We start from the raw sequence: 118,188 nt of genomic DNA on the forward strand, positions 1-118,188 counted from the left end.
TATTAATAATATAATACTATTAATTATTAAAAAAAATGTGGGCCTTTAAAGTAAGTCATAGCCGAATAAAAAATTCTTAAAATAACCATGATGAAACAAGAGGGTCTTACTAAATATCCGATCGAATAGGGGTATTCAATACTTGGTCTGAACCAAATATCCGACCGAATTCGAATTCACCGAATTCGAATAAATCGAATTCTAATTATATTTTTGGTTTTGGAATCAAATTTTAAACCGATTCGAATTCAAATACGATTTTCGGTTTGGTTTTCGAGTTTAGGTTTCAACTCGAAAACCAAACCGAAAACCGAATTCCTTTTTATTATTTATTTTTATTACATATTATATAACTTATTACATATTATATAATAAATTATCGTGGACCTCCTACTAAATCCCTACATTAAATTCATAATCCCTCGTTCATTTTCCATTTTCTCTAACTGTTCACACCTCTCAACCGCCATATATTGTCGTCGTCGACACTATTTTACTTTTGTCGTTCAATTTGTCGAATATATATTGGTGTTAATCACCTAGCTAAGTTTGCGTGATTTTTTTTTTTTATATATAATTTAAGTGTATAAGATATCTTTAACAACTTATTTATTTTGTTAACTCTTTTAAAAAAAATTATCTTATGGGTAGGTGATGTATATTTGGTCTAAACCGAATATCCGACCGAATTGAACCGAATTCAAATAAACCGAATTCGAATTTACTCAAATCGGTTCGGTTTTCGAATTTGCTTAAAAAAAATAAAAATTCGAAGTACTCGAACCGAAAATTCGAATAACCCGAAAACCGATGAACGCCCAAGGTGTTAGTGAATACCTATTTCGGTAAATCAAAGGAGGTGATAGGAATAATGTGGATGCTTTTACCATTTCTTTAACGAAGTCGATATGAATGAATAGGTTTGATAGTATTCAACTTATACTTTATATCTAGAATTTCCGTTTAAACTCGTAAAAAGTAATTATAATTTATTGGTTAGCTTATTTCGCTGGTTACAATCAAACGCGGTGTTTTGTTTAAATTTGATGCCGACGGGACATGAGGAAGTTGAAGACCCGTGGAAGAAGAAACCTTAAAAGCCAGAATAGAAATTATATATATTATTTATTTATTTTGGTCAGAAGAAGAAGTCTCTGTAAAATGAAGAACAATAATAAGTACTCTTCTTCTTCTTCTTCGTATGAAGAGAAGGAAGAAGATGATGAGACCGACAAGCGTGGGGTTGTGTTGTCATGTCAATTGTTGTTTGTATATATATATATATATATATGATAAAATTACTACTGGGTCGTCGAGAGAAGTTTTTAATTATTTTGTCTGTTCCTCTCCTTTAATTTATTATGCCCAACTTCTTCCTCTTCCTGCAAATAGTGCCGCCCTGACTTCGAATAACCTGTCTCTCTCGATAACACAAAAATCAGAGAATGATTTTGTTTGTTCATCAAGTATTATTCATTTATTGATCAAATTACTCCAATTTGGATTGTTTTTATCATATAATTTTTGAGCTTTTAATTGTGTTTTATGAGCTTTAAATATCAAATTTTAGTAAAAAAAAAGTTCTTTCATCTTATTTTAATGTTTTACTAATTATTTTGTTACGTTTTTATGTGAAAGGATATTTAAACACATTTTGACCTATTGTTATTAAAATTCAGTATTGTTTTAGATCTACGCATTTTAATTTCTCAAACTTAGTTAAGTTTTAATTTGTAATCTTTTATTAAATTGAGATAGATTTGTATTAACTTTTTTAAAAATCATAAAAACATAATTTTGTGTTCAGTCTATGAATTTGAACGTATTTATATTTTAAATTTAGTATTTTTTAGATATACATATTTTAATAGTTTAAAGAAGGTGTAATTTGTAATAGTAATTTAAAAAATAAGAAAATGATAATATTATGTTAAAATAAGAAGACAATTTCATTCGTTTGTTAAGTGACTCAATTATTGTGACTGTTGAAACTTCATATGTCACCGTTCTAAATTGTAAAATGAATCAAATTCAAACCCCAAGCCTATTATTATTATTAGGAAGCTGACTCATATTGGAAAATGAATTTTTATTTTTATTTTTGAATTTTGTGATTTTTTTATTTTATTTTATATCATGTTTTTGTGGTTATTCTTGAATAACTCATATTATTTTAAAATAATTAAAAAGTTATTAAGCATATCAAAACAAAGATGCAATAGAATTTACACTAATAACTTAGTAAAAGAATCAATATAAATTGTTTTTTTCAACTTAAAATATAAATTATTTTTAATTATTTTTCTACTATATTATTCTTTAAATAATTAGTTTGTCTATTTTTCTAAATGTCCATAAATATTAAAATAAATAAATAAAATATTTTTTTTCTCTATATCGTTAGTTTTACTTAAATATTGTTTAATCTCTAATCATTGATTGTAATTCATTAAAAATGAATGAAAACAAAAACAAAATAATGAACACAACAAAAGAAGGTGGAAATCATGGGCCTGATATTATGTATGGGCCTAAATCAACAATTAGACTGTTACAAATTCTCTGATTATTTTTGTTATTTAATATTTAAATGTTATATATATATATATATATATATATATATATATATATATATATATATATATATATATTTTAAATAAGGACAACAAGTAAAATATAATATGAAAGTGAAAGGAATGAAAAACTTATAAAGCATCATACTCTTGAATGAAAATAAACAGAAATAAAATGAAAAGAAAGTCTCCACTTAAGAAATACAGAAAAAAATAAATCAACTAAAATTATTAAGCCACTGGATTCAAATGTGGATAATGATTATTGTCAATACCATTCACAATATAAAACCACTTTTGAGCTGAAGCGGTGAAGCGGAGTAATGATGGTAAAATGTTACGCTAATTCTCTCTTTAATCACAAAAAAAATAAAATAGAAAATAATTAATTTCAATAAGACTCAAAAATATAAAACCACTTTATTATTATTATTCATAATTATTAATATTATATTATCATATTCTTATGATCACATTTTATGCATTTATATAAAATAGTGATTCATGTTTACATCTAATTAATAGTTTTAAAAGTATGATATTGACAATTTCACTTAGATTAATAATAATCACGTTCTCTCAATATATGTTATCTAAATTAGATAACTTCTAATATAAATAAATAGCGGTTATGCATTATAATTATCAAGAAACTCCTAAAAAATAAAAAATACCAATATTTCTTTGATGATTACATAATAAATAGAGAAAATAAATAAATTACAATTCCCCATCTAATTTCTTAATTATATTCAATAGCTAATCGATATAATTTGCGACGGTTGAACTATCCCGTCTATTACACCAACAGAAAAACGTCGCTATTTCAAATTATTGCAGTTAAAAATGTCAATAGCGCGACTATAATTGGATCTTGTCACTAAGCTTTATTGTTCTTCACTATTATGCCAACAATATGATAAATATTTATTTAATTTTTGATGAATAAAAAAGGAAAAGAATAACTATATATATCTATTTCTCTTTAACAGTTGTAAGAATCAACCCCACAAATATTTTTCCAAAAAATAAAAAGAAGTCAACTTTCATTATTTGTGTATTGTGTTCAACCACATACCATAGTCTAAACAGTTTTATTGCTTATATTTTGTGGTGGGGACAATTAATATTGGTGGAAATATATATAGCAAATTATTCATTACACCAACTCATAATAGATTTATGGAGAAATATTTTGTGACTTCATTTGGATGTTAATATAATTATATATGAATTAAGTTATATTTTCAAATGTATATCTCATTATTTGTTTTATTTTATATTAATAAAAGATAAATACAATTGTAATTAAATACATATTAACAAAGAGTAATTTAATGCTATTAACAAGCACAAGGGTATATATATTGATCACAAAAATCTTGTTAAAGATTTAGGAGACACTTAAATCCTTACTACAATCTACTCATGTAAAGATAATTTGATTTTCAACTTAAGTTGAGCTATCATCCCAAATGTTCAAATGTATAATATGATTATAGTAATAGAATTCATTTTCTTTTTTGAAAAAGTAAAACCGTTTTTTAATAATTCCCGAATTCATGAAAATCACATAGATCGGGCTAAACATATACCGATATCAATTAAGTTGTGACATAATTTATCACAAGTAATTTTGTAAGGATGTGATTTATTTATTTTATGTAAAAGACTAGTATAATATTGTAGAGTGATGTTATTTTATCTTTAATCAAACTTATTAGGATAAAAGTAATTAACAGAAGTCTTATTTAAGATATTAAAATTCTATTGTTAATTTTTATTAGAACCGTCTAAATAAATATTTCTTTGTCACTTCTATAGAATCATTATCTTATGTTTTGAAGATTCCAAATTTGACTCATGGATGAAAATATCAAATGATAAAAAAAGGTCCACAAAGGACTCAATAATGCCTATGATGGATTGACCACCAGTAAACCATTATTATTACATAGGCCCGTAGTAACCACTACCCCATACAAGTCCAAGAAGCACAATCTAAATTTTCAAAACAATATTATATATATTAAATATTATATTTTTGATGACATTTTCTATAGAAATTAATGATACTTAATTATTATTATAGCACACAATTACTAAAAACAGAAATTAATAATTCAAATTATAGGTTCTTATAATAATCTATATATAATGCTTAATTTTCAAAGTGTCCGGATTGCCGAGTTAAGAGTTGTGGTTAATTTAAATATATATGTGAGAGTAAATGAATATTTGAGTCGAATTCTGGATTGACTCGTTCATAAACTTAAAATGGTTAAAAATAAAATAAAAAATGTTATATATATGTTTCGAACTTGCACCATAACAAAATAAAAATTAATGATACTTAATTATTATTATGATAATTCAAATCATAGGTTCTTATAATAATAAATGTAATAATATAAAGATATCTCAAGTTTAATTCTTAAAAACACAGTTAATTGAAGAGAAACAATGGAATATTGTATTAACCAATTGAATGCAGTGGAAGTTTTACTTAGTTCAATCACTCTCATGCCAAATAATTTTGAATAAATAAAAATAACGTTTAATTTTTATTTATTTATTTATTCATACGTGATAAAAATAATTATAATTATAAGTATAATAATATTAAAAAATAGATTAGTTATTCTATCAGGAATGATCCCAATTACGGATCCCTCTTTTCCGTAAAGAGGCAAACGGTTAATTATTATTATGATATTTTAAAATATGATCGTTTTGCTTTTTCTTACATGAAATTCTGTAATAAAATCATATTTAATGTTTTTCATATTTAATAATAAAATATATTAAATTATAATATTATCAATATTTAGAAATATTTCAAACCAAATTTTAATTATAAGGGTAGCTAAATATGAAAATCAACAGCGTTCAAATATTAAATGAATAGAAGAACAAGCGCCACTATAAAAAAAAAAAAGTTAGTTTCAAACATGTTTTGCGGCGTTTTAGGAGTCCACATATAGAACCCCATTACCGACGTTAGATTACGCATCACTAACATTTGGAATATAAAACTTTTGTTATTAAATTTCTTAAAAAAAGGTTAATTTCAAAAAATATTTCAACTGCAAATAGAGACAACAACTATGCATTGTTAATCAGAAAGACATGTAATTTCTTGATTTTTTACAAATAACTGGTGTAAATATCATACTAGAGTGAATAGATAAGGTGGGAGGATTATGGGAGTATACTATCGGAGTATAACACGAGAACTAAATAAGAAAATAGATTAGACTATATTATTTAAATCCTTTGTGTTATCAGCGAAATGTTCAATAAGAATTTCAATAGCTTCAAAAGACTCAATCTTTTTTGCTTTAAAATTTGAGATATAAAAATACAGAATATAATTTATAGAAGAAAACAAGCCAACTAAGAAAATGTAAAAGAAGAATAAACAAACAAAAACTAAAAACACTAAGAAAAAAATTATAAATAATTAAATATTTTATGTAACATGATTTATAAATTTCACACACACACACAAAAAAAAAAAAAAAAAAATCATTTCTCATCCACTTTATCATTTAAAAAAATCAACTATTTCAATAGTGTATTTCATACTAAATGTAAATTGTTTCACTTATAAAAAGATATTGTGATTTCTAATTAAAAATTACACATATTAAAAGGTATCAAAAGATATAAAAAATCCATTTATTTAAATCTAATTATAATTTACTCCCACTTATTAAAAGAGATTGGGACCATAATTATAAATTTCACTTATAAAATATTTTCTCTATTTTATATTTAGATTGAGTTATTAAAAATAGCGTATAAATAGTTTGAGTTAGGACTGAACTTAACCGATATAAAAAAAAATTATGAATAAAATAAGTAAATAAATATAATTTTTTTTAATATTTTAATAATCAGATAAAACAATCGTTAATTTTGCGTGAGCTAAATGACCAGTATAGATCAGTCAATACTTATCAAAAACATATAAAAAGTTACATTTATTTGAATAGTATATTTCATTATTTGTTTCAAAATATCTATTTATAAAAATAAAATCACTTCCCTGTTTCACATGTAAAAATATTAAATATTAAATAATCACTAGTAACACCTTAACTTTATCCATCATAATTTTCATCAAGTAATTGCTTCATCTCATTTGTAAACACTCTTAAAAAACCTATTATTATTTGAAAATTAATGTAATTATATATATATATATATTTATAAAATTGGTAATTATTATTATTTTATTGGTTAAACTCAGATAACAGTGATTATTTCAATATAATTTTTTTTTGATTTAAAAATTGTAAATGTTAAATGATATATAATTTATTTAAAATTATAATTGTAAATTGCCGTTTTCAATTTGCTAAAAGCAATCATAATTACAAACCTTAACCCCCTTTGTGTTTGGGCTAAAGATTTATGTAATAATCATTACTCGATTAACAAACAATTCATTTCTGCTGTTGCATCATACGAGCGAAGTCCTCGAAGCAGACAAATCCATCTCCATTGGCGTCCACTCCGCTTATCATACGCACGCATTCCTCCGGCGTACAACTGTCTCCGACAGCCGCGAGCCCGGCGTAGAGATCCTCCGCCGTGATCCGTCCGTCACGATCGGCATCGAAGAACTCGAAAGCGTATAAGAGTTCTGATTGACAAGCAGGGCGTTCAAAAGCAGAGCCAAGAAGTTTTAATTCATCTAAACTAATGCAGCCATCACCGTCTAGATCTACATCGCAAAGCATAGCAGTTATTTCGATTTCGCTCAGAGGTTCCGGTACTAGCCGGCTAAAAACCACCTCTAATTCGTCTCTCGTGATCTTTCCGTTACCGTCTCTGTCCATCTTGTTGAAGACATGGATTAGATCGGACGATTGCAGCACGCTTTTCGGTGTCGTGTTTCCTCCGGCGACGGAGGCATCGGACGAGGAGGTTGCCGAGAGCGACGGCGATCGGGAAATGGATCGGGAACGAAAGAGACGGGTAGGGCTGAGCTTCTTCAGGAGTTTCATAATGGAAACTAGAGAGGGGAAGCAGCAGCGAGCACTTGGAAAGGAGGAGGAAGCTGCAAACTTGTTAAAATGGTGGAGTCTGGAAATTGCCAGGAAATGCCTAAGTAACTTCCACGAACCTTCTCTTTTTCTTTTTTTTTACCTAATTATCAAAATCTGTTTTTTTTATTACTTTCCAATATAAAAACAGATTTTATTTTATTCTATTCATAAAGAGATTTACTACTATTCAAAGCTTTAATAAAAAAAATCATAAATGTCTTAGTCCTTCATTTTATATAAAAATATCAATTACAAAAAGAGATAAAATTATAAAATTCCTTTCAGAATTAATTTATTGTCAAGAACACATAATTGTGATGCAAATACCTTTTCTAGTTTTAGAGGTGTTTGGTCACTTTTATATGTGAGTTTTTTTTTGCGGTATTTTATTATTTTATTTAATCATATCTATTTTGTCATATCGAATCCGAATAATAATCTTAATTTTTTATAAGTCGTCTGCGGCACATACCTCTAATCGTGTTGTCACCATTTCTCGAACCTGTGTTCATCTCTCTTATAAAGAGACTATGCTCTCAAATATTAAGTTTTTTTTTTCTTATAGGGATTTTTTTAAAATTTTCTTTAATCCACTTTTACATATATCTTCTAATTATTTTTCTGAAACCCGAAATCCAGATTGAGATTTTTTCCAATTTGAAGTTACCCAAAAAAAAAGAATTTTAATCTTGTATCATTTGATTTTTTAAATGGTATTTTCTGTTATTTAGAAATTAATGTATTACATTTAGTTCCTTATAAAAATAATAACACAGTGATTTTGGTAATTGAAACTGTTATTGAGTGATTGTATAATTATTTATCATGTCCCAGAAACATACAAAAGGGAGTATATAATAGTAATATACACACTTGCCTTGCTCTCATTTACATTCATTGATGCATGCATTGAACCAATTTTACAAAAGTTTATTTCTTTGCACAAAACACTCAAGTTTCGTCTGCATCGACTTCAGAGTCGGAGGAGGTTTCGTCGGCTTGTTTCTCAAGGCTGTCCAATTGCATGCATTCCGCAGTTGAAGCATGAGAGGGGCTGCCAGTTTCCGATTCTAAAGCTCTGTCTCTCGGTGTTAAATCTCCCCTCTTCACCACATTGAACACAATACCATTGTCTCTTCTCTCAGGCTGCAAAAGGTCCCCTTCCGAAACCATAATGCTCGAATTACACAGCAGCACCCGGTTGCTGAACTCCCTCTGGTTCGAATCTATGTCCGAAGTTCGAGAAGGCGATGTGCCATCCGAGCCATCTTGATGATGGGTAGTCGATGTATGATCACCCGCCACCTGGACAGTCAAATTGCTTTGTAGAACTCCTTGGGTTAAATTTAGTCTTCCTTCCATATCCAGATTATGCATATAGTCTACGAAGGTATCGGCAGAAGTGGTCCTCATCAAAGGACCCCCTGACCTCGTCCAAGGAATGTGGTCCCCGCTGTCCGGTTCAGTATCACTTCCATCCGCAGCCTTCCTAGGAGGTCGAGGATTACGACCGTGATTAAAATCGGAAAGGTGCTCTTCCTCCAAGGATCCTGCTGAATTCTCGCGAGCCAAGCAATTCCACGACGGAATTCTTCTAGAAGCGTTGAACATAACCGAGGTTTTAGTTCCTAACCCGTGAGATGAAGCTGCTGCTCTCTCCGCGCTCTTCTTCAGTCTTCGCATGTGGTTCAGAATGGCCACACAATCGTCAAATGCCAACTCAATCCCACAATTGGCTTTTATTGTAGACAGCTTCTCCCATGTACATCTCCTCCCTTGGTTGGCTGCCTTCTGTAGCTCCGAATGAGATGGGTTCTGTATGAGTTTCGAGTACTGAAAATTCAAAGCAAACCATAGAAGAATCAGTCAATTTATTTACTTTGAATGAATAAAATTGCACAAAAGATTCATGCAAACCGTGCGAACCTGGGCTAAGGTGGCGGGCATTACGACGGTTACATCCCCTTCCCAGTCTTGGGCAAAAAGCTTGGCGAGTCCGCCTAAAGGAAAACCGAGTTCTAGTACTTGATTACATCTATGTTTCACCTCCATCTCAATTATATGAGCAAGCTGCACACAACAACAGCAAATCTATCAAATATGTTTCCACTAAAATTACCCAAGTAAAAAGTATCGAAGAAAAGAACAAACCTTCGCAGCAAAGCTGCCTCCGTAAGCCCTGACTAAAGACTTCATGCGAAGCAAAGGCGCAATGTGGGGATTGGCTTGACTAACGATAAAGTGATTAACATTAAACAACTCCTTCAACTGCATCATGGGCAAATCGATCTCCAAACTACCATCCCTCCATCTCCTCGCAGATGTGCCTGCCTCCGGGCCCAAGCGAAAAGGCGGATGATAAGGAACAATCTCTCCGCTTCTATCTTTCGCCATCAATTCCTGAGCTTCGAAAAGCCCAGGAAAGGCACAGGAAGCTGTGACAGCGCTCCATATAACCACATGAGGCGAGGTCAAATAATTCAGACATCTAGGAGGCTCGTGCTTCCTCGGCGAGCAAACCGTGATTCCTAGAATCCGACCCGTCAAGTCGTACGCCTCTTGGAATGTCAAGTTGTTTGTCAGATGTCTCAACAACGTTTGTAATTGTCTGATCTCATGGACAGCACCTCTGGTCATTACCCGTTTGAAAATGGTGAAAATCCCACCCATCTGATCAAAAAACTTGAGCGAGTGCCAAGAATCTTCGAAAAAGCTCTGCAGCTCAGGCCACGACCTAGTGGCCACCACCGAGCATATGATAGATCCCACGCTTGATCCGGCTATAACCCTAGGCAGAAGTTTGTGCTCTACTAGTGTCTTAACCACACCGATATGGTAAGCTCCTAAGGAAGCTCCTCCGCTAAGAAGCAAAGCGGTTCGACCGAAAGCATGACGAGTTTCGTGCATAAACGCGAGCTTCTCCTCCAACAGGAGCTCCTCAGAGTCAGAGTCACAAACCATTCGCAATTGAGTCGAGACCTCGATGATATAATCCTTGATTAGTCTAGGCACTTGAAGCCTGTCTTTGTGCAGCTCAGGATTGCACATATTACCAAGATTTCTAACAAGATCTGCTCGCATATAGAACATAATATCGCGAATAGAACCCTCTTGCCGCCTTTGACGAAGCTCCTCAAGCTTATTTCGTACCAATTCTTCATCGTAAAGCTGTGCCTCATTCATCTTAGGGTTTTCTTTATCAAGCATCCTAGCAGCATGAGCCCACTCCTCATATGTGAATGCGGTTCTCATCAAATTCTTCCAAAATTTCTTCCTGTAAACCGTCTCAGCCTTGGATTTTATGTTTGTGTATCGTCTCAACAGGAAAGTTATAACCGTCATCATCACTAGAATCCCCTGAGGGTTTCGAGGATGAAGCCATGACAGCAATGGTCTAACATTTCTATGCAGAAGGTTATTCCCTTTATAAAGGTAATACATTAACAAATACAAAAGCCTGTGTCGCATATGAGCAAATGACCTGAAGAACAATATCCTGAAGGCGATTGTTCGACCTAGAACGGTTGATGGTCCGATTAAGAACGGATAAACCGCCGCCTCGCTACTAATATCCATATCTCAATCCAACAAAAGGGTAGAATGCAAGGAGAAAGATGGAAAATGGGCAAATAGGGGTTTCGCCTCTATAAACCTCGAAGATAGATTTCAATCTGTGATCAATCGTTCAGCTTAATAACAGAGAAATCAAAGGAACAGAGGAATACAATAAGATAGAATCATCAATGTTCATGAAAGCATACCTCGAATTTATGATATTGATTGAGTTGAAGAATCGTTCGATGCAAATAGAAAAAAGAGAGAACCCAGAAGAGAAAAGGCGAGAATTTGACCGGAAAATAGCTGCGCGGTGGCGGTGAAGAATTAAGAGAAACCCAGATTCCGTATAGAAGGGAAATACGCCGGAATAAATAAAAGGGGGATTGAGATTTCAGGATAGGAAAATGGAGAAGATGACGCGTATATGACTCGATAATTTTGCCAACTTTCAAATTTTTTTTTTTTAAATAAAAAGCACATGACTATTTTAAATTAATAATATAACATTAAACCCATCATCGAGATTTGTTATATTATTATTTAGGGAAAACATTGATCTAAAATGATAGGGTCATATTCAAATTGTTGACTAAATTACAAGGATATAGCTATGTTGAACGGTCCAATTTTTTAAAAAAAAATATTGATATTTTTATTTTAAAAAAAATTAAAATTATTATTATAATGATGTTTTTGTATTTATTTTATTTTATTTAATTGATTATTTTAAATCATGTTTAATATGAATTATGTATTGAAATTTATCCAATAAAAATAGGGTTTAAGATATTTTTATTAGTTAAGCTAGACTAATAGGTTATAAGTTATATATTAATATTTTTAAATTATTTTATTTTATAAAAAAAAAACCTTTTTTTTATTATTATTTGAAAACTTTTAAATTGGAAGAAGGATAAGGATAGAAGTGCAATACAATACGTAAGAGAGGATAAGAAAATAGAAAATGATAAAAAGGTTGACAGCTTGTAACACTTATTTGGCTTCATATATCCTTTATTCACAATCATCCACGATCAGTTTTTCTCTTTATCTGAAAATAAAAAAATAAAAAAATAAAAAAAAAGTCCAGTCGGTTGGCTAATTATCCGCTTCAAATGACAAGTGTGTTTGTATGACTCATTTAAACATTATAAGATTCATCAGTCTTCATAACTTATTCAAATTCTATAAATTTGATATATTAATTAATTAAGAACTGTCTCCATCCACCAAACCATTGATGAGTCATGTATAGTCCCGTTCGAGGTAATTTGGAGTTGGAACATATCAATTTTGGGTAACTAAAAATGAACCGAACCGATACACGATTTGTTTTTATTCTTTTTAGTTTTAATCTATCGTTTAGTTACATGTTAGAATATAAGTGTAAGTCTTAAGATAAATTTATGAATAGTCGTTTGACCATAACAAAAAAATGAAATTGTGAAGAATATTACACAAATAATACAAAACTAATATGTACGGAGATCTTTCAAAATACAATGAACTTTTCGACTGAATCGGCTTCACACATCGAACCTTATATAATGTTAGGATGATATTAATGTGAAAGATCCGCAACAGTTGTTTGAGATTGTTGAAGATTCTACGATTTTTCTTCAACCAAATTATCCGCTAGAAAATAATGGGGATATAACCCTATTGTTTCAAGCAGTGGCGGACCCAGAAATATTTTCTCGGGGGGCCAAATACCTAATAACGTAGCATTTTTGGCTATCAAATAAATGCATTTTTTAATTAAAATTTTACTCGATAATTACATAAAAATACTAATAAGCACAATTACTAAATTATTCTTGTCCATGAGTCGGTATAAAAGAAGACAAATATCTTCATTACGTTGACTATATCAATCAATCAATTCAAGAAAATTTCCTTTATTTGATGAACTACTTGACTCATCATGTCCTCGAAAAGGTAATCATTGCCTCAATAGAAAGCGTGTTACATCAAATATTGTCGTTAAACATGTGTGATAATTTATTTCTATATCACGACCATGTGTACGTAAAACGTTTCTCACGTTATGTCTTTGATCTTAAAATGATTCAAATTGAATTCTAACTTCATTATGACAACTATTTGAAGTTCTCATATGACGATTGAATCTTTCTAATGCTCTTTTCCAATTTTTGTACTCATCTCCTATAAATGTATCATCTACGTTTTCTCTATTTAAATGTTTGAAAAGATAACACCAAAAACAAAATGATGCATCTTTTGATATGCTATATTCTAACCATGTATATTTGATCAGTAACATTAGACTCATTAGTAGGCTCATTAATTGATTGAGAAGACTCATGCTAGTCATGTGATGTAGAAGTACAAATTCGTTTATAGAACATCTTCATTATTCTATATCCTACATAAAATAAATGATTAAAAATAAATATGTGTCACAACCCCTAAATAAAATCTAACAAATACATTTATTTGTTGAAATAATTTAAAATTAATTTAAAATAATATTTTACCCTTATATTTATATAAATTGTTATTTTACCCTTATATTTATAAGTAATTTGTATTATTAATTATATTAAAATTAATAAAATATATATATATAAATAAATTATAATATAAATGTAGTTTTAAAATAAATAATAATATCATATGATTTTCATTATTTTATATATAATTCTTTATATTTTAACTTATATAAATAAATGTTATTTATATACAAAAAAATAAAATATTAATAATAATTATTTTAATAAAATTATATTTAAAATTAGAATACTATAATTATGAATTAATTTTTATAAAAGGAAGGGTTAGTTTATTATAAATATTAGAAAATAGTGTTTTGTATAAAATAAAGTTATAATTAAATAAATGTTAGAGGTAGGATTTGATCACTCTGACCTCTACTATACATTTCAGCTCCAAAACCACTCAGGCAAAGCCTTATTTGATAAACATATATATATAATATCTTTAAAGTTTTACCCTGGTTGGGGGAGGCCCGAGCCCCCCAAGGCCCCCCTTGTAGGTCCGCCACTGGACTTTCAAGCCCGCAAATCTAGCTACCTCAATCCACGAATCCCAACACGCACCAATGGTTCTCGACATAACCTAATGAATACTAGTAACACTCTAAAAAGACTTCAAATACCAACGACAAATTACAATATAAAAGGAGATGAGGTACCGTCTCCACCTCCTTAAGACACAGACTATATCGACTAACTAAGATAAGACCCTTGCACATACATATTCTATCATCAGGTAAAATATCACTGGGGATTGCACTCCACCAAAAAAAAAGAAATATTAATGGGAATCCTAAATTCCATAATTTTTCTCCGCACAACTGAGATGGAATAATAATAACAATGTCCTATATGAAACTTATAGAAACTTTAATTAGCAATATTACCAACATCTGTTTTGACATTTGACAGAGCCAGTGATGTGAGGAATCCATCCATATTGTAGAAAACCTTATTTTGAAACACATTAATAGTAGATAGCACAAATAGGAAGAATGAACACTATTTGATTCGACTTATTAATTTACACCAACATATTAATTAATTATAAGAGTACTAGACTAAGAACAACAATATAAGTAAGAATTTCAATGTCTCCAATTAAGTTGCAGAATATATAATATATATTGAACATGCATATTGATTAAAAATGGTGGATATAAAAAATAGTTATATATATCTTAATTAGCTAGCTAGCTAGCTACTTGGGATACTTGATGAGCATGTGATCTGCTTCACATCCCAAGTAATGCAATGGGAGCCTAGTCGATGAGGATCCCATAATTCCCACCATCTGATTATTATTATTATTATTATTATTAAGAGCTAAATGAGGCGAGGGCTTGTGATGATTGTTTGCTAGAAGCTTCTCCAAGAAACACCAATCACCGCCGCCGCCGCTTGAACCACCTACTACAGCAGCCGTTGATGATGATGATGTTAGCCTTACTGCGGTTTGATCAGACCCGTCCACATCCAATGAGCTATTATTGTTCATCATAAAGTTTAACGATGATGGCCCGCCTCCGTCGTTAATGATCGTATTGGGGCTTAGCAGTTGATGAGGATGTAATAGGTTACTATATGATATTGATCCGACATAACATGATCCTGAGTTCATTGGAAAGTTGACCTTATCTACACAGCTTCTATTATTATTATTATAACGATCATCATCATCATTATCTTCCTGGAGATTATTATTAATATTGAAACCATCTTCTTCTGCTGCTGCTGTTGGATCCATTATTAATGAAACATCATCTTGTTGGAAATCTCGATAATGGCTTTTCTTCTTGAACACCCTACACACAACCCATCCATTTTCCTGTCTCCATAACAAAAATGTTAAGTTTTCCTATAATTAACGAATTTGATATATAAAATTAATTGTATAACCTGCATGTCATGAATAGAGGTGTGATCATCTAGACGATATTCATGCATGATCCATTCGGTTTTGTGACCATGAGGGGCACGGCCTGTGTAGAACACGAGAGTTTTCCTCATGCCAATTCTCCTAGAGTTTGTAGTAAGATGAATGGCTTTATCTCGTCCAGTTGCTTTCCAGAATCCAACTGTGGTCGCACGATTTGTTCGAGTTCCAGTCGGGTATTTCTTATCCTTATGACTAAAGAAATAGAAATCGCTCTGTGGACATGTACCAATTCTACATTTATCTGCATATATATATGTATTATTAGTTCAGTACTCACAATTGATGATGATCAAAATGAATGAACATATATTGTACCTTTGAGGTCCCAAGGCTCGATCTTGTTGAGATCGACTTCTCTAATGACTTGAAGATCAATGGCTTCATAAGACACTTTCTTCCTCAGATAATAATACAAAAGTTCCTCTTCTGTTGGATGAAACCGAAACCCTGGAGGAACAGAAAGCAGCTGTCCATTTCTTGTTGCCATCCCTGCCTGGACTTCAGGCGCCTTAACTGCTAGTTATCGAACTAACTCAGTTCTACATGCATCACCTAGTTAATTATATATGATGGAATTGGAGGAGAAGTAATAATTAATATATACAAGAGAACAACAACGTTAAACATACGCCTTGTCAAGAATTCAGACCCATTAACTATGAAAACTGATATAAGTACGATCCCATCATATATAGATTTCAGTGTGCACTTTGCATTAAATAATTTTCTTGTCACATATATAATTACTGATAAAATAATAGCAATCTACCATGAAAATAATAATAATGATACCTCAACAATGGCAAAGAAAGGAAGCGAATAGATAGAGATGATGAAGCTGGAGAAAGAGAGTAAAAATAGAGAAAGACCAGTCAAGGAGCTAGCTAGCTGGAGAAGACAAGAGTGTGAGGAGTTGGTTATATATGTTTGTGTCTCATTCGAAGATACATGAAATTTTGTCCGTTGAATGCCCGACTCAATCCTTAACTTCTCCTTATTTGCATGAACCAAACCCTATTTTTCAACGACTCTAAAAATACATATATAATAACAATAAAAGCTTTCAATAATTTTCGTTTTAGTTTACTATTGTTATAAGTTTAGTACTATTAGAACCATCATCTAAGATAAAAACATTTGACAAAATGTTAAAATGGAGAAAAATATATATATATATATATATATATTAATAATGTACAAAGTGGTGTTAGGTGAGATCCATAATTTGATGTTAATTAGGCTATAGATAAATTAATAATAAATAGTAACAGTTGTAAGACATATAAGTGACGGTGGCTGGTCAAACACGGACTGGTCACCTATATTAAAATGATAAATAAAAAAAATTGAGTTTTTAATTTAGAATATTTTTTTAAATGATTTTAGATAAAACTTAGTCTACAAATATAATGTTGCACGTACATTCACATTCTATTACTACTGCCTGCTCCAGGGTCCAGGCTGTTACGTTGTTGTGGTACTGCCGTTACCTTCACGATTACTCTATCTCTGTTTTTATTAGATTTATTTTATCTGAATAAGTTGATTTAAGCCAAACCGTTTATCGATTATCCATCTATACAAATAAAAATCAGTGTCAAAATGAAATTGAAAAGAAAAGCATGTTGAAATTATTTCCAATATTTGGGTACATATATAATTTAATAATTGTATATTAGTTGTTATCATAATAAAGATTAAAGCCCAAATAAAGTGATCTATTAAAGTATAAAGGTTATGGGCTTATTTGGACATCTATAATAAATATGGGGACATATTTGTGTAGAAGCAGAAATACCATTCATTATTTCGTTGATGGGCCGAATAATAAATGAGTATATTAGGGCGTCGTTGATGGACCGAATAATAAATGAGTATATTAGGCTAGGTCCCCAACCCATATAAATAACCAGCCTATTTGTTTCTCTCATCGAACAATAAGGATTGAGTTCATCTCTCAAGAACTCTCAAGAAGGCTATCGATATAGGGTTGGAAGACTTAAACCCCACCCACATCAAACATTCCGATCCAGGTCCAGATCCAGAACGAGAAGATCCACATTTAGATTTAGGTCCAGATCCAAGAACAAGAAGAAGAGAATAACGAAGAACGGCTTAATGAACCGTTCTTCATTAAAGATCCAGGTACGTTTCCGCAATTACAGTTTATCTTGATTTATTGACATAGAGAATTAAGAATATAGATTTAAGGATTATAGATCTAGACTATAGATTCTAACAAAGCAACCAACAAGTTAGGTAAACCCAAAAGTTATAATGTGAAGACAATAAGATGAAACAACAAAATAACCAAATAGAAATGCCGAACTTGAAAAAGTCCTCGAGGAGTTAGGTGATAGCTTAAATGATGTCTAGGAACCATTTGTTGAATCTAAAAACATTTAAATCAGTCAAGATAAAAGAAATTTCTATAAAATACCATATCTCATTGTTAAAATAATATATTAGAATGACGTCTTCAACAATTTCATTAGCATTTTACAACACTTACAAATAAAGAATCAATAATTCTACACAATTTTTCAGTTATAGCATTAGCATTTTCAAACAACATTTCAAAATAAAATTATTAACTTTAGAGACGACATTGAGTCTCGAGATTAACTTTCAGAGCCTAGGATTAATATGTGTTGATAAGGAGGGAAGATTAACATTGTTCTTAAGAGTTGATTAATTTATATTAGCATAACTAGAATTCACAAAATAAAACATTACTAGTACCATTCCAAACTAATTAGACTCCTTCACAAAATTGACTAACAAGATTTTAATTACTTTATTATTAAATAATTAAGTGACCAAGAATATGATTACGTTTAAAGAGATTCCACTTACCATCAATGTTGATTACTTCACTAATCTTGATGTTGGAGGGTCTAATGAAGGGATTACACATTTTGATTCCATAAAAGATAAAGAATTACCCTTTTTAATTGGAAGCCACTTTATACTCCAAAAATTAGTAGTTTTGAACATCATATCACAAATCATTTGGGTTATTAAAAAGAAACCTGTTTGAAAAATGAGTTCCCAGATATTGAGGTCACATAAACCCAAACCCCTATGATTTTCTTAATGTCAAATTATCCTATTTGACACAATGAATACATTTAGAATTCACATTTGATTTCTACAAGAATTTGGATATCAATGTATGGATTTTTGTATGCAATAAATTAGTAAGGTTAAAACTAACATATAGAAAGCCATAATACTTTGCACAGCTAATTTGATAAAACTTTTTTTTATATTGATCCAAAATAATTTGTTTCCGACCAGTCAATTTGGATTTTATTATGTCAAATAATAATTTTAAAATATCATTTTTCGATGAGCTCTAGTGAATAGAAAGACCGATATACTTACCTTTAATGTCGGAATACTCAATGTTAAATCTTAATTTGCCAATCAATTGATTGATTGAGAGTATTGCTGGAATATTGGAATATTGCAGATTTTTTCAATTTGACAATTTGACATGAAACCATAGAGTAACGATGGAGTAAATAAGATATAGTGTTACTGTTACCCATCAAAACTGTAATATGTCAACAAACATCAACGAACGAAGTTAGAGCAAGTTCTTAAAAACTTAATTCCCTTAGGGAGATTGTTAGTTCATGCATTTTCAATAAAGTAACTCAAACAGTTAGACATAATATCGAATAAATACGAAGAAAGTGAGTCGCCTTGTCTAAGTTCTCAATGAAGACAAACTTTTGAAATTGGTCTTCCGTTTATAAATGACAAAAGATATACCGGTCATAATAAGTTGAATGAATTGTTCAATCAAATCCCATTTACTTAAAGGCCATTTCACTCTATATTGTAGCTTTTGAACATATGAATTTTAATTACACATTCAAATATCTATTGTGTGGACTTTTCACAAAAATTATTTGTTCTTCACAAACTAATTGACCTTTCTTATCTAGTTAGATTGGCTTAAATTGACTCACTTCTTCACGATCCATTTTAGGAATTATAACTAGGTATGTTTCGAGACATGTTACAAATTTAAAAAAGTTGTTAAAAAGATTAATTTTCAGTTTTTATTATAAGTAAATTCGGAGAAGGAACTGAAAAAACAATATAGTGATCAAATTTTGTTCTATAGATAATCTTAATTTTATCAAACTTAAAACAAGGTTAAAATAATTCTCACTAAAAGCATGAGAAACTGTAATTGTAGAGTTGTGACATCCTAGAATAAAATCAATTATTGAATATGATTTTGTTGATAGTTTATACTTTATATATAGTTTTAATTTCATTTTTATTTAAAAATTAACACTAAATCACATGAGTTTTCCATCACTTTAACTAAAAAAACCTCCTTTGAAAATAAAAATAGAAAGAGGCTTTAGAAATGATAAATTTCAGAACAATTAATTAGACTGTTCTTATTGGCAATCCCATCCCAGCAGATATTCTGAAAGCGAATTCATCATCGACTTTTCCTTCTTCTCCAAATCGAGAAAGTACGCAGCCGCCCGGTCAGGGAAGGGGGAGATACCATGCCGGTTCGCAAGAGAGCCATCTCTGACGCTACTACAGCGACGAAGTCTTCGCCTGCACAAGATCAGAATCGAACTTCCGAAACCACGGCGATCTCTTCCGATCCTCCAATTGCGCCAACCAAAGCTGTCAAAATCTTAACCTTCTCTCTCATCTTCTTCGTTCCTTACTTCTTCTTGATTTTCTATCATTACAATATCGATCACGACCTCAAGCGATCTATTCTCATCAATGCAATCCTCAGCTCTGGCGGATTCGTTTTAACCTTGCTTATGATTCCCGTCGCATCTCGTTACGTCTTGAGACGGAATCTGTTTGGTTTTGATATCAACAAAAAAGGAACGCCCCAAGGCTCAATTAAAGTGTGAGTGAGTTCATCTTCTAATGTTCTTTACAAGTTTCATCAGCTGATCTCTTCTACTTTCGTTTGTTGCAGGCCTGAATCCTTAGGCATTGTCGTTGGAATTGTTTTCTTAGTCGTCACTATCATTTTTCAGTATTTCAATTTAACTGCTGACTCAATTGTAAGTCTAATTCGATCTCATATTGCACCTGAAATATGCAACATTTTTAGTATGGCTTCATGCGATTTGATACCTAATCTTCAATTCTTATGCTACTAGTTGCTGTTCTTCCATAATAATCTGCATATTGTTACATATTCAGTCTAGTTCTGAGATTGAATTGACTCAGCTATTCTATTATCTTATACATTGAAGAGTATTGTGTTTGTTGTTAATGAAAGATCTTTAGTTGATTTTTAAGCTGTAAGTTATGTAATCATGCAGTGGCTTGTTGAGTACAATGCAGCTCTGGCATCCATCTGCTTCATGACATTGCTTGGATTTGTAGATGATGTTCTAGATATTCCTTGGAGAGTGTGAGTATATTTTAATTTACGAAAAATAAATCCGGATTGTTGAAGAAACAAGTCCTAACTCCGTGCTTGATTGCTGTGGACAGGAAACTCTTGTTGCCATCAATAGCTGCTCTTCCTCTTTTAATGGCTTATGCTGGACATACAACTATTCTTATACCCAAGCCCATTGTTCCCTACGTTGGACATGAGATTCTGGATCTAGGTTTGGTCATTTTTCTCCTTTTCTAATTCTAATTTCATGTCATACAGTGCTTGTTCGTCTGATTGTAAAGCTTAATCTGTTGTATTGGAACTGATATTTGTGTTTAGATAGTCAAAATGTTCAATGGCTTATGTGCAGGGTGTATATACAAGTTATATATGTGGCTGTTGGCAATATTTTGCACCAACTCTATCAATATCCATGCTGGCATAAATGGCCTTGAAGTTGGGCAAACGGTTGTTATTGCATCTGCTATATTGATACACAATGTTATGCAAATTGGATTCTCTTCTGATTCTGAGTACAAACAAGCACATCTGTTTTCTATCTACCTTGTTCAGCCATTACTAGCAACTTCCTTGGCTTTACTTTCTTTCAACTGGTATTGATCTTTCTTTTTTCTGTAAAGATGAGCCTTTTTTTTTTTTGTAAAATGTAGTTTTATTTGAAAATGGTTTACTTGTTTTATTAGGTATCCTTCGTCAGTTTTTGTGGGTGACACTTATACATACTTTGCTGGAATGACAATGGCTGTAGCTGGGATTCTCGGTCACTTTAGGCAAGACTCAGTTCTGCATTTTCAAATTTTGGTCATTCTGCATATTGTTGCTTATGGATTGAGTATTTTGATGTTTGTGTAGTGAAACTCTTTTGATATTCTTCGCACCACAAGTTCTGAACTTTCTATTATCAGTTCCTCAGGTTTGTGTAATAATAAACCTCTGTCTATCTCCTCCCTCTCAATTTATCAGATTATACCACATGTTTCTGAAACCAACCTTGTTTTTTAATTTATGGTAGCTGTCGGGTTATATTCCTTGTCCACGTCATCGACTACCTAAGTAAGTTTTATCCTTTTATTCTTAGAGCTGGCATTTTCTGTTGATGCATTTGATGGACAAACTTTTATACGTTTTCAGGTTCGATCCTCAGACAGGGCTGTTGACTGGGACAAAAGATGGGACAGTTGTTAACGTCTCCTTGAGAGTTCTTGGCCGAAAATCAGAGCAGTCACTTTGTGTTGTTTTACTAGCTTTTCAGGTACCCACCCAGACACATTTGAAATATTTATATTGGTTTTAAATTTGACATGTTAATTAGCTCGGTTTATGAATGTTTCAACTGCTGCCCACAGGCTATCTGCTGCTGCTTATGTTTTATACTGAGGTGGTTTATCACTGGATGGTACAAGTAAGTTATAAGTAAGGCTATGGTTATGGTTCGGATAGATAAAAACATAGAATCGATACAATGTTTTGTGGAGGGAGATAATGTTAGTTTAAGTGATGAATTTCTTTAAGCCTTCTTTCCCATGGAGTACCAGATTTGTAAATTACTATTTTGACATTATATATATATTTTATCATACTACTTTTGCTTTTCTAACATCTCATATATATGGATTTGAAATCAGCAAAAATAAGGAAAAAAGAAAAAGGTTAAGCTCTAGAATCATATCACACAAAGTAAATCGTATTACTCATACTAACATCACACATTCTAAACAATAATGAAAATCTTAACTGGAACTCTAACCACTAATGAGTTTTCACGAATTCACGACATTAAGGGAGACGAATGAGCTCAAAATTCTTATTCTTCATGTTTCTGCCACTCCAATTCCGGTTGCATCTCGAGTCCCTGTTGTTGTTGTTGTGTGGAACATAATATTTTTGGAATACATTAGGAAAACCTTTGTTATTTTTGGATACATAACTACTGTCATTGTTCCACGATGTAGTTATGTGTTTGTAAGAACCGTTGTCTCCAGTAGTTACATAATTATTATCGTCTCCCCACCCAGTTGGGACAATGTGTTTGTACGACTCGCCCCATCCAGTCACGGCTATAGGTTCGTTCGAACCGTCGTCCCACCCAGTCGCGGGTACGAGATCGTTTAAACCCTCTCCCCACCCAGTCGCATGTATGGGCTCGACAAAGTCGTTGTTTTCTGCGTTTGGAATGTCATCCAAATCACCCCAGCCAATGGAGTAACCGGCATAAGGATCAGGTAGACCAATGATTACTCCACCTTCAACATCTGGTGCCACAAACTCACGGTCCAAATCCAAGATGATTTCGCGATCAACATCATCGTTATTCCAGTCGATTACATCATTGTGGATGTCAGGATCGGGCAGTGGTATATCGCAAGGCAATCCATTGATATCGGCCGAAAAGCGTTTCTTGGCATTGTTGAATGTTTCTTCGACTGCAGAATCATTCCAATTCATGACGTTTGGGTATATATGAATATACCTTTTGGCTTCTAAAAATTCTGACCATGATATATTACCGATTTCTTTGCAGAACCTCTTCTCCCACGATAGATTAGCGGTATATTTATTATTACCTGAAACAAATTAACAATTGTTCAATACCTATATGGAATCGTCTCTTTCAAATATAAAAAACAAGAAATAAACAACAAACCAAGCGTTGGCTTTTTAGACGATCTCATGGATACAATTCCTTTCAGAAAATCTTGCAAGTGGGAGGGAGAATAAGAAAAACAAGAACCAGATAGTTAGATTGTGATTTCTGAAGTTATGATATGATACAAGGGTTTAACAAAGAAAAGAAAGAATATATATAGTTTTAAATTTCAAATTTAATATTTTAAACATTTTAAGTATATATATTAAAATTATTAATTATATATATATAAAAATAAAATAAAATAATTATTTCAAAATATTTTATTCTTAATTAAAACGCGTATTTATTTAAGAAATATTTTAGAAGTTATTCTAAATAAAATATATTATATGAGATAAATATTCCAAAGTTTTATTAATTTTAACAATTATCAATATATATATATATATATATATTAAAAATATTTATTTAATCAATTATTCATTAGTTTTTCTAAATAAAATAGAATTATATATAAATTAGAATTTTTAATTTTATTAAAAAAAATTATTTAAAGATATGTTATTCAAAATTGTTATTGATTTTAATAATTATAAATTGATTATATATATATATATAAATTAAAATTATTAATCTCATAAAAGAATTCAAAATAAAATTATAATTTCAAAATATTTTATTATTAAAAAACAAAATTTATAAAATATAAAATATATATATATTATAAAATAAATATTATAATATATATTACAGTTTATTGGTTTGTATAGTAATATTTATATTGTTTTATAATATATATATATATATATATATTTTAATTAAAAGTGATTGTACAGTTTAAAAAAATAAAAGTGTTTTAATGATTTCATTTTCATTTCAAAATATTTTAATAATAAAATCTATTTTAAAAAGAATATAAACATAACATGAGAAAGAAATTATATAATTTTCAAAATAAATTTGTAAGGATTTCTCTTTTATGTTTAATTTATAATTAGCCAATCAACTTAGTTTTAACTAATGATAATGTTAAATAGATGTTAATTACCGGACAACCTAAATATCTAAATCTCTATTTAGTAAATCATTCCCGCAATCCAGCAAGCTAGCCTCGGTTTAAAGGCTTCTCGATTACTTAATATATATATTTAAATAAAATTTAATGTTTATTTAATCATAAAATATTATAATATAATGATTCAAGATACAATTTTTTAATTTTTTTTTTGTTAAGATTTCAAATCTATAAAAAAAATCAAAAAAAATCTTGGAACCAATCCCTAGTTGTTAACATCTTTTTGTAAGAATTCTTGCAAAAACCGTAATAGTCCCTTTGTGTTGAAAAATTTATATAAGTTTAAAATATTACATTTTAAAAACTTGAATTTTGAATAGTTCAAAAGTAATATGTGATTTTCAATAGATATAACTAGTTGAATGTATATTAAAATTGATAGAATTGAGAAGAAGTGATATTATTCTTTCATTAAAATATTTTTTTTTTTAGAATTTCTATAATAAAATATCAAATTTAATTTTAGAATTATAATATAAAAAAAATAATATTATTGAACTAATATTATTGATAGAATGTTTTATACTTGTAATTTTTTTTATGCTATCTTAGGTAAGATAATTATTTGGTTTAATTAAATAATTTTATTTAGTATGAGATTATAAAAAGTTGAATTAATAGTAAAGAGATTTAAAATTTATTAATATTTATTTTAAAAAATAAATAGAGATATTTTAATATTTTTATTAATAAATTATTTAATTTAATTAATATATAATTAAATATTATAAATTATTTAATTAACACAAATAAATCAAATGAGTTATTAAATTTATTAAATAACCCTCCTTAATAGGTGTGATAGTGGGAGAGAATTTGGGAGAGAGAATGAGAATGAGATAGTTGAAAAATGGTTAAATTCTAAGAGAAAAGAGAGATAAAATTTGTTAATTTTTTAATTGTGCCATATCATTCCCTTTAAAATTTCATCTCTCAATTATTTCTCTAATATTAATATGACATAATTTGATTTTAGAATTGATAATATAAATAATACCTATTTGATTAAAAAATATTGAATTAATATTAATTCATTAATGTTTTATATTTACAATAATTTATTTATTTTTAAGTTTTGTTTTAATTATTTTTTAAATATTTTATTTATGTAAGAAAATTAATATTATTATATTTATTTTATTATCATTATTTAATAATCTTAATTATTGAAATTTAAATAAACATTTATATATATATATATATATTCTATAAAATTATTTTTGGAACTTTCACGACCACTAATCCAAATAGTAAAGACAAGAATGGATGATTTTAAATTAATTATCTTTTCTTGAATGGCATTAATTGAGAATGTTTTACTTGTGTTATTAGGAATCCTTAGTATTTTTGTGGGCGACACTTATAATACATACTTTGCTGTAGTGACCATGGCTGTAACTGGGATTCTCGGCCACTTTAGTCGAGATTACTCATTTATGCATTTTTCAAATTTTGGTCATTCTGCATATATATTGTTTCTTATGGATTGAGTATTTTGATGTTTGTCTAGTTTTGATATTCTTGGCACCACAAGTTCTGAAACTTTCTATTATCAGTTCCTCGTGTATGTGTTTTATTCTTTGAGTTTGGCATTTGACAGAATCAATTGAGAGACTCAACTTGGTGTGTACTTAATTTATTTAGTTTTATAATTTTAAAGTTTTATGAGTTTTGAAAACAACATGAGAAAGAACACATAAACATATTTAGGGACTTGACGTAACATTTTAAATATTTTAGATATTAGATTTTTCCTTTACTAACATTTAAAATATCTCATTTGAATTTGAAATTGAAATCAGTAAATAAGAAGAAAAAAAAGAAGTAAGTTGATGCTTTAAAATCACATGATCACACATCCTAATTAAACAAACTACCAAAATAAAAACAATGAAAATCATAACTAGAACTCCAACTACTAATCCGTTTTCACGAATTCACGGCATTACATTTATCCGAGTAAGGGCTACCATTGAACCCATAATTCTTATTCTTCCCGTTTCTACCGCTCCAACTCCGGTTGTTACCATTAAACCTCGAGGTTTTGTATTTTGAGTGCCTATTGTTGTTCGGAAGACAATATTTTTGGAATTCATAGTTATTATCGTCGCCCCACCCAGTTGGGACTATATGTTTGTACGAATCACCCCACCCAACTGCGGGTAATGGCTCGTTAAAACCGTCGCTCCACCCAGTTGCAGGTACGGGCTCGTTGAAACCGTCGCCACACCCAGTCACGGGTACATGATCGTTGAAACCCTCTCCCCACCCAGTCGCATGTATGGGCTCGTTCGAACACTGGCCCCATCCAGTTGGAGGTAAGGGCTCAACAACATCATTTTCTGCGTCTGGAATGTGGTCGTCCAAATCACCCCAGCCAATGGAGTAACCAACATAAAGATCAGGTAGACCAATAATTACACCACCTTCTTGATCATCTGGCACCACAAATTCACGGTCTAAATCCAAAATGAGTTCGGGATCAACATCATCGTTGTTGTTCCAGTCGATTACATCATTATACATGTCCGGATCAGGAAGTGATATTTTTTCGCAAGGCAATCCATTTGTGCTTGTCCAAAATCGTTTCTTGGCATTGTGGAATGATTCTTCGACTGCAGAATCTCTCCAATTAATCACGTTTGGGAAGATATGAATATACCTTTCGGCTTCTAAGAACCTTCGCCACGACATATTACCAATTTCCTTGCAGAACTTCTTCTCCCACGACGGAATAGTTGGCTTCCAAACATATTTATTATTATTATTACCTGCAACAAATTAAATAAAAAAATATACAATATCAAATCCCATGGATTCATCTCATTTTTGTTTACAAATTATATTAAAGAAAATCAAGGGTTTAACTAACCGGTGTGAGGCTTTCTATAATGGGATGATCCAATTCTTGAAAATTTGTAAGTATTTCTGCCCCTATTCCAATTATTCATCGTATAAATTTTGAAAAACTCAAAATTTAAACCCGTCGAACAAACAATGATAAAAGAAGTTAGATTATTATTGAAGAAGAGAAGAAGATTAAATGGAGAAATTTTAGTTTGAAACGAGAGAGAAAGGAGGATTAGAAATTACTTTGAATTATTTTAAAATATGAGAATTTATATATTATTTATAATACAAGCTGAAATTGGATTAAGGCGTTTCTTTTTCCTATTAGAAATAAATTTCTCTCCCTTTGACCTTCTTAATTGTGTTTTTAATTTATTCAAACAGATCCTATATATTTACAAGATTGTTTTCTATAAATTAGATAATATAACATATTTGATTACTATTATTTAGACACAAAATTAATAGTTTTTTTCTTTTTTAATCCTCATTACCTTTTTTCTAATTTGACAATAAATATTAATTACTTTGATTTGATATTTATGAAGATGATATTTTAATTTTTTTTAAATCAACTATTGATTTTATGTGAATAAATTGGAACAAAAAAATAGCGTTTTAATTAATTTATTATATTCTCAAAATATTTTAAGAATGAAATCTATTTTTTACAAAATAAAAAAAAATACCATGAGAAGAAATTAAATTATATATATTTTTCTAAGATTCAAAATAAACTAACTGGTAATAGATATCAAATAATAATTTTTATTATTTTTTTTTAGAGAATAGTGTATGTGAATTTTGATATAGTCTACTCAAAATAATAAATATGTTGTCAAAAAAATAAATAATTAAAATTATAAACTATAAAAGTATATAACTAGAATTATTCATAGTAAGTGATGGTGTGGTGTGGTGTGTTGAATATTGTTTTTTATACAGTCTTGAAGAGGTGAAATACAATTTGTATGTTTGTTTTGTGTCTCAAGATATCACTTTTAGGAGCTTTAAATATAAATAGAGCAAAATTTTTTAACCCACTAAGAATTTTGAAACAAAAATCTATTTTTTAAATTTGTTTAAGCTTCAAAACATTTGGATTAGTTGTAACTATTAATTTTGGTTATTAATAGTTTAAAATCCAAAATTCTTATTATTAGTTGGGTCTTCATCTTGGGAAATTTGATGGAATAACCCTCATAAGAGGGTTATTTCCACTTTTAACATGTGATTAATAAATTTATCATTTTTGAAGGCAAAAGGTCAGTTTTACCCTTTATTAAAAAAAAAAAATAAAAAAAATAAATTCAGTAAGTGAGTGCGCATTTCAGTTACTGAAATGTCACTTTCTTCTCCATTTCCCTCCTCTCCACCAACCGTCCTTTCCCCGTCCTTCCTTCATCATCATCAACGCTTCCTTCATCAAGGTTCTTCATCATCAAGCTTCCTTCATCATCAAGCTTCCTTCATCATCAACGGTTCCTTCCTTCATCATCAACAAAACTGGAACGTCTTCAACATTCAGGTTAGACGTTCGTCGATTTAGGGTTTTGTCGTTTAGAGTCTAGGATGTAGGTTAGGTCATGGAATAATGGTTTTAGAGCTTGGCTGATATGTTTTACAGTGAAATATACATCCGACGAAGGTGACGAAGGCGACAGTGCATCTGTCGCAGACGACAGTGCATCTGTCGCAAACGACAGTGCATCTGTTGCAGGCGGGAAATGCATCTGTCGCAGGCGACAGTCATCTGTCGCATGCGACAGATGCATTTCCCGCCTGCGACAGATGCACTGTCGTCTGCGACAGATGCATTTCCCGCCTGCGACAGATGCACTGTCGCCTGCGACAGATGCATTTTCCTCCTTGCATTTTCCTCCTTGCATTTTCCTCCTTGCAATTAACACTGACTGGTCACTGTCACTGACTTCTTTGAATTTTTTTCAATTGCAGATCACATGAATGTTGGTGTTTTTCTACTCTTTGATGGAGACTGGAAAACTGATGATTGTGGGGTTAGTTCTTTTGTCTCAAGTTCGTGTCGTGGTGTGAATGTACCCCGAAATGCTACATATGAAGAGTTAGCTTCAATTGTCTATAATTCTATTGGTGTGGACAAACTAAGATATGACTTAGTGTTCAAGGTAAAGTATAATATGCTAATGATCAATTCTCCTCCTGCAACAATCATTGGAATGTGGCGTTCTATTTACAAGAACTCCCGTCTTCACTGCCCAATCATCGCGCCCCGCTATGTGTCTCCTTAGTAGAGAAGTCAATACCTTCAACTCAACAAAGTGAAAGACCAGAAAATGACATATTTGAGCAGCAAGATATCTTACCAAGGCATCGAGATGTGTTTGAGCAGCAAGATGTATTCCCAAGTCAACAAGATGTATTCCCAAGACAACAAGATGTATCTGAGCAGCAGGATGTGTTTGAGCAGCAAGATGTATTACCAAGTCAACAAGATGTATTCCTAAGGCAACAAGATGTATCTGAGCATGTGTTTGAGCAGCAGGATGTGTTTGAGCAGCGAGATATATTTGAGCAGCAAGATGTTTTTGAGCAGAGAGATGTATGTGAGGAGCAAAATGTTTTTGAGCCGGAAAATGTCTTCCCAAGTCAACCAAGCACTTCCCATGTTAGGAATACATTCAGCCATACTGAGGGAACCAAGCACTACTTCTCATATGAACCACTCGAGATCGAAACTCCTGCTCCATTAATTGAAAATTCATTGGAAGTGGGTACGTTCTTTGATAACAAAAAAGAAATACAATTGAGGTTGCATAGACATGCGATGTCTAATCACTTTGTCCTTAAAGTGGTGAAGTCAACAAAAAATCTTTGGTTTGTAAAATGCATGGCTGAGAACTGCAAGTGGAAATTGCGTGCTATGAAAGGAAAATTCTCGGAGATGTTTGAGATCAGAAAATTTGTAAAAGAACACACATGCTCAATTTTGACGAGACAAGACAATGTGAGGCAAGCACCATCATGGGTAATTGCGGAGTGTATCAAACGTAAATACATGGACCATCACCATGACCACATGCCTAAAAAAATAATGGAAGACATGCATACAAGTTATGGGTTAACTTTGACATATAATAAGGCTTGGAGGTCAAGGGAAAAGGCCTTAATGGCGGTGCGAGGAACTGTGGAGGATTCCTATGGTGAATTGCCATCCTACCTGTTCATGTTACAGAAGAAGAACCCAGGTACCATAACTGACATCCAGACGGATGAGGAAGGACACTTCAGGTATATGTTCATGTCTTTAGGGGTTTCAATTAGGGGTTTCATAGGATGTTGTCGTCCTGTATTGTGCATCGATGCCAGCTTCCTTAAGCATAAAGTTGGAGGTCAACTACTGGTTGCGATAGCATTGGATGCGAACGAGCAACTATATCTCATTGCTTTTGGTGTCGTTGATTCAGAGAATAATAACTCTTGGACATATTTCATGCAACAACTAAGGTTGGCAATTGGATCAGTCCCGGATCTCGTCTTCATATCCGATAGACACCCAAGTATTGCCAACGCCTTGTCCGCGGTTTTTCCAGAAGCACATCACGGGGCATGCACATACCACATCAAAATGAATATAATGGCCAAATTTAAAACTGATAACTGTCATGTTGAGTTTGATTTGGCTTCTCGTGCATACACCGAGACCACGTTTCAGAAGCATTTTGACAAGATCAGAACTAAAGACCCTAGGATTGCTCAATATTTGGAACAAATTGGAGTGGAGAGATGGAGTCGTGCTTTTTTCCCCGGTTCGCGATACAATCAAATGACAAGTAATTACGCTGAGAGTTTTAATAGTCAGTGCAGAGAAGCTAGGAAATATCCCATAACAACATTAGCTGACTATTTAAGATTCACAATACAAGATTGGTTTTATCATAGAAGAGAAAAATCATCCAACCACAACGAACATTTATCTCCATATTATGAAAAGTTATTACGTGAGGAAGGTGAAAATGCTAGATTCTACAGTGTTTATCCACTTAATCGATTTCAGTTCCATGTGCATGACGGTGAATTTGATTTTCAAGTTGACTTCAAGGGTCGAATATGTACTTGTAGGGTATTTGATGTATCCGGTCTTCCTTGTACGCATGCCCTAGCTGCTGCCCGTTTCCGGAAATCGGTTCCATATGAGTTGTGCGCAAGGTTAGAGAATTTTTGTTCCATAAGTTATGTTCAATTTATGTTGTGTTGAATATATGTTATGTTGAATTTATGTTATCACTGTATAATTTTGCAGGTTTTACTCAACTGAATCGTGGTGCATGGTTTATGCGGAGACATGTTATCTAGTTTTTCAACATAATGAAGCTTGGGACATTCCCGAACATATCAAGAAACGAGTCTGCCTAAAACCCCCCGTGAAGATTAAGAAAGGACGACCAACAACAAAACGTAGATCATCACAAGGTGAGGTTCGTAAAGAACGGAGACGGTGCGGCTCATGTGGCGGTCTAGGTCATAACAGAGCAACATGCTCAGCAGTGATGCCTGCACCATCTACTGCAAGACCTTCACAATCAAGTGCCCAATCTACACAACCTTCACAATCAAGTGCCCAATCTTTGGCATGAAACTGTTTTAGGGTTTTGATCAAACCGTTTTTGTATGTACATAAAACTGTTTTAGGGTTTTGATCAAACTGTTTTTGGGGTAGGGTTTTGATCATCTGTTTTTGGGGTAGGGTTTTGATCATCTGTTTTTGGGGTAGGGTGTTGATCAAACTGTTTTTTGGGTAGGGTTTTGATCATCTTCATATTTCATCTGTTTAAGTGTTGTCATCTGTTGTGTTGTCAAAGAGAAATAGCAGGATTGATTTCAGGAATGCAGGAATGCATCTGTCGCAGGACAAATAGAAGTAGCAGGGATGCATTTATCGCATGCGACGGTGCATCTGTCGCAGGCGGGAAATGCATCTGGTGCATGCGCCAGATGCATTTCCCGCCTGCGACAGATGCACCGTCGCCTGCGACAGATGCACCGTCGCATGCGACAAATGCATTTCATTTATGTTTTGTGCTTAATTATATATATATATATATACTATATTATATTTGAATTCAAAATAGCAAACTACATTACAATCAAAAATAAATACATAAGGTTTACATTCAAAAATAAATACATAAGGTTTACATTCAAGTCAGAATAATTAAACTTGACTCTTCATAGCCCTTTCCATAAGACCAAAGTGATTAAACTTGTCCTTGGTCTTTAACAAGCAGGTGCAAGTAGATTTCCATGAAACACGTCCAGGAAAGTTCTCAATTACAGTTTTGTTTTTGCATTTGGTTGGTGCCATCTGCAAAAAATCAATAAGTCAAAATAATGAAAGTAAATACCACTAATTTAAAGGAAATATGACATTTTTCGCAGACGACAGTGCATCTGTCGCAGACGACAGTGCATCTGTCGCAGACGACAGATGCATCTGTCGTCTGCGGCCGATGCACTGTCGTCTGCGACAGATGCACTGTCGCCTGCGAAAATGCATCGTCGCCATCGACAATAAACCCAAAACCCTGCAACAGCCTTCGACAGAAGCATTTTAAACCAAAAACTAAACCTAAACAATAAACCTAAACAATAAACACTACCTAAACCTAAACACATACCTAAACCTAAACAATACCCTAAACCATTCCTCCATTATAGCATGCATGGATATAAAACGGAGAACTAGGATAGAAACGGGGAAGATAAACTCACATTCGACGTATTTGAGTTGAGATTCTCGTCGGGGGCTCTTGTTTGTCGTCGGAGCTCGTCGGGGTTCGAGGGAGGGTTCGAGGGAGAGGACGTCGTCGAAGTTGGAAACGAGAGAGAGGGAGTGAAAGGAGAACTGGGAAAGGAAGACGGGGGAGTGAAAGGAGAACTGGGTTCGAGGGAAAGGAAGACGGGGGAGAATGAAAATCAATTTTTTTTTTTTTTTTTTAGTAAAGGGTAAAACTGACCTTTTGCCTTGACAAAAGGTCAAAAATGAAAAACTTATTAATCACCTGTTAAAAGTGGAAATTCCCCTCTTATGAGGGTTATTCCATCAAATTTCCCCTTGATCTTTTGGCTCAACTAAATATGAGGCCAACCGGTACAATACAAAAAAAAAAATATACTGCACTAAATAATTCTGTTAAAAAAATAACTTAGTTAAAAATACTTGGTCAAAAAAAATCAAATACTATAAATTTATTTCCGTTAAAATGCAATTATTTAACGCACTAGATCATTTTTGGACTATTTATTTGGGGTATATATAAGGATTATTCAAAAATTGAATCAATTTAATTATAACTCAAAATATATTAACAAGAAATTGATGTGATATATCAGTTTAATTTTTATAAAAAAAAATTAATAAAAAATCGTTTGATTGTTATTATATTAATTATTTTGAAATTACTTAAAATTATTTTGAATATATCAGGTCTTATATCTAAATAATTATTAAATTGACCAAATATTTAATACTTATATATGTTCTTGAATTTATATTTAATACAACTGAATTTAAATTTATTATAAAAATAAAATTAGTTAGATTGTGATTTCTGAAGATACGATATGTTACAAGGGTTTAACAAAGAAAGAATATATATATATAGTTTTAAATTTCAAATTTAATATTTTAAACATTTTAATTTTTTAATAATAACAAAAATTAATTAACATATAATTTTATTTACAATAATTATTAAAATATTTTTTAACTAATAATTTATTGTATATTTATATTAAAATTATTAATTATATATTTAGAAAAATAATAAAAATAGTTATTTCAAAATATTTTATTCTTAATTAAACCGCGTATTTATTTAAGAAATATTTTAGAAGTTATTCTAAATAAAATATATTATATGAAATATATATTACAGAGTTTCATTAATTTTAACAATTATCCATATATATATATATATATATATATATTTATTTATTTAATCAATTATTTATTAGTTTTTCTAAATAAAATATATTATAAATAGAATTATATATAAATTAGAATTTTTAATTTTATTAAAAAAATTATTTAAAGATAAGTTATTCAAAATTATTATTGATTTTAATAATTATAAATTGATTATATATATATATATATATATATATTTATAAATTAAAATTATTAATCTCATAAAAAAATTCAAAATAAAATTATAATTTCAAATTATTTTATTATTATAATTTTTTTTTTATAAAATATTAAACCGCGTATTTATTTAAGAAATACTTTAGAAGTTATTCTAAATAAAATATATTATATGAAATATATATTACAGAGTTTCATTAATTTTAACAATTATCCATATATATATATATATATATATATATATATATATTAAAAATATTTATTTAATCAATTATTTATTAGTTTTTCTAAATAAAATATATTATAAATAGAATTATATATAAATTAGAATTTTTAATTTTATTAAAAAAATTATTTAAAGATAAGTTATTCAAAATTATTATTGATTTTAATAATTATAAATTGATTATATATATATATATATATATATATATTTATAAATTAAAATTATTAATCTCATAAAAAAATTCAAAATAAAATTATAATTTCAAATTATTTTATTATTATAATTTTTTTTTTATAAAATATCATATATATATATATATATTATAAAAAAATTATTATAATATATATTTCAGTTTATATTGTGGTTTGTATAGTAATATTTATATTGTTTTATAATATTTTTTTAAATTAAAAAGTGATTGTGCAATTTAAAACAATAAAAGTCTTTTAATGATTTCATTTTCATTTCAAAATATTTTAATAATAAAATCTATTTTAAAAAGAATATAAAAACATGATACGAGAAAGAAATTATATAATTTTCAAAATAAATTTGTAAGGATTTTCTCTTTTCTGTTTAATTTATAAATCTACACTTAGTTTTAACTAATGATAATGTTAACTAGATGTTAATTACCTGACAACCTATATTAATGGAGCCGTAATCCAGCAAGCCTCGGTTTAAGGCAGCTCAATTACTTTATATTTATATATATATATATATATATATATATATATATATATATATATATATATATATAATTGAGTGTTTATTTAATCATAAAATATTGTAATATAATGATTCAAGAAAAAAAAATTGAGATTTTTTTTGTTTGTTCAGAATTCAAATTTATATATAAAAAAAAATCATTCTTGGAACCAAACCCTAGTTGTTAACGTCTCTTGAGAATTCTTGCCGACAACCAGAATAGTCCCTTTGGGTTGAAACATCTATATAAGTTTTAAGTATCACATTTTAAAAACTTGGATTTTGAATTGTTGAACTCGTATAGAATATAGAATATTACTTTTACATACATTGGATGGTAAACTATGGATAAATAGGCATAGAACAATCAATTTTTTGTCATGAAAAAATGTCAATTGGATAAAAATATTAAATTTATTTATGTTATAGTGGACTTCTATTTATATATATAAACTTAATCAAATATATATCAAATTTATTCATTTAAGAAAAAAAAGAACTAAATAAATTACTAAATTAAAATATATCATTTCCATAATAATAATAAAAAGTTAGACTTAGTTTATGATATTAATTATTAAAAATAGAACGCTCTAATTTCACATTTTATTCACTTTGGTAAAACAACTTATCTACTAACATATCTCATCACATATTTTTTCTGAATGAATCTATCATCTCGTGACCTTACACTTTAACTTTGATCAATCAAATATTTGATTCATATTTTTTTAACCATTTTCAATTGATATTGGTCTATTATCCCTCGGTAAACCACATCTCAATCACACACTTGGTTAAATGTTGTACTTGTTTTGTTAGGTTGTAAGTTCAAAACATACATATAGAATTTTTAATTTTATTTTTGACCGTTTTAAGTTTATGGGCGGGTCTACCCACAATCTAACCCAAGTATCTATTTACACCGGATTATTATCCCTCGGCAAACCACATCACAATCACACTTGATTAAAGATTGTACTTGTTTTGTTAGGTTGCAAGTTCGAAACATTCATATAACATTTTTAATTTTATTTTTAACCGTTTTAAGTTTATGGGCGGGTGAACCCACAATCCGACTCAAATATTCATTTACTCTCACATATATATCCAAATTAACTACAGCTCTCGACCCGACAATCCGGACACTTTAAAAATTAAGCATCATTATATATATAGATTAGTTAGTTAAAAAGTTGAACTTATATTGTTAAAATGTCTCACGTTAATTTAATTTGGTGTTGAATATTAAATATAAAATGTTATTAACTTAGTTGGTTAATGGTTTCTACTTGTTTTGTTAGGTTGCAAATTCAAAACATACTTTTATAACATTTTTAATTTTATTTTTAACCGTTTTAAGTTTATGGGCAGGTCAATCCACAATCCGACTCAAATATCCATTTACTCTCACATATATATCCAAATTTATCACAACTCTCGACCCAACAATCCAGACACTTTTTAAAAATTAAGCATCATTATATATATATATATATATATATATATATATATATATTAATTAGTTAAAAAATTGAACTTATATGGTTAAAATGTCCCGTATTCATCTAATTTTGTGTTGAATTTAAAATATAAAGTGTTATTAGCCTAATTGGTTAAACGGTTTTACTTGTTTTTGTTATGTTACAAGTTTGAAACATGCATAGTATTTTTAATTTTATTTTTAACCGTTTTAAATTTATGGGCGGGTCAACCCACAATCCGACCCAAATATCCATTTACTCTCACATATATATCTAAATTAACCACAACTCTCGACCCAACAATCCAGACACTTTAAAAATTAAGCATAATTATATATATAGATTAAAAAGTTGAACTTATATTATTAAAATGTTCCATGCACGTTCATCTAATTTTGTGTTGAATTTAAAATATAAAGTTTTATTAGTCTATTTAGTTAAAGAGTTAACTTGTTTTTGTTAGGTTGCAAGTTCGAAATATAACATTTTTAATTTTATTTTAACCGTTTTAAAATTGTGACAGATCAACCCAAAATACGATCCAAATATACATTTACTCTCATATATATATCCAAATTAACCACAACTCTCAACCAGACAATCCATACACTTTAAAAATTAATCAACATTATCTATTTTCAAAGAATATTATTCCAAATTACAAGTTCAAAATTTCAAATATATATATATATATATATTTATATTTTTAATATAATATTTTTAAATATTTTGATTTTTTTAATAAAAATAAAAAATAAAAAATTTAATTAACATATATAATTTTATTTGCAATAATTATTAAATAAATATTTTGAGATTATAATTTATTTTTAAAAATAAACAATTTAATTTATATATAATATTTTTTATAATACATTATATATATAATTTTAGTTTAATAAAAAAAAATATTACAAATAACAATGTATTATACATAGTTATATATAAATTAAAATCATTAATTTTAGTTAAAAATTTAAAATAAAATAGTTATTTCAAAATATTTAATCTTAATTAAAACACATTTATTTAAGAAATATTTTAAAACTTATTCTAAATAAATTGTATTATATATATATATATATATATATATATATATATATATTAGAATTTTTTATTTTATTTAAAATTTCAAAATTAAATTAATATTTAAAAATATTTATTCTAAATTATCTTTAATTTTAACTATTATTAATAAATTATATTTATTTATTTATTTAATAAATTATTTATTATTATTTTTTTAAATAAATATATTATAAATAAAATTATATAAAATTAAAATTATAATTAAAATTTAAAATAATAGTATATTAATGTAAAACAAAATTGTTAATACAATTTTTTTTTGAATAAAAGAGATAATGACACCTACACCACCGTGAATTTGTTTAAACTCAAAACGCTTCAATCTACTTTGAGTCTTTAATATTTTTAGTATACTCAAAGTTGTTAAAATATTAAATATATATTATAAAAAAAATTATTAAAATATATATTTTAATTTATATTTGATTTATATATTATTTTTAAATCAAATATAAAAGATATTATATAGGATTGTTTTCTTATTCCTAATCCTAATAAAACTATTAAAAGATAATATATATAGGATTATATATATATATATATACATACGAATTTAACGCCTATATATTTTTAAATAAAAAAATTATTCGATTAAATATATTTTTAAAAATAATAAATTTAATTTATATATAATATTTTTTATAATACATTATTAAAATATATAATTTTATTTTGATAAAAAAATATTGGAAATAACATTGTATTATAAATAGTTATATATAAATTAAAATTATTAATTTATTTAAAAATTCAAAATAAAATAGTTATTTCAAAATATTTAATCTTAATTAAAACACGTATTTATTTATGAAATATTTTAATATATATATATATATATATATATATATATATATATATATTTTAATATATATATATATATATATTGGAATTTTTTATTTTATTATAAATTTCAAAATAAAATTACTGTTTAAAAATATTTATTCTAAATTATCTTTAATTTTAACTATTATAAATAGATTATATATATATATATATATATTTTTTAGCTTTATTTATTTAATAAATTTTTAGTATTTTTTTCTAAATAAATATATTGTAAATAGAATTATATAAAAAATTTAAATAAAATTAGAATTTCAAAATATTGTATTATTATAAAACAAAATTGTTAAAATATTAAATGTATATATATAAAAAAAATTAGTATAATATATATTTCAGTTTATATTTGATTTGTATAGTAACATGTATATTTTTTTAATATATTTTTAAATTAAGAAGTGATTGTACAGTTTTAAAAAATAATAGTGTTTTAATGATTTTATATTCATTTAAAATATTATAATAATTAAAACTATTTTTAAATGAATAAAAAAATAATATATGAAAGAAATTAGATAATTTTCAAAATACATTTTAAGCATTTTCTCCTATATTAATATGACATGTGTCGAAATGACAATAATTGATATATAAATATATAAATATTTATTTAGTAAATTATTTAAAATAAATATATTATTTTTAACTATTTTAAGTTTTTATGTATCCATCGATAATTAGATTCAAATATCAATTAATTTCACGTATAATTCTCAACACAACAATACATACGCATAATTAGTAAATACTAAGAAAAAGAAGTAAGTTGATGCTTTAAAATCATATAATCACACATCCTAATTAAACAAACTATCAAAATAAAAGTAAAATAAAAACAATGAAAATCATAACTAGAACTCCAACTACTAATCTGTTTTCACGAATTCACGGCATTACATTTATCCAGGGCGACGATTGAACCCGAAAATCTTATTCTTCCCGTTTCTACCACTCCAACTCCGGTTGTTACCATTAAACCTCGAGGTTGTATTTTGAGTGCCTATTGTTGTTCGGAACACAATATTTTTTCAATTCATAGTTATTATCGTCGCCCCACCCAGTTGGGACTATGTGTTTGTACGAATCGCCCCACCCAACTGCGGGTAAGGGCTCGTTAAAACCGTCGCTCCACCCAGTTGCAGGTACGGGCACGTTGAAATCGTCGCCCCACCCAGTCACGGTCACGGGATCGTCGAAACCCTCGCCCCACCCAGTCGCGTGTATGGGCTCGTTCGAACACTGGCCCCATCCGGTTGGAGGTAAGGGCTCAACAACGTCAATTTCTGCGTCTGGAATGTCGTCGTCCAAATCACCCCAACCAATGGAGTAACCAGCATAAAGATCATGTAGACCAATAATTACACCACCTTCTTGATCATCTGGCACCACAAATTCACGGTCTAAATCCAAAATGAGTTCGGGATCAACATCATCGTTGTTGTTCCAGTCGATTACATCATTATACATGTCCGGATCAGGAAGTGATATTATTTCGCAAGGCAACCCATTTGTGTTTGTCCAAAAGCGTTTCTTGGCATTGTGGAATGATTCTTCGACTGCAGAATCTCTCCAATTAATCACGTTTGGGAAGATATGAATATACCTTTCGGCTTCTAAGAACCTTCGCCACGACATATTACCAATTTCCTTGCAGAACTTCTTCTCCCACGACGGAATAGTTGGCTTCCAAACATATTTATTATTATTATTATTATTACCTGAAACAAATAAAAAATATATACAATATCAAATCCCATGGACTCATCTCATTTTTTTTTACAACTTATATTAAAGAAAATCAAAAGTTTAACTAACCGGTGTGAGGCTTTCTGTAATGGGATGATCCAATTCTTGGAATTTTGTAAGTATTTCTGCCCCTAGTCCAATTATTCATAGTATAAATTTTGAAAAACTCAAAATTTAAACCCGCGAACAAACAATGATCGATAAAAAGAAGTTAGATTATTATTGATGAAGAGAAGAATAAATAAATGGAGAAATTTTAGTTTGAAATGAGAGAGAAAGAGAATTAGAGAAAGGAGGATTAGTTACTTTGAATTAGTTTAAAATGTGATAATTTATTATTTATAATACGAGCCGATCAAATTGGATTAAGGCGTTTCTTTTTCCTATTAGAAATATATTTCTCTACTTTGACCTTCTTAATTGTTTTATTTATTTATTCAAATAGATTCTATATATTTACAAGATTGTTTTCTATAAATTAGATAATATAACATATTTTATTACTATTATTTAGACACAAAATTAATAGTATTTCTTTTTTAATCTTCATTAACTTTTTTCTAATTTAACAATAACCTTTTTTCTAATTTTATTACTTTATGAAGATGACATTTTAACCTTTTTTAAAAATCAACTATTGATTTTATGTGAATAAATTGGAACAAAAAATAGTGTTTTAATTAATTTATTATAATCTCAAAATATTTTAAGAATGAAATCTATTTTTTTTACAAAATAAAAATATACCATGAGAAGAAATTTATATATATATATTTAAGACTAAAAAAAACTAACTGGAAATAGATATCAAATAAGAAATTAATATTTTTTTTTAGAGAAGTACGTGAATTGTGATATAGTCTACATAAAATAATAAATATGTTGTCAAAAAAATAAATATATGTATTTTAAAATTATTTTAAAATGTGAGAATTTATTATTTATAATATAGCTGAAATTGGATTAAGGCGTTTCTTTTTCCTAATAGAAATAAATTTCTCTCTCTTTGACCTTTTTAATTGTTTTTTAATTTATATATTTACAAGAGTGCTATCTATAATCTAGATAATATAACATTTTTTATTACTATTATTTAGACACAAAATTAATAGTTTTTTATTTTTTAATCTTCATTACCTTTTTTTTCTAATTTAACAATAAATATTGTTCTCTTAAATATTAATAACTTTGATTTGAAATTTACGAAGATGATATTTTAATTATTTGTTTTTAAATCAACTATTGATTTTATGTGAATAAATTGGAACAAAAAAATAATGTTTTAATTAATTTAATATAATCTCAAAATATTGTAAGAATGAAATCTACTTTTTACAAAATAAAAATATACCCTGAGAAGAAATTTATATATATTTTTCTAAGACTCAAAATAAATTAACTGGAAATAGATATCAAATAATAAATAATTTTTTTTAGAGGATAGTGTTTGTGAATTGTGATATAGTCTACTTAAAATAATAAATATGTTGTCACAAAAATAAATAATAAAAATTATAAACTATTAAAGTATATAACTAGAAATATTCAAGTACAGTGTTGTTGAAAAATCATGTTGAATATTGTTTTTTATACCGTCTTGAACAGTTATGTGGCGGCAAAAACCTCTAATGAGAAGAAGAGGTGAAATAAAATATGTATGTTTGTTTTGTGTCTCAAGATATATCTTTTAGGAATTTTAAATATAAATGGAGCAAAATCATTTAATTGAGACATATTAAAATTTTGAAGGTATATAGGTTAATAAATCAATTTTTTTTTTTTTTTTTAAATTTGTTTAAACTTTACAACATTTGGATTAGTTGTAACTATTAATTTTGGTTATTAATAGTTTAAAATCCAAAATTCTTATTATTAATAGGTCTTTGATCTTTGGGCTCAACTAAATATGAGGTAAGTCCAATTGGTACAATGCTCAAAAAATTACTGCACTAAATAACTCGGTTAAAAAATTAACTTACTTAAAAGTACTTAGTTAAAAAAAATCAAATATTATAAATTTATTTTAGTTAAAATGCATTAATTTAACGCACTAAATAAAAATGATTAGTTGGCTATAATTTTTTTTATATAAAAACAATTTATTTGAGGGTATATATAAGGATTATTCAAAAATTGAATCAATATTTGATTATAACTCAAAATATATTAAGTAATATTATATTAACAAGAAATTGATGTGATATATCAGTTTAATTTTTATAAAAAAAGATTAATAAAAAATCGTTTGATTGTTATTATATTAGTATTTTTTATTTAATTAGTTATTTTGAAATTAATTAAAATTATTTTGAATATGTAAGGTCTTATATCTAAATAATTATTAAATTGACCAAATATTTAATACATTATATCTGTTCTTGAATTAATATTTAATATAACTGAATTTAAATTTATTATAAGAATAAAATTAGGAGTTGACGTCTCCTTGTCAAAACAAATGAAGAATTATCTGATTTACGAAATCCACTTGAATTTAGGGTTAAATAAGGTTAATAATTTATATAATCCAAGTTTTCTTCTTTTTATCTATTTTAATTAAATAACCAAACAAGTCGAATTGATTTAACTTTTTGGTAGACTAATTTATAAATTTTAAATTTAGTTTATTTTAAAAAAAACATACTTGTTAAATTAATTTATAATTACTACATTAGGCTTAGAAAACTAACAGTGTAATATTACATTAATATAATATAAATATTAATATAATTTATAATAATATTATGTTCATATTATATATGTATTAATAAAATTTCTTAATTATTTTATTATTATGTATATCCTATACATAATAACTAAATATTAGAATTGATTATATAGCTGAATATACGGCACAATATAGAATTTTAATAGGGTATATGATTATGGAACGGGAACATATATAGATATTTATTTATTTTTTAATTTAATTAAAATATTTATTTTCTAATTTATCAGTCCAATTGTAGAAAAAACTTAAAATTCCCGGTTTACAATTATTAAATACTTGAAGGAATAATGAGACCAAATAAAAAAAAATATATATCTAATTTTATTATGACTCCATTAATTTACAAATAAAAATAATAATTTATACATATTAAGGGGGAGAAAACTTATTAGCTTGGGACATGTACTAGTTAAATTAGATAAAATAATTAAAATTGGTATAACTAGTTCAACCCAAATGTTAGTTGGTCTTGACAAAATAGTTCTAAGAGAACAAAAATCACGTGTTAAATTTTCAATTAGAAGTCTTATAGGAAGATGAAAATCATAATTATAAGTTAATCTAGATTCATATTCTAAAACCTAAATCCCAGCAAGCACGATTAATAGAGTATGAAGATTCAAGGTTAGGCAATAATGAAGAAATCATTGGATCATTAGCTAGAGTTTTGTTGACTAGTAATTTTCTAGCCTTCTTATATATATGATGTTTGATCAATTGAACCCAACTAAACATTGGCTATCTATCATATTTCAGTATTAATTCAATTTAACTGCAGACTCAATTGTAAGTCTAATTCGATCTCATGTCATGTGTCCTTTCCTCATTGCACCTGAAATATGCAACATTTCTTAGTATGGCTTCATGAGATTTGATACCTAATTAATCTTCAATTCTTATGCTACTAGTTTCTGTGAGATAAACATAGAATCGATACAATGTTTTGTGGAGGGAGATAATGTTAGTTTAAGTGATGAATTTCTTTTTTAAGCCTTCTTTCCCATGGAGAACCAGATTTGTAAATTACTATTTTCACATTATATATATATATATATTTTATCATACTACTTTTGCTTTTCTAACATCTCATATATATGGATTTGAAATCAGCAAAAATAAGGAAAAAAGAATAAGGTTATAAGCTCTAGAATCATATCACACAAAGTAAATCGTATTACTCATACTAACATCACACATTCTAAACAATGAAAATCTTAACTGAAACTCTAACCACTAATGAGTTTTCACAAATTCACGACATTAAGGGAGACGAATGAGCTCAAAATTCTTATTCTTCATGTTTCTGCCACTCCAATTCCGGTGGTTACCATTAAACCTTGAGGTTTTGCATCTCGAGTCCCTGTTGTTGTTGTTGTTGTTGTGTGGAACATAATATTTTTGGAATACATTAGGAAAACCTTTGTTATTTTTGGATACATAACTACTGTCATTGTTCCACGATGTTGCAGTTATGTGTTCGTAAGAACCGTTATCTCCGGTAGTTACATAATTCTTATCGTCTCCCCACCCAGTTGGGACAATGTGTTTGTACGACTCGTCCCATCCAGTCACGGCTATAGGTTCGTTTGAACCCTCGCCCCACCCAGCTGTGGGTACGGGCTCGTTGAAACAACCGTCGCTCCATCCATTCACGGCTATAGGCTCGTTGGAACCCTCGTCCCACCCAGTCGCGGGTAGGGGATCGTTGAAACCCTCTCCCCACCCAGTCGCATGTATGGGCTCGACAAAGTCGTTGTTTTCTGCGTTTGGAACGTCGTCCAAATCACCCCAGCCAATGGAGTAACCGGCATAAGGATCAGGTAGACCAATGATTACTCCACCTTCAACATCTGGTGCCACAAACTCACGGTCCAAGTCCAAGATGATTTCGCGATCAACATCAATATCGTTATTCCAGTCGATTACATCATTGTGGATGTCAGGATCGGGCAGTGGTATATCGCAAGGCAAGCCATTGATATCGGCCGAAAAGCGTTTCTTGGCATTGTTGAATGTTTCTTCGACTGCAGAATCATTCCAATTCATGACGTTTGGGTATATATGAATATACCTTTTGGCTTCAACGAAATCTGACCATGACATATTACCGATCTGTTTGCAGAACCTCTTCTCCCACGACGATGACGATGGATTAGCGGTATATCTATTATTACCTGAAGCAAACAAATCAAAAAAAATATATACATATGAGAATCATCTTCTCTTTCAAGTATATAAAACAAGAAATAAAAACATACCATGCGTTGGCTTCTTGAACGATCTCATGTTGGATTAATTATTAGAAAAAAGGATACAATTCCTTTCAAAAATCTTGTAGGTGCGAGAATAAGAAAAACAATTGTGATGTGATTTGTGAAGTTACGAGACTTACGACTAGCAAAGAAAGAATATATATAGTGAAAAAGATTTGTTTAAATTTAATATTTTAAATATTTTAATTTTATAATAATAAAATTATTAATTAACATATAATTTTATTTACAATAATTATTAAGTAAATAACCAAATATTTTGAGATTATAATTTATTTTTAAAAATTAACAATTTTATTTATAATACATTATTAAAATATATAATTTTATTTTAATAAAAATAATATTTTAAATAGTATAATTTATATATATAAATTAAAATTATTGATTTATTTAAAAAATTTAAATAAAATAGTTATTTCAAAATATTTTATTCTTAATTAAAACACGTATTTATTTAAGAAATACTTTTTATTCTAAATAAAATTATTATATATATATATATATATATATATATTATTAAAAAATTCAAAATAAAAATATTGTTTAAAATATTTATTAAAAATTATCATCAATTTTAACTATTATAATTATAAATAGATTATATATATAAATTAATAATATTTATTTAATAAATTATTTAGTAGTTTTTAAAAATAAAATATATTATAAATAGAATTATATAAAAAATCTAAATAAAATTATAATTTCAAAATATTTTATTATTATATAATATATATTTCAGTTTATATTTGGTTTGTATATAACATGAATATTGTTTTTTAAGATATTTTTAAATTATATATTGTTTTTTAAGATATTTATAAATTATATATATTATTTCAAAAAATCGAGACAATTCTTTATAATTTATGAATATATTATGATTTTGTTTTTGGTTAATAAAATATTATTATTAAAAGTGATTATTAAATTATCAAATCCCAAGTTTCTTGCCAAAATTTTATTTATTTGATTTTATATAAAAAAAGGTTATAAATTATATACATTTTTAATGTTAGTTTATTATGTGGTATAATTATATAATATATATTTCCAAATAATATACTATACACTATACAGATATATTTGTAATTTTTATGATTGTAAATTAATTTTATTTTTTTTGTATGATATTAATTTTTATTTTGTTTTAAAGAAAACTAATATTATTATATTTGTTTTTTTATCATTTATTAATATTCTTAATTACTTAATTTTTAAATAAAACATTTATTGTTATATAGGTTTTCATGTTATTTATTGAATAAATTTATAATTAATTTAAAAAAAATATTTTTGACACTTTCACAACCACTAATTATTCAAATAGTAGTGACATTAAGTGAATTATTTAAGATTATTTCAAACTAATTATCATCCCATTAATTATCTTTTCTTCAATCTCATTAAATAAATTATTTGAAATATTAAAGTAATATTATTATTTTTAAGGATGTTTTAATCTTTTGCTCAAATAATAAAATATTATTTTTTATATAAAATATATATATATATATATTGTTCAATCCAAATTATTAAGGATATGTGTGATAATATTATTCCAAATTACCCAAATAAAAGGAATATTTTAGCAAAACAATTATGTTTATTATTTAAATCCTGTCTTTCACTAGTCGTTCATTATTTATTTATCCTCTAAATTATGTTTATTTATATAATAATATAAAAATATAATTAACCTACTATTTTTTAAATTTTGTAAGTGAAAAGTTACACTTAACCTAAATTCATTACATTTACTCAACTTAAAGAGTTATTTATTTTATTGATATAAAAGATGTGACTGAATTATATTTTTATTGATATAAAAGATGTTTATATGGAATTTCTTTTTATGTAAATATACAAATAAAACAATGTTTTTTGATAAATTTTTATGATTTTAATTTTAGACAAAATAATTAATATTTTTATAACAAATAAACTTAATTATTATTGCATTTCTTAAATATTTTAATTTTATTTATAAACACATATGACTTTTAAAAGTTAATAACAATCGCAACTAAACCACAATACCCAGATAGAAATAAAAGTTTTTTTATTTTCCTAGATCTAGTACTAAAAATTGATAAAAAAAAATGTTTTTGGTGAAGTTTGAATTCATAACCAAATAAAAAATCTAAATTTCAATGTTGAGACATTAAACTACAACATATTCAAAATATTTATAAACTTATTTATATATTTTTATTAAATGGGCTGCCCTGGGAGTGAGCTGCCCTAACCCGAGGGCTTACCCAGGGCCCGGCCCTGACCACAATGTAAATAAAATCAGGATTAAAATTATGTTACCAATTAAAAAACCTTACAGAGAATAATAACATTTCATATTTTTTTAATTAATTCATAGCAAAACTAACTAAAGAAAGCCTATGTTAAATTAACAAATAACAACAAATTAAAAAAAGTCATAGAACTAAAAGCAATCTTTCATATATTAATAAAACACACACACAAAAAAAACAATTTAAGTTACTATCTCTTATATATGTTTTTCTCTACTTAAATTTAAAATATTTTTAATAAAAATTAAATTCGTAGTATTTGATCTTTAAAGCATTACTATTATCATTATTGTCTATGTTGCTAATGAATTATATAATTCATTTCTTAGTAATATTAGAATAAAATAGGAAACATGTTAAGATTTGAGATAAACATTAGGATGAAATTATAATAAAAAAATGTCAGTTTAAACTATTAATATTAAAATATAATTGTTTCAATTCCTTTAAGTATGAGGTGGTTTTTAGGGATGGATGGATTAGGTGGTAGGTTAGGTTTAAATTTTTTTTAAAGTGGGCTTAAATAAATAACAAAAAGAATTAGATTGAGGTGGGCAAAATTTGATAAAATCAGACGATGTGTTCATAAGATTGAAAAGGTTGAGATGAATTCATATTTCTAGAGGTGTCATAAAACAGCAAAAACAGTTTTTTAGAATAAAAGAACACTTCATTTCTTTTTACCATAAGCCTAGACGGGGATACTCCGACTTGACTGCGTTGTTACCTTCTTCCAAGACAGGTGGTGATTTCCCCTTATTGTCTTTCTGATTCTTCTTCTTATTGTTGTTGTATTTATGGTCCTTCAATTCTAGAAGAAGCATCCTATTCCTCTGTTTTTGTTGGCTTTTTCCAAGTAAGGAGCAAGTTTCTTAAGAGAAACGTATTGATTCAACTCGTTATCGTCAAGCATTAAGATTTCTTCTACACTTAAACCGTATCGTTTCCAACCTACTTCTTTGTACTTGAATCTTGTCTTTTGAGAGATCCCCTTTCTTTGCTTTAATCAAAGCATTCAAGAACTCCAAATCCTTCTTCGGGTCAGCCAAGTGAGAATCATCATATTCATCTTCTTCTTCTGATGATTCATCAGAGGATTCATTTATAATTCCTTTCTTCTTCTTCTTAAGCTCATCTATTTTGTCATACTCTAGGTTTATTCATTTAGGTTTCCTTATTGATTGAATGAAACAAAGCCGTATGACAAAATAGCATAGTTTTAATCTCCAAATCCATAAGGATAACTATAATAAAAAAAAATATATTGTACACTAAGATTTGAGCTAATTGAATCACAAAGTTCATTAAATTTGTCCTGGTAGTAGTTTTTTACCTCATTGAGCTACAAATCCATCTAATTATCTCCCCAAATATTATCCCTTCAAACTAGTTAAAATCAATCACCATCAGGATCATAAGGTGTTATGTATTAAGCATGTCAATAACCGAACTATACTTGAAGTAACTGGAAAATGAAAATCGATTTAATTTACTATTTAAAGAGTTGCCTACTCAATACATGTACAATCTATTGCCCTTTGAAACAATCTCTAAACTAGTAGGAATCTTCTATAGATATTTCCAAATGGCTGTCAAGTGTAATTGATTCATATTTTGGAGCAGAGCAAATAGTTCCCAAATAAACACACCAAGTCATTTGATTACAAATTTCCAGATGCTCCAAACTATTGAAATGGGTTATTTGAGATTATCACCAAACAACACGCTATCCAAACAACAATCACATTTTGAATCATTCAAATCATCACCCAAATGCCCTCATTTTAATTATTTTCATTGTGACTTAAAAAACCTGGTTATTTGGATAGATGATCAAACAAGACTATTAAGGTTGTTTTTCCTTTCTACTCATAAACATTGTAGCATTAGTCATCTATTTTCCAATACCCAACTTAACAAATAAACATCAAAAGATCATCACACGTGAAAACTGCTCAAACTACAATAGCAATTAGATTATCAATTGCATCAAATAGTATGAAGAATCTTTTTGAAATTAATTTAGACCATTTTGAGCAATCGACTTGAACATATGACTAACTACACACATATATCAAGCAACATGAAGAGTCACAAATCAACCAATAACTAAATCACTAGTTGAAATTTCATCTTGTAACAAACATGCTCCTTAGATTTGAGAGTTATCTTGTAACAAACACGCTCCTTAGATTTGAGAGTTTTAGCATTTAATTATTGCCGCAATAGTCAATATTGCAACTAAGAATCATTCATACAAGTATTTAAAATCAACATAGAAGTGTTTGATTGAAGTTGCATGAAAAATATGTGACATTGCCATGTTACCTTGCTGCAGGGAAAGGATGAGCAGTCAGTACTACTTGAAGGAGAAGAGAGTGGCTAGGGTTGTGACTTGTGAGTCAGAACTTGAAGGAGAGGAATGTATAATTTAACTGCATTCATTGAAGAAGAATAACAAATTCATTTCTACTCACCAGTAAAGGATAACCATTGGAGTCAGAGATCGTTTGAAGAATAACAAATTTTTAGCACAACCTCTGGCAGCAGAAATGAAAATCAAATTGAGATAATTGATCTAAGATTTAACTAGTTTTGCAATGAATGAGGATGATCTGATCAATAATTCTCATAAAGAAATTGAAGTCATGGCCAACCAATAGCCACTTGAAAGATGAAACTACTAATTAAAACAAGAAAACATTGATAAATTCTACAATTAAAACCAACAAGAACATCCTATCATCCATAATGCAAATTTAAGTAAACAACCAGAACCATACAAAAAAGGGATAACATAGAAGTCTGGTTCATGAACACCACTACCACCCCCTTTCCATCCCAAAACCCTAAAATCGTCCTCTGCCACGACCACCACGGAAGCCACCACCTCCACCTCGGAAACCACCTCCTCTACCGCCTCCACGAGGAGCACCTCTACCGCGAAAGCCACCTGCTCCTCCACGACCACCTCTTCCACCTCCTCGGCCACCACCACCGCGTCCACCACCTCTACTAAATTGGACAGATCCCCTGTAGATTTTCAAATGAACACACAATTTCAATCAACAGACTTCATGTACTATTAACAAACATAGATAGATCATACAAAAGAAAAACCTCAAAATAATTCAAATCCTAGTGATCAACAAGTTTTAGTTCTTGAATATTGATGATAGATTATCAAAATGTGAAAGATATTCAAACTAATTCAATAAGATTAATGCACCAAATAGAAAATCAAAGACTCTTTAAGAGAAAACGTACTTAGGCTGTGGGAGAAATCTGGCAAGAGGCAAAAGCTTAGCTGGGTCAATGTAGAATTTGTCTCCTGCTGCATAGGAGGTTGCTACAATGCCTTCATTCATTTTGATAGAGAATAACTACAGCAGCAAACAAACACAATTAGTCTTCAGATTCAAACTTAACCAAATCGAAACAACATCTAAACATAAACAAGATAAATTAGAAACGAATGTCTCACAGATTCATTGATCGGGCCAAAAATTTCATCCACTTTACCGATCTGGGTCATGTTCTGAAGATAGATCGGCGCATTGAAATAGGGTATTTTCTCATTTGTAAGCTTCGTGACTGCATCTCCCTCGCAAGCATGAATGAACGAAGAAACCTCTACACAGAATACAAAAAAACAGAGTCATTTAGCAATAGGATTCAGACAACGATTAGCGATATAGAGAAAGTAGAGAAAAAGAGAGAGAGTGAAAACGAACCGACGACATGTTCAGGAGGTTGGTTATAGTCCTCACGACCGCCGCCCCTTCCGCCTCCGAAACGGCCGCCTCCCCTGAAGCCGCGGCCTCCGGAATCTCTACCGCCTCTGAAACCACCGCCACCACGGCCTCTCATGGGAGGTCTCATGTTTGAAGAAACCTAAAATCGAACTGGAACAGAGGCAAAGTTAAAAAACTCTCTCAACCCTAAGCGGCAGAAATGTAGGCGAGAGATGAAATATACAGAGGAGGGTTTAGGGTTTATAATGAGCCTCATCAAATGACGGAAGCATCCCCTTTTAAACACTCTCAAATACAACAACCCTAAAGGGATAGGATGGTAATTTCAATTAACCTAGGTTAGAGTATATCACTATTATTTATTTTAATTTAATATAAATATTATTAATATTCAATATATAATCTATAAATTATAAATTATAAATTAAATTAATACTAAAAATAATATAAATATCTTATATTAAACTATTTAATATATCTCTTAATAATATTTACTTTTAGGCCCAAATGTAACATTGGGCTCATTCTAGTATATATGTTGAATTTGAAATTTTTTATTTACAATATTTTTTTTTTATAATATTTTAACATGATCTTTAATCATATTATATTATTCAAATGAATATGGTAGTATGAATTACACTTTTCATAAGGCATAAATGTCAAAACATTCATATTTTAGATGATAAACTATGAAAGAAAATCAATAACATTAAAAACATGGGCATGCACTAATTTGATGTAGTATTACATATCATTTATTTTTCTCTTTGCACACCTCAAAAGGGCATGCATCACAATAGCTAGAGAAATTATTCATTGGGGATTATTAATGCCCTTATTTAAGAAGTCCCATTTGCTTAATTAAGCAAAATTAATTGGGTACTTAGGCTGCTTGTTTGGGAAAAACAAGCCAAAATGCTTCTCAAGTTCCGGATCCTTCCTACTCTCGTCAAACATGGCGAATATGTATGTCTCAATGGCCCCCCCGGGTCTCTTTGGACTCCCTCCCTTCACATGTTGAATCAAGTTCGAGTTGTAAATTCTCGCGTTCTCAGTTGTTGCCGCCGTTCCTCCAGCCGTAGGCCACCCGCTCTCCGACACGACTATCTGCACTGACCCACCCCCGGTCCTCTCAAGGGCCGAGTAGACCGCGTCAAGTATGGCATCGAACAAGTTTCTATATCCGTTCGGACCATCTTGAACCACGACCGAAGGGGCTTGGAACAGGGCATAGTCGAGACGAATATCTCTAGTGTTGCCCACGTAACTAAAGTAAGGGTACAAGTTAAGGAGTAGTGGCGAGCGGTTGGTAACTAGAAATTGAACGATAGGGTTCAAAAATGATCCAAGCTCCGACCTAAACGCTCCTGCTGAAGGAGGAAATGAATTTCCGAGTATCCCTGTGTCTAATGACGTGGATACCTTAATTCGACCTCCAAGGCCAGCCCCGGATATTGCGTTTTGAATGTTTCGCATTGCCGGCAATAAGAATTGTGCAAACCTTGACGTGGCTCCGTTTAATGGGCTCACTTCATTCCCCACCGCGATATACTTGAAATTGACATTCCCAAAATTCCTCACGTTGTTTTGGACCCATGTGTTGGCTTCGGCTTGACTAGAAGCCACCCTTTGGAGTTGATCATTGGGGACACCAATAATGATCTCAATGTTGCTGCCCCTCAATGCTTGAAGGGCTTGTTGGTTTGGATCGTAGAGACGCATCCTCCTAATACCTTTTTGGTTGTAAAGGGCCACAACTTCTTGAGATGGTGGTAAGTCACCCAGCATGCCATAACACACTCCAATTTGAGCATCTACAATATATATTAAATTTTGGTTATAATTATTTCTATATGAAACTAGAAAAATGAACATTTAAACATATTTAAATAAAGCGGAAGGAATGGAGCTAGAGGGACCTGTTATGTGAACTAAGGCAGTTAAAAGAAGAACATAGAGAAACATTAGAAAGGACATGGAAGCTGATGATTTAGGGCTAAAATGTATGTTAGCCATTGGGGAAGAGAAAGAAGTATTTATTTTGTGATCCAATCCTTTAAGCAAAGGGTTCTATTTATAGTGAGCTGAAAGGATAGAAGGTTCACTAGCTAGCTAGTGGATTGATGATGATCACATGATCTAACTTCGATTAAACTATATATTTTTTCCAATTCTTAGTCAAAGCAGCCATTAAAATTAAGCAAGGAGCCGAATATAAGACATCACATCATCATCTTGTTATTTTGTTGATCAAATTGAAGAATTCCACAAGCCATGAAAAGTCTTCAACTATCTTAAATTTCCACCCACTAATTTAGGCCTTATTGCTAGCTCGTCATAGAACAATATCAATAATACCAACTATTTAATGAATTTGGACATCATCTTCATATACTTGATCATTTTACCTTGTTTAAGGAAATATGTGGTAATATTTAATCAAACTTTACCATATATGAATATGATTATTAATTTATTATCTCAATGCTCACTCATATATGTCTTCTTGATGTCCAAAATTATTGAAATAATGAATGGATCAGATGAACATTATATCATTTATCAACAACTTGATGAGGTGAAATATTGACTTGACTAAGTAACTCACACCACCGCATTGTAAGCACAAGAAAAAAAGGTAGGCATATGTCACATGAAGTTGTGTACAAAATATTAATTCAAAAGGGTTTTTCGTAATTTTAAAGTTATGAAAATAGTTAATTATATATGTAATCAAATATGCACCTTAATTGTTTATGATCATCACTTTTAATAAAAAAAAAATTAAGTTCAAATAGTGTGTCTCATTTTTTCTTTTCATTACTCAGATTTTGTTAATGTTTCGTTTTGTTTGGTATGACATCCTGTTTAATCGGACCGATTTTTTTCTCTCGAATTTTTATAGTCCGAATACTACTCTTAGTCATTTGTTGCTCGTACCCTCCGATTGTGTTGGTGATAATTTCTCAATTCTCTGTCCGTCTTTTTCTTAACAACAAATTAGATGTAATAATCAGTTACTCAATTTGATATTTTTTAATATGGATGACCACCTATAGATATCTTCTCATGATTTATATAGATTTCTCACTATTTTGGTCATATATAGATTGTTTATTTCCTTAGCATGATCTTTTTAGGCATTGTTTATCAACCCTCGATTAAATATAATTTTAAGTGCCGCTAAAAATATTTGGTAGAGATTCTTTCGACATTGTTTTATTGGTTTGTTCGGCTTTCTTTACTTCAAACACTCATCGTTTAGAAACTCAAATGAATTCGTCTTTAAAGAACCCTCAATAAATTGTTTTGATCACTGAATCTTTTCTATTGAGAGTTTTATTTTTTATAATTTTGTTTATATAATTTGATATCTAAATTATCAAATATGTAATTCTTATTTAAATTTAATTAAAATTATTTTTTTTATCAAAATAAAATTAATAAATTAATTTAGGAAGAAGAAATAACATAATTAATTCATATAATTAAGAAGATGTAGAGATATTCTACATAAGGAAACAAAATACAAAAGTCTTAATTTATTGCCTACACCAATACCATCTCTCGGTGGGCATGAAAAAAAAAATTTTTTTATTCAATTTCTAATTTAAAAAAAATATATATATATAAATATTATAATTAATAAACTAACATGCGATGAATTTCGTTTCTCTTTTTTCGAATTGCAAACCCATTTAATTAATTGATCCGGCGAACCAAACTTATTGACAGACTAGTTCAAACACAAAACCTCAAAAGCAACAATATTGTTTTTCATTTTATTTTTTATTTTATTTTTTTTTTGTTAGAAGAAAGGATATTATTAGTTAAATGTTATAATTGTATTTAGTAGTGTCTTAAGATCAAACCAGAATAGTTAAAAAAATATATATTTATTTTAAGTTGACCGAGAAGAGGAGTGGTCCTAGGCGACTCTGGCAATGGCCCATGGCCATGGGATAAATCAAGCTTCGGTACTACTACTACTACTGCCAAACTCTTTCTTTTGTTTCTTTTTATTAATTTTACTATTCATAATTCTTAGCATGAAAAAATTATTGTAAATGAAATATTTCACTCTCTTTTATCTGGGTTTATATATAGCTTAATAATGGTTGAATCAATGTTTAAGCTTAAACTCGTACGTAGTTTCACACTTATCTTTATGTGGCGAACGGGTCGACCCATACCCGACAGGCCATGTATGTCTGTAAAATATTTAAATTTCATAAAACTTGTAATATGAAATTACTTGACTTTCATAGTCAACAAATTAATAGGTATGAAGACTTCAATTTTATTTTATTTATTAAATAGTTCTTTAATTATTTTTTAACTTGGGTGTCTAGACTTCTAGATATAAAACCATGCCTAATTTTCACCAAACTCAATATCTTAAACTAAAATTCCGTTTTTATAAAAAATTAGAATAAATATAACAAAATCAAATACTAACATAATTAAAGAAATCAAAAATTAAAATTTATGAAATACTTTTATTTGTTTGCTTAAATTCCATATATATATATATATATATATATATATATATATATATATATATATATATATATATATATATATATATATATATATATATATATATATATATATATATATATATATATATATATATATATATATATATATATATATATATATATATATATATATATATATTTATGAAATTTTCTAAGAGTATGGTCTTCGTAAATATTCCACAAGTCAATTCCCAATAAATTAATTTAGGAAGAAGAAATTGGCTATAGCATTAATAACCATAAGGAAACATAAAATATTTAGTCTCTGTTTGGTGGGATCGAGCAATGTTTCTTGTAATCCGCCATGCTGTTTCTTATTTATTTATTTCTATCAATTTACTACTATTCATATTCAACCCATTGCTCTCTCATTAGTTCATTATATTTTGACCTACATATTGTTGTAGTTTTAATGACTTTTATTGTGTGGTTTCGGATCAATACTGTATGTATTTCTCTCTCATTAAAATCGCAAAGGTATCTTTTAGGACTTTTTATTTTATTTTGTATTATTAAATTAGTTCTTGAGTAATATTTAATTTATTTTGAATTATTGTAGCCACTTTTTTTTAGTTTTGATTTCATATAATTTGTATGTGTTCATAATAAAAACAATTTGATGTTTAAGAAATTAATAAGACTATTTAAGAGATAGAGAAAAAACTATTAATGGTTTAATTTTCAATTCTTATATTACAAAATTTAAAATAAGAGCTCATCTAATATAATTTAAATGGTAAAAATCTTAAACTCAAATGGAGAGAGTTTGATTCTTAAACATTTTGTTAGGTTGAAAAATATGAAAAAAAATAAATAAATTAGGAGATCCCAGTGGACTTTATCAATGATTGAGTGCAAATAATTTTGGATAATTCATTATTTAATACACTAATTAACATAATTTACTGTCAAAATTTACTTACATAATATATATATATATATAATGGTCATTTACATTAAAAAAAATAAGTATATTAGAACAAAACAACAAAAGAGAAAAAGACATAAAAAATAAAATAAAAAATTATAAAACATAAGACGAAAAAAAGAATACAAACACGTTGACCAAAATGTTAGATTCTAAAAAAACAATTAACTCTCTGATTTAATTCACCGACTATTTAAAACGGATATTAGAAAATATCATGATAATAACATTATGAATAATATATGACAACTATAGTTATTGAAAATTCAACAATTATTTTTCAATCCTATCTTTATCAAAAACAAAATTTGAAATGATTACAAATATGTAATACGACTATATCAAATACTAATAATTACAAAATTAATAATTTAATGTTCTAATCTCAACTAGTATAGATTTGAGATATTTTAAAATTTTAAGATGCACTAGGAAACAAATATTATATATTTGAAAAGTTACTGAAGAACTCCCATTGAAACGTTAGAATTCATATTATTAATTATTAATTGAAAAACAAATTTTCAATTTTAAACACAAATTCATGCGAATTTAAAAGAAATTATATAAGAGTTATGAGTTATTTTTTATGAATTATTTTAAAAGATTATAAGTGACTTTCGGCTACCGTCTAATGTCAGGTCGCGAAGTGATATTAATTTTGTTATGATCATATTATTGAGCGTAATTTAACTTTTATAATGCACGTGTATCATTCTAATAATTTATATTTTGTAATTTTAGGTCATACACAAATATCTTAAGTTAGTAGTTTTGTATTTTTATTTTAAAACACTTTAAATGACTCTCGACAAATTGTTTAGTGTCTAATCGCAATACATCCTTAACTATAATTTATAGTACGTATTATTTAAAACTAGTATAATATTAACGCATTTTAGCGTAAAATAACAGTTATAATTTGAAGGTGAATATGGGCTTGTTAGAAGTTTGATCAATATTTAAAATTAATAATTTGTGGTAATTTTATCTATGTATTTTTTTTAAATAAATTTAAAATGTATTAAATTTTATTAATAAATTATAATTATTTTATTATAAAATATAAGATATTTTAATTAACAAATTAATAATATCACAAAAGAAATAAAATATTTAATTAGGTTAAATAGTTGAATTATTTAAATAATCCCTAGAACAAGCTTATGATAATAGTGGTGACACCTCTTATATTTGGTGTTGATTTATTTTGTCAAAAAGATTTATAACAAATATACTTTTATAGTTAAATTTTGTTAGCTTATAATCTTGCTTTACGAGACTGATACACCATGAAACTGTATAAATTTTAATTAGAATGAAGGTAGGCGTTTTTATATTTAGACTAATTATAATTTTTTTTATTAGGATAGCGCTTAATACGTGGTACAAATTATATAAGGTATAAATTGTAACGAGGTATAAATAATATAGGGTAGTATAAATGGTATAATTTATTGATGTTTGGTATGAATTATAAAAAATGGTATAAGTTGTATATGGTTTATAATTTTGTGTTTGGTATATAGTATAAGGATGTATTATAAGTTGTATAAATATTAATTTAAAATTTTAATTATTATTATTTTATATTTATTTATATTATAAATAATATTGTTTATTATTATAAATTAATGTACTATTATTTAATAATTAATGTAAATTTAATTAACATATAAAAATTAATTATAATATAATGTTTATTTAATTTAAATATTATTAATAATTATAATAAAATAAAATTATTATTTATAATATAAGTAAATATATAAATTAATAATTAATAAAATTATTATTATAAAAATAAATAAATATTTTTTAATTAAAATATTGAACTATTTAAAAATATATATTAAAAATAATTAAATATAATAATAATATTAAAACTAAATAAAATATATTGAATATATTATATAATAATAATTTATATATATTAATAAAGATTATAATGAAAAATTAAAAATTAAGTGATATAAAAAAAGTGTTATATCTAGGGGACTAGTTACAATTTTATACCTCTATAAATTATATAGAGGTATAATTTATACTAATGGTAAAATCCTAACAAAACACCGTATTAAAACACTATTAGTATAGTTTATACTATACCAATAATGTTATACCTCCAATACCTCATAACAAACACATCCTAGGTATATTAAAATATTTTTTTTCAAAAAAATAAAATGTATTTTATAATTATACACAAATATTCTTTTAAATTTTTATCAAAAAAAAAATTCATTTCCTCAAAATAACTACCAATTTTTTACCTTTTAAATAACTAGGTTATTCAAATAACATGAATCCGAACCAAACTAAACTATTAAACTATTAATTGACTAAGTAAAAAAATGTATTGTTATTACAATATCTTGTTTGTTTTAGGGTTATCTATCTTAGACATTTAAATGAGTTTTTGAAAAGTAAAATCTGATATTAATTAAGAGAAATGTATAATAATTAATAATAAAAAAATATACAAAAGCTTTTTTTAATCGTGTTAAGTATTGTGCCATTTTACACTAAACTTGAGTCTTGACCCTATTGAAGTGAGGAATGCAATGAAAAGACTTAATTAGAGTGATAAAATTGAATAGTTGAAAAATCAACATTTGTGTATAGTGATCCATTAAACAGGACTTAACAATTTATGGGGCCATTTCAATCAAGCATTAACTATTTAAGACTTTTTGATTTTGTCATGTTATTAACTTATTATTTTATTTAAGAAGTGATTGATATATGTACAAATTATATAAGATATAATTTGCATTATAAATCGTAACCATGTATAGTTATATAAATTAATATTGTTAATTGGTTTTAATTATAAAAATGAATAAAAATTATATGTTTTTATAATTTTGTATTGGGTATTTAGTATAAAAATATAATATAAGAATAAAAAATATATGAATTTATATTTTGATTATAATTTTTTTATTGTTATATTTAATAATTAATGAAATTTTAATTCATATTTAAAAATTAATTATAATATAAACTTTTATTGAATTAAATTTATTAAATTTAAATGTTATTAAATGGATATAACAAAATAAATATAAAACAATAATACATATAAAATTATTTTTGATTTAATAAAATTATAAAAAAAACTTATAATAATAATTATATAATTATCATTATTTTTTATATAGGGTGAACATAGGATATGTTCATCCTAAATCCAATCTGAAATACCAATTGGCTTAGTTCTGTTTGAGTAGAAATATCCTCTTGCAGCCTATATCTATCGAATTAGAATTATTAAAACTATTTAAATAAAATAAAATTTAATTTGTTTTTCTTTAAATTAAATTTCACTTTAATATTATATAGGTTTTTTTAAGATTTAAATTATAAATAAATAAAATTAATTATAATTCTAAAATATTAAGTAATAAAATAAATTAAAAATGAAGTAATTAAATAAAAAAATATTAAATTGGATTATCATAAGAAGAGCTGTTGACATTGAAATTATATTAACTATTTTGATTTGAATTGAGTTATTTTAAATTGAATTTAATAATTCAATTAATTCAAGTATTAACTATTTTGATTTGAATTAAGTTATTTTGAATTGAATTTAATAATTTAATTAATCTAAAATAATAAGAAATTATATATAAGTTAAATTATAAGAAATTATATATAAAATAATATAAACTATATAATAATATTATTTATTTTAAAAATATATTTATACAATAATTATATATATTTTTTAAATAAAATTCTATCCGATTAATAATATAAACTACTCATAATAAACATTAAAAAAATATATATAATTAAAATAGTGTTTTACACTTTTTAATACTTTCTTATTCACCAATCAAACACAAAACAATAAAACATATATAATTTATACATATTATTTTACTCTAAACCAATTACTAATAACCTATATAATTTATACCCCTTACAGTTTATATTTATCATACCAAACACTGCATTATACAATTTGTATTCGTATTAATTAAAAAAAATGGTTTGGATTATGTATAAATAAATTTAATTTGAATAATAAAATTTAAATTAAATTATTTTATTATATTATATAATAATAGTAATAGTAATAAAGGGTATAACCAGAATTAAAAATAAATAGTATAAAACTTAATTTAAATCCTTTATTTATATAGACTTTAGTCAATTTATTTTTGTTAAATTTAAAATAAATTAAAAGTTAGATAGACCCCACTTCACTGGACATGTATAAATCATTAAATTGTACCTAAAATATTAAAACATAATTTTTTTATTTTTACTTTTTTTTTGTTTGGTCTATAGATATTAGAAGGTTATTACATTCCTTTCAATTTAATTATCAATAGAATCCATTATATTTACTTTTTTATAAATCAATCTTGTCACTTGAAAAAAATAAAAATAAATAATCCATGTAAAATAATTTTTTTGATAGCTAATATTATCTGATATTTATAAATGATAACAAAAACAACATAAAAGCCCGGCTTAGAAAATAATAAATTTTCTTGCAAAGAAAAAAAAAAACTGAACATAAATGCTCCAGTAGTTTTCATATTAAGTTTTTTTTTATCAAAATGTTGATTAAGTGGACTAACAAAATTCATAACAAAACATGGCATGCATTGATCTTTGATGTGGTATATATGGCATCAATTCATCACTTATTTAATTTATCTTTTTCCCAACCTCAAAAGGGCATGCATCACAAATTCACAATAGCTAGAGAAATGATTCATTTGGGGATTACTAATAATAATGCCCTTATTTAATAAGTCCCATTTGCTTAATTAAGCAAAATTAATTGGGTACTTAGGCTGCTTGTTTGGAAAAAACAAGCCAAAATGCTTCTCAAGCTCGGGACTCTTATTATTCTCGTCAAACATGGCGAATATGTATGTCTCGATGGCCCCCCCGGGTCTCTTTGGACTCCCTCCCTTTACATGCTGAATCAAGTTTGAGTTGTAAATTCTCGCGTTCTCAGTTGTTGCCGCCGTTCCTCCAGCCGTAGGCCACCCGCTCTCCGACACGACAATCTGCACTGACCCACCCCCGGTCCTCTCAAGGGCCGAGTAGACCGCGTCAAGTATGGCATCGAACAAGTTTCTATATCCGTTCGGACCATCATGAACAACGACCGAAGGGGCTTGGAACAGAGCATAGTCGAGACTAATAGATCCAGTGTTACCCACGTAGCTAAAGTAAGGGTACACGTTAAGTAGTAGTGGCGAACGGTTGCTGACTAGAAATTGAACGATAGGGTTCATAAAAGATCCAAGCTCCGGCCTAAACGCTCCTGCTGAAGGAGGAAATGAATTTCCGAGTATCCCTGTTTCTAATGACGTGGATACCTTAATTTGACCTCCAAGGCCAGCCCCTGATATTGCGTTTTGAATGTTTTGCATTGCCGGCAATAAGAATTGTACAAATCCTGACGTGGCTCCGTTTAATGGGCTCACCTCATTCCCCACCGCGATATACTTGAAATTGACATTCCCAAAATTCCTCACGTTGTTTTGGACCCATGTGTTGGCTTCGGCTTGACTAGAAGCCACCCTTTGGAGTTGATCATTGGGGACACCAATAATGATCCCAATGTTGCTGCCCCTCAATGCTTGAAGGGCAGCTTGGTTCGGATCGTAGAGTCGCATCCTCCTAATACCCATTTGGTTGTAAAGGGCCACAACTTCTGACGCTGGTGGTAAGTCACCCAGCATGCCATAACACACTCCAATTTGCGCATCTACAATATATATATATATTCAATTTTGGTTATAATTATTTCTATAGGAAACTAGAAAAATGAACATTTAAACATATTTAAATAAAGCGGAAGGAATGAAGTTAGAGGGACCTGTTATGTGAACTAAGGCAGCTAAAAGAAGAACATAGAGAAACATTAGAGAGGAAATAGAAGTTGATGATTTAGTGCTAAAATGTGTGTTAGCCATTGGGGAAGAGAAAGAAGTATTTATTTTGTGATCCAATCCTTTAAAACAGACGGCTCAATTTATAGTGGATTGATGATGATCACATGATTCCATTAGTTATTAAACTATTTATTTTTCCCAATTCTTAGTTCTTAGTCAAGGCAGCCAGTAAAATTAAGCAAAGAGCCAAATATAAGACATCACATCATCATCTTGTTATTTTGTTGATCAAATGGAAGAATTCCACAAGGCATGAAAAGTCTTCATCTATATATCTTAAATTTCCATCCACTAATTCATGCCTTATTGCTAGCTCGTCATAGAACATCAATAATACAAACTATTTAATAAATTTGGACATCGTCTCCATTTACTTGATCATTTTACCTTGTGGTAATATTTAATCAAACTATATCATATATGAATATGATTTATTAGTTTATTATCTCAATGCTCACTCATATATATCTTGAATCTTGATGTCCAAAATTATTGTAATAACGAATTGATCAGATGTACATTGTATCATTTATCAACAATGTGATAGTATAATTAAAATGTTGACTAACTAACTTACTTCACCGCATAAACACAATAAATAAAAAAGTACACATATGTCATGGAGTTCAATACAAAATATTAATTCTACATTTTTTTTTTATTAGTAATTTTCAAGTTATGAAAATGGTTAATAAGAAGATATTTCTAAGGTGTGCAAATGGTAACCAACTCATATTACTCAACTTATATTCAACTCAAATTAAATTTGGTCAATCCATTATTCAATCCATATTATTGAATAATATGAGTTTGTTATGAGTTGGGTTGGGTAACCAAAACTAAATTTTAGTTTATAACATATTTATTACGTTTTTTACTCGTTTAATATTTAACACATTTTGTCTCGGTTAACACATTTTGATCCGTTTAATAGTTATTTGATCCGTTTTACCTAATTTTATACGTTTTTGACTTATTCAACACGTTTTTAACTCGTTTATATAATATTTGATTTGTTTTACTTGTTTTGACTCGCTGAATACGTTCTTAGTTTTAATAAGAATGTAACTCGTTTTAATCAATTTTACACGTTTAATATATTTTTGCATGTTTAACACGTTTTTGACATTTTTAACACGTTTTTACACGTTTTGACACATACAACATATTTTGACATGTTTAACATATTTTTGGCATGTTTTGGCTCGTTGAACACGTTTTTGACAAAGTTAACACATTTTTTGCACGTTTAACACGTTTTGACACTTTTAACACGTTTTTGACATTTTAGCACATTTTCGGCACGTTTAACATGTTTTTGACAAATTTAACATATTTTTAGCATGTTTAACACATTTGGGCACATTTAAACATATTAGCATGTGTAACACATTTTTGGCACGTTTACCACGTTTTAGCATGTTTGACACATTTTAGCACATTTAACACGTTTTTGATATATTTAAGATGTTTAACACACTTGTGACACATTTAATAATTTTGGTCCATTTAATTTATTTTTTGCTCCGTCTAATATGTATTTGACATTATTATACGTTTTTTGATCGTTTAACATAATTTTGATTTTTTAAAATTATTTTGATATTTTAATTACTAAATTAGTTAAAGAAATAATAGGTGAGATTAATATGAATTATTTAAATAATATTTAAATCATTTATATTAAATAAGTCTGGAATAGGATAAACTTCGTACATAAATTAATTCATTAAAGAGTTTTAGAATAATAATACTGGTATGTTAGTTCTGTATGGCTAGCTAGACTATAATTAATAAATATATTATTAATAAGTTTTAAAATTTGTAATTATTTTTCATTTAATTGTAATGGAGATCAAAATAGTAAAAATTAAGAAGTTGGAAGATGATTAGTTTATATTAGATTAATAAAAAAGAAATAAATTAAATTTATTTTATTTAATTTAGATAATTTGAGTAACCCTAACCCAACCCAACCCAAATTAACTTACCAAATTAATATTTTGAGTTCGAATTAAGAGATAAGATTTGCATCAAACCAATAGTCACCCTTATATATTCCACCTTAAAAAACAAGAGATAATAGTCACATGCATCCAACTTGCCTGCTGGTATGCCCATCCCGAAGTTTGTGCTGCTTTATGCACACAAAAATTGTGAAAACAAATAAAATTTTGTGAAGATATTCCACACAAAGAAACAAGAGATATAATAATAGTCTTAATTTATTGCATGCATCCAAAATGTCTTCTGGCATGCCAGCTCCAAGTTGGGGGCGGCTATATTAAAAAAATATTATATTTTATGTTATATTGTGAAAATAAATAAAATTTTGTGATATAATTAAAATAAATAATTTACATTAATTAGTTAAATGTTATAATAGTATTTAGTATCCTCTTAGGATGAAACAGTAATATTTTCTAAAAAAAAACATTCAAGTTGTCCAGGCTTAATTAGCTGTTAGGATTGACCCGCCTCTTTTGATAAATCAAACTCTTTGAATCTCTATATAAAAAAAGTGTTTTAAAATTTTACAAGCCCACTAGGTCCGCCCTTTTATATATATATATATTGTGAAATTTTCTACAAGTATAGTCTTCGTATATATTCCTAATAAATTAATTTAGGAAGAAGAAATTGTCTCTGCTTGTTGGGGGTCGAGCAATGTTTCTTGTAATCCGCCATGCTAGCTGTTTCTTATTTATTTATTTCTATCAATTTACTATTCATATTTGACATATTGCTCTATCATTAATTCATTTACAAGACCTACATATTATTGTAATTTTAATAACTTTTTTATTATTTGAAATGAAACATTTCACTCTTTTAAAGTTGTATTTTTATTTTATTTTTTTGGTAATGAAGGATACTAGCCAGTTTGATCCACGGTTACCCTCCTTTTAATTTAAAGTGTTTCAAGTGAAAATTAAACTTTCTTGCTACTTGAATTATTTTATTTGACATTTTTTAAAAATATAATAAAATTATATAATTCTAATTTCGAATTACTTAACTTCTATTAAGTGGACTTCTATTGTGTGGTTTCGGGATTCAACACATTACTGATAAGATGCATTTTCACTATCACTAAAAACACAAACTCAGACGGTATCAATTAGGAGACTTTTGTTTTATTTTATTTTGTATTATTAAATTAGTTCTTAAGTAATATTTAAGTGATTTTGAATCATTTTAGCCACTGTTTTTTTAGTTTTGATTCCATATAATTTTTATATGTTCATAATAAAAATAATAATAAAAATAATTTGATGTTTAAGATATTAATAAGACTCTTTAAGAGAGAGAAAAAAAACTATTAATGACTTAATTTTCAGTACTTATATTACAAAATTTAATCTTTTGTATTCACTTAGGTTATAAAAAAAGAGAACTAACTTGTTATCGTCAAACATTACTATCACAAACAATATCACAAACAATGAGGGAGCGGATGAAGTCCTCTAAATCAAATACTTATATTATCATGAGCAATTTCAACTGGTAAATGAAGTTTAAAAATATAATATAGGAAATGAAACAGGGGATCATGCTTATGAAGGAAAATTTTATTTAGGAGATGTTAAAATAAAAGTGGAGATACTCAATTCTTCTTTTAAATTTAAACTGTAAAGTAGAATAATGTGTTAAGGAATGAGAAAATATAGTGGTTGAAAACTACATAGAGAATAACAGAGTATCATTCTCAGTCACCAAAAAAGCCTTAATGAAACAATGAGAGTAGAAGGGACTGAAAAAAGTTTCTGCAAATATACATGATCTCGATTTTTGCAGTTCAAAAAAGGATCAAACTTGGATGATATTCTGAAACATGGACATACTTATATTGGATCCAACTGTATGAAGTTGGAGAGATGGTCTGAAAAGTTAAACTTACTAAACAAACCAAAGGAAACATCTCAGATATGGTTTAAGTTTTGGAACATTCCAACAATACACATGTATAGTACAATGCAAAAGTTTTAAGTCACTTTGAAATTTTATTAGGGAAACTATTATACATTGACTCAATTACAGAAAGAGGAGAGCAATTTACCTTTGCTAGAATAATCATTGAAGTGAATCATCAAAGTATGCGGCCAAAAAACATGACAATAGTTGACAAGAAAGGAAAGTCTATAGTCATGTAAATCTCATATGAATGAAGGTCATACATGTGTGCTTTTTACAATACTTTTCAACATGCTAGCACTAAATGTGCAAAAGAAATTGAGGAAGAACAAAAAATCCTTAAAGCCAAGAAGAAGAAAAATAGAAAAATAAAACAGAAGAATCAAGGATCAAAGAGCATATTGTGTAAGTTAAAGGCAATCAGCAAGGAAAAAATACAAAGAAATAAATTAAAGAGAATTGGAGAAAGAAAAAAGCAATGATGTAGAGGAAGAAAACAAGTTAGAATCAGATGATGAAGAAAATAATGAAATTGATGAAACAAGTGATGTTGAAGAAGATAAACTTAAAGACAAAGAAGAGGAAGAGACATAAGATGAAAACAAAGATATAATAGAGAAGAAAAGCGAAGAGTAAACTAAGGTTGTTGATCCTCAAACACGTAAAATTGAAATAGAGAAAAATAATGAAAAAAGTCCTAAAATCCTGAAGAATAATATATTTTATCATATTAGTACGAGTTTATACAGAAAAAGATCAAACAATGGGAGCAGACATACATCAGCATATGCTTCAATTCAATCTCTCTTCATGAAAAACGAGTGAGAAATAAGACGTGAAAGAATGCAATATGGTCAAAAAGGCGTACATGGATACAACACAGGTTGGGATAAATAAATTATAGTATTTGTTCATTATAATCTGTGTTTGTAATATGATTTGACTGTTATCATTCAGAAACTTTTTGGTCTTTTGTTTGTTATCTTATAATTAAAACTATGATTTGTAGTTTGATTATTGACTCTCCTACTTTTTAGATTTTTTAATGAGATAATGTTAAACCGATTAAAAAAATGAACTATTTAAGACTTAACTCAATTTTTTAATTTAAAATAAAATAAAAGTTAGATAGACCCACTTTACTTAGACATTTATAAATTTGTACCTAAAATATAAAAACATATTTTTTTATTTTGATAGGTAGATATTTAAAAGGCCATTATTATACTTCTTTCGACTTAAAACATTTTAATTATGAATCTAACTCATTACATTTAAATTCTTAGAAATTAATCTTATCACTCAAAGAACGGAAAGAATGTCAATTTTATCACTGAACTATAATGGAATATTCACGTATATTATTGAACTAATTTTTGTTCGCTCATACCACTGAAGTTGAGATTAATATTTATATGTCACTACTGCACCAAACTTCTAACCCCGTTAGTTTCTGTTAAATGAGACGGCAGGTGGAATTAACATGTCATCTTTTTTAATTAATATATTGACATGTCATATTTTTTAATTAATGTATATTATATATATTTTTATTTATTTAAAATTCTAAATAATAAAACATTTACAAAGTCATTAATAATTTCCTTCTCCTGCCCTAATTAACTAAACCCACCATTCTTCTTTTCCGATTCTTGTTCTTCAAAGGATTCGATTTCTCAAATAAAGGAATCGAAGGGAGACTGACGAGTTAGCGAGAGAATTGAGGGCAATGTGAGATGAGTTTTGATTTCAAAACCCTACCACGACGAACTTTGACATTTAGCTGAGCTTTAGACCTCAATTTTTTCTTCTTACTTTGACTAGTCTCAAACAAAGTTCACAATGAACAATGATGACAGGTAATGAAGTTTACAAATCTTCTTTTTTCTGTTGAAGGCTTATTTCTGGATTATTGTTCTTATTCTCTTCTTATATGCTTCCTTATCTCTTCAGAATTTATTCTCCTTTTTCTTCCTATATTTCTGGATTATTATTCTGTTTTAAAAAGTTGAATCTATCTCATCTCATTGATTATGATTTATATTATCAATAAGAGTGCATTATCAGGATAGCATTTACTTATATTTGTTTTAGAAAGGTGAATCTATCTCATTAATTAGGTGAATCAGAGAAGAAGAATTGTGAGTTTAGTTAATTAGGGCAGAAGAGAGAAATTATTAATGTTTTTGTAAATATTTTATTATTTAGAATTTTAAATAAATAAATAAATATATAATATATATTAATTAAAAAAAATGACATTTCAATATATTAATTGAAAAAGATGACATGTTAATTCCACATGTCGTTTCATTTAACAGAAATTTAACGGGGTTAGAGGTTTGATGGAGTAGTGATATAAATGAATATTAATCTCAACTTCAGTGATATGAGCGAACAAAAATTAGTTCAGTGAATATTCCATTATAGTTCAGTGATAAAATTGACATTCTTCCCCTCAAAAACAAAAGAAAACTTAATCCATTACTTTTTTGATAGCTAATATTATCTAAATATTTATAGACTGTAATAAACATTCTTGCAAAGTAAAAAGAAAAACTGAAAACATAAATGATCGAGTAGTTACCAATATAAGTTTTTATCAAAAATGTTGATTAAGTGGACTGAGACAAATTTTTATTCTTTAGAAGTTCAAATATATTCATAACAAAACATGGGCATGCATTGATCTTTGATGTGGTATATATATGGCATCACTTTATTTAATTTATCTTTTCCCCAACCTCAAAAGGGGATGCATCACAATAGCTAGAGAAATTATTCATTTTGGATTATTAATGGCCTTATTTAATAAGTCCTATTTGCTTAAGCAAAATTAATCGGGTACTTAGGCTGCTTGTTAGAGAAAAACAAGCCAAAATGCTTCTCAATCTCCGGATCCTTCCTACTCTCGTCAAACATGGCGAATATGTATGTCTCAATGGCCCCCCCGGGTCTCTTTGGACTCCCTCCCTTCACATGTTGAATCAAGTTCGAGTTGTAAATTCTCGCGTTTTCAGTTGATGCCGCCGTTCCTCCATCCGTAGGCCACCCGCTCTCAGACACGACGATCTGCACTGACCCAGCCCCGGTCCTCTCAAGGGCCGAGTAGACCGCGTCAAGTATGGCATCGAACAAGTTTCTATATCCGTTCGGACCATCTTGAACCACGACCGAAGGGGCTTGGAACAGAGCATAATCTAGACTAATAGATCCAGTGTTATCCACGTAGCTAAAGTAAGGGTACAAGTTAAGAAGAAGGGGAGAACCATTGTTAACTAGAAATTGAACGATAGGGTTCAAGAAGGATCCAAGCTCGGACTTAAACACTCCTTCTGACGGAGGAAATGAATTTCCGAGTATCCCGGTGTCGAAGGATGTTGATACTTTAATTTGGCCTCCAAGGCCGGCACCGGATATTGCGTTTTGAATGTTTTGAAGTGCCGGCAATAAGAATTGCGCAAATCCTGACGTGCCTCCATTTAATGGGCTCACTTCATTTCCCACCGCGATATACTTGAAATTGACATTCCCAAAATTCCTCACATTGTTTTGTACCCATGTGTTGGCTTCGGCTTGACTAGAAGCCACCGTTTGGAGTTGATCATTTGGGACACCAAGAATGACCTCGATGTTGCTGCCCCTCAAGGCATCAAGGGCTTGTTGGTTCGGATCATAGAGACGCAACCTCCTAACACCTATTTGGTTGTAAAGGGCCACAACTTCTTGAGGTGGTGGTACATCACCAAGCATGCCATAACACACTCCAATTTGCGCATCTACAATATATATTAAAGTTTGGTCATGGTTATTTATTTACTTTTTTTTTAATTTATAAGCTAAAAAAAATAAACATATTGAAATAAAGAGGGAGGACCTGTTATGTGAACTAGGGAAGCTAAAAGATGAACAAAGAGAAACATTAGAGAGGACATGAAATGTATGTTAGCCATTGGGGAAGAGAAATAAGTATTGATTTTGTGATCCAATCCTTTAAACAAACGGATCCATTTATAGTTCTAAGTGATCGAATTGATGATGATCACAACTTAGTAGCTCCATTGAACATTTTGCCCAATAATTAGTCAAAGCCGACATAGAAATTAAGCTATGGACCAAATACAAGACATCACATCATGATCTTGATATCTTGTAATTCATCTTCAACTCTCTTAAATTCCCACCCACTAGTTATATATACAAAGCCTTCATAGTCAATATCAATTAATTTAATTTAACAATGAACAAATAGCTAAATTAATCCATATAAGAAAATTAATCTGTAAACCTGCCAAACTTTTTTTTTGTTTTCTTTCTATCAATTTTATAATTCATTTCATATTTGCAATAATTTTTTATTGAAAATTTAACTGTAAATAAAACATTTCGCTCTTTTTTATTTTAGCTTATAGTTTTGTCGTTGAATCCTTTTCTAAACAAAAAGTTGTATCTTCATAATTTATAAATGGTAGATGTTTATGTCTTCAAAATATTTAGATGTTTCTATTATGATTTATAAGACTTTTATAGTAAAAAAAAATTAATGAATATTATATTCTAGTTTGTAGTTATAGTAACAAGATTTTAGATTCAATTGATTCAAAATAAAAATATTTTTATTTAAATGAGGGGTATGATAGCGGGGTGAAACAACATCTCTTGTGAATAAACCTAGTAAAGAAAAAAAGACTTTATTTCATTTATTAAATAGTTCTTTTAATAAAAATAAATTAACTAAGGTGGGTAGATACAAGCAATCAAGCATGCCTCAATAACTTCATATAAATGGCTAACTCAATAATTCACCCAATTTTAGATCAGGTTGAATTCAATGCAACTTTTTTTTTTTTATGAAATTTTTGTTTTGATTATATTGTTTCTCTAATTATAATATGATTTATGTTTGAATTATTGTGAATTTTAATAAAATAATATAAAAAAATTAATCATGATCAAAACATAAAAAGAGAGAAAAAAATAAGCATAACAAAACACTTAAATATATATATATATATATATATATATATATATATATATATATATATATATATATAATGTAAAGTTAATTACTTATAATTATGCTCACATTTAAGGGGACATATGCTCACATTAAATCAAAAATTAAAAATAAAAATAAATTACAGTAGAAAATTAATATAACCCCAATTTCATTTAATTTAATTCAATGTTTATTCCTCTAATTTTTTTAAAATATATAAAGTTTATGTTTATCCACTATTTATTCATAATTTTTCATTTACTTTGTTAAATATATTCCCAATTTTCTTTCAAATCCATTCCAACTCAAATTTTTGGATCTTCTATTATTACATATCTATCTATTTATTTGTTTATGTTCCAAATAATAATTTCTTAGAAGTATGGTCTTCATATATATTCCACAAGTCAATTCCCAAGAAATTAATTTAGGAAGAAGAAAAATAAGGCTATAGCATTAATATAAGAAGATATACTCCACAAGGAAACATAAAATAGATAGTCTTAATTATGCATTGCAGCGTGCCCCTTTTCCTTTATTTTTTTATTTTTTATTTTTTACTTAGGAAGTCAATACAACCAGTCAACCATCATGTCAAATTTACTATTCATTTTCTACTCCACTGTAAGTAGTTTTAAGAAAAATCTTAATTTGAAATAAAACATTGAACTTTTTTTTTTTTATCTGTGTCAATATATAGCTCGGTGTTATATATAGTATCTGTTTTTTTAAGTGAAAATCTTTACTTTGATGCATATATGGGTGCTGGGTAGATGTGTATGTAAAATATTTATTTATATTTTAGATTTAAGAAAAATAAAGAACTTCTTTTTTATTGGGAATGAAAAACATTTATTTCTCTTTTCAAACTTGTATAATAAATAATAAATAATCCTAATATTGAATTATTTCACTTCGATAATATATATATATAGGTTCTTCGTCCTCTAAAAACATATAATATATGCAAATTGCTTTTCCCAACTTCTGTATCGCTCTTCACTCACCTCCAAAATTACTTATTTATCTCTTTTACTTTTATATATTTACTTTTATTATTTTATTTATTTATTTTATTTAATTATTAAGTTTTTTTATCATTAAATATAATTAATTTTTAATATTTTTTTCTACTTTATTTATTTAATTAAAATTACAAAATATTATTATTTATATATTATAATTGTTTAAAATATATAAAATATTGAAGTTGTCTTAATTTAATAAAATATAAATATTTAATATTTTATTATATTAATTATATATATGTATATATTTATAAATACTTGGAAAACAAGAATGATTCAATTTTTTTTATAAATAAAATTATTTATAAATAAAATAAAGTTTAAAAATATTATATATTATTAATTAGTTAAATTAAAATATAATGTTTACTTCATTAATATATATTAAGCATAATATTTCTAAATAATAAATCTGTTTTTGTTGATCACTCTAATCAAATATACTGTTATTAAAAAAAATTGAATCATTCAACTATTATTTTTATAAGTATTTAAAAATATATATATATATATAATTAATATAATAAAATATTAAATATTTATATTTTATTAAATTAGGACACATTTTAATATTTAATATATTTTACACAATTATAATATAAAAATAATAATATTTTATATTTTTAATTAAATAAATAAAGTAGAAAAAAACATGTTAAAAATTAATTAATTATATTTAATGATAAAAAAAATGAATAATTAAATAAAATAAAATAAAAAAAGTAAATATATAAAAGTGATAGGGATAAATAAGTAATTTTGGTGATGACGAGGAATGGGGCCTGAATGTGGGAATAACAGAAGGGTGAGAAAAGCACATCCCATAATATATTATTAGTTTAGCGGATTGATTTAAAAATATACCGTGTATATTCTGTTATGAGTGAATAGAAATTGTGCAACAATCTTTTTATATTAAATTGAAGAATAATTAGTGTTTATGATAAAAAGATTTATCTTAATTTTAAGTGATAAAAATAATTTTTAAGAGACTAAATAGTGAAGATTTGATTTATATAATTTAAATGACAAAAGTAATTTTTAAGAAATTAAATGTTAAATATTCAATTTACTCTTCAAACGGTTTAAATAGAAAACGGTTTAAATAGAAAGAGTAAGTCATCCTAAATAAAGAGAAAAAATCTAAATAACCAATTAGGGTGTGTTTGATAACCTTGAAATTCGCATTGAAATTGGAATTGGAGGGTCCAATTCCAATTCTAATTCTTATGTTTGTTAGACAATTTAATATTAATAATTGAAATTAGAATTAGAATTCCAATGAAATTCAATATAATGTAATTTGATAGTTCTCAATTTCAATCTTTTTAGGTCGGAATTGTAATTCCAAATTAAAACTTTTTCACGTTTTCGACATTTTAACACGTTTTTCACACATTAAACACGTTTTTAACACGTTTAACACGTTTTTCACACGTTTAACATGTTTTCATATTTTTGACACATTTAACACGTTTTTGGCAGGTTTAACACATTTTTAGCACGTTTAACATGTTTTTGACGCATTTAACATGTTTTCACATATTTGACACATTTAACACGTTTAACACGATTTTCACATTTTTAACACGTTTTTGACACGTTTAACACGTTTTCACATTTTTGACACATTCAACACGTTTTTAACACATTAAACACGTTTATCATGTTTTTGGCACGTTTAACACGTTTAACACGTTTTTTTTACGTTTTTGACATGTTTACCACATTTTTGACACATTAAACATGTTTTCATGTTTTGGCACGTTTAACAAGTTTTTCACATATTTGGCACGTTTAACACGCTTTCATATTTTTAACACGTTTACAATGTTTTTAACACATTAAACACGTTGACACGTTTCACATGTTTTTTTACGTTTTTGACACGTTTGACACATTTTTAACACATTTCACACGTTTTTGACAAGATTAACAAGTTTAACACGATTTTCACGTTTTAGCATGTTTAACAAGTTTTTCACTTATTTAGCACGTTTAACACATTTTTGATACATTTAACACGTTTTTACGTTTTTAACACGTTTAACATGTTTTTAACAGATTAAACACGTTTATCATGTTTTGGCACATTAAACACGTTTTTGACACGTTTAACACGTTTTTCACGTTTTTGACATGTTTAACACGTTTTTGACATGTTTAACACGTTTTGGTATGTTGAACACATTTTTGGCACGTTAAACACATTTGATAAATTCTGGCATATTTACCACATTTTGACATGTTTAATACATTTTGGCCCGTTTAACACACTTGTGACATGTTTAAAACGTGTTAAATATGCCAAAAATGTGTTAAACATGCCAAAAACGTGAGAAATGTGTTAAACGTGCCAAAAATGGGTTAAACTTGTCAAAATGTGTTAAACGTACCAAAAACATGTTAAACATGTTAAAAATGTGTTAAATGTGCCAAAAATGTGTAAAACGTGCCAAAAACGTGTTAAATGTATGAAAAACATGTTAAACGTGTTAAACATGTCAAAAACATGAAAAACGTGTTAATCTTATCAAATTGTGTGAAAAACATGTTAAACGTATTAAAAATGTCAAAAACGTAAAAAAACGTGTTAAACGTGAAAAACATGTGAAAACGTGTTAAACATGCCAAAACGTAAAAAATGTGTTAAACGTATCAAAAATGTGTAAAAGTGTTAAACGTGTCAAAATGTGTAAAACGTGTTAAACATGCCGAAAAGTGTTTAACGTGAAAAACACGTTAAACATGTGAAAAAAACGTGTTAAACATGTTAAACGTGCCAAACATGTGAAAAACGTGTTAAACGTACCAAAAACGTGAAAACATATTTAAGAAGTTAACATTTTGAACCAATATTTTATTTTTACAAACATAGGAATTGAAATTGAATTATAATTCTGTCATTTTCCCAAACATAGGAATTGGAATTGAATTACAATTCTATAATTTTTTCAAACATAGGAATTGAATTGTAATTCAATGTCAATTCTCATGGAATCGGAATTGGAATTAGAATTCCAATGACAATTTCAATTCCAATTCCCCCTCATTATACACACCCAGGAAGATGAAAGTCTTACTTTCATATTTTGCAGACATTGTTCGGATTCTTTAAATAATTCGGTTATTTAAATGATTGGTAAAGATTTTGAGAAAATTTGACGAAATAATCCTACAAAGAGACTAAAATGAGCTGGTGATCAGCGCATAATTTTAAATGCGTTGGTGACCACTTCATATTTTTTTGACTAAATTACCCCTGGCCGGTTGCGAGACGCAACCGGATACCCTGTGAAAAGTCCACAATGCCCTGTAAAAAGTCCACAATCGCGACAATCACGAGACAAAATTTTTATTTTTTGAAAAGTCCACAAAAAAAATTTTGCGTCTCGCGAATGCCGATTGCGTCTCGTGACAGAGGCAATTCGTCAAAAAAATTTGAAGTGGTCACCAGCGCATTTAAAATTATGCGCTGGTCACCAGCTCATTTACCCCTATTACGAGGGTCATTTAGTCAAATTCCCCAAGATTTTGAGATAGTTTTTTCTTAAAAAAAAAACTTCAAAATATTAATATATAATGATAAATAAAAAATAATAATTTAAAATATAAGATATTTTAAAAATTTTGTTAATAAATTAAGTAATGTGATTGAAAGGAGAGAACATTGTATTAATGTTGATGTAGTCCGTATTTAAAGCATGTCATTGGTTTTTCCACGATGAAATTCAAGATCGTGAAAGGAAACACTATCATATTTAACAAAAATAAAAAAAAATTATTGATATTTTCGGTACTGATAAATAATAAATATAATGGTGATATTTTATATTTAATTATGTTTATTAGTGTTTAAAATTGAATTGGAATCACATCGAGAGATGGGGGGACACAAATATTATTCGAGTGAAATACCGATTTGAAAGAATCTCGAGATAATTAGGATAGAAACAACATAATTATAAAACAATATATAAAATATCATCAAGGAAGAGAGAGAAAAGCTCTAGAGATCGATTTCACGGCACGGTCAGCATGAACGGAAAGAACAACACGATCGACACGGTATCAAAGTCGCGGTTTCGCTTGTTGTGATCGCGGTTGCTAGTCGGTCAGAGTCGTTTGTCAATCAAGAACGTGCGCACAATCGGCACGACCGGCACAATCAACACAATTAGCACGAACGACACGGTATCGACTATAATAACTAGGTTGTTCATTCATCTGCAAAACTTGGTTGGAAGGTTATGGTTTCTAGTTTACCATATTCTGTAATAGTTAGGGTTTCTAGTGTACCCTATTATGTTATTGCTCTATTTTGTTGTTGTGTTTTGCTATTCATCAAAATGGGAAGAAAGAAAAACAATAAGAATAAGGAAAACAAAGAATTTTTGATGAAATGTTTAAGAGAGGTAGCTGAAAAAGAAATCGATAGGATTGCTGAAGTAATTATCCATGAAAAACAAGAATACAGTAAAGGTAAATAATTAATTACTGATATAAATTCTAAATAAAGTGCAGCAGGAAAATATGGGGAAAATGAAGGAATGTAGAAGGTTGAGTATAATGAAAGAGAAAACCCTCTTTGGACTTAATAATCAAATCACAAAGCTACTGATGCATGCAAAAAAAAATGAGAGATTGTGCTCAATAAAGAGAAAATACAGCAAACAACCGTCCAATTGAATATACATTATCTTCAAGATTGAAACCTATTAAAGAAAGAAGAATACGAAAAGTTATTAAACTAGTCAGTGGAAACAATGAATGAGCTAATTATGTCCCCAAAATCAAAGATCTATACTATCAGGAGCAATTCCAACTAGAGGTAATGAAGTCTGGAAAAAAAATACATAAAAGAAAGTAGAAGATCATGCATACAAATGTCATATCTATTTGGGTGAGTTTAAAACAAAAGTTGAGATTCTAAACTCTTCTTTTGAATTTAAAATGCCCATTGAATTGGAAGAGAAATGTGTCAAAGAATGGGAAAATGTAGTTGTTGGGAACTACATATATAGGAAAGAACGGTATATCTTTCCCAAACACTAAGGAATCACTAATGAAATAATGATAGCAGAAGAGACTGAACAAAGTTTCTGCAAACATTCATGATCTCTATTTTCTACAATTCAAAAAGGGAACGAACTTGAATTATATTCTGAAAATTGGGCATACTTATATTGGATCCAACGGTATGAAGTTGGAGAGATGATCTGAAGAATTGAGTCTTCTAAGAAAACCAAAGGAAACAGTCCAAATATGGTTCAAACTTATGAACATCCCAGCACACATGTATAATGCAGAAGCTCTAAGTCATTTACTAGTCTATTAGGAAAACCATTATATATGGACTCAATTATAGAGAAATGAGAGCACCTTGCTTTTGCTAGAATAAGCATTGAAGTGCATCCTCAAAGTACACTGCCAAAGAACATGACAGTTGTTGATAGGAAGGGAAAACCTACAGTCAAGGAAATCTCATATTAATGGAGGTCAAACATGTGTTTTTTCTGCAATACTTTCCAACATGTTAGTACTAAATGTGCAAAAATAATTGAGGAAGACAGAAAATCATGAAAGCCTAGGAAACAAAAAAGAAGTAAAATGAAATTGAAGAATCAAGAATGGAAGAGCATATTGTGGAAGTCAATGATAGTGATAAAAAATACAAAAATGAAGAAAATGCAGAGGAAGAAAGCAAAAGATTTCTGAGAAAGAATGAAAGTAAAGGGAATCAAGGTGAAGAGGAAAATAAAATTTTCTGTAACACAAAGAAGTATGATGAAAATAGAAGATGAAACTCAAGTTGTTGTTGTTGAGTAAACTCAAGATTAAAACATTCAGAATTTTAAAGCTGAATCAGAGAATTCTAAAGCCGATAAAGAAGATTTCAAAATCGATATAGAGTCTGAAGCTGAAGATAAGGAAGACTCGAATACAGAAATTCAAGTTGAAGATAACAAAGGTAAAAACCCTGAAATTCTCAGAAACAATTTTTTCTATCAAATCAGAACACGTACAAAAAGAGAATTCAAAATGAGAAACAACAATATTCATCATCATCTTCAATACAATCTCTTTTTTATCGTTAGAGGAAGAGGAATAATGCGTTCTCAATGAAAATAAATGACATGCGAAAATCTTAGGTTGTGATAGTTATGTTTGAATGTAGTTTTTTTTGTTTGTAATCTCTGTTTTTTAGAATAATGCATTCTCAATAAAAATAAATGACATGCGAAAATCCTAAGTTTTTTTATTTTCATCCTTAATCATAACTAGGGTTTGTCTATCTTCGATTTTTCTGAGCCTCCACTTTTGAGATTTTAATAAAATAATTTTAATTGTTTTAAAAAAAATATATATATATATAAAAAACAGAATTACAGATATGATTAAAATTGTACCAACCCGACCCTTAGCACTAACATAATATCCATCCATCCTTGGATTAAGCAAAACTAATTGGGTACTTAGGCTGCTTGTTAGGGAAAAACAAGCCAAAATGCTTCTCAAGTTCCGGATCCTTCCAACTCTCGTCAAACATGGCAAATATGTATGTCTCGATGGCCCTCCCGGGTCTCTTTGGAGTCCCTCCTTTCACATGTTGAATCAAGTTGGAGTTGTAAATTCTCGCGTTCTCAGTTGTTGCAGCCGTTCCTCCATCCGTAGGCCACCCGCTCTCCGACACGACAATCTCCACTGACCCACCACCGATTTTCTCAAGGGCCGAGTAGACCGCGTCAAGTATGGCATCGAACAAGTTTCTATATCCGTTCGGACCATCTTGAACCACGACCGAAGGGGCTTGGAAGAGAACGTAATCGAGACTAATAGTTCCATTGTTGGCCGTGTAGCTAAAGTAAGGGTGCAAATTAAGTAGGAGAGGTGAACTGTTGTTGACTAAAAATTGAACAATAGGGTTCAAGAAGGGTTCAAGCTCCGGGCTAAACGCTCCGGCTGACGGAGGAAATGAATTTCCAAGTATCCCTGTGTTAAATGAAGTGGATACCTTTATTCGACCTCCAAGGCCGGCACCGGATATTGCGTTTTGGATGTTTTTAAGTGCCGGCAATAATAAATTTGCAAATCTTGACGTGTTTTCATTTAATGGGTTCACTAAATTTCCCACCCCGATGTACTTGAAATTGACATCATTGGTAAATTTGACAACATTGTTTTGAACCCATGTATTGGCTTCGGCCTGACTTGAAGATAGTAATTGGAGTTGATTATTGGGCACACCAAGCATGACCTCGATGTTGATGTTGTTTCCCCTCCTCAAGGCTTCAAGAACTTGTTGGTTTGGACTGTAGAGTCGCATCTTGGAAATACCTCTTTCCTCGTACATGGCCACAACTTCCGACGCCGGTGGTATGTCGTCGCCCAACATCCCATAACAAACCCCAATTTCAGAACGGACAGTTTGTAATTTGGGTTTCTGGACACAATTCCAAATCTGATTTTTGTTAATTTTGACGATATTGATTGCCGAGCATGATTGGGCTGCCGATCCTATATATAATTAATTACATCACCTGATCATGATTCATGACATTAAATAGAGAGGAAAAAGATGCAGCAGCAGAAGGAGAGATCTAACCTGTTGCAGGAGCTAATAATAATAATAATAAAATTAGTACAGAGAGTCGAAGAAGCATAATTACACCAAAATAGAGGAGAGACAGAAATACAAGATTCGATTGAATTCAATTCAATTCGAATGGAAATACAAAATTCAATGTTAGAGAGGGAAATAGCACCGTCAAAACGTTGACTGACTCAAGTCGTGTATGTAGTCAGTCCAGCACTTTGGATAGTTTTTTTATGAGATGGTATTAGTGTATCAGAAAATACAAAATAATATATATATATATATATATTTTAAAATTAATAAGTAGAGTGGTTGACCGACACGAAATAGAGACCCGGACACGTAAACAATCAAATTTTGGTAATGTATTTTTATGTTCAAGTTGAAATTCAATCGACCGTTTAAACTGAAATAACCCAAATAAGTCCACCAATCAATTGAACCTGATTTTTGTGTGTTATGTTATTTTAATCTGAAATAAGCTGAAAGAGAAGAATGGAAATGGGCTAGGTTTTGAACTTATAATGATAAATAGATATATTCTAGAATCGAGGCAAATTCGAAATAGGGTTATATACATTTTTATCGGGAAGAATGTCAATTTTATCACTGAACTATAATGAAATATTCACGTATATCATTGAACTAATTTTTGTTCGCTCGTATCACTGAGATTAATATTCATCTATGTCACTACTCCACCAAACCTCTAATCCCGTTAAGTTTCTGTTAAATGAGATGACACGTGGAATTGGCATGTCATCTTTTTTAATTAATATATTGACATGTCATCTTTTTTTATTAATATATATTATATATTTTTTTATTTATTTAAAATTTTAAATAATAAAATATTTACAAAATTATTAATAATTTATCTCTCATTCCCTAATTAACTAAGGGCATTTGTATCAGCTTCCCTATTTTGTATCTCTAAAAATAATATAAAATAATAATATTTCTATTTTAGAGAATCAAAATATAAATTATTCTACATCAAATTCCTTAACCTTATTATTTAGGGATGCTACAGCAATCTCTAAATATATTATTTTATTATTTAGGGATGCTACAATAATCCCTAAATATAAAGATTCATTGTTCATCATCCCTAAAAAATTATAAGGATAAGAAATTTGATAAAACATTTTTTTTACAACTTTTATATTATTTATCTTCATAATAGAGATATAACACATTTTATAAATTCTGCTACAAATGCCCTAAGCCCACCATTCTTCTTCTCCGATTCTTATTCTCCTAATCAACTTTTTCTTCTTACTTCAATCCGTCTCAAACAAAGTTCACAATGAACAATGTTGACAGGTAATGAAGTTTACAAATCTTCTTATTTCTATTGAAGGCTTATTTTTGGATTATTGTTCTTGTTCTCTTTTTATATACTTCTTTATCTCTTCATAGTTTGTTCACCTTTCTCTTCTTATATTTCTGGATTCTTGTTCTGTTTTAGAAAGGTGAATCTATCTGATTGATTAGGGTTTATATTATCAACAAGAATGCATTATCAGGATAGCATTTACTTACCTCTGTTTTTAAAAGATTTTATGTTTGTTTTGATGTTTGCAAGAAGGGTTGGTTGTCTGGATGTAGACCAATTATTGGAGTTGATGGGTGTTTTCTAAAAACCGTTTGTAAGGGAGAGTTGTTATCTGCCATCGGTCGAGATGGCAACAACCAGATGTACCCGATTGCCTAGGCTGTGGTAGAATCTGAGAGCACGGATTCATGGAGATGGTTTTTTGAACTATTAATGAAAGACATTGGTGATGGTTTCTTAGATGGTGTTGGTTTGACAATTATCTCAGACATGCAAAAGGTAATATTTCTTCTTGTTTTTACTTATCATTACATCGTTCTATTATATTTTGGTTACTTATTGACTACTCATTACTTTCTTATAATTATAGGGACTAATTGCAGCTGTTAAACATGTTTTTCCCGAAGCTGAGCATAGGTTTTGCGCGAGGCATTGGTATGCTAACTGGTCCAAGAAATACAAAGGTACTGATCTTAAATTACAATTTTGGGCTTGTGCAAAATCAACATATCCTGAACAACTAGATGTCAATATTCTAAAGTTGGATCAATTAATGGAGGGTGCTGCGAGAAGAGTTATTTCTGTTCCGGAAAAAACATGGACTAAAGCCTTTATCCAAGAGATACCCAAATGTGATGTAATTGAAAACAACATGTGTGAGGCTTTTAATTCATCGATTCTAATTTCGAGGGAAAAGTCCATTGTTAATATGTTAATATTTTTAAGAGACTAAATGTCAAAAATTCGATTTACTCTTAAAAGAGCTTAAATAGAATGAGTAAGTCCTGCTAAATAACCAAGAAAAACTTAAATAACCAAAATGAGCCTTTTATGGAGTCAACAAATTAAGGAATATGTAAGTTTTAGTTTCATGTTTGGCCAGCCTTGTTTGGATTTGGGTTATTTAAATAATTCGATATTTTAAATTATTGGTGATTATTTTGAGGTGGGTATTTTTTAAATAAAAAAAACTTAAATAATAATTAATAATAAATAATAATTTAAAATATTAAATATTTTAATATTTTGGTTATTAAATTGAATAATATGATTGAAAAGTGAAGTACATGTCAACGTTGTAGTCCACTTGGGGATGTATCTAAAGCAAATCATTGGTTTTTCATGTTAGTGGAAGGAAACACTATCATATTTTAAAAAAAAATGAAAAATTATTGATATTTTTGGTATTGATGAATAATAAATATATTGATGATATTATATTTTTAAATTGAATTGAAATGGGACACAAATACTATTTAAGATTCCAAAGAATTTCGAGACAATTAGGATAGGAAACAACAGAGTTACAAATATGATTAGCAGTAACTAACATATCCATCCTTGGATTAAGCAAAACTAATTGGGTACTTAGGTTGCTTGTTTGGGAAAAACAATCCAAAATGCTTCTCACGCTCGGGACTCTTATTATTCTCGTCAAACATGGCGAATATGTATGTCTCGATGGCCCTCCCGGGTCTCTTTGGAGTCCCTCCTTTCACATGTTGAATCAAGTTGGAGTTGTAAATTCTCGCGTTCTCAGTTGTTGCAGCCGTTCCTCCATCCGTAGGCCACCCGCTCTCTGACACGACAATCTCCACTGACCCACCACCGATTTTCTCAAGGGCCGAGTAGACCGCGTCAAGTATGGCATCGAACAAGTTTCTATATCCGTTCCGACCATCTTGAACCACGACCGAAGGGGCTTGGAACAGAGCGTAGTCGAGACGAATATCTCTAGTGTTGGCCGTGTAGCTTAAGTAAGGGTGAAAATTAAGTAGGAGAGGTGAAGTGTTGTTGACTAGAAATTGAACAATAGGGTTCAAGAAGGGTTCTTCAAGCTCCGGGATAAACGCTCCGGCTGACGGAGGAAACGAATTTCCAAGTATCCCTGTGTTAAATGAAGTGGATACCTTTATTCGACCTCCAAGGCCGGCACCGGATATTGCGTTTTGAATGTTTTGCATTGCCGGCAATAAATATTTTGCAAATCCTGACGTGTTTTCATTTAATGGGCTCACTAAATTTCCCACCCCGATGTACTTGAAATTGACGTCGTCATTGGTAAAATTGACAACATTGTTTAGAACTCATGTATTGGCTTCGGCCTGACTTGAAGATAGTAATTGGAGTTGAGTATAGGGATGGCAATGGGGCGGTTCGGGGCGGGGAATGCATTTACCGTCCCCGCACCGTTTTAATTTCGGGGAATTTTTTAATATCATCCCCGCCCCATTCGATTTTTTTCGGTTTCGGGGAATCCCGCGGGGCACCGTTAATAATTATTTTTATTTAAAATAAAATAAAAATTATACAATAAAATTATATAAACAAGTTTTTTAATATAATATATATTATAATATATTAAAATTTATATTATTATAAAGAAATAACATTACTACTCTTATAAAATATAGTGAATAAATAAATATATTGATAATTTAATATATTTAATTATGTTTATGGTGTTCGGGGCATATTCGGGGCATATTCGGGGTAGATTCTGGGTGAAATCGGGGCGGGTCGGGGCGGGGGACACAAATACCATCCCCGCCCCATTCTCATTCGGTTTCGGGGAAAAACCATCCCAAACGGGGCAATTCGGTTCGGTTTTCGCGGGGCGGTTTCAAATTGCCATCCCTAGTTGAGTATTGGCCACACCAAGCATGACCTCGATGTTGATGTTGTTTCCCCTCAAGGCTTCAAGAACTTGTTGGTTTGGACTGTAGAGTCGCATCTTGGAAATACCTCTTTCCTCGTACATGGCCACAACTTCCGACGCCGGTGGTATGTCGTCGCCCAACATCCCATAACAAACCCCAATTTCAGAACGGACAGTTTCTAATTTGGGTTTTGGGACACAATTCCAAATCTGATTTTTGTTAATTTTGATGATATTGATTGCCGAGCATGATTGGGCTGCCGATCCTATATATATATAATTACATCACCTAATCATGATTCATGACTTTAAATAGAGAGGAAAAAGATGTAGCAGAAGAAGGAGGGATCTAACCTGTTGTTATGTGAAGTGCAGGAGCTAATAATATTAATAATAATAAAATTAGTACAGAGAGTCGAAGAAGCATAATTACACCAAAATAGAGGAGAGACAGAAATACAAGATTCGATTCGATTCAAATCAAATGGAAATACAAAATTCAAGATTAGAGAGGGAAATAGCACCGTCAAACGTTGACTGACTCAAGTCGACCGTCAAACGTTGACTGACTCATGTCGTGTATGCAGTCAGTCCAGCACTAGCAGCAATTTGAATAGTTTTTTTTATGAGATGGTATTAGTGTCTCAGAAAATACAAAATAATATAATATATATATCTTTTAAAATTAATAAGTAGAGTGGTTGACCCGACACGAAAACAAGAACCCAGACACGTAAACAATCAAATTTTGGTAATGTATTTTTATGTTCGAGTTGAAATTGAATCGACCCGTTTTGAAATAACCCAAACTAGGCTGCCAATCAATTTAACCTGATTTTTATTTTTGTGTGCTATATCATTTTAATCTGAAATAAACGGAAGAGAATAATGGGATTCTAAGAATGAGCTAAGGTTATCAACTTATAATCTAGAATAAGATGATTCGAGGCCAATCCGGAATAAGGTTATATACATTGTTATCTAAATAGATACTATCTTTACCTGAGATCCCTATATTCCATTTAGAATTGGGAATAGATGGATCAAATCGAATGTTTTTTTATCTATCTCTCTTTATTTGGGACCCTATTCACCTTGTTGGGCTTCTATTGAATCGACAAATAGGTTTGATTATCCATATCTTTTTTATATAGATACACAAGTTATCCTACTTCAAATAGCGAGAACAATGTAGTTATGCTAACCAACTTTCAACATGAAAGTAAAACCACACAATACTTCAATCTCGCAAAAATAAAATGTATAGGGAAATTACAGATTAAGGGCTTGGGCATGGTGACGGATGTGGTCATCAATGAAGGTGGAGATGAAAAAATAGGAGTGATCATAACCCGGTTGCCTTCTTAACAGAAGAGGGACATTAGCCTTCCTGCAAGCCTCAGCAAACTTGTCCGGCATCAGTTGATCAGCCAAAAACTTGTCATCTTCCCCCTGCACAAATCATTCAAACCTTTCAAGCTTTCATCACAACATTAAAATGAATTTGACAGGTTTTTCCATGGGAAGTTTTTCTTACTTGATCAATCAGAATGGTACCACGGACATTGTTGAATTTCTCTATCAGAAGAGTGGCATCATATTCCTGCAAAATTTGCATTCATTCATTGAGCTATATATAATGTAAATGGGTCTATCATTCATTCATTCATCAGATATAACTACTTACCTCCCAATCAACTTTATTTTCACCCAGGTAATTTTTAAAAGCCTTCTGCCCCCAAGGACAGTTTATAGGATTCACAATAGGTGCAAATGCTGAGACTGACTGAAAAAATATGTACAAGACATGATTGAAATCAAAAACACAGAATAAATCAAATGCCAAATGCTTTTCCGATTTTAAAATCTAAATTTGAGAAATGTGCATGATTTATTTACCATATACTTATCCAGATTTTTCAGGTAGATAGTTAGAGCTCCATGTCCACCCATTGAGTGACCAGAGATGGATGCCTTTGACGTGTCAAGTTGAGGAAAATTTTCACTTAGAAGCTCTGGCAGTTCCTTCACAACATAATCATACATCCGCCAGTTTTTCCATTTTTCTTGCGTGGAATTGAGATAGAATCCAGCACCTGATTCATCAACAAATAAATATATAGAAGCACGTTTTGAGAACAATTCTTGCAATTTCCAGTTGTCTGACTTTCAAGTGGAGATTGAATGATATGAGAAGCCTCCAATAATAAAAGAAAATACTCCAGAATTTTTGCCCACAATCTTAAGCAACTCTATTGTATGAAGAAAGATGGAAAATTATGAATGCACTTTAAAGCACTAGTATGCAAATGAGAATGTGATACGATTGAGCATATTATTTGGAGATGAATATTTTGGGATTCGATCAAACTTCACTATTCTTGGTATTGGCAATGAAGCTTCCCGTGGGATTGAGTGGATAAATAATGCTATTCAGCATCTTCAGTCTCATGCTTCATAATGTGATTGTAATGTCAGCTTGTTGTTGGAATATTTGTAAAGAAAGATGTGATGCAATTAAAGATACCTTATGTTATGAGGGCTTGTTTGGGAGATGGTGAATGAGTTTACAGCTCATTTGGGGAGTAATCAAGTTCCTTAAATTATTCTCATGCATTTTTGAACAAAACTTTCTATGGGTTTTTTTCAAAATGAATATGGATGTTTTCTATTATTTGCTTCTTTAAATTCTATGAATTTCATGGATTCCATGATGACTGAAGCAGAGGCTCCTCAATGGGGAATGAATATTGCTATTGATATGGGATTGCTGTTTTCGAAAGGATGTTATACTTTGTACAGGGCTCTTCCCTTTTTTAATAGAGTATGCAATTTATAGCTCAAAAAGACACTAGCTGCAGAAATTTCCTTGGTACAGCTAGAAAACTATCAAGACTCTAAAACTGCGGAGAAAATGTTGTAAAACAAAATTTACGATCACGTACCTACACCAAAATCCCAGTTGTCTGCTTCCCCTTCAACATTGAGTCCTCCTATATAAGAACAAATTACATGGACAATAGTCCATATATTAATCAACCTTTACATTTCCATGATTAATGTATAAATAGTCCAAGCAGCTATAGTGGTATCATGACATGTAACTGGAACAAGTAAATAAATTTCGGGGGTAGAAAATAAGACTAATGGGCAACCAACATATCTATGAGAACATATTAAAACTCATAAAAATGAAAAAGAAACTTGGAACATGAGACAAAAAAGTCATTAAGTTCAAAAGCTTTTCTTATTTAGACAGAAATTAGGATGAAAAAAACCCACTTGGAGATGTATCGGGTGCAACGAGGGCAATTCCCTCACTTGAAGCAACACGTTGGGCACCAGACTTGGCCATGAAATTTTCATCAGTGCAAGTAAGGCCAGAAAGCCAGTAGAGTACCTGATTAGGTATCGTATCGGTTAAAAAAACAACCATAAACCAAGAAAACTCTACACTACAGCTTAATTATCAATAAGTACGAGGTTTGATTCACATCTAGACAATTATATAGTAGAATAAAAGAGCCAGCCTGTGAATCAAAGTGAGTAAAATACATCTTTGTTTACTTTTCCACAGATATCGTAATTGAGTAGAGATCTGAAATAGGATGAGAAAGAATGACTTACAGGGACCTTGGCTGTTAAAGAGGAAGGAGGGAAGTGAATGTGAAAAGTCATGGAGCATCCGAGGGTAGGGCTATAGTGCTTGTATCTCTTGGTGAATCCATCGAATGACTTCCAGCTTCCAATCTCAATTGGCTTCGTCTCCATCTTTCTCACTCTATCTCTCTCTGGAAACCTCTCCTCCTACGCTGCTGCGAATGCACGAAGAAATCAGCAAACTGTGTGTGTGACTTGACTGTATAGGAAATATATCGGGTCGGGTCGGGTCGGATCTAATCGTAATGAAATCGGATCCACTCTTCTGTCCATTTTTTTCTTCTATTGCTCTAATTATTTTATTTTTCAAATTTGCTCTTAACTTTCATTTTAATTTTAAATTAAAAAAAAAATATGATTGCTATATTACTTTTTAAATTATAATTTAGATTATTATTTGATTTATTAGATCACTTCATTTAGGGAGTAAGTAAAACCCAACAAATCACGTAAAAGTCGACAGAAATAATTATAAATCGAATGAATCAAGTTTTGATCGGTTTTTAATTTCTGTACTAACGATGGTCGGATCGATTAGCAATGTAGATAATAAAAACCGACGGATAAATCGACCGACCGTATATATATATTCGAAGATTGATTATTTTGATTAAAGGTTTGAAGTTGACGTACACATATATTTTGTATATTTGATATTTTATACTTTATTATATATATATTTATTATATTTTTAACGATTAAATCGATTTTATAACCGATCAAACCGAATCGACATTTAATAATAACCGACGGATGAAAATTTGGAAAAACCAACACCAACCGTTGGAATGAATTTTTCGGTGAAAAAAACGATCAAATTTCCCTTACTATTTCTAAAACATGATTCATTTTATATTTTATTGTGATTTTTGAAAGAATAATAAATAATAAAAGTTTTTTTTTTATCATGTGAACAATGAAATATAATTACAAATAGGTCAGATTTTTAGAATAATATTTTTTTTATAAGTTTAACCATGCAACAATAGTCAATTAGAGTGTCTTTTTCAAAAATATTTGATGACTATTTTGTGGGTTTCACCATTTAATTTAATATTTTCAAGAATTATATTTTTGTAGGTAGTTGTGTCTCAATAAGAACGTCTTTATGAATTGAGATTAAATAGCAAATAAAGTGACAAAGACTTTTCCTCCTTTGAAATTTGGTTTTGTTTAGATTATAACACATTCATTAAAAAAACACATTAAAGAGAAAGTAAAACTACAAAAATTTCTAATTTTTATCCTCTTAATAATAAAATCTGTATGCTAAAAATTAACATATTCCCAATATGATCCTCGTGTATTGAACTAGAAATTTGGGGTCGTATCACGTTGAATTGTTGGGAAGAAAAATTAATTAAAACACCCCTCATTTAATTACCGTTGTGGGACTTCAATGCGTGACAGGCAAACTTGGCCATTCCAACAACTCCTTTCATCAATGGTGGCGTGGCGTCTTCTCTCTCTCTCTCTAGACTATATATATATATATACTCTCTCTCTCTACTACAGTTCCTTTCCAAGTACCAAATCCCAACCTCAACTTCGTGTAATCCGACGTTTTCTTTTTTCGTGTCTGTCTTAGTTGGGCGGTAGATAAACAAACTGATCAGACGGAGTTTACAATGTTTTAGCGTATTTGAATTTCATATCCATTTTTGTCTTCTTCTCATTCATTTAGGACTCTGAAAGTTGGGTGAAAACACTATTCAAGACTCTTTGGATCAGGGAAGAAGAAGAAGAAGAAGATGGTTACTGATAATGTTTACACCAATGGAGCAATCCCCACCAATAACAACAACAACGTGTTAGAGGAGAAAGTAGACGAGATTAGACGCATTCTCGGCAAGCCAGACGGAGACTTACTTCGAATCGTCGGAGTCGGCGCAGGAGCATGGGGGAGTGTTTTCCTTGCTCTGCTCCAAGACAGTTACGGTCAATTCAGGAACAAGATTCAAATAAGACTATGGAGAAGACCGGGAAGAGCAGTTGAAAGAGCTACAGCAGAACATCTATTCGAAGTGATCAATTCAAGGGAGGATGTGTTAAGAAGGTTGATAAGAAGATGTGCTTATTTGAAATACGTCGAAGCACGGTTAGGAGACAGGACACTTTACGCGGACGAGATATTGAGAGATGGGTTCTGCTTGAATATGATCGAGACGCCACTTTGTCCGATCAAAGTTGTTACTAATTTACAAGAGGCTGTTTGGGATGCTGATATTGTTGTAAATGGATTGCCTTCTACTGAAACAAGAGAGGTTTTTGAAGAGATTAGTAAGTATTGGAAAGAAAGACTTACAATGCCTATTATTATTTCCTTGGCGAAAGGGATCGAGGCTGCATTGGAACCATTTCCTCGTATAATCACGCCTACGCAAATGATAAGCCGTGCAAGTAAATGAATTCTCTTCAAATTCCATATATGTATCTTAATTTGGAATCACTATATTTTTGTCCTTTCTTTATTTATGTCAGCTGGAGTGCCTGTCGAGAACATTCTATACCTGGGGGGGCCGAATATAGCTTCGGAGATTTACAACAAGGAATACGCCAATGCGCGAATATGTGGAAGCGAGAAATGGAGGGTGCCCTTGGCTAAGTTTTTGAGGCAGCCTCATTTCATTGTTTGGGACAATAGTGATCTCGTTACTCACGAGGTCATGGGAGGACTAAAGAACGTTTACGCCATTGGCGCGGGTAAAATTTAAGATGAAACATGCTCGTTTGGGAACATTTTCTGTATCTGGATTTCTAATCAGATCAAAAAAGTGTTTCCAAATGTGCACATTTGTGATCTTGTAATGTTTTTCTAATGTGAACAAATATCACAGGGATGGTTGGAGCTCTAACTAACGAAAGTGCCACGAGCAAATCAGTGTATTTTGCTCATTGCACCTCGGAAATGATATTTATCACGCATTTATTGGCTGAAGAACCGGAGAAGTTAGCCGGGCCTTTGTTGGCAGACACATATGTGACGCTCTTAAAAGGTAGAAATGCATGGTATGGTCAAATGATAGCTAAAGGACAACTTAGCCTTGACATGGGTACTAGCATAAGTGGGAAGGGAATGATTCAGGTAAGTAACTTTAAAAGGAATGTTGAAGTCTTAATGATGTATATAAACAACAAATAATACTTTTACCTTATCATAGGGAGTTTCGGCAGTTGGAGCTTTCTATGAACTTCTGAGTCAGGCGAGTCTAAGCGTTCCACATCCCGAAGAAGAAAACAAGTCAGTTGCACCTGTTGAGCTTTGTCCAATTTTGAAGACACTGTATAAAATTCTCATAACAAGGCAAGTTTCAGTAAGATCAAAAGAAAAATAGACATCACATAAGCATATCTCATCCCGAATGTTTGTGAATTTCAGGGAACAAAAGCCACATGCAATTCTTCAGGCGTTGAGGGATGAGACACTGAATGATCCTAGAGACAGGATTGAGATTGCTCAGAGCCAGGCTTTCTACAGGCCTTCCCTTCTTGGGCAGCCTTGAATTTTCAGACATAATTACCAGAATTTTCAATTTGAAGCTTCATTCTGATGTAATCCTATGATCTTCAATTTAATATGATATGGAAGTTTTTGGATCATCTCTATTTAAGCACAATATAGACAATGACATTTAGAATGTGAAATTTCCCTGCCTGTTTCTAGAAAGAAAGAAAGAAAAAAAAAGGGTATTATCTTCAGTGTTGCTTCTCAGTTCTCATGCCAATACAGAGAGCTTAAACATCAACCATGTGAGCCCTTAACTGAAGGAGTTATGATGTCAAGCAGCCTTTGAGTATTCAGCTCCAACTTAACTTGTTCTTGAAGTTGGGGTTTCTTAAGTTTTGTATATCCAATCATCTTGAGCGCTTTTGCTATGAACTTCAGTTCAATTAGTGACAGACAATTCAAATCCAGTATACTTTCTATTATTTGAGGTTCTTCTGTAAAGGAGGGGGATAAAGGATTCATAATCTTTTCACCTGGATCAGATGTTGAGGATCCATCCATAGTCTCCACTACATTTTCTTGTAGCTTTGGTAGGAAGATATGAAGCCGCCTAGCCGGGGAAGATGATTTTGATCTCTTCATCCTCCTTCCCTTCAGGGACTGTTTTGATGATTCCTTTTGTTCTTGGGTTGCAGCAAAGTCTGATAAAGCTTTCTGCACTATGATTCTTCCGTTGAAGTTCAATTGTATACTGTTATTTGTTTGTAGGACTCTTCCTTTTGGCTTTGATTTTTGTGGCTTAAGAACTGAACCCTGTTTCAGTTCTTCAATTTTCTCTTCTTTAGTTATGATTGCTCTCATGGTATTCTGCATTTGCGATGGTGCTTTTTCACAATCCTCGGAACGGTATGTATCAGCTTCTTCAACTTTTATCTTCTTTGATTGTCGCTTCCTTTTTTCTAGCACTGCAATCCTTAGTAGTGAGGAAAGGGTAGCGTTGCTGTTATTCTCTTCTGGCTGGATACTTTCATCTAAGGTTGTCTTAGCTTCAGCAACTAACTGCTTTGGATCTTCAGGCTCGAACTTCATCATTTTATATGCAGATGGACAGGTTAAAAAAAGTTGTCATCTTCCATATTAAAGGAATCCAGAGATAAGCAATGACTGATCAATATTAAAGAAAAAGAAGCAATTTTTTTATGTACTAAAAAATAAAATGGAAATTGCTTGTGGCACTATAAGATTAAGAACTTGCTAAATACCTCCATTGTTTCCATAGGTGGTTTTGAGTGCTCTTGAGCTTGGAGTGGTAACTCCAAAGACAAGCTTCTATTAAGATAATTGTTTTCTTCGGTTGAATTTGATCTATCGAGACTAGAAGCAATCTCGATGGACTGGTTTTTGAGCTTCACGTCATCATCCTGTTAAACATGTCAATATTAAGCAACTAAACATTGAAGCAATTTTTGGAACTTGGTAATGACATAGTACCGTAACTTGTCTTCCTTCAGAATTCACAAGACAACTTGAAATTTCAGTTCTTTCACTGCCTACTATAGCCTCTCTACATTCTCTCTTGAGTGTGTCTATATCATTCTCCTCAACTGACTCGTGTAGTACCTGGACAAGATCATTGGAGTATCACATAGGTTTACCACAGCTAAAGCAAGAACAAACTAAGCCGACCTGATAGGTTCTCTTATCAGAATCAATTCTAATGTGGGGTGGGGAACACCAATTAGGCAGAGTGTAAAGGTGCCTAAGTTCTGAAACTAATCTTTATTTCTAGGAAAACTCTGTTTCAATGAAGGAGTCAAAGATGGTTACAAAGTTAAATCACATAATTGAGTTTGTCTTATTTATTACAAGACTTTACCCATAGTGAACCAACAACAGAGCAGGAAGAAAGTGACTGTTATATGTTAAAAGTATTATCAGACCTTATCATTTTCCTGGGGGAGATCATCTCTGAGAAGAACCTTCAGCATTTCATGCATTCCCTTAGCTGGTTCAAGATCAAATTCAAGTTCACCTTTCTCAATGCTATTCTTCAATTTCGGTATCGATATGTCAAAGCTTTTAATTTCCTGTTGCAATGTAGATGCACATTTTTCATACCATGCATCATCAGCCAAGACCAGTTCGCAATGAAGGGAGACAAGATCTTCTTCAAGCTGAGCCATCTCAGTATTTGCATTTGTTATCAATATCCTCAGCACTTGTAAACAAGATATCTCATTCAAAATATCCTCTTCTCCCGTATCTACAAGAGAAGGATGACTCAAGTAAGTAAAAGCACATCAGTAAAACCTAAAAATTATGAAACTGATAAAATCCAGTGCCACAACCATAAAGAACTTCACATTGCTGTCCAGTCTCCTCCGCACTTACATATACATCTATAAGAAAAACAATTAGATCATAAACGGTAGCTACGCACTCAAAACTGCTTTTAGTTCTTCACAACATAAGAGTTTAATTAGAGAATCAGAGATGTGTTCACCTTGATAATACGATGCGTCCCAAACAGCTTCATCCATCCTGAAATACAGATAAACACTATCATACGATTCATATCGCAAATCAATAACCAACCGTCTCATTGGCAAATGAATTGACTGAAACACATCAAATTAACTTCTCTGAAACATTGATTCAAATATAATGAACATACATCATCATCATCTCATAAACAAATTAGCAATTTAATCACAAGAAAACGATAAAGCACGAATAATATGATCTTACAAAAAGAAGAAAAAACCTATTTACATTGGAAGCAAATGTGATTAGTGAACAATGCAGACGTTAGGAAGAAAGAAATGTTAATTTGATTCAGATTGCTGAAAGAGAATCATCATCAATATATGTAACAGAGAAGCTAGAATCGACGAGAAAATGAGAAATAATATACCTAATATATATGAAGAATGGAGAAGACGATTGATTCTTCTTCTTCTTCAAGAGAAAACTAACGCTGTATTCAGTGAGTGAGAGGTAGAAGATGCTCAGAGCCTACTGTTTGCGTGCTGTACGAGTACTCTGTACTCTGTAGAAAGAAAGGAGGAATATTGTTGTCATGACATACATATTCCTTCCAATATATCGAAATCAAACAGGTCTTAACGGTTTTAAATAAATAAAAATGTTTACAGTGTTTCCAAACAGACCTTTATATATATATATATATATTAAATTTTAATTATGAAAAAAGTATTATAATAATTTAATCAATTAAAAATTCAATGTTGAATATTTACATATTTACAGTCAAATATAAAAAAAGAAAAAAAAAATTGAATCAAACTAACCTTAGAACAGTACCTTTTCTTTTTCAGAAATAGAGAGCATTATTCTGTACTCACTCATTACTATATATTCGGTCATCAGAAAATCAGTTTCTTTTTCATATTGTATTTATTTTAAAAGAATGATCACCTCAAATAAAAATTCACAAAGGGTTTGCCTCTAAGTCACGAAACCCACGTTTTTTTGTTTCATAACGTTCATTTTGGGACATTTTTTTTTTTAAAATGACTATTTCGGAGCATTTTTAATTTTTTTTTTCCTACATACATGCGTTTCGGGACCTGAAATGAGAGTTTCGGAACATTTTTAATTTTCTTTTTTCTACCCACTTGCATTTCAAGACATTTTTAAAATTTTATCTCTTATATCCACATGACATGACATGTAAATTTGTGGACTTATTTTCTCTTAAATTTTAGTTAAGTTTATCATTTTTTATTTTAAATACATATAATATCAATATTAATTACTAAAAAAAAAAGAGTTTTAAATTGTTAAAATAAATTCATTATTTTTTAAAAATAATACTGACTATCTAAATATTTTATTTCCTTATAAATATTTTAAATTACAAAAATATTGAAGGAATTCAAAACAAGAAAAAGTTAAAATTCCTTGTAATACATGAGGGCCATCCGGATTAAAATGGACTGCTCATGACCCGTTGACTAAACTTTTACTTATGTTACACGGGTGTTTGATTCGACATTTAATCTATAATTTGTTACAATAATTTTTGGTAGTAAACTGATGTAAATAAAATTAAAATTAAATACTGTTTAAATTAAGAATATTTTCTTTTTATCTCCACAAAGGAATAAGTTAAATCCTATAAAACTTACTTGAAAATAAATTGAAAAGAATAAATTGAATATAAGTTCATTCAAACTTATCCTAAACCTACGCATTGTTGTAGGGACCACATTAAGGCTGGTTCTGATCGTCTTTTAAATGATAAGGCGTATACTAGTACAATAAGAACAATCATAGTTGATTTCACCACCACACCAATTACAACACTGCCACTAAGATCATTTTGCTAATCTACAGTATCCGGTTTATTTAAATCAATTAAAATTTTATATAAATATTTCAGAAATAGATTTCTTTAGTGAATAAATTAAATATAAAATATTTTAGTTAATGATTTATTTTTATTTAATTGACAAGAAAATTAATAAAAAGACAGTAATTCAATTTTATGTTTTAATTTTTTAGTTTTAAGAAATTAATATTATTTAGTTATTATCTCCCTTTAAAAATTTTTTTATTAAATTAAAGGTATTATTCTTATTAATTATTTGAATATATCTTTATCAATTATATTATTTAAAATATATATTTATTTTAATAATTTTTCAATTTGTTTATTTTGGGTTATTTTTTATGAGATTATTTAGAAACTTGTTCAATAAAAGTAATGGTTATTTGAGATTAATTTGATTAAATTATTAAAACATTGGTTTTATATTTAAAATTTTAAAGTAAAATAATATTTTGGTATTTAGTCTATCAATTAAATGATTTGATAGTTAAAAAAATTGTGATAAAACTAATTAAAAAAAAAAGTTAAACAAAAAAATATCTAAAACACTATAGATCAAATATTTAAATAATTGAAAATAAATATAATTTGTTGTGATTAGTTGGATTAAGATTATGATTGTAATGCTTAATGTTAATTCCTAAAATTAAAAATATATATATATAATTAATTGTCTTTAATCTAATATTTTTAATTTGATATTTTTAAGAATACCGATTAATAAGTTTTGGTGGAGAGAAATTGTCAAACTTTCAATAATCATAGTCGCCTGACATATATTTCATAATATTATTATTACGACGATTTCTGATATTCGTTCAGAAAAGCCTGGAGAGTTAATCGTTATTTCCGAGGATTGAGCTCAATAACTTATTGAGTACCTTTTTTTCTTCATGTCATATTTTTTTTTTTGTAGCGGTACTTAAAAGATTTTTTCGTTTTTAATATTTATGGACATTTTTAGAAAAAATAAATAATATAATAAATTTATTAGTCCAAACTTTTGACACTAAACTATTTACTCTAATTGTGTATTTATCTTAACACTAATTATAATTATATTTTCATATCAAATGTTTTTACAAAATAAATGATCTGTGAAATTTATAAGCTATTTTGTAACTCAACTATGTCTTTCAAAAAAAAAATATTATTGTTTTCCCTTTGAATAGCTTATTTACAAGATCCAAAAATAATTAAGAGTCTCACTCAATCTGATATAAAATTATTACAGAAATATATAAGGAATACAGATAAGGTTAAAATAACGTGCCAACTTAAAAGTAACAATTAAGGTAATGTTTTAATGGTCATATTTAAAGCTAATTTAACCTATATGTATTTGATACATTCTTATGAAAAATAACTATATGTATTATTAAATTGGGAGGTTAATACTATAATAAGCATCTTTTTTGGGATAGGGTTTTTTACTATTTTACTGGTTCTTTCTTAATATAGAAGGAATACCTAAACTACCCTCATATTCCCTTCACCTAAGAGTTTAGGAGTAGCATTACTGTGAGTCTGTGAGTTCCTTGTTTGTTTCTTTTTATTTTATTTTGTCTGTTCTTTATTTATAAAAAAAAGAAAGTAAAATACAGTTAAGACTTATTGGATATAAATTATTTATAACTTTGTTAATATTGAAGACTTATAAAATTAAATATATAACAAAAAATAAATAATAGATATTTTAATATTGTTGATAATTAAATTAATTAATTTCTTTTTATAAGCTCTTTAAAAGTAATGAAATTGGAACAAGCCGTGGTGTTTTTTTAAATCTATTCATATATCATTTCAAAAGAAATTGAACACCAAGTATGATCTCTTACATAAATAAGATTATTTTCATTTAATATATCATGGGAAATTCAATTTATTATACTTTCGTATACCTTATTATAGTCATTAAAAATTGACACTTCACTTACCTCATAATTGCATATATATATATATATATATATATATTAATTATTTTTATAATATATATATTAATGAAAATTTAAGGGTTTATGTAAATTTAAATTTTAGGGTTTTTAAAATAATAATAATAAAAAATTAATTAATAAAATAAAATATAAATAATTAATATATTATAATACAGAGACTAAAAAAGAGATAAAAAAATTATTTTTATAATATATATTTAATATTAAAAGAAAAAAAAATTAAATATTAAAATATGGGCCTTATAAAAATGGAGGCCCTGCAATTGCATTGGTTACTCGGGTCGGCTAACTATATTGACCGAAGACTAAACATCCGGGGAGAAAAGAATATGGAGTGTGGAATTCCTCTCATCCAACAACTAATGTACTAATTATGAAATTGTCCTGCATTTTAAGTTTTTTTTTTTTTTTTTGTGTGTGAAATAGACATAATTTTCATGTTAATTGGATCATACTAATTTTGGAAAGATGATTCTCATGTATTTTAATTTTGGCAATACAAAATTTATATATTATAATAGTATAGGGTCGCATTAGTGTAATAATCTATTAAAATAATTTTGCGAAGTTAACGCAAAAATTATATTTTAACACATTTTGAATTTAAACCAATTTTCTTTCTAACGCACCAATTATAACCAAAACACATTTTGTGTTTAAACGTATTTTCTCTCTACCTTTCTTTTTGGCGAATAAGTAGAAACAAATAATCTGAGTATAAACTGAATCATATCAAACGGAAGAGGACTTTTGTATAACTTTTTTACTGCTACAACATTACAAACATTTTCAATAATGAAGAAATTGAAGACGAAACTTCACAATAAAATGGAAGAGGACTTTTTTGCCAATTTTTTTACGCTCTATATTGAACGATTAAGTTAAGAATATAAATATATATTTTATTATGAATGAACTTTATGTTTTAAAATTTAGTAGAGCCCAACTTATTTAAAAATTATAATTTATTTTTATAAAGATAAATTATTTTGAAAATTAACTAGAAATGTCATTACAAATAATGACCGAAAGCGGGTCCAATAAATTAGAAATATAAGAAAATATAATTCCAAAGAATTTACAATGGTTTGCGATCCAGTCAGTCGAATGGTTAATTTCACGATGATTAAATTGAACCTTGAATTCGGGGTTGAGCGTGAGAATATAAGATGAATGTCTTCGAGAATCGGAAAAATATAAGCTTTGGAGGGATGCTTAGAGAATATGATAACAGTTACTACATTTGTGTTAGATTCAATGAGAACGTTGTTTCAAGAATTATCGATTCTGATTTAGAGGGGCCTTCCTATGACTTCTACTTCTACTTGTGTTTGTGTTGTTGAGAAGGTAATTGTGTTTAAATGATCTGAATAGAAGTGGAACTCCAAAATGGTTGGAGGGCGATGAATCACATGTTTGTTTGTCTCGATCCTTGATTCAGTTAATCTTGATTGTTCCCTCAGGTGTTTTTTCTCATTTTCTTTCCATTCTAGAATCATTTTTGTATGTCATTTCAAATTCCATATCTCATTTTCTCATTTTCTTTCCATCCTACAATATTTTTGTATGTCATTTCAAATTCTATATCACATTACTAGAATCACGTAATGCATAATGTGTACAGTTTCGTAACTTTCGTTAACCTTCTTACAAATTGATAAATATAATAATCAATAATTTTACGTTTAAAACAATTTTCCTTTGTAGCAATAGAAACAACATTTTCAAATAAATTCTTAACCTTAGGAACGACTTTGAGTCCCCAAATTAATTTACAAAGCCTATGATTAGGAGGTGTTGACGACGAGGGATTATTAGCATTGTTCTTAATAGTTGATTCATGTATACTAGCATAACTATAATTAAAAAAAAAAAACATCATTATTAGTACATTCCAAATTAATCTTGTAGAATATAATATAATATATCTGTAAGATATTATTAGAATCATATTTGAATGATATAGGTTATATCTAATATATAAATATTAGATTAAACTTATAAAAAAAACTAATATAATATTGATATTATCACAATTTATCATTGTATATTAGAATAATATCTTACCTAATTAAACTTAAAAAAAAATAAAAAATATTATAATATAATATTAATATTATCACAATTTATTATATTGTGATAATATCAGATATATTATATTATATTTTTCAAATTTGGTACATAATTGACTAATAATTGACTAATAGGAAGTTTAATTACTTTATTAGTAAATAAGTAATCAAGAATGTGATTAAGTTTAGAGGAATTCCATTTATCGTAAATGTCGATTACTTCACTAAGGGGATTACACAATATGGTTACACGAAACATAAAGAATTACCCTTTTTAACTGGATACATTTGGTACTCCAAAAATCAGTCATTTTCCGTTCACAATTTTCCAATCACAACTTTCCAATCACAATTGTCTTTGAGTTTATTCCACCCTCTAAAGAGTAAAACCATCTTTATCCATGACCAAATAATGGGTCATGATGTTGTCATGGATAATCATGTCAATTTATCATGACCAAATGTTTGGTCATTCCATAACCAAAACTAAAATCAAGTCATTGGATCTTTGTTTTTGTCATATTATGATAAAAATCACAACCAAAGTCATCTAATCAAATGCTGTCATTTGTTAGCATTTGATTGGTTACCCAGATTTTCTTTATCTCTTATCTTTAAAATCCGATTTTAATATTATTTATAATTTTTTTTTTAAATTATATCAAAGTTCATAATTTTTCGAGATCTATAAATAGAGACCACTCTTGCTATATTTCGGAGCACAAAAAAATCACAATTTTCTCTATTTTTACTAATTATCCTCATTTGTTTATAATTATCCATAATTAATATGTATAAAAATATTATTAGGTATAAAAATTAGAAATTAAATATTATTATTATATTTAAAAATTATTTATTATTTTTTTAATTTAAAAATAAAAATATTATTTTTTAATTCATGATCAAGATTTAATTGGTCATGGATAAACATAATGACCAAAATCTTGGTCATAAAGGTGTTGTCATGATATGACCATGATCAAAAAGTGGGTAATGGATAAGGATACTGTAAGAATATTTTGCCAAACCATTTAGAGTTATATATAAAAATTGTAATAAAATATTCATTTATAAATAATCTTATTATTGTATTTTTTTTTAAGAGCTTGTTTTACTTATGGTTATTTGAATTTTATGATTTTTTGATTAAAAAATGTATATTTGTAAATTATCTAGATTAAATTTTTGTTTTTATTATTATTTTTAAATAAAAACTTAATTGATAAATTATGTAATATAATCTTTTAAAAATAAAAAATAAATCATAGCTAATATATATATATATATATATATGATGATGAATGAAAATGGTTTTCACGGAATTCATCAATTAAAAGAAGGAGAAAAAAAGAGTGAAATGTATTTTTAAAATGATAAATAATTTTTTCACTATATTTTGTGGTGAGTTTTGAATAGAGACTCTAATTCGTGAATATTGCTAGATTCAACTTCTTATTAGGTTAGTTATTTTTTTAATTTATATTATACTCTTTATTAATATTATTATTATTTAATAAACTAAATTTATATATTTATTTAGCTATTACATATAATATACTATTGTAATATAATTAAGTATAAATAATTTTAATATTATAATTTTCATTATTAAAAATAATATACTTATAAAAATAGTACTTTTATTAAGTATTATCAGTTTTTTCTATAATTTAATTAAATTATAATAATATTATTTATTTATATATATATTTGTTACAATCAATTAATAATAATATTATATTTCTAATAATAAATAAATAATGAAAATAATAATACTTAAATATTATGCCGGATAACTTAACTTAATAAGAATTTATAAAATGTTAAACACGTTACTCAAAAATATATAAAAAAAAAAAAAAATCACCAAAATATACATATAAAAAAATCACAAAAAAACCCACTTTATCCTTCTAATTACTATTATATTATAAAGTTTGTAAAGATTCTTCATTTTCTTTCTTATTACAGTATCCACAAACAAATTTCTTTTATCAATTTTTTAATAAAATAATTATTTTTTTCCGTACAAGTATAACAAACTTCCTAAGAGATTAATTTCAAACATTATTTACAAAAATAGATATAAAATAGAAAAAAAAAGTGAAGAGAGAAATTATAAATATATATATTTATTAAGTTTTAACAAATTATAAATTAATAATATAATATATAAATATTTAATATTTAATATATAAAGGTATAATAGTCTTTTATATCTTCACTTTATTTAAAAGAGTTAAAAACAAAATTGTATATCAATATACTGTAAATAATAGGTTTTTTTATTGGTAATAATAATAATAATACAGAATCAATATTTTTTTTAGGTTAAAGTTGTTTCTAAATAATAAAAAAAAAAAAAAAAATGAACTGGCTGTTTGTTTGATTTGGTCATCATCTCTTTCTTTCTGTGATAGAAAGAAAGAAAGAAAACATAAAGGAGTGAGACAAAGGGAATTGGGCTGGTCGATCGATCGAAGATGATGATGAAGAAAACAACAACAACAACCCACTTTGCCATTTAGAGCTTGAAAACACCCAAATCACATCTACTACTTCATCTTCATCACCAGAGAGAGAAAGAGAAAGAAGATTAATGGCGCTCTTGCAGAAAGAAAGCGTCTTCATATCTTCTCTCGTCATCCTCTGGTACTCTGCCAACATTGGTGTTCTTCTCCTCAACAAATTTCTCCTCTCTAATTATGGTTTCCGATTCCCGATTTTCCTCACAATGTGTCACATGACCGCCTGCGCTACCCTCAGTTACATCTCCATCGTCTTTCTTAAGCTCGTCCCACTCCAGAAGATCAAATCTAGGTCTCAGTTCTTAAGAATTGCCACCCTCGGAGTTGTCTTCTGTGCCTCTGTCGTCGGCGGTAATATCTCCTTAAGGTATCTACCCGTCTCTTTCAATCAGGCCGTCGGCGCCACCACTCCATTTTTCACGGCCGTCTTTGCCTATCTCATGACCTTCAAGAGAGAGGCTTGGATAACGTACGGTGCTCTTATCCCTGTTGTTGCAGGTGTCGTCGTTGCTAGTGGGGTATTGTTTCTTTCTTTAATAATCATCACTACCCTTCTTATCTCTTTTACATTGAAATTAGTGATCAATTGTCATTTATTTAACTATATTTCTCCTTGATCTATGGTTACAAATTGCACCTGATTGATTCTACACTCCAGATCTGTTAATGATCTGGGTTTTCTTTCTTCTATCTATTGACCATTGATCATACATTAACATTATGCTGTTGAATCAGATACTATACTAAAGCAAGTTTCTTGATCCATCCATATGCCTAATTGGGATTCAACATATGAAAAGATTCTTAATCATTTCTTTCTTTGTTCATCACTTATGTTAGTTATGATCCCAGTTACTATAATTGTGGTGATTTGCTTTGAACTGTATACATTGTGATTAACAGATTACTTTTGGAGTCATAGTTAATCTTTTTCCATTTAAAGCTTTCATTAACATCTAGATGTTGTGTCCTCTATTGAAAAAAAAGGAACTTCAATTTGTCGTTTTTGTTTAAGAATCTCATCCTAAATAGGTAGAATTTGTCGTTTTTGTTTAAGAATCTCATCCTAAATAGGTAGAGTTAGATTCGGGTTTGGTCCCATTTTTTGTCCCTGTAATCTTGATTTCAATTTTTACCTTTGGTGGTATAGGGTGAGCCAGGTTTTCACTTGTTTGGATTCATCATGTGCTTAGGTGCAACTGCTGCAAGAGCATTCAAGTCTGTTCTTCAGAGTATCCTACTTTCTTCTGAAGGGTAAAAACAACTATTTATAATCTCTGAAAAGTTGAAGTCGATCCATCAACTGCCCGTTTCTTCTATTGTGTTTAAGCTGATGATCAAATCTTGGTTGGATTTTCAGGGAGAAGTTGAACTCTATGAATCTTCTATTGTATATGTCCCCTGTAGCTGTAATCGTTCTGTTGCCTGCTACGCTTATAATGGAACCAGACGTTCTTGATGTAACCGTTGCACTTGGACAGAAACACAGATTCATGTTTCTTCTCCTCTTTATCAATTCCGCAGCTGCTTATTTGGCCAACTTAACCAACTTCTTGGTCACTAAGCATACCAGTGCTTTGACACTGCAGGTTCTTAGTTTTTATCATTTGTCTAATCTTCTTCACACCAACATTTAACAGTTTTAAAGTAAATTTATGTTTTACTAATGGTATCAACAGGTATTAGGCAATGCAAAAGGTGCAGTCGCGGTTGTGATCTCGATACTCTTGTTCCGAAACCCTGTAACCTTCGTCGGTATTGCAGGCTACAGTCTGACCGTCATGGGGGTGGTGGCTTATGGCGAGACCAAACGAAGATATAAATGATATTTTTCGATTTTTATTTAAGCGGACAAACTTTATTTATTTTCTAAGACAAGTGCTATTATTAGCGGCTATTCTATTTAGATACGACAATATTTTCTTTAGCAGTTAATATGAAAACTGTCATTTTATTTCCGCATATTTCAGTTACGATTAACATTGTCTTTATTCAAGCCATTTCTGGGCCACTAGGGAGCGGCGCATAACCGTCGTGGTGATTCTGGTGAAGCAGGGGAGCCGTCTTGTTAACAGAGATGCACTTTAAGAGGATTCCCACAGGCAAGCTTATTGCTCCAATTAATATGCTTAATAACCATAACTGCCAACTTAATGGAACTGTGCTAGCAAAAGCCCCAAGAAACTCTACTATAATAGCCTGAAACGCAGCTGTCGAAACTATTATAGTTAAAAATACCCAGCTTTCGAATAATCCACTGAACACATTTGTCTTCTCCATGTCACGACTGTTTATCTCGTTAAACACCTGCAGAAAAAAAAAAAAAAAAGTATAGACAAGGTTGTCTGTTTGTTTGTTGTATGACGAATTTTCGTACCTGACAGAACACAAATGTGTTGAATATGAAGGTGTTGAGAATCTTAGTACCATTGGAAACATCTCCGAGTTTCAAGAGATTCAAACCGTCGAATGTTAGAACGAAAAGAACTATTAATTGGTAGATGCTCTGACCAAAGATGTTTCTCCACATGATCTTTGTAATGAATCCTGTCTCCTTTCTCACAGGTTTTCTTTTCATTAGTCCTTCATTTGGTGGTTCTGTAGCTAAAGCCAATGCACCTAATGTGTCCATGATCAGGTTTACCCACAGTAGCTGAACCGCGGTTAGAGGAGCCGACGCTGCAAAATTCAATTCCGTTTTAGAAAGTTTTCAACACTAGAAACAAAAAGAGAAAAAAAAAAACCTGTGACGCAGGCTGAAACGAAATTGAGCATTAGGGCGACGATATTAACGGTTAATTGAAACTGTACAAATTTTTGAATATTTATGTACACTGCTCGACCCCATTTTGCGACGTTTACTATAGTCTTGAAATTATCGTCTAGTATTATAACATCAGCATTCTCTTTTGCAACCTGCATTAATAATACAGTTACATATGCAAACTAATCTTCATTTGTAAACAGAATTACATTGAGAAGGTTAAAAAGAAACCTCTGTTCCTGCAATACCCATTGCAAGTCCAATGTTGGATTCATGCAAAGCAGGAGCATCGTTTGTTCCATCGCCAGTAACCGCCACCACTTCCCCCGTGTTCTTCAAACTACTAACCAACCTGTGCTTGTCCAAAGGTAAGGATCGAGCCATAACCTATATCGAATACAGAAAAAACCCGATAAACACAAAAACCAAACAACCAAAAAACAGGAATCAAAAGATGTATATCATATACAAATGTACTTGAATTTTAGGCAAAATACTCTTCAAATCCTCGGGGGATTTGCTACGAAAATCAGATCCTTCGATCGCCAAACCGTCTTCAGTAAGTATACCACATTCTCTAGCAATGGCCTTAGCCGTGTTGATATTATCACCAGTGACCATTCGAACTGTAATTCCAGCAGCCAAACAGATTTGTACTGCTTCCTTAACACCAGGACGAACTGGATCCTTAATCCCAACAACTGCTATTAACGTATATCCATTGTCAGGAATGATTCCGTTGTTTTCATAATCAAGATCATCATCATCAATATCCTTATAAGCCAAAGACAGAGTTCTTAATGCATCAGATGCAAAACTATTTATAACATCATTAACATCATCTGAAATTGAAACAACTTCTCCATTTATATCAACCATGTTAGTACAAAATCCCAGTATAATCTCCGACGCTCCTTTACAAAACACTCGTTTTCTACCGTCAGGAAGCAACACTAAAACAGACATTTTCTTCTTCACAGAATTGAACGGCTCAACCTTAAGAACCCCAATTTCGCGGCGTTGAGAGTCGAAATCTCCGCCAAGAAGCAAACCGTATTCGAGAATCGCAGATTCAGTGGGCGTTCCTAAAACAGAACGATTCCCGTCTTTTCCCAACACGACTTCAGCCGCAGTGTTTTGAAATATGGCTTGTAATAGAATGATTAAACAATTCTCTGATAAGTCTAAAGATGATAATAATCTATCTCCTTCAAAATTCTTTCCTGATAACCATATCTTATCAACCACCATATGATTAGTCGTTAAAGTTCCTGTTTTATCAGTACAAATGGTAGTAGCCGACCCCATCGTTTCACACGCGGCTAGATGCCTCACTAGCGCTTTTTCATTCATTAGTTTCTTCATCGCAAACGCGAGACTTAGCGTTACAGCCAGAGGCAGTCCTTCCGGAACCGCGACTACGATAATCGTAACCGCGGTTGCGAAGTAATTCAAAAGCTGTAACGCGTCTGTCAAAGACCAATTCGTTAAATCCTTTTGAATCCCTTTGTTTATAAGAAACCTCGTCACCAAAACCGTAAACGTCAAAATCGAAAACACTAAACCGATCTTCCCAATAACCGTGGCAACCCCATTCAGCTTGACCTGCAATGGCGTCTCGTCTTCTCCTCCTCCGTCGTTTAAAGCTTCGGTTAACTTACCCCACTCTGTTCTCATACCGACCGTTGTAACCAACATTTTACCCGACCCATCTTGTACTTTCGTTCCCGCCAAAAGGAAAGGTCTTTCTCTGTTTATATCAACAGGCTCACTCTCACCCGATAAACTCGATTCATCAATCAACAAACTATAACCCGATATGAAAATCCCATCTGCCGGAACTTGATCGCCGATCGATAAATGAACAATGTCACCGACCACCAATTGAAAAATGGAAATCTTTTGTCGATAACCATCTCTGGTGACATGAACAATAATGTTCTTCTTCTCCTTGTCCAAATCTTGAAACTGTAAAGACTGTCTGTAATCGCTAACAGCAGTAACGGTTACGACCAATAAAATACTTAAAAGGATTCCTAGTCCGTCGTAGATGCCGGTCGGCCAGCCTTCGGTTGGGAGTCCGACGATAATTGAAATGACTGCGCATACCATGAGGATGTTTAGAGTTATGTCGTGTAATGCTTCCCAAAGAAAGAACCAGAAAGATTTAGAAAGTTTTTGGGCAAATGTGTTTGATCCGTAAATGTTTTGTCTTTTTGGTACGTCGTTTGAATCGACGCCGTGGGTCAGTGAGACATTGATCTTGTTCGCGATTCCGTTTGGTCCGCCGTGGGATTCTAATCGTTTAAGGTTGTGGTTTCGAATGATGGAAGCGAGTTGATTTGGATGGATTCTGAATCCTTGTTGTTGGGCTTCTTCTGAAAGCTGTTCTTCGAAACTTGCACCTGTAAAAAAAAAAAGAATTTTATAAAGAAGATGATAATTAGAATGGAATTCATAATTGAATACAAACCATCTATAAATCTCAATGCTGCTCTCTGCACATAAAGAAGAACTCGTAGTCGTTCCTGTAAACAACATTTAGTGACGGTTAATAGTTAGATAAAAAAAATATACTTTAGTTTAATTTAATTTAAAAAATTAATATAGAAAATAACTTTTTACTTCTTAATTCTTAATAACACTGTTTTCACTTAACTATTTGATTAAGTTTCATTTATACTTAATATTTGTTTTAACAAATAGTGGAGACTAATAATTGAGTGTTGGTAGTGACCATTTAAAAAAATATATATATTGTTTAAAAATATATATATTTGAGTTTTTAATTGGTTTAATTACTAAAATGTTATATTTTGTATTTAAAATTTAATAAAAGTAAAATAAGACTATTTTAATATTATAATTGATAAAATTAATAATTTAATAGTTAAAATGATAATAATATGATTGAGATAAAAAGTTGATAAAAATGTTTAAAAAAAATCAAACAAGCTCCGAGTAATTAATTAGTAATAGTAATTTCTTCTCATCTTCGTAGAGTTCTTCCTTGTGACATTCATTTTTCTAGAATGATAAAAAAACAAATAAATAAAAAATGCTTGCATGGAATGAAGAAAATCAAAACCATAATGATAAAGAAAAATAACTCAATTAAACTCTTATACAATTTAGGGTTTGCTTAATTTTTTTTTAGGAGTTTTATGATTTAAAAATTGTTTAAGATAAATTACTAAATTGTTTTTTATATTTAAAATTAATAATATTTAAATAATAATATATTAAGTAATAAATTAAATAATTTGATGATAATGATTTGAATGTTAAAAGTTATAAAAAAAACTAAAAATGATAAAATAGACTTTTTCTCAAAATAAATAATAAATATTTATTATATATAAATCAAAATCCATTTCCAAGAAAAATACTTCTCTCAAAATAAAAAAGGCAAATTTGGGGTAATTTGTCAGCATCTTCCTTTATTGACTAGTATTATTGTACTTTTTTTATTGTTTGTTTTGGGTTATAGAGAAAGTAGGTTTTTATAATATGTAAGATTATGGTTGAGATTTTGATAAAAATTAATATATAATTAAACATTATTTCATGCATTTTTCATGATTATATTATCTAAAAAAATAAAATTTAATTCAAAAAATTCTAAAAAATACAAAATCAAAAGAGCCCTTAATTAAAATCATTCTTTGCCAAGTTGTTTTGTGCCTAATAATAATAAATAATAATAATAAATAAAAAAGTGATTTGATTATGTGAAGGAAAATATGTCGAAATGATCTTAATAATTATTTAATTTTGAGAAATAACAAAGGCATGATAAAGTTTATAAAAACGATATTTTTGACCTATTTAAAGACAAAAATACTCATTCGCACCACACAAATGGATGACCACAAATGAATGACCTCGTAATATTTTGCAAAAATGACCTTGCGTGACGTGATAATGTTTGCAAAAATAACCTCGCATCACGTAAGTTCATTTTTGCAAACATTATCAGTAATCTCTTCGCGTCACGCGACGCAAAAGGATATTTTCGTTCAAAATGATCATTTTTACGTATTCTATCCCGTCCCGGTCATTTCTCAAAATTATGTAATTATTAAGATATTTTCTTGAATTTATCTTTTAGAAGAATACCTTTTCTTCTTGGCCATTGAAAATTTAGTTTTGTTTGGTTAGTACTACTCATTTTTTAGTTAGTCGTGTAAGGTTAGATTTAAATCATTATTAAAAAATGAGTTGTAAGTTTTATTTATAATATTTATACTTCTTACTATAAATATTTGTAATAGACTTATAATATTTATACTTCCTATTACAAATATTTGTAATAGGCTGTGTAACTGTGTAAAAATTTTATTGATAAATTTTATTTAAATAATATTTAAAAAATAATAATAATGGTTAATGATTTTTTTAAATTGTAATTATTTTTGATAACATAATTTAAAAAGTAATTAATATATATAAAAAAAATAAATAATAATAATTTAAAATATTGACTATTTTAGTATTTTAATTAATAAATTTAGTGATATTATAAATAAGAAAGGAATGAAATAATATTTGAATAATTTTGAAATTGTTTAAATAATACGAACTTAACTGGACTTGTTTACTTATATGACACAATCAACTTCCATTCTTTTTCAGATATTTCACAAACTACTTAGAATATATTCATAATGAAAACAATAATTATACTGAAAATTATTTACAATTTTTTGTATTAATATATATTAGAAAATTAACATAAAATTTATTTTAAAAATCACTCTGACTACTTAAATTACATGAATGAGTTATTAATATAAATATTGTATTTTGAAAAAAACATATAAATAATATTATTATTATTATTATTTTAAAAAAATCTTAAATTTTGTATAACTTTGAAGATAAATGATTGACATTTTAAATCTAAAAATCTTTTATAAATAATTTTGTGTATTCTCATGGATCGGGACTTCGTTGACTCAACGAGGATTATTTGCTTATTCATAAGTAACAACATATCAAATGAGTTTTCATGAACGGATGATGAAAACTCATCAAGACAATTAAGTTCTCATATCGTAAGATGATGAGCAACTTACTAAGAAAAAAACAAGTTCATCAAATTCTCACATCGAAAGATAATGAGCAATTTGTAAAAAATAATAAATTCTCTCATCACCAAGATGATGAGCAACTTGGGTAACAAATAAAGAATTCTTGTATTTAAGATAACCAATTCACTCCTAGAAAACAAAAGTTATCACATTGACGAGATAATGAGCAACTCAAGTAACAAATAAAGAATCTTTATATTTAAGATAGCGACCATTCATAAAAATAACAAGTTCTCACATTGATGAGATGACAAGCAACTTGTGTAACAAACAAAGAATCCTCGTATCTTAGATAACGAGTCACTCTTAGAAATAACAAGTTCTTAAATCGATGAGATGATAAGCAACTTGTGTAACAAGCAAAAATTCTCGTATCTAAAATAACGAGCCACTCTTAAAAATAACAAATTCTTACATCGATGAGATGATAAACAACTTGTGTAACAAGCAAAAAAAAAAAAAAATTGTATCTAAGATAACGAATCACTCCTAAAATTCGTAGCCTTTTTTTGGGTGAATTGTTTGACTTTTAAACTTTAGACAATTTATTCATAGTTTTATTATTTAGGGCTCATTTCATGGAGTGATTAATTTTATTTTATTTTATAATTTTATCCTAAAATTCAACAATATTTTTATTTATCATTTAATCAATCAATTTCCTATAATTTAGAATTCTTTGAAAAAAATGAAATAAGTTAATATAAACCAACAATTAATTTTTTTTTAATGAAGAAATAAGGTAACATAATAGAAATGAGTATTTTAAAATTTTTATTTTTTTAATTAAAGAAAACTAACACAACATCATAATTTTGAAACCCGACCTCACCCGTAAGTCGAACCTACAAATCCAGTGAACTTGTCGTCAAACTGGGCTTGGTTGATGAAACAGTTGGAAATGTAATCAACCCAGTTAAATTCGGCCAACTTGTTGGTTGGACCGAAAATCCGATAGCCCGGTTAACCGAACAAGTTTATCCTTTTTTTTTAAAAAAATCATTTTTTTTCACTTATCACTCTATCAGTTTCCCTCTTCCTATTTTTTGGTTCTCATTGAGTTTGCCTATTTCTAGTTCCATGTGAATAGATTACCAATTTCTAGTTTTAAACATGACTAAGAATGACAAACTCTTTCATTCACCTCAAACTCACCTCTTATCTGAATTAACTAATTCTGCAATTTACTAGAATAAAAACAATTTAAGGTGTCATTGTAAATAATAACTTCAACATAGTTTCTTGCATAGTTATCCAATAATTAAAGGTTGTAGTTTGATTTGAATCATTGTTTATCTTATAATTCAGATAAGTCTTTTTATTTTTTTATTTTTTTTAAGTTATTGTCATCTTATTTTTATAAAAATTGACTTATTTTAATGTTCATATATTATAAAGTTGATAACAGTAATTTAATATTATTTTGATGTTCATATATTTAATATAGTGATTATTAAGTGTCTGAATTATTTTTTTTATGTGTAGTTTGATCATGGTTGAACCAGAGTAAGTAGTCCTTCACAAGATCAATGATCGGACCAAGTTTTAAAACTAGGAATGACATTGACACCTTATAGTTAAAATCCCTGTTTTAACTCAAAACTCATGGTCCCGTTTTAACTTAAACTATTTCAAATAAAATAAACCCGTTTACTGTTGTTAAATAAATCGTTAATGTAAAATTATTTTAGTGACCTATAATTTATCTTTTAATATATATGTACTACTACTACATTTTAATAATGCTAGTACTTTAAAAAGTAACTTATGTGAAAGTAAAACCCTAAGTAGGGTCCACCGGTTCATGTGAGTCATGCATTATGTGTGGCAGTAATAGAATCGCATAAGGCCGGTGATGGAACAACGACGAGTTTCCCTGGCCGGCCGGCCGGCGAATTGAAATAAAATAACAAAAACGAATTACCTGAGTTTGGCGGATGATCTGTTTGGATTGGGTTCTGACGGCGAGATCGGCGACGTTGCGATAGCGTCTGCTGTGGTTCTTAACAAGACCGACCGACGATCTCCAGCCACTCAGATCCTCGTCGGAAGGATCTTTCGCCGGAATTTCGAAATCTCCCAGCAGCCGATCCATCTAATTTCTTATTAATTATTTAATCTTCCTTCCTTCCTTCCTATTTACGCCCGTACGAAAATCTCTTTTCTGATCGGTGTATATATATATATATTATATAGAGAGAGAAAAAGTTAGTTGTCAATTATATATATATATATAATGGATACTACCTTCCTTTCTCCCTTCCTACGTGTGTGCATATATATCCATCATTTCTTACTAGTCCTCTTACGCGTTTCTAAATACTTTTCAGTTAAGGGTTTGTTTGATGTTAGTTATTTCGGTTTTTTTATTTATTTATTAATATTTTAAATAAAAACAGTTTAGTAAAAAAAATAAGTTATTTGGTTTTATTTAGGGTAGTCGAAGTCCGAAACAAGACGAAAATGCGATTTGAAAAAAAAGAATCAGGTGATTAAGGTATTTTTTTAGGTAAAAATAAATGACCCAAAATAGATGAGAACTTGTTTATAATTCTTTTTAGTAGGATTTTGTGTATTTTTTATTTCATTTTTCATTTTTTTTATAAGATTTTTTGTAAATGAATTTTTGATTAAATTACATTTTATTTCTTTTGTGTTAATGTTATTTTAATCTAAAATAGGAATATGATATTAATTAAATCGGGTTAGGTTTGAGATGAGTTAAATCAATAAGTCAATCGAGTCGAGTTACCATCAATTACAATTAAATTATAAGACTGTGTTTGACCCAAATTACTTAACATATGAGATTAAATTAATATCGGTCAACTGTCAACTTAAACTTGTCTATCATAACAGACATGAATTGTCCTCTTAATTGATTTTATTGATTTAATTATTATAATATTCTGTACTTCAATTTAAATTTTATAAAATAAGATAAACGTATTTCATTTGTTTAAGTGATAATTTAATTGTATTTTTAGTTAAGAAGTTAGTTCAGACTTAAAAAATAAAGTGATCCAGACGATTCATTCAGTGAGTTCGTCAGCCAATGGAGAGCCATGGCTGCTCAAATAAAAACCGACCGAAAAGGAATTGATTGACTCTTTCTTCCTTTTCTGGGATTGGATACAAAGAAGGGTCGAAGTTAATATCCAAGACTTCTATAGAATGATAAAAACAAGCTTAACACAAAGTTAACCAATACTTCAATTTAAATTATAATTACTAACTTTGTTCACTTAATCACCAATCTTCAACAATTAAGCTAAATAGATAGTGGTTTAAATAATGAATAATTTTATTATTAGAAAAACATATAATAAGATAAGAAAGGATATGAGAAATTGAGGAAGGAAATAAGGTGTTATGTAGAGTAAAAAAAGTGTTTTAAAGAGAAAAATATAAATTTTATTAATTTTTTAGCTAAATTTTCCTTCTTATTCTTTTCTAAATTTTATCTCCCTCTAGTTATCTAATAAAATATATTTTTTTTATACAAATCTTCAAATGAACCTTCTAATTACTGTGCCTTTTTTTTATTTGGAATTCATTATAAATTATTATTTTTTATTTTGAATCCAAGTAAAAAAAAATGTTATATATTTGATATTGAACTAAATACATTTTTATTATATGAAAATAAGTATTGCCTAACATTTTTATCATGCTAAAAAAAATAGGTGACAAGTTTTTGTCAAATTATTATTATTTTTTTGGAAAATACCTACTTAGGCTACTTACCCAATGTATATACAATACAAATAATTAAAGGAGATAGTTCAATTTGAGGTACATTATGATAGTTTGTAAAGAAGTCATCCTCACATTCGAAGTATTTTTTAAATTTCTGCATTATTTAAATAATTAACTAAAATATTTTAAAATGTCTTATTTATTTATATTTATATAAGATGATAATAAATTAGCTAAACAATTCACTAGACCGTACAATGGATAAATATCTGTCCTAAGAGATCAAAAATATTAAGTTGCAATTATCAAATTTTCACTATAACTCCCTTCCTTATGTATTGGACCATTATTGTAGGATTGTACTTACATTTTACAAAAATTGAAATATAATTTTAAAAAATCAATCATCAAACATGATTTATTTCAAAATAGTTCATAATTTTCTCAAATAATCTAAATTCAAACAAGATCCTCATCAATTTTGTAGCAGCTAAATTAATTAAAGATTAGTTATAAAAACAATGAATCATTTTTTCTATAATTTTTTTTTATTTCTATGTTTTATAAACAAATAAAAAACAATAGTGAATTATTTCATAAAATGTATAAATAACATGATAAAATGTTAAATAATGTATTGTGTTATAATATTCACCTATTTCAGCAGAAGAATAAGGATAATGTTCACACGTGAGAGTAAAATTAAATTGAAACAGAATATTTCAGAACTTTCAATTTTACTACGGCCTTGTTTGATGTAAGGGTTTTGGGATAAAACTCAGTTTTTATCTCAAAACTCAAACATATTATCAACTATCAAATCAAATGATTTTGTTACTTTAATATAAAAACTACCATCTAATTGTATTCTCTCTCTAAACCATTCTTCTCTCACTTACACCATACTCTCTAAAGTTAAAGGACAAATTAGTCTTCAAAATTTTAAAACCAATTTTTTTCTATTTTTTATCACACAAGAGTTTTTTTTTTTTTTTTATAAAAGCTAAATAAAAACCAAAAAACCCTTTCCTCAATCGAGGCCTACCTATTCGTGGAGACAAAAAGCATAAATTTATTATTATTTTATTATATGGAATCTCTTAGCTTTTCTATTTAATATATAAAAGAATTTAATAACTTTTTTTTATTAGATATATACCAATTAACATTTTCAATAAAGCACGTCTCCCAATTCACAAATGCATATTCAAGGCTTGTTTGTAACTAGTTTTATTAACTTATTCTTAGTTTATTGACGCCAACTTATTCCGTTTATTCTTAGGTACGTTTGATATGATTTTAGCTTATTTAATCGTTAAACTTGGGTATGTTTGATTAGCTTATACGCCCAATTTATTTATTTTTTGATATTAGATGAATTAAATTAAAAAATAATATCTATTTTAAAATAAATTATATTAATATATTAAATTTTATAAGTTTTTTTATTAATATATAATTTTAAATATTAATAAATGATTTAAATTAAAAAATAATATATTCTGAAATAAATTATATGAATAAAAAAAATAATTAATTATTATATATATTTTTCACATTTCCACACTGTCCCCCTAATAATCTTTCAATTGTCCATTTATTTTCGAGCTCTCTCCCTATTCGTATTATCATTCATTTCAATGATAATTGAATATTTTTAGACAATTAAGGTTAGTTTAATTTCTAAAATTATAATTATAAATAAAAAATATAATGTATTTATATTTTATATTTTGCTTAATTATTTATAGATTAAGATATATATATATCATAAATAATAAATAAAAATATATTTAAATGTATGTTTTTTATTATAATAATTTTATATAAATATATATAAAAAATATTATAAATATATGGAATAGACGAGAAAGATTGAATAAAATGATTAGAGAGATATTAAATTGATGAGAGATAATGAATAAAATAATTAGAAATGAATGAAATAGATGAGAGAGAATGAATAAAAAAATATTTAAAAATGATGAGAGAAAAACGCATCTTAAACGTTGAGAAGAGAGGTAGAGAGAAAATTGAGTTTAAACTCAAAAGTGTGTTTAATTATAATTTTTTGCCGTGAGCTTATTAGAGCTTATTACGCAAAGTTACTGTAAGAGAGCTTATTATACAAACGCCCAAACTCAACTTATAAACGCTAAATTAAACAAGCCTCAAATCAATAAATTTATTAACTAAAATACTAAAATATCTTATATTTTAAATTATTATTATTTATTTTATTTATATATATAAATACCTTTAAGTCTTTTTATTAAAAAAAATATCATCATCTCTTTAAAATCATCACTTATAATCATTATTTTCTCTCTCTAAGTTATTTAAATAACCTTATTCAAACCAGACCTAAGAAAATAAAGCTTAACTCCCTGCCACTTGGTGGAGCCAAAATTGAAATTTAAAACTTTAGTCAGCCCAGGATTTTGAATGTTCCGTACTAGCGTTACCTTAGGGTCGTTTACTCGTTTGATATATTAAATAATGAATAATTTGATAAATAGGTAATTAAATTATAATCAATTCATATTAAACAAGCCCTTCACAACAATTGGTGGACTCAAAATTGATGATGGCGCAGCCCTTAACAATTATAAAAAAAAAATGAAGGTATTGCAATTTGCAACAGAATTTATTTATTTATTTTTGAGTTTTTAATTGATTTAGTATTCTTTATAAACTTCTTGTTAATTCATTATACACTTTTATAAGATAAGATAGTTGACATTTAAAATGTATGAAACAGGCAATTTAAATTATTTTGAACAAAGAATACAGTTTAGAAAACCTCGAGGATTTGAACAAATAAATTAAACATGATAGCAGTTTTGTAGAAACTTCTTAAAAATTAAGAAATTCCTTTTTTTAGGAACAATACTTTTCAAATTATTATTATTATTATTAAAAAACATGATCAAAGTGTGTTACTATGGCGGCTTAATTATTTATTTTGAAATTAAATTAAATTATAATTAAATAAACATAAATTCTTAAGTATAATACCTAGATCAAAGTACCCATGGTTTAGGTCTTGATAACTTCGTATATTTAATATGAGATTATTGAGGAGTGATAGAGAGATGGAATTTGGTGAGAGAATGACTTGGTATCACATTCATTGGTTGGAAAATGTAAAAGTGGAAGGAAATAGAGAAGAGAGATAAATTATTTGATTTTTTCAGCGAATAAGATTATGCCAAATTATTCCCTCACTAAATTCTATCACCTAATCATTTCTCTATTTAATATATATATAATAAAATTAATTTATAAAAAGATTATATGAAACTCAATCCGCATCACTCCTAGCCCTAGGCCCTAACCAAACCACAACGACCCATTAATTTTTTATTTTTAAGACAGGATTTAACTTGAGTTATTTATTATTTATTTATTTATTTATTTTTATTAAACTAGATTGATCTATAAAAATTTAAGCTATTATAATTTTTATTATTTAAGTTTTTCTCATACATAAATAAATGAAGGTCCATCTTCTTAATTTAACATGTTATTTATTTTTCTTAATCAATTCATCACATTTGTAAAAATTAAAAAAAAAAATCTTTATTTTTCAA

At 28.9% G+C, this 118,188-nt stretch overlaps 15 protein-coding genes and 1 pseudogene across 17 annotated transcripts; 4 read left to right on the forward strand and 12 right to left on the reverse strand.

The window, feature by feature from the left end:
- Positions 1-6,876: 6,876 nt before the first annotated feature.
- LOC124927038 (probable calcium-binding protein CML35) lies at positions 6,877-7,630 on the reverse strand. The gene has a single exon (XM_047467376.1). The coding sequence runs from the start codon at positions 7,586-7,588 to the stop codon at positions 7,025-7,027; it is 564 nt and encodes a 187-aa protein (XP_047323332.1). The 5' UTR covers positions 7,589-7,630; the 3' UTR covers positions 6,877-7,024.
- Positions 7,631-8,417: 787 nt separating this feature from the next.
- On the reverse strand, positions 8,418-11,585 carry LOC124925677 (triacylglycerol lipase SDP1-like). The gene is made up of 4 exons (XM_047465749.1): positions 11,392-11,585; positions 9,782-11,301; positions 9,557-9,700; positions 8,418-9,463 (listed from the first exon to the last, which is right to left on the reverse strand). The coding sequence occupies exons 2-4, from the start codon at positions 11,204-11,206 to the stop codon at positions 8,582-8,584; spliced, it is 2,451 nt and encodes an 816-aa protein (XP_047321705.1). The 5' UTR covers positions 11,207-11,301; positions 11,392-11,585; the 3' UTR covers positions 8,418-8,581.
- Positions 11,586-14,905: 3,320 nt separating this feature from the next.
- Positions 14,906-16,130, reverse strand: LOC124925259 (NAC domain-containing protein 76-like). Its single transcript, XM_047465229.1, has 4 exons — positions 15,959-16,130; positions 15,604-15,884; positions 15,464-15,532; positions 14,906-15,337 (listed from the first exon to the last, which is right to left on the reverse strand). The coding sequence occupies exons 1-4, from the start codon at positions 16,128-16,130 to the stop codon at positions 14,906-14,908; spliced, it is 954 nt and encodes a 317-aa protein (XP_047321185.1).
- A 3,920-nt stretch (positions 16,131-20,050) lies between these two features.
- On the forward strand, positions 20,051-22,652 carry LOC124925821 (UDP-N-acetylglucosamine--dolichyl-phosphate N-acetylglucosaminephosphotransferase-like). Its single transcript, XM_047465932.1, has 10 exons — positions 20,051-20,546; positions 20,619-20,706; positions 20,971-21,062; positions 21,146-21,264; positions 21,403-21,646; positions 21,737-21,823; positions 21,906-21,966; positions 22,066-22,106; positions 22,185-22,305; positions 22,400-22,652. The coding sequence occupies exons 1-10, from the start codon at positions 20,182-20,184 to the stop codon at positions 22,457-22,459; spliced, it is 1,278 nt and encodes a 425-aa protein (XP_047321888.1). The 5' UTR covers positions 20,051-20,181; the 3' UTR covers positions 22,460-22,652.
- A 7,989-nt stretch (positions 22,653-30,641) lies between these two features.
- On the forward strand, positions 30,642-32,184 carry LOC124925260. The gene is made up of 4 exons (XM_047465230.1): positions 30,642-30,795; positions 30,883-31,130; positions 31,605-31,756; positions 31,851-32,184. Exons 1-4 carry the CDS (start codon positions 30,642-30,644, stop codon positions 32,182-32,184), a joined length of 888 nt encoding a protein of 295 aa, XP_047321186.1.
- A 7,832-nt stretch (positions 32,185-40,016) lies between these two features.
- On the reverse strand, positions 40,017-40,679 carry LOC124925261. Its single transcript, XM_047465231.1, has one exon. It carries the CDS (start codon positions 40,677-40,679, stop codon positions 40,017-40,019), a length of 663 nt encoding a protein of 220 aa, XP_047321187.1.
- Positions 40,680-50,717: 10,038 nt separating this feature from the next.
- Positions 50,718-52,092, reverse strand: LOC124926367 (H/ACA ribonucleoprotein complex subunit 1-like protein 2). Its single transcript, XM_047466574.1, has 4 exons — positions 51,841-52,092; positions 51,591-51,739; positions 51,374-51,489; positions 50,718-51,139 (listed from the first exon to the last, which is right to left on the reverse strand). The coding sequence occupies exons 1-4, from the start codon at positions 51,986-51,988 to the stop codon at positions 50,956-50,958; spliced, it is 597 nt and encodes a 198-aa protein (XP_047322530.1). The 5' UTR covers positions 51,989-52,092; the 3' UTR covers positions 50,718-50,955.
- Positions 52,093-52,547: 455 nt separating this feature from the next.
- Positions 52,548-63,303, reverse strand: LOC124926057 (glucan endo-1,3-beta-glucosidase, basic isoform-like). Of its 3 annotated transcripts, none has more exons than XM_047466223.1 (2): positions 63,188-63,295; positions 52,548-53,678 (listed from the first exon to the last, which is right to left on the reverse strand). In XM_047466223.1, the coding sequence occupies exons 1-2, from the start codon at positions 63,282-63,284 to the stop codon at positions 52,726-52,728; spliced, it is 1,050 nt and encodes a 349-aa protein (XP_047322179.1). In that variant the 5' UTR covers positions 63,285-63,295; the 3' UTR covers positions 52,548-52,725. The 3 variants fall into 3 exon arrangements, with proteins under 3 accessions (XP_047322179.1, XP_047322177.1, XP_047322178.1); XM_047466221.1 differs by lacking the exon at positions 63,188-63,295 and adding an exon at positions 53,784-53,922; XM_047466222.1 differs by lacking the exon at positions 52,548-53,678 and adding an exon at positions 62,046-63,076 and having other exon boundaries at positions 63,188-63,303.
- Positions 63,304-69,821: 6,518 nt separating this feature from the next.
- LOC124926298 (glucan endo-1,3-beta-glucosidase, basic isoform-like) lies at positions 69,822-71,199 on the reverse strand. Its single transcript, XM_047466494.1, has 2 exons — positions 71,056-71,199; positions 69,822-70,957 (listed from the first exon to the last, which is right to left on the reverse strand). The coding sequence occupies exons 1-2, from the start codon at positions 71,129-71,131 to the stop codon at positions 70,005-70,007; spliced, it is 1,029 nt and encodes a 342-aa protein (XP_047322450.1). The 5' UTR covers positions 71,132-71,199; the 3' UTR covers positions 69,822-70,004.
- An 8,455-nt stretch (positions 71,200-79,654) lies between these two features.
- On the reverse strand, positions 79,655-82,479 carry LOC124925262 (glucan endo-1,3-beta-glucosidase, basic isoform-like). Its single transcript, XM_047465232.1, has 2 exons — positions 82,416-82,479; positions 79,655-80,723 (listed from the first exon to the last, which is right to left on the reverse strand). The coding sequence occupies exons 1-2, from the start codon at positions 82,477-82,479 to the stop codon at positions 79,660-79,662; spliced, it is 1,128 nt and encodes a 375-aa protein (XP_047321188.1). The 3' UTR covers positions 79,655-79,659.
- Positions 82,480-83,675: 1,196 nt separating this feature from the next.
- On the reverse strand, positions 83,676-85,511 carry LOC124926846 (annotated as a pseudogene).
- A 690-nt stretch (positions 85,512-86,201) lies between these two features.
- Positions 86,202-88,856, reverse strand: LOC124925712 (S-formylglutathione hydrolase). Its single transcript, XM_047465788.1, has 7 exons — positions 88,647-88,856; positions 88,302-88,419; positions 87,965-88,012; positions 86,919-87,115; positions 86,707-86,805; positions 86,557-86,622; positions 86,202-86,471 (listed from the first exon to the last, which is right to left on the reverse strand). Exons 1-7 carry the CDS (start codon positions 88,788-88,790, stop codon positions 86,292-86,294), a joined length of 852 nt encoding a protein of 283 aa, XP_047321744.1. The 5' UTR covers positions 88,791-88,856; the 3' UTR covers positions 86,202-86,291.
- A 1,362-nt stretch (positions 88,857-90,218) lies between these two features.
- On the forward strand, positions 90,219-92,279 carry LOC124927485 (probable glycerol-3-phosphate dehydrogenase [NAD(+)] 1, cytosolic). The gene is made up of 5 exons (XM_047467903.1): positions 90,219-91,079; positions 91,161-91,382; positions 91,517-91,764; positions 91,841-91,983; positions 92,059-92,279. Exons 1-5 carry the CDS (start codon positions 90,431-90,433, stop codon positions 92,180-92,182), a joined length of 1,386 nt encoding a protein of 461 aa, XP_047323859.1. The 5' UTR covers positions 90,219-90,430; the 3' UTR covers positions 92,183-92,279.
- A 1,197-nt stretch (positions 92,280-93,476) lies between these two features.
- On the reverse strand, positions 93,477-94,688 carry LOC124927453. Its single transcript, XM_047467861.1, has 3 exons — positions 94,631-94,688; positions 94,476-94,526; positions 93,477-94,390 (listed from the first exon to the last, which is right to left on the reverse strand). Exons 1-3 carry the CDS (start codon positions 94,665-94,667, stop codon positions 94,062-94,064), a joined length of 417 nt encoding a protein of 138 aa, XP_047323817.1. The 5' UTR covers positions 94,668-94,688; the 3' UTR covers positions 93,477-94,061.
- Positions 94,689-102,898: 8,210 nt separating this feature from the next.
- Positions 102,899-104,971, forward strand: LOC124924071 (UDP-URONIC ACID TRANSPORTER 1). The gene is made up of 4 exons (XM_047464120.1): positions 102,899-103,557; positions 104,190-104,293; positions 104,400-104,628; positions 104,719-104,971. Exons 1-4 carry the CDS (start codon positions 103,111-103,113, stop codon positions 104,863-104,865), a joined length of 927 nt encoding a protein of 308 aa, XP_047320076.1. The 5' UTR covers positions 102,899-103,110; the 3' UTR covers positions 104,866-104,971.
- Position 104,972: 1 nt separating this feature from the next.
- LOC124924070 (calcium-transporting ATPase 4, plasma membrane-type-like) lies at positions 104,973-113,070 on the reverse strand. Its single transcript, XM_047464119.1, has 7 exons — positions 112,821-113,070; positions 108,277-108,331; positions 106,281-108,208; positions 106,035-106,190; positions 105,784-105,955; positions 105,417-105,718; positions 104,973-105,346 (listed from the first exon to the last, which is right to left on the reverse strand). The coding sequence occupies exons 1-7, from the start codon at positions 112,989-112,991 to the stop codon at positions 105,032-105,034; spliced, it is 3,099 nt and encodes a 1,032-aa protein (XP_047320075.1). The 5' UTR covers positions 112,992-113,070; the 3' UTR covers positions 104,973-105,031.
- Positions 113,071-118,188: the final 5,118 nt, after the last annotated feature.

Source organism: Impatiens glandulifera, chromosome 2 (genome assembly GCF_907164915.1).
Source record: "Impatiens glandulifera chromosome 2, dImpGla2.1, whole genome shotgun sequence".
In the NCBI taxonomy this organism is placed as follows: Eukaryota; Viridiplantae; Streptophyta; class Magnoliopsida; order Ericales; family Balsaminaceae; genus Impatiens; species Impatiens glandulifera.

Excerpts from the sequence above, each read along its gene's own strand:
- LOC124927038 (XM_047467376.1), bottom strand. The coding sequence starts at position 7,588 with ATGAAACTCCTGAAGAAGCTCAGCCCTACCCGTCTCTTTCGTTCCCGA.
- LOC124925677 (XM_047465749.1), bottom strand. The coding sequence starts at position 11,206 with ATGGATATTAGTAGCGAGGCGGCGGTTTATCCGTTCTTAATCGGACCA. Across the intron at positions 9,701-9,781 it reads GAGGCAGCTTTGCTGCGAAG|CTTGCTCATATAATTGAGAT; the intron begins GTTTGTTCTTTT and ends TGTTGTGTGCAG. Across the intron at positions 9,464-9,556 it reads TGCCCGCCACCTTAGCCCAG|TACTCGAAACTCATACAGAA; the intron begins GTTCGCACGGTT and ends TTGAATTTTCAG.
- LOC124925259 (XM_047465229.1), bottom strand. The coding sequence starts at position 16,130 with ATGGCAACAAGAAATGGACAGCTGCTTTCTGTTCCTCCAGGGTTTCGG. Across the intron at positions 15,885-15,958 it reads CGAGCCTTGGGACCTCAAAG|ATAAATGTAGAATTGGTACA; the intron begins GTACAATATATG and ends ATATATATGCAG. Across the intron at positions 15,338-15,463 it reads GAGATTTCCAACAAGATGAT|GTCAACTTTCCAATGAACTC; the intron begins GTTTCATTAATA and ends TGTGTAGATAAG.
- LOC124925821 (XM_047465932.1), top strand. The coding sequence starts at position 20,182 with ATGCCGGTTCGCAAGAGAGCCATCTCTGACGCTACTACAGCGACGAAG. Across the intron at positions 21,063-21,145 it reads CTAGATATTCCTTGGAGAGT|GAAACTCTTGTTGCCATCAA; the intron begins GTGAGTATATTT and ends TGCTGTGGACAG. Across the intron at positions 22,306-22,399 it reads TTGTTTTACTAGCTTTTCAG|GCTATCTGCTGCTGCTTATG; the intron begins GTACCCACCCAG and ends TGCTGCCCACAG.
- LOC124925260 (XM_047465230.1), top strand. The coding sequence starts at position 30,642 with ATGGAAGACATGCATACAAGTTATGGGTTAACTTTGACATATAATAAG. Across the intron at positions 31,131-31,604 it reads TTGCCAACGCCTTGTCCGCG|TTCCATGTGCATGACGGTGA; the intron begins GTTTTTCCAGAA and ends AATCGATTTCAG. Across the intron at positions 31,757-31,850 it reads CCATATGAGTTGTGCGCAAG|GTTTTACTCAACTGAATCGT; the intron begins GTTAGAGAATTT and ends ATAATTTTGCAG.
- LOC124925261 (XM_047465231.1), bottom strand. The coding sequence starts at position 40,679 with ATGTCGTGGCGAAGGTTCTTAGAAGCCGAAAGGTATATTCATATCTTC.
- LOC124926367 (XM_047466574.1), bottom strand. The coding sequence starts at position 51,988 with ATGAGACCTCCCATGAGAGGCCGTGGTGGCGGTGGTTTCAGAGGCGGT. Across the intron at positions 51,740-51,840 it reads ACCTCCTGAACATGTCGTCG|AGGTTTCTTCGTTCATTCAT; the intron begins GTTCGTTTTCAC and ends TATTCTGTGTAG. Across the intron at positions 51,140-51,373 it reads AGATTTCTCCCACAGCCTAA|GGGATCTGTCCAATTTAGTA; the intron begins GTACGTTTTCTC and ends GAAAATCTACAG.
- LOC124926057 (XM_047466223.1), bottom strand. The coding sequence starts at position 63,284 with ATGGCTAACACACATTTTAGCACTAAATCATCAACTTCTATTTCCTCT. Across the intron at positions 53,679-63,187 it reads TGCCTTAGTTCACATAACAG|ATGCTCAAATTGGAGTGTGT; the intron begins GTCCCTCTAACT and ends TATATATTGTAG.
- LOC124926298 (XM_047466494.1), bottom strand. The coding sequence starts at position 71,131 with ATGGCTAACATACATTTCATGTCCTCTCTAATGTTTCTCTTTGTTCAT. Across the intron at positions 70,958-71,055 it reads TTCCCTAGTTCACATAACAG|ATGCGCAAATTGGAGTGTGT; the intron begins GTCCTCCCTCTT and ends TATATATTGTAG.
- LOC124925262 (XM_047465232.1), bottom strand. The coding sequence starts at position 82,479 with ATGGCAGATAACAACTCTCCCTTACAAACGGTTTTTAGAAAACACCCA. Across the intron at positions 80,724-82,415 it reads CCCATCAACTCCAATAATTG|GATCGGCAGCCCAATCATGC; the intron begins GTCTACATCCAG and ends AATTATATATAG.
- LOC124925712 (XM_047465788.1), bottom strand. The coding sequence starts at position 88,790 with ATGGAGACGAAGCCAATTGAGATTGGAAGCTGGAAGTCATTCGATGGA. Across the intron at positions 88,420-88,646 it reads CTTTAACAGCCAAGGTCCCT|GTACTCTACTGGCTTTCTGG; the intron begins GTAAGTCATTCT and ends ATACCTAATCAG. Across the intron at positions 87,116-87,964 it reads CAACTGGGATTTTGGTGTAG|GTGCTGGATTCTATCTCAAT; the intron begins GTACGTGATCGT and ends TTGATGAATCAG.
- LOC124927485 (XM_047467903.1), top strand. The coding sequence starts at position 90,431 with ATGGTTACTGATAATGTTTACACCAATGGAGCAATCCCCACCAATAAC. Across the intron at positions 91,080-91,160 it reads GCAAATGATAAGCCGTGCAA|CTGGAGTGCCTGTCGAGAAC; the intron begins GTAAATGAATTC and ends TATTTATGTCAG. Across the intron at positions 91,383-91,516 it reads CGTTTACGCCATTGGCGCGG|GGATGGTTGGAGCTCTAACT; the intron begins GTAAAATTTAAG and ends CAAATATCACAG.
- LOC124927453 (XM_047467861.1), bottom strand. The coding sequence starts at position 94,667 with ATGGATGAAGCTGTTTGGGACGCATCGTATTATCAAG. Across the intron at positions 94,527-94,630 it reads GGACGCATCGTATTATCAAG|ATGTATATGTAAGTGCGGAG; the intron begins GTGAACACATCT and ends TTTTTCTTATAG. Across the intron at positions 94,391-94,475 it reads GCAATGTGAAGTTCTTTATG|ATACGGGAGAAGAGGATATT; the intron begins GTTGTGGCACTG and ends CTTCTCTTGTAG.
- LOC124924071 (XM_047464120.1), top strand. The coding sequence starts at position 103,111 with ATGGCGCTCTTGCAGAAAGAAAGCGTCTTCATATCTTCTCTCGTCATC. Across the intron at positions 103,558-104,189 it reads GTGTCGTCGTTGCTAGTGGG|GGTGAGCCAGGTTTTCACTT; the intron begins GTATTGTTTCTT and ends TTGGTGGTATAG. Across the intron at positions 104,294-104,399 it reads ATCCTACTTTCTTCTGAAGG|GGAGAAGTTGAACTCTATGA; the intron begins GTAAAAACAACT and ends TTGGATTTTCAG.
- LOC124924070 (XM_047464119.1), bottom strand. The coding sequence starts at position 112,991 with ATGGATCGGCTGCTGGGAGATTTCGAAATTCCGGCGAAAGATCCTTCC. Across the intron at positions 108,332-112,820 it reads AGATCATCCGCCAAACTCAG|GAACGACTACGAGTTCTTCT; the intron begins GTAATTCGTTTT and ends TGTTGTTTACAG. Across the intron at positions 105,956-106,034 it reads TGGGTATTGCAGGAACAGAG|GTTGCAAAAGAGAATGCTGA; the intron begins GTTTCTTTTTAA and ends TTATTAATGCAG.